This window comes from Capricornis sumatraensis, chromosome 1 (genome assembly GCF_032405125.1).
Source record: "Capricornis sumatraensis isolate serow.1 chromosome 1, serow.2, whole genome shotgun sequence".
NCBI lineage: Eukaryota > Metazoa > Chordata > Mammalia > Artiodactyla > Bovidae > Capricornis > Capricornis sumatraensis.
Genome location: NC_091069.1, coordinates 98,821,505 through 98,964,789, shown reverse-complemented (window position 1 = coordinate 98,964,789; position 143,285 = coordinate 98,821,505). Strand labels below are relative to the sequence as shown.

The window sequence follows — 143,285 nt, the reverse complement described above, 5'->3', positions numbered from 1 at the left end:
TCTTAGAGGCCAAAAGGACAGGTCCTCATCCAGGGACCCACCCACGGGAAAGCCACACAGAGCAGGCAGCACTAGCCAGCATGGGTTTAGCAAACAACGCTTGCTGCCTTCCACCCACACCCCTGGAGCTGAATTTCAAGTTCTGAATTTAGATAATACTGCTGGAATTCCTGCAGTTTTGCTACACCACACTTGGGACTTCAGGCAGCTCTCTGTTAAAAATATCTGCAAAGAATATTCATTCCATTTCAGTCATGACAACAATGAAAATGAGTATTTGCAAAGCAGGGCTTCCCAGGTGGCTCAGTGGTCAAGAACACACCTTTCAGTGCAACGGATGCAGGTTCCTTCCCTGTGTGGGGGAGGTCCCTGGGAGGAAGGCATGGCAAGCCACTCCAGTATTCTTGCCTGAGAATCCCATGGACAGAAGAACCTGGCGGGTTACACTCCACAGGGTCACAAAGAGTCAGACACTACTGAACAACAGCAGTATATTTTATAGTATTTTTATTTTATACATTTTATGTTTTGCTGTTTGCTTTAGTCCCTAAGTCATGTCTGACTCTTTTGCAACCCCACAGACTGTGGCCCTCCAGGCTCTTCTGTCCATGGGATTTTCCAGGTAAGAATACTGGAGTGGGTTGCCATTCCCTTCTCCAGGGGGTCTTCCCAATTCAGGGATCAAACCTGGGTCTCCTGCATTGGCAGGCGTGTTCTTTACACCTGAGTCACCAGGGTGTCTCCTATTTATTTTGTAGTATTTATATTTTATATATTTCATATATAAAAAAAGCCAACAGTACAGGAAAGCCAATGGTACAGTCCCACTGAGTCCAAAAAGGCAAGATAACCAGGAATGCTGATGGTGAAGGTCTCAATCCAATGGCAAAAGAAAATCAATATCTCAGCTCAAACCGTCAGACAAAGAGGCAGAATTCATCTCTTCTCAGTTCAGTTCAAGCCATCATGGGTTGGATGATGTCTGTCCACAGTGGGAAGGACTGTCTGTTTTACTCATTCCACGAATCTGAATGCTAATGTCTTCCTAAACACCTTCCCAAGGGTGAATGAAGAAATCAGTGAATGAATACTGGTGGCTTAAAAATATGTACAACCTGAGAGTTGCGAATTAAGTTTTATTTGGGGCAAAACGAGCACTGCAGCCTGGGAGATGGCACCTCATCTCTGAGAAACTGCTCCAAAGAGGTGGACAGGGGTGAGGGGAGGTCAGTGTATATGTGGTTTTGATGAAGGAGGAGTATATGCTTAATTAAGCACGTATTTTTTGGTAGAAAGTTTCTACTCGTCTCATGAAACTTTGCTAGTCATGAATAGTCATTACCATGAAGGATTTTAGTGTTTTTCTAGATTTCAGGAGATACAGGAATCGGGCTCATAAAAGCAGCTCCTGAGAATATCTAACTATCTGAAGACCTGCCCTGCCAGTTTCTCTCCCCAAGCACAGACTGCCTCGTTTCTGCTATCCATCCTGAATTCCTTCAGGGAATGTTGAGGGTCCCCAGCTGCAGGAGCACATGGCTTTATCCTTGTAGGGGTAGATGGCAAGTGCCCACAACGGCAAGTGCTGATTTGTAGTCAACAACACCGTCTAGGCACGCTTCTTGATCTATGGCCTGCTGTGGTGCACACTAACGTGTACAAGGTTTACTATTGTTTTTTTCTAGAATCTAAAATTACTGTTTGAAATATGAGTGTGTGTGTTCAGTTGCTAAATTGTTTCTGACACTTTGCAACGCCATGGACTGTAGCATACCAGGTTCCTCTTTACTTGGGATTTCCCAGGCAAGAGTGCTGGAGTGGGTTGCTATTTCCTCCTCCAGGGGAGCTTCCCGACCCAGGGGTCAAGCCCACATTTCCTACATTGGCTAGAGCTACCTGGGCTTGAATTCTAGCAGTTACTCAATTAATGGTAATCATTCTTTTGAAGTAGAACAAATACTACTTTTACTTTTAGAAAAATTACTTGTCTGAGACTACCCAGTTAGTGAAAATATGTGATAGGGTGATAAAAATAGATTCTGTAGTCAAACTAGTTTTAATTAAAAATATGGTTTCATCTTCTCCAGCTAGATGACCCCCAGAAAGTCACTCTACTTTTCTGTGCCTCAATTTCCATATCTATGAAAAGGGGGTAATAATAGTTACTATCTACTTTGTGAGATTATGATGAATTTTAAAAATTCTCCTTGAAGATCCTGAAAACAGGGGCTTCCTTGGTGATCCAGAGGTTTAAAACTTCGCCTTCCATTGCAGAGGGTGCGGGTTCAACCTCTGGTCGGGGAGTAAGATCACACATGCCTTATAGTCAAGAAAACGAAACATAAAGCAGAACCAATACTGTAACAAATTCAATAAAGACTTTAAACATAAATGAAAAGTCCCTAAAATAAAGTCTTCCACATGGTATGCCTTCAACTGATATTTATTTAGTTTTTGCAAACAACTAGTTCACCTGATCCTGTATGGAAATGTGGTTCCTGCAGTTGAGAGGTCTCAATCTGGGAAGTCAGAATTCTTGCTTCTCTGCTTGAGTTTTCATCTCTAGACTTTCTCTAGCTCCACACAAGGGTCTATTAATGGTCTGCCACTGAGTCGTTCACTAGCTGCTTGAGGGCAATCACCAGGTCTTATTCATTTTTATTTCTTGAAAGCCTAATAGGGTACCTAACACTTAGCAAAATGATTTTCATGTTTACATTAAACAGACTCAGATAAAGGAAGCATGCATATCAAGTTCTTGCTCCATCAGGGTTGTTTAAGAATTCTGTAGGTTTTCTGAGAGAGTGTTTGGTTTGGTAGAAGATAAGGAAATGGACACGAGTTTCTCTGAAACTTAGATAGTTCATACAAAGGAGAATATGGAAACCAAGAAACAATAAAGGCAAATATGACTCAGAGAGGTAACCAGTCATACTCATAAAATAGAGCAGTACATCTCTGCATAGACTGTAACAAGGAAAACAGGTTGAGTACAGGGTGGGGAAGTGTTTGTCAAAGGAGGCTAGAAAAAATGAGAATGGTGTTTCTGATATGAATGTTTAGGGCATTTGTGCCTCGGTATTATGCAAGTAATCCAATTACACACAACCCTGTGAATAAGTGGAAACTACATTTGGCAAATTTTAGGAAAGCAACCTCAGATACACATACCTCATGGCTGCTAGGGTTTATTTTAAAGTAGTCTGAGTGGGAAATGTAACAAGAATTGCGAAGATCAAATGTGGAGGGAAATGCCGAGAAAAGGCCACAAAAAAGTTTGTTTGGGGGGCATAGATATAGGCCAGCGGTTAAGAGGGTAGCTCTCAAGCCTGACTGCCTAATTTTTTTATATAAGATCCTATATTGGTGACTCAGATGGTAAAGAATCTGCCTGCAATGCAGGAGACCCAGGTTCTATCCTTGGGTGGCAAAGATCTCCTGGAGAAGGGAATGGTGACCCACTCCAGTGTTCTTGCCTGGAGAATCCTATGGACAGGGGAGCCTGGTGGGCTACAGTCCATGGGGCACAAAGAGTTGGGCACGACTGAGTGACTAAAACACACTTATATCGATTGGTTTTATGATGTTGGGCAAGTAATCTTTGGTTTTCTCATCTCAAAACTGATGATAGTGGCCATGTGATTTGGGAAATTAATAGACTTCCTGGGAGGCATTTAAGATACTGCTTGTCAATAACAACTGCTCAATCCATGTTATTCCTATGATTATTTCCCAACAAAATATGGACATTTTTCACACTTTGTTTGGCCTTTCAATCATACTAGCACACTGTCATTTTTTTTAAGTACTCTCTAATCTAAACCGAAGTGCCTTTGACTCCCTTCATCCAGAATTACAGAACCACTTCTGGTGAAAGATGAAGTATGCTAAAGTAGGGAAGGAGTCTTCTGTTGAACAGACTCTGAAAACCTTGGCTTTTCTTACCTAAAGACACTGTTACTTGTCACTGAAACATTTGCACCCTTACACATCTCCAGCGCTTGCAGTTGGGTGCAACTACTGTAACTCTGTAGCTTTGAATTCATAAGTTCACCTATATGGATTCCATACTGATCGACCTGATCTTAAATATGTAAATCAAAAATCATTGTGTGTGTATGTATGTGCGGGTCTGTGCCTAGACCCTATAATGGAGAAAAACCTGAAAAAGTATATACGTGTGTGTGTGTGTGTGTGTATCAAAGTGTTAGTCGCTCAGTTGTGTCTGACTCTCTGTGATCCCATGGACCCTTAGTTTGCCAAGCTTCTCTGTCCTTGAAATTCTCCAGGCAAGAATACTGGAGGGGGTCACTGTTCCCTTCTCCAGGGGATCTTCCCAACCCAGGGACTGAACCCAGGACTCCTGCATCACAAGCAGATTTTTTACTGTCAGAGACACCAGGGAAGCCCATATATATATATATATATATATATATATATATATATGTATATGAATTGCTTTACACGTGAAACTAACACAATATTGTAAATCAACTATACTTTTCAAAAAAAGAATAGCATGGGAAACTTGCTCAACTCTTAGCAAAAGAGCCCTCTAGTTTATTGCCCACGTATATTCCAGTGAATAAGCCTGAAATAACTCTCTTTCGGCAGCCTCTCCATGCTGCTCTCAACTTGATCTCCATGTTAACAGAGCAACTGTGAACACTGTGATCAAGTACCCAGACAAGTCATGAGAGGAGAGTCGAAATTCAAGCAAGGATCATTTAATATCAGTAGTAGAAGAAATATTTGAAAAAGAGTGGAGATTCCATCCAGTCTAAAGATCTTCACAGTGAAATGAAAAAATACTATGTATCTTAAGATCCACATAGACAATCTAATGAAAATTTTGCATTATGGTGCCACTTCTGAAGGTCTTTCTCAAATAGTTAGTCCTTATATGATTAATTAAGTCTGGGACTATCCGATGACCTCTTTTGAATAATGGATCCATGGACCAGCCACCACATACTGGTGGTCAGGCATAATCCATTAGCACCAGACAAGGATCAATCATGTCCTGCCTGAAATCTTTGGTCTTTAAGAAGCTTGCCAAGTTGAGAAGGCACCCCCTGAAATTCTATAGGAAAGAAATCCCCAAATTGTGTGAAATGACATCATTGTTTCCATAATGAATAAACATCTTTCAATGGGGGGAAAGTTCAAAACTAAATTTAAAGAATATTTATGAGATCTAATCTATGAAACTGATATCTTAATTAAGGAAACTGTGCATGTTTGCAACTATATACTTGTATTGTTTGAGATTTTGAGTTGACAGAGACAAAAGATGGAACTTAAATTCCAGTATAAAGTGCAAACTTCAGCACTTGAAAGTTGAATCATTTTTCAATAGACATCTTAGCAAGATTACAAATAGCAATGGAAAGTTTAGGAGAATTTAATTTTCTCAGTAATTATAAGTTCTGATTCACTAGCCCACTTCTGTCCATGGAATTGTCCAGACAAGAATACTGGAGTGGGTTGCCATTTCCTTCTCCAGGGATCTTCCCCACTCAGGGATTGAACTTGTGTCTCTTGCATCTCCTGCATTAGCAGGCAGATTCTTTACCTTGCACCACTTGGGAAGTCCCCTTGAATGTGAATCCACCTTAAATGTTTAGAGAAACTTCAAAGGTGTGACTTTAATAAATTTATTGTCAGCTTCTTTGTGTGTATATTTTTTTAATTATCAAAGATTATAATTGTACAATCTTGAAAAGTATAGCACAAAGTACAATTATTGAAAAACAACTGCTCTACAATATTGTGTTGGCCTCTGCCACACATCAACTCGAACCACTCAGAGGTGAATTTATTGGCAGCTTTTTAAAAGCAAAGTAAACCTCCAAATAGTTTTTCCACTGCCCTGTATAAATAGTATAAAACCTCCTTGCAGGGCTCCAAAACGCACATATTTAATGTGAACTAATCTCTCGCTAAGCTTTCTGCCTGTTTGACTTTGCATTTGGCTGTTCTTCAAATTCTCCTAGAAAATGCCTTCAAACTTGGGGGTGGCAGTGTGGAGCTAAGGACAGAATCCCAAGGTGACACCCCAAGACCGTGAAGAGTTACCAGATGAGAGGGTGGTGTGTGAGACCACTGCCAGGTTCCAAGCTAGGAAAGGAGCAGGGGAGGCTTTGGGAATCAATGGAAATTTCTCAAGAGACTGCAGATGACCTCTGCCTACAATTTTGAGAACCCGGACCTATAAGCCTAAACACATGCCGTACTCTTCCACCAGAGGGATCCAGCTCTCCACGTTTGGTCTTGATGATAAGGGACCAAGGTTGAAGAGAGTGTTTCTGAGATTACCTTTTGTTATTCTGTGCCTGTTGGGGTTTTGTCTTTCCCTAAGGGTGAGTTCCCTGGTAGAATGGCCCACTCCCTTCTCCACGTGGATGCTTTAGCTGGCAAAAGAACTGAGGGTGAAATCTGAGATTGGCTTTATGGGTGAGGTTCCTGTTTGTTCAAAGCCACCTCCTATCTTTCCCCTCTGAAGCCACCAAAGAAAACTCAGAAGATCCTGGAGTGACCCTTATTTAGCTCAGCTCCGGGAGGAGGCCCAGAGGCGCTGAAATAGAACGCCTTTCTTTTTCCATATGGCAAATACAGTCTGGGTGAAAGGCTTTTATGGATTTATCTGTTCTCCCTGGTTTAATCTATTATCTGGCTAAAGTGAAACGGGCTTTCCTCTGTTCCTTTCAGACCAGGGACTAGAATTAAGAGTTAGGCTTCTTTTAGCTCCAGCAGTTTTCCTTCAGGTAGCCCAAGGCATTGCCTCCCAATCACTAGCCCCTTCCCTTTAGCGGAAGGAAATGGAATCCAGCATGCTGGCCCCAGGAAAAGGAAGGGGACAACTTTGTCTGACGGAGAAGGCAATGGCAACACACTCCAGTACTCTTGCCTGGAAAATCCCATGGACGGACGAGCCTGGTAGGCTGCAGTCCATGGGGTCGGGAAGAGTCAGACACGACTGAGCGACTTCACTTTCACTTTTCACTTTCATGCATTGGAGAAGGAAATGGCAACCCACTCCAGTGTTCTTGCCTGGAGAATCCCAGGGACAGGGGAGCCTGGTGGGCTGCCGTCCGTCTATGGGGTAGCACAGAGTCAGACACGACTGAAGCGACTTAGCAGCAGCAGCAGCAGCAACTTTGTCTGACGCTTCGGTCTCTTGTTGCTGTGCAGACCTCCTCCCTCCTCTGGGCTTCCCCTTGCCCCTTTTACTAAATATTCCCTTCTTAAGAAAGTTCTGAGTGAGCACCTCACATTTTGGCATGTTAGATCTTTCAGAGTCCTAGCATTTAAGCCTCACTTGAGAAAAATGAGTTTCTGGCATCGAAGTGGTTGAAAAGAGTTTTTGAGGCAAAGAGAGACTTCCTTCTCACTGTGAAATGAAATATCTCCTGCCATATTAATAAATGAGAAATGTCACAGCCATCAGCAATTCCTGACTTCCAAATGTGAATGAGGGCTCCCACACTGTGATGGGGGCAGGGGTTTGATGCAAAAAGCAGTCATCTGCCATTCCTTAAGGCAAATAAGGAAACAGGATTTGACCCCAGATAGTTCAGTTCAGTTCAGCCACTCAGTCGTGTCCAACTCTTTGCGATCCCATGGACTGCAACACACCAGGCTTCCCTGTCCATCACCAGCTCCCGGAGCTCACTCAAACTCATGTCCATCGAGTCGGTGATGCCATCCAACCATCTCATCTTCTGTCGTCCCTTTCTCTTCCTGCCTTCAATCTTTCCCAGCATCAGAATCTTTTCCAATGAGTCAGCTCTTCACATCAGGTGGCCGAGGTATTGGAGTTTCAGCTTCAGCATCAGTCCTTCCAATGAATATTCAGGACTGATTTCCTTTAGGATGGACTGGTTGGATCTCCTTGCAAGCCAAGGGACTCTCAAGAGTCTTTTCCAACACCACAGTTCAAAGCATCAATTTTTTGGTGCTCAGCTTTTTTTGTAGTCCAGCTCTCACATCCATACATGACTACTGGAAAAACCATAGCTTTGACTAGATGGACATTTGTTGGCAAAGTAATGTCTCTGCTTTTTAATATGCTGTCTAGGTTGGTCATAACTTTCCTTCCAAGGAGTAAATGTCTTTTAATTTCATGGCTGCAGTCTCCATCTGAAGTGATTTTGGAGCCCCCCAAAATAAAATCGCTCACTGTTTCCATTGTTTCACCATCTATTTCCCATGAAGTGATGGGACCAGATGCCATGGTCTTAGTTTTCTGAATGTTGAGTTTTAAGCCAACTTTTTCACTCTCCTCTTTCACTTTCATCAAGAGGCTCTTTAATTCTTCTTCAATTTCTACCATAAGGGTGGTGTCATCTGCGTATCTGAGGTTATTGATATTTCTCTGAGCAATCTTGATTCTAGCTTGTGCTTCCTCCAGCCCAGCATTTCCCTTGATGTACTCTGCATATAAGTTAAATGAGCAGGGTGACGATATATAGCCTTGACATGCTCCTTTCCCAATTTGGAAACAGTGTGTTGTTCAGTTCTAACTGTTGCTTCTTGACCTTTATACAGATTTCTCAGGAGGCGGGTCAGATGGTCTGGTATTCCCATCTCTTATAGAATTTTCCACAGTTTGTTGCAGTCCACACAGTCAAAGGCTTTGGCATAGTCAATAAAGCAGAAGTAGATGTTTCTCTGGTACTCTCTTGCTTTTTCGATGATCCAGCGGACCCCAGATAGCTGAGGTACATATGAAAGGAATGAATTAGATGAGCCCAGAGGTTCGCATCTTCCCGTACATAGAATGCTGGATTCCTTGATATTTGATCTTTGATGATCAGACTGCCTGCTCCCTTTGTTGCAAACTTGTATATAGCCTGACTCCCCCTCCTGCCTGCTTGGAGCAATTTTCTCAGAGCTACTGAGATGCTGTTTCCTGGGCTTGGAGTCCTAAACGTTCCCGCTAAATAAAATAACTCTACTTTTCAGGTTGTGACTCTTTTTTTTTTCAGTTGATTTCACTCTAGCAACAGTTTCTTCATTGTCCTGGAATGCACTTCCCACATGGCCACCTACTTGATCTCAAGTTAGTTTTTGGGATTCACTGGGTAAATTCACCTTTGGGTTTGGGAAGCTTTTTATCTTTATTTTAATCCAAGCTTTAAAATGTGTTTGCACAGACTAATACAGAAAACTCAGTAATCATTCTTTTAATTAACTCTTATGATTCCATTTTTATATTTAATTCTTGAATTCATATGGAATTTACTTCCATATGAAGAATAGGTAATAAATTTTTTTCTTCAAATGACTAAAATTCAATAAACTAATAACAGATGATAAAGGTCAGTCTAGTCAAAGCTATGGTTTTTCCAGTAGTTATGTATGGATGTGAGAGTTGGACCTTAAAGAAGACAGAGCGCTGAAGAATTGGTGCTTTCGAACTATGGTGCTGGAGAAGACCCTTGAGAGTCCCTTGGACAGCAAGGAGACCAAACCAGTCCATCCTAAAGGAAATCAACCCTGAATTGTCACTGGAAGTACTGATGCTGAAGCTGAAACTCCAATACTTTGGCCACCTGATGGGAAGAGCTGACTCACTGGAAAAGACTCTGATGCTGGGAAAGATTGAGGGCAGGAGAAGAGGACAATGGAGGATGAGATGGTTGGATGGAATCACCAATGTGATGGACATGAGTTTGATCAGGCTCTGGGAGTTGGTGATAGACAGGGAGGCCTGGCGTGCTGCAGTCCGTGGGGTTGCAAAAAGTCGCACACAACTGAGCAACTGAACTGAACTGAATAACAGCTTCTTAAAGAGAAGTGGGACATTCTCAGATCCGTGTACAAACCCAAACAGTGATCTGAACCAGACCTTGCACAAAACTGACATGAAGTCACCCCTTTCAGCCCAATTTAGTGCAGTAAAAACCAGAGAGCACGTAGGAGTGTCTCTTTAAGTTCAGTTGAAGAGAATATGAAAAGAAAAGAAAATGAAATTGTTTTTGCCACACAAGTTTAAACCGCCTTCTTTTGGGAGGTCTTTCAATAGAGGACAAGTTGAAAGCTTAAAATGTTATTTTCTGAATGTTTGGAAATATGAAATATTTTCTTAAGAACAAGTGTAATTACATGCAAAAGTAATGCTTTCTTATCATATCAACATTTTCTCTTCAAACTTTTATTTCTGTATTTGGCTGTGCTGGGTGTTAGTTCTGGCATGTGGAATTTTTTATTTGTGGCATGCAAACCCCTAGTTGTGACCTGTGAGATCTAGTTCCCAGACCAGGGAGTAAACCTTGGCTCCTGTCTTGGGAGCACAGAGTCTTAACTACTGAACTGCCAGGCAAGTCCCATCTACCAACATTTTGTCTTAATGATTCTCAAACCTTACTGTTCATAAGACTCACCTGCGAAATTTGTTCAAAGCATGAGTATTGGCACATTCTCTCTCTCACCTCCTCTGAAATGATCCACGAGGTCTGTGCTGGGGCTAAGGCATCTGCATTTTGACAGATGTATGCAGTGTCTGTTCTTCGGTGAACCAGAGGGTGTAATTTATCTGCAGGACTATGAGGCCCACTCTCTTTCTTGGTCTTGGCTATGGCGGGGGCTCCCTCGGTCCTTCCTTTTCTACCCTTGCCTGTTCTTCTCTTCTCCCTGCGTAGGGGGTGGAGCGGGGGGAGGCAATCTCCATGCATCCAGTCACTGGACTTTGTAAGATTAAAATGGTAGAGAAGGTTCCATATGAAGAAGAATAAATCAGTCAGTGTCTATTCATCTGGAAAGTCAACAATTGCCCAGTAACACTCCAGATTCAGAAGGGCAGACCTGGTTGGTACCATGGGGATCCATCTGGAAAGTCAACAATTGCCCAGTAACACCCCAGATTCAGAAGGGCAGAACTGGTTGGTACCATGGGGATTAAGGGGATGCTAACCTCTTAGAATCACTGAAGAAACATGTGAGAAAGAACGTCACTTGGCCTTGAATCCTAAAGGAAACATTTGATCACAGCCTGAAAAAGTTTGGGGAAGGTCAATGTATGACCCAATCAATGATGTATTGAATATAAACAACTTATTTTCAGCAGATAAATTATGGTAAAGATTTTAAGAACATTCTGGAGACATTTATGCATGTTGGATACACGTTCTTACATATGTTTCTATGTGTGTGTGTTCAGTCACTCAGTCATATCTGACTCCTCTCGACCCCATGGACTGTGGCTCGCCAGGCTCCTCTGTCCATGAAATTTTCCAGGCAAGAATACTGGAGTGGGCTGCCAGTTCTTCCTCCAGGAGATCTTCTCTACCCGGGGATCGAGCCTCAGTCTCTAGTGTCGGCAGGCAGATTCTTTACCACCGTGCCGCCTTATTCTCTCATCGTGTTTAAATATAATGTTACAAACACCATGTATTATAGAAATATTACTTGCTGGCTATTACTTAGGGTATGAATTCTTCAAAGCTCATTAAAGTATTTTCAAATTCTCTCTGCTACTTCATGTGGTCTCCAGCAATGGACAGGTACACCAATTCTGTTTACATCTTCAACAGAACCGCATACTGTAATTTTTTTAATTAGGCAGGAACTTTATTATTGCTTTCATTTGAGATCTTCCACTATAAATGCAGTTGGACAATTTTCACTTGACTCGCACACTTTTATTTACCTCCCCATACTTTGTCCATAATGCGATAGAAAGTATTTTAGTGATTTTTATGCCTTAGAAATAATCGCCACATATAGGGGAGAAGGGATACATGTATACGTGTATGGCTGAGTTGCTCTGCTTCACACCTGAAACTATTGCAGTATTGTTAATAGTCTATACTCAAATATAAAATGAAAAGTTAAAAAGATCTCTATTAAATGACATTTTTATACAAGCTTTTTAAACTAAAATGGATTCTCTTCCGGCAGTTAGTCTTCACATAGGTTAAAGCGCATGTCAGTGAAAAGAGTAGTTGTTTCACTTAAGAAAGAAGTAAAAATAAAGTCATATTCTTTTCCTTGATGGGATGAGAGCCAGTAAGTATGCTGGGCAGAAAGATCTCTTTGTAATCAATTACAGAACCAGGGCGGAGGTGGGAGTCACAGTTTCTGTTTGAGACCAAACTAAGGGAAAGGGAGCCCTCTTGTCTGGAGACACAAAGCAGATCAAACTCAGTTCCTTTCCATGCCCCACGTTTGTTTGCTTATTTACCTAGGCAAAAGGGCTTAACTATACAGAAAAACCAGCTTCTGCTTTATTGACATAAATCTCATTTCACCTGACCCACAAAGGATGGGTTTGCTTGTTGTTCAGTGGCTAAGTCATGCCTGACCGTGTGCGACCCTATGTCGGACTCTGCGGCTGCAGCACACCAGGCTTCCCTATTAATACTTCACTGTCTCCTGGAGTTTGCTCAAACTCATGTCCATTGAATCAGTGATGCTGTCCAACCATCTCATCCTCTGTTGCCCCCCTCCTTTTGCTCCCAATCTTTCCCAGCATCAGGGTTTGTGCCAATGAGTTGACTCTTTGCATCAGGTGGCCAAATTATTGGAGTTTCAGCTTCAGCATCAGTACTTCCAGTGACAATTCAGGGTTGATTTCCTTTAGGATGGACTGTTTGGTCTCCTTGCTGTCCAAGGGACTCTCAAGAGTCTTCTCCAGCACCACAGTTTGAAAGCACTAATTCTTCGGCGCTCTGCCTTCTTTAAGGTCCAACTCTCACATCCATACATGACTACTGGAAAGACCATATGATAATGGTTGGCAGCCTTCAAAAGGGTACCAGCACACAACTCCAACACTTCCTTCAAAGGAACTGCAGTACCAGCTCTACATTCAGGTTGTACAATTATTTTGAAGAATTGAATGGCTCTCCATTTGTCAAGCATTTCCATGAAATGGGTTTTTTCTTCAATCATTTATAACATCTCATTTCAGTGTTGGATGAGAAGCCAGTTTGATGACATTGTCCTGCAGGGGCCCCCCACCCTGGCTGCACACTGGACTCTCCTGGCGCTTCAAAAGATACCACTGTTCCCACTCCCACCCCCAAGGTTCTGATGTATTGGCCTGGGGATTTCAGTAAGACCCTCAACCAAGTAAAGAAGCCCTCAGCACTCTAGTAGGGGGATAATGAAAGTGTTAGTCACTCAGTTGTGTCCCACTTTGCGACCCCATGGACTGTAGCCCACCAGGCTCCTCTGTCCATGGAATTCTCCAGGCAAAAATACCTGAGTGGGTTGCCATGCCCTCCTCCAGGGGATCGTCCCAACCCAAGGATCAAACCTGGATTTCCTATATTGCAAGCAGATTCTTTACCATCTGAGCCACAAGGGAGGCCCCAGTGGGGGATAAAGGATGTCATTTAACTGTTCCCTCATGTTGGGCCCTCTATTCATAAAAGATGGATAATAACATAGTAGTTTATTTCTCAAAGGAAGAGATTCATGAGGATTTTTTGGTATGTTTAAACCTGTCTGTTTCAAAGAGATACCTACAAGGTATCTTGACATAGAGACAGGATCAAAATGATGCTAGCTAGACAAATCTTTTACAAAGTAGTTCTTCAGATTTGAGGCTTTACATTGTTGTTGTCAGTCACTAAGTCGTGTCCAACTCTTGGCGACCTCATGGACTGCAGCCTGTGAGGCTCCTCTGTCCTCCTGCATCTCCTTACAGAAATGCTGTCAAACACAAAGCCTGCCAAAGGTACATAGGACATTAATGTCTTCCCCCGTGACCTGGCCCGTATTCACTGGTTTAGCCTGTTTAACTGTATCCTCTGTTCCTCCTCCTCTGTGTTCCTATTCCGTCCAGACCACCTCCTTTCACCCCTCTCTGTCCCTGCTGGCTGGCCACGGTGCCTGGTCTGTCTACTGCATGGTTGTTGACTGACTGGCTGACGGCATTTTCCCATTGTTTGGGGAGCCAAAGAGACTGTTATTAGTAGCGGTGCCACAGTGACCTCTCTTGATGAAACCAGAAAGTGCAGTGAGAGAAGCTCCAGAAAGGAGTCCACCTGAGGCTGAAATGTGAGCTATTCCCGGTGTCAGGCTGGGAACTGTTACCAGAGGTGAATGAGCTTAAGGACAGTGTGGAGAGCGGAGCTGTGAGCTGCAGTCCCGCCCAGCATTTTTCTTACCAACTTGTCTGATTCTGTCTCTCTGTGGCCACGTTCCAGAGGCCCAAGTTTGAATTCACTCTTTTAAATGATTTTGTTAGTTTTTCATCATTCAAAGAATTAAACATTTTGTACTGTGCATTTTTTTTTAAAAATGAGCCACCCAAGGTAGTCTAATTTAGGCAATTTAAAAACTCCCCGCCATGTTTTAAAGGAAAATGTCATAATGCTTTAGGGTAGCTTTAAAACCTGTTCTTTTAATTTTCATTTGTTCTTATTGTTTATGCACTGATGGGTGGAACCACGCATCCAATTCCATGTCTCCAGCTCCCCCTAACTTCCTACGTACTCCTATTGCTCGCTGTCAACCAAGAAAAAACAGAAATGGAAGCGAGGGCTTCCTATAACAGGGTCAAGGTGATAGCCTTTAGAAGCCATTTCAGAAGTTCAGTGCGTGCCAAGACACGGAAACAATCTGAATATCCACCGAGAGGGGAAGGGATGCGGAAGCACGTGTCTGCATGCTAAGTCATTTCTGTCATGTCTGACTCTTTTGCGATCCCGTGGACTGCATTTGTTATTTAAGAAGAAATCAAAAGTAAGCCACTTTAATCCTATGAAAGAAGTAAAAATGGGGATACCAATCATAAACACATCTGCTAGGGGGGTATCAAGCCAGCCAAGAGTTAACTTGGACTTTGACTCTCAATGGAGTATTTGAATTTTAACCTTTAGACTGACTGAATCCCTTAACTTTCTGCCCAGTTAACTCAACTTTCAGATGGAACTACACATAAAGCAAACCACATGGACAGGCATCCTGTTTCCCTGTCAACAAGGAGGTATAATATGGCTTAGCTGCCTTCTGATAACTTAGAGGTTAAAGAAAGAAACAGGAGGTAAGGTATTTATTTGACTGGAAATAAGATATTAATAGAAAGGATGTTATTTGAACAAAACGATGATTTTAGAGGTGGCAACGAAGGAAAGTGGAGAAGGCAATGGCACCCCACTCCAGTACTCTTGCCTGGAAAATCCCATGGACTGAGGGGCCTGGAAGGCTGCAGTCCATGGGGTTGCTGAGGGTCAGACTCAACTGAGCGACTTCACTTTCACTTTTCACTTTCATACATTGGAGAAGGAAATGACAACCCACTCCAGTGTTCTTGCCTGGAGAATCCCAGGGATGGGGTCCTGGTGGATGGGGAGCCTGGTGGGCGGCTGTCTATGGGGTCACACAGAGTCGGACATGACTGAAGTGACTTAGCAACAGCAGCAATGAAGGAAAGAGTACACAAAAGAACAGGTGAAGAACTCACTTTCTTTCCTGGATGGAGAATGGAAACACTAAATCTTGACTCCATCACCACCTTCAGGGCTTCAGCCGTGGGACCCCCTTCACTGTGGGCCAAAGAGCTCCATGTAGCAATAAGTAAATCTTTAGCCACAAAACCCACTTGAGATGGAATTCAGAACAACAAATTTCTCATCAAATTATCAAATTATTTTTGTAAGACTGCCTAAAATGACAGATTTGGCCTATTTATTTTTCCTCACACACCCTGTCCCTGAGGCTTTTGAACAGTGCTAAAAATGATACAAAACCGGAGAAAATAACAATAACACAGTTAGAAACAACGGACTAAAGGAAACCAAAGATGGGGCCAGAAAGGCTGAAAATAACCATAAACATGGTACCCATGTGTCTCTTAGACTTGGATGGGCCACAATAGTGTCTTCAAGCCTTTCAGCACCCAAGGCGAAAACAAAAGCTAACCAAGGACTCCTGTGCAGACCTTCTAAGAATTTCACAGAAGACAACCAAGGCTTTCTGGTATTAAAACCAAGGGAGGGAGAAACACACACACACACACACACACACCTTATGCTCGGTCCCTATGAGAAAGAAACTACACAGTAAAATAAACAATATCCTCAACAACATATTAATACAAACTTTCATAGCACTTTTCCTTAAGTTACTTCTCAGGATGGGGTGCCCAGGTTAACTTGAATTCCAGAGAGACAAGGGAGAATACTCTTATAAAACAATGATTCTTTGTTTAAGTGTGATACAAATTTAGCTGGCACCCCATGCTATTTGTGAAATCTGGCAGCACCGGCCTCGTATAGAAATGCAGGTCCCTAAGTCTGTGTGTGTTTGCAGTATTGATCAGAGAATATGACTGTGTGCAGGGGTCAGCAGCAAGATCAGTGGTGTAGCTTAGTCACCCAGTATCCAGGTAAAGTATCCAGGGGAAAAAACATTTGTTAGGAGCTCAGAAGTGATACTACCTGATGAGAAAGCACTTCTGGGCTAGTTAAGAATTACAGGAGGTTTCATTTTAAAAAGCACATAAACCTACTATACGGGCAGGTCCTTACTGCTCCCCTACAATTTGCGGAATTGTGTTTTTGCTTGCTTATTTTTCTGTTTGGTGCCATATACAATCACTGGACACCGACATAGATTAATACCTTAAAGTAATGCTTCCAATGTATACAATGGGGTGTGAGAAACGAGTAAGACTTCCCAAAGGCATTTTTTAAAAAGATTTTTGTTGTTGTTGCTGTTTTGATGTGGACCATTTTTTAAGGGGGCTCTCCAGGTGGTGCTAGTGGTAAAGAACCCGCCTGACAATGCAGGAAACATGAAAGATTCGAGTTTGATCCTTGGGTCGGGAACATCCCCCCGAGAAGGGCATGGCAACCCACTCCAGTATTCTTGCCTGGAGCATCCCATGGACAGAGGAGCCTGGAGGGCTACCATAGGTTCCATAGGGTCGCTCAGAGTCATGCACTACTGAAGTGACTTAGCATGCATGCAAACATTTCTTACAGATGTTATTGAGTTTGTTATAATGTTTCTTCTGTGTTATGTTTTTTGGCTGCAAGGCACCTGGGATCTTAGCTCTTCAACCAGGAATCAAACTGGCACCCTCTGCATTGGAAGGTGGAGTCTTAACCACTAGACTGCCAGGAAAGTCCCCCAAGTGCATTTTTAAGCATTGATTATTGATAAAGAGGCATTTGACAGTCAGTGCTCTGTGACAACCTAGAGGGGCAGGATGGGAGGGAAGAGGAAGGGGGGCTTTAGGGGGATGGGCCACGTGTACACCTATGGCCGATTCATGTCGATGTATGGTGGAATCCATCACAATGTTGTAGAGTAATTATACTCCGAAAGAAAAAATTGAAGAAAGGCATTTGACAAAAATGACAATTTTAAAAGTGTTTTTAAGTTTGAACGCATTAAAGATACAATAAAGCTTAGAAATATTTCTAAACACTGGTGAACTTTAGTATAGCATTTTAGATGCTTAGAAAAAAATTCCTGTCACCAAAGCCATGTGAGTTTCCTCATTTTTTTCCTAGATGGATCGCCACTCCATCATGGTTAGTTGTTGATATCAAGAAGGATAAATAGAGCTACTGTATTCATTTGATAACTTATTCTACTGATTTTAGCCTGAAAAAAATCAAGTATTACATGTTTCAGCATACCCACATAAACACATAACCAAGATGGAAAATGGAATTTTCTTTTCACATTCAACTCGCTAAATAAAGATAGTTCTCAAAATCTGTTTTCTAGGGACAGGTTAAGATTCTGCACTTCCAATGAAAGGGGTGAGGTTTTGATTCTTGGCCGAGGAACTAAGATCCTTCATGTTCTGTGGTGTAGCCAAAAATAAATAAATAAAAGATAATTAATATTATAAAAAAGTCTGTCTTCTAAAATTTTGTATCTGTAATAATAAAATGTACTCCCAATACTTTAGAATTCAAAATTAATCACTGATTTGACATTCAAGAATTTTATTGAGTTCACAAGCAAAATTTGAGGTATAAAATTTCTTGATGTTTACTAATCTGTTGAGATACTAGCCCATGAAGGGGTCAATTCTTTCCAGTTGATTAGTGCCAAGATTTTTTTACAAAGCGACCTGAACATTAGTCCATAAATTTTGAGGAAAACAAAACAATTTATTCTATATTTGAATTAAATTCGTATTGGCTCTTAGGGAGAAAATAAAGCTCGTCTCTCAGATCAGTTGTGTCTTGGGACAAAATGGGGACTAGCAGTCTGATTAAGAGTCTGCAAACCAGAGGAAATTCTTTACCCACTTTGACTGGTTTTGATACCTCAACCACTTCACTTCTCTGATTCCAAGGTTTTAAGCTCCCAATGTGAAATTTGCTGTTAGCAAACTTTATATCCTTCCCACCCTCTCCTCCCCTCCCTGTGTCTTGCGACCCGATGGACTGTAGCCTGTCAGGCTCCACTGTCCATGGGATTTTCCAGGCAAGAATACTGGAGTGGGTTTCCATTCCCTTCTCCAGGGGGTCTTCCTGACCCAAGGATTACACTCACGGCTCCTGCTTTACAGGTGGATTGCTTACCAGTGGATTCCTTACCATCTGAGCCAGCAGGAAAGCCCCAGTTATGAAGAAGGCTACAGTATACATTCTTCTGTAAGTTGTTTTTTTTTTTTTTTGTGGACAGGGAGTCTTTACTTCTGGTGAGTAATAACTAGGAGTGAAATTTCTGGGTCATGGGGTAAAGCTTATCTTTATGAAAAATGTCAAAGGAGCGCTCCAGTGTGGTCAAGCATCGTTGTACCCCTACCAGCAATAGACGAGTGTTCCAGCTTTGCACAGGCTCCTCAACATTTGCTCTGTCGGGTTGTCAAGTTTGGAGGTAGTAACTCCACTAGTGGGAGTGAAGCAGTGTTTCACTGTGGCTTTAATTTGCATTTCCCTATGGCTGATGACGGTGAGTACCTTTTCATGTGATTTCCGGCCATTTGTATTCCTTCTTTTGTGAAATATTCCTCCCAAGGTGAGATGGATTTTTTGTTTTTGGAGGGGTTTTTTTGCCATTCTAAATTGTCTTTTTTAATATTGCTTGATATGAGTTCTCTTTTTTTTTTTTGATAGTGGTGGGCAGGGGGACGGTGCAGGTTCTTAAGTTCCTTAGTTCCTCAACCAGGGATTGAACCCATGCCCTCTGCAGTGGAGGCACGGAGTTCTAATCAAGAAATTTCCTGAGTTCTTGATACATTCTGGATTCAGCTCTTTAGTCAGACATACGTTTTATAAATGCTTTTTCTAAAAGTTCATTTTTAAAAATAAACACTGGCAAGTTTATATCATAAGCATTCTCTGGAATAGCTGTACCCAAACATTCAAGTGACACACGTATCAGGAAGTGACTGCTACAAGAATTTAGTGTTTAAAAAAAAAAAAACTATCCTGAAACTCAATAACTTAAGCCCATAAACCTTTATGTAACAACAATGGGTCCAGGTCAGTTGGAGTCAGCTGAGTTAGGCTGAAGTCACCTGAAGTACCCTGGCTGGGGGAACTCTGTTCCATGGGTCTCCCATTCTCCTCTGGAGCCAGTGGGTGAACATGGCCATATTCTCCTGGGTGAGGCTGAGGCACAAAAGGACTGAGAGAAACACGCACCGCCTCTTGAGTCTTAGACTCAGAAGGACACGGGTCATCTTCGCATCAATCTGTTAATCAAAGGAGACTTGAGTCAGAGGTGGGGAAACTGTGTCTCCTGCCCGCAGTTAGAGACCTGTGCAAAATCACGTGACAAATGCCACGGATACTGGGAGGAGAGGAGAATGAGAATAATGGGAATCCATCACAAGTGGCCCTAGTGGTAAAGAGCCTGCCTGCTAATGCAGGAGATGTAAGAGACGTGGGTTCGATCCCTGGGTCGGGGAGATGCCCTGGGGGAGGAAATGGCAACCCACTCCAGTGTTCTTGCCTGGGAAATTCCAGGGACAGAAGAGCCTGGTGGGCTACAGTCCACAGGTCATGAGAGTCAGACACAGCTGAGATTCAGCATACGTCACAAACAAGTAAATGTTGTAAGTTTACAAATGTGTTTTTAAGCACTAATGATAGAACGCAGGCATTTTAAATGATTTTTAGACTATTTTGCCTTCATGCACCACCTCACTGTTTGATTTTTCCTCCGTCAGACCAATTTATTTCCATTTAGTCTTTAGCAAATCCTAAAACAATTCACTTATCTAGGAATTCATGAATTAAAGAGCTATGTAGAACACTTCCTGTATGCTACAGCCACTGTATGCCAGGTTCTAGAATCACAGCAGTGAACCAGACAGGCAAGGTTTCTGAAATTCCGTAGTAGGGAATTCCAGTTCAACAGTATGTTACAGGAGCCCCCTGGAAGGGCTGTTTACCTGGATTCATCGCGTAAAGGGGTGTTTTTACAAAGAAAGTGACATCTAAGCCTAACAGGTAAGCGTGCGTTAAAAGACAAAGGTGGAGAAGACTGTTAGTATGTGCAAGTGGTGGTGGGGGGCAGGAAGGCCTAGAAGTTAAAATGGTTGGATGTGGGACTTCCCTGGTGGTCCAGTGGTTAAGAATCTGCATACCAACACAGCGGGGCCATGGGTTCGATCCTTGGTCCGGGAAGATCCCACATGCTTTGGGGCAATTAAGCCACAACTCCTGGGCCCACACTCTAGAGCCTCTGCTCCACAACAAGAGAAGCCCCACAGTGAGAGGCCCCTGAACCATCCCTGGAGAGAGAAAGCAGCCCCTGCTGCTGCTAGTAGAGAAAGCCTGTGTGTAGCAACAAAGACCCAGCACAACCAAAACAATTTTTTATAAAAATAGTTGGATGTAGCATGGAGGTTGAATGAAAAGATCCCCATGGCCACAGAATGGAGAGTGGATTTCAGGTATGGAGAAACAGGTGGCAGGCAGGCTACTGGGTTATCTAGGCCAGAGGTGATGGTGGAAAACATGGGTGGATGCGGTAGGGGTGGGCAGAGATAGATGGCTTCCGGTGAGATCTGGAGTCACCATGAGGAGTCATGGAGCTTGATTCTATGTAGGATTAAAGGGGAGTGAGAAATCAAGTGAAATGCCAACATGTCTTAAGCAATCAACATATGGTTTTGCATTTAATGAAACAAGGATTAGAGGGAAGTGTGCATACTTAGTGCTAAGGCGTGTCCAACTCTGTGGGACCCTATGGACTGCAACCCACCAGGCTTCTCTGTCCGTGGGATTTCCCAGGCAAGAATACTGCAGTGGGTTGCCATTTCCTCCTCCAGGGGATCTTCTCAACCCAGGGATGGAAACCAAGTCTCCTGCATTGGCAGGCAAATTCTTTACCCACTGAGCCATTGGAAAAGCCTTAGAGGAAAGGGTTACATGGAACTGATGGGAGGAATAGATAATAAACTTTATTCTAAAAATATTGAGTTACCTGTGTTAAAAGATACATTAGTAGTAGTGGTAATAGTGTTAGATGCTCAGTTGTGTCTGACTCTTTATGACCCCAGGGACTGTAGTCCACCAAGCTCCTCTGTCCATGGGATTTTCCAGGCAAGAATACTGCAGTGGGTTGCTGTTCCCTTCTCCAGGGGAAAAGATAACTTATTTTATCTTAAATTATTTTAAGAATTTATTTGAGCAAAACTGGACTCTAATCAGGCAACAGCCAATCTAACAGATGGAAAGGCGCTTGGAGGAGGTGTACAGAAGGAGAGATTTTTATCGGTAGACAAGAGCAGAAACAAGGAAGTTACACTAGGCAAAAAAAAAAAAAAAAAAAGCGGGCTGGTTATGGCAAGATTCCTTTCCTTTAGGGGAATGGCAGGGTCTATTAGGCAGGTGACCTTGCTAGTGCTGGCGAGGTAATTTCTGAGGAACTGGTTTAAGATTCCATTTCTGGGAGAGCTGAAACTATAATTTAATTAAGTCTGGATCTGGTGACTTGGAGCTTAGATAAATGATTCTATTTGGGGCTATTGTCTTATTTTTAATAACTGTGAAATATCCTGAAGGCATTGTTCTGCAATAAATATGAATCTGAGTTCCAGAGAGCATTTAGGCATGCATGCATCCTCAATTGTGTCCGACTCTTTGTGACCCCATGAACTGTAGCTCTGCCAGGCCCCTCTGTCCATGGGACTTCTCAGGCAAGGGTGGGTTGCAATTTCCTTCTCCAGGGGATCTTCTTGACCCAAGGATTGAACCTGAGTCTCCTGTATTGGTAGGTGGATTCTTTACCACTGAGCCACCTAGGAAGCCCAGAGAGTTTAGAGCTGTGGACAATTTATGTATCGCAAGACTGGCAGATTTACAATGGGGGGAGGGGGGAAACTTTCATGGAAAATACAAGAATAGGAGGACAGACTGTCAGTAATGCCTAACGCGGCTCCCAACTTCGGGAGCATTACCGACAACAGACAGATGAAGGAAGCTCAGCAATTAAAGGACAGATGTAAGGATCTTTCCAGAGAGGCTAAGAAAGTGCCTCCAAACCCACGGGAGGAAGGATGCAGGGGAAGAGTGGACCCCTGCTTGGTTGGAGGGTGAGACTGAGTAGCCAAGAGCCAGGGAATCATCAGGACAGCAACTCTATAACAAGCCTCAGAGAATGAGATATGAACAACAAAATTTAGGTCAGCATCATGGCCTGCTTCAGTAGGAAAGAGAAGATGGCTATGAAAGCCAGTCAACAGTTAATCTGGTGCAAGTGAGAGAGTTCGCACTGGTAGTTTCTGTTTTTAAGAAGGATAAAATGGTGTGGGGAGTAGGTGAATTACTATCCTTGAGATAAGTAGAGAAACTTTGAAAAAAAATGAAACAATACAAACTGGGAGAGCCTAGTTATAGTCCTGGCAGAATGAAGGGTCCAGGGATGGTGGGAGCCTGCGAATTGATCATGTCCCACGCCTTACTGGCTGTGTGGTTTTCCACCGCCATCTGTGGCCACATACAGAGGAGACATTTGGCTTCACCCAGGCAAGAGTTTGCCAAGTGCAGTGTCTGCCAGAAGGACAATGCAGGGAGAGATTTGAGGACATTGGGTTTACTTTGCTCAATGCCAGCTTATTTTTTTTAAATTTTCTTAGAATTGATTTTAAAATTCAGAATTTATTATTTTTTTGATGCTACTCAAAAATAATCAATTGCTTAGTCCATGGTAAAGAAACAAAAATGGTTTCCCCATAACAATGCATGCTTACTCCTGCAATCTTTTATTCATAATTTTAAGTTTCTTTTCAAGTGACTTCAATGGATGCAATCAATTTATTAGCTTTTCTTATTCTTTATATCCAAAGATTATTTAGGAAAGAGTCAGGCAATTGTTAATGCTGCATTTTTATAATGAACTTACTAATATAGAAATTCATTAAGCTAGAAAGCCAAGTAAATAGGATCATCAACTTCTCAAAATTCAATATAAATTTACTAGCAAGATTGAAAATAAAATTCCTTTCCATAGAAATTTAAGTATAGACAGATGTTGAAGTATTGACTGTATAGATAAGAAATACCTCAGGAGAAAGCCTCTATATTAATATGCTAATTGACCACTATACTTTCAAAATTTTTGAAAAAATTTATACAGATCAACAATTTAAATGTTAATACATCTAACTAGGAAACATACGTTTTAATAGGCATCATTTCAACCACAGCCTTTCAGATCAAAATACAACCGTGACTGATGAAGTGTTTTCCCATTTCCTGGGGTGTAAATGCATCTTAGGATAGAGACACTCTGAAATGTGGGTGGAAAACATGAGGGTGCCATTACATTCAAAACTCGTGATGAAGCGTCTTGTGATAAAGTCGTGCTTGTGTGTGGCTGCACACGTGCATGTGTGTGTGTGGCAGGGGTTGCGTGCACGAGTGCTTAGTCACTCAGTTGTGCCCAACTCTTTGTGACCCATGGACAGTAGCCCACCAGGCTCCTCTGTCCTTGCAGTTTCCCAGACAAGAACACTGGAGTGTATTGCCATTCCCAACCTATTCAACAATTATATAAGGTGGAATGTGGGTACTAGTAGAAGAATATAGGCCTATTTACAGAGACAATTATATGATCTCATAAAAAGATTTATAGAAATACGTTCTTGTCTTTTTGTTACAGCCTAACAGAAGAACTGGTTTTACGGCTTTGCTTGATGTCTGTGAATTAAACAACAGGTCTTAAGAACAGGTTTGTAACTGGTTCTTAAATAGTAAGAACTAGACTGCTCTGTGGGCATATTTTTCAAAAGTAAACTTACTCTTGCCTTGGGTTGAATATTCACCAGGTGAGTGAGCCAAATATTCCATACATTTTGATTGTCTTTATGCTCTGATGGCTCAGGCAGCAGGCAACACCAGTGATGAAACATGACTCAGCAATAAGCCAAATAATTTGTTCTTGTGAATACAGTCTAGCCACTACTTGTACATATCCTTTTTTTTTTTTTTTTCTTGAAGTCTAATTTCCAGATTTTCCTGGTCATTTTACAAGCCTAAATCCTAGAATATCTTCTCTCTTGGGACCATAGCAAATGATGTTAATGAAATGAAGATGTTGAGAGTAATTAGAGCTCACTCTCCGACCAGCTGAAATAGACTGAAAACCCTGGAGCAGGTTAAATTTAGACTGGATCATGAAGAAAAGGAAGCGTGCCTCTTGTTTAGAAGGGGAGAAGTTACAGGGGTAGAGATGATAGATAGATGGATGGATAGATAGAGCAAGCTGGATATTGATATATTATCATCAGATGGAATCATTTAATTCTCAATACATGGCTTCAAGCAGAAGTGTGTATGTATGCACATGTGCATGTGTACGTGTGCACATGTGTGTGAAAGGAAAGAAAGAGAAAGAGGAGGAGAAGAAGACAGGATTGGGGTGGGAAGGTTTTCTCATACTCACCATGAGAAAACATGTGAAATGCACAGGGGACCATCCCTGCCCACCCTAAAGAGTAATTCTAGTTTCTCTACCCTCTTTTGTGGAAATGCAAAGGGAAAGATAAAACACATCAAAATACAGGTGTGCTTACTCACTCAGTTGTGTCCAGCTCTTTTTTGACCCCATGGATTGTAGCCCTGCCAGGCTCCTCTGTGGGATTTCTCAGGCAAGAATATTGGAGTGGGTTGCCATTTCCTTCTCCAGGGGATCATCCCAACCCAGGGATCGAACCCAAGTCTCCTGCATTGCAGGCAGATTCAGATTCTGAGCCACCAGGGCATACAGAACTGATTTAAAAAATAAGTGAATTTAAGAATGTGTGCTATACATTTAAACACAACTCCTAATATGGACCATACGTAGCATGAGAGAGTCAGATAGGGACGGGGAGTGACTGTTTTTGTTGGGGTTATATTGGAGGCCAGTCATGCATCATAAAAATTAAATGGAGAAGAGAACTAATTATGCAAGTAATTTAGGGGAAAAAGCATGATCATTGACATAACCGTTTCTTTCCTTTTGCTTCATTCATCCAGATAATTTAAAATTTCAGTAGACCTGAAGTCTGAAAAATAGTAAGGATCTTATTAAGTGAGTAAATGCAGGGGAGAGGAAACGCAGGGTTGAGATTTCTTTTCTGTTTCCTCCTCATCCACAAGCATGGAGATTCTTATCACAGCTGACCTTTGTTCCCAAGGTTTACCACATGGGAACAGTTCTGCTTAGTCACCAAGGCCTCTTTTCTGCAGCTGTTTCGCTAAGCGGGGCAGGCCAGTCTGTGGGCGTCTGGAAAACACGACACGGAAGGCAGCAGGTGCTGGTGTCAGTGAAGCCCTGCCTGACTTTCCTGCTGAGAAGCCAGGCCACCCCCGAGCTAGGGTGTGCGTGTGTCTGTGTGTGTATATATGTGTCTGTGTCTGTGTGTGTGTATACGTGTGTTGCAAAATAAAGTTTCTTATTTATTAAAGAGTTTAGCCTGATTTGGCCTCAACTTCTGAGTGAGCCTGTATTTTCATGGTGAATCAACAAGAACTTTCCATAATGCTTTCTTTTCCGTTGGTTAGGAGAATGGACCAGGTTATCTTGCAGACCTGCTATCTGCGCTCAGTTGCTCATCGTGTCCAAGTCTTTGCGACCCTGTGGACTGTAGCCCACCAGGCTCCTCTGTCCATGGGATTTACCAAGCAGGAATACTGGAGTGAGTTGCCACTTCAGCCTCCAGGGGATCTTCCTGACCCAGGTATTGAACCTGAGTCTCCTGCGTCTCCTGCAATGGCAGACGGATTCTTTACCCCTGAGCCATGGGGCTTCCCTATGCAGATTTGGGGATCAGAAAAATCATTTGTTTCTCTTCTCCTAAATCTCACTTACCTTGACAAACTCTCAGCTAACTTTTCCCCCTTCAGTTTCATCTACCTTGATAAAAATATAGTATTTCAAAATGACAACTGAGTAGTGTGGAATCTCACTGTGAACTCCTTACTGGGACGTGGCACTGATATTTGCATCTGTCCGTGCATCTTAGGACCTCATTCATTCTCTTCACCTGTAAATGCAGGTGTTGGAATGGAAAAAGATCGTGTGTGTGTGTGTGTGTATGTGTCAAGTTTTCTCCACAGGAGGAAAATGTAGCTCTTTTTTCTCTCAGCTTCATCCTTTTAAGTCAGATGCCCACAGATTCATTTCTAAGAGGACAGGCATTGAACATGCTATTCCTTAGAAGTGGCTTATGGACATTTCACCTTCTTGGTCTCTTCCACTGTTTCTTTAGACAGTCACACCCTCTGTAAGCGCTACTGAAGAGGCATCTGAGCCCTTGCCACTTCAGGAATTCACGTGGTGTCAGTTTACCAGCCGGGGTCACCTGGTCCATGCTCATCCTGTAACCACAAAGCACAAACATCTGGGAAACATCCCAGGCCAGCCTAACGTCACCGGCACGCCCTGCTGCACGCCCCCCACCTCCGCCTCCATAGCTACAATTCACGTGTTCTTAAATCATTGTTGGAAGTCCTTTCTGCTAACCTTTAACCTCAAGGACTACACGGTGTTCCCGGATATTTAAACCATTAACTCGTTAGCTTAGTGACTGTATCAAAGTTTCCAAGTAGTTGGGTGTGAATCCAAACAGAATTTAATATGGAACTCAAAGCCTGAATTTAAACCTTAGCAGACCTGAAATTGTCTAGTTTAGAACTAAAATAATTTTTTTTTATCTGTAGAGCCAACAGGATCTAACCATTCTTGATGAACGGTACCTACGGTTTCAAAGGGAGATGCAGGACATGGTATAGACAATTATACCCTCCACCCCCATTATTTTTATTTCCTCATGACTATTTCCATAGTGCCTACATAATCAAAATATAAAAGTAAGATTACAAGTTAATTTTGAACCACTGAAAATTTAAATCCCTTGGAATCATAAGGACAAAAAATTTCATTGCCTATCTACACTTGTGAAGGAGTTACAGCTCCGCTCGTTCAGACTGGGACCCTCTGGGTAAGTGGAATGAAGATTCTCTGAATGTATTAATAGATTCCTGTTTCTTTCTGGGAGTCGTATAGGACCCAAGAATCGAGTATGGATGGTCATTAGGCATTGCATCCTGTGATACAGAGACTCTTGAGGCTGGCAGGGACCTCCAGGAACCATGTAGGAAGGACAGCCACATTCATTCGGTGTGCACTATTTGCAGACACAGGCCAGGTGCTGGATCACACATTTTCCCATCAACTCCGACAGCAGTGTCTATGGCTGACGATATTACTTCAATAGCATGAGTGAAGAAATATAGAAATTGAGCCCCGGGAAGCAGCACAAATCTCTGTCCACATAAGGATGCCCACAAATACCATTCACCTGCATGATAACTACCGTGTTTTCCTTACCATTCATTCACTGAGCCTGTGTAGCATCTCTTTTCTCAACTAAATTCTAGGATAAAAAGGTACTCATACCTAAAGAACAATTCAAGACAAAAATATGGGAAGTATAGGTTTAAAATTTAAGCTGAGTCATCAAAGGAATAGTAATAATATGCACTAAAAAGTCTAATATTTGGTCAATTATTCCAGAAAAGGGACAATTCACAACTATTTATAGAAGAGGGACTTTACCTCCTCAACAGAACTCTCAGGGAGCTTCACAGTGATGTGAAATTTCATTTCCAGGGCCAGTGGTTGTGTCTATTCGAGTCATTCATGTTGATAATGCCACATTGCCTCTTATAAAGGAATCCTCTTTGGCTGTTTATAGCCTGTTTATTTTATCAGACATAGATTTTTAAAATACAGTAAAAGAGTAATTTTATTATCATTATTATGATCATCATTATATCCAATGCAGCATACTATATACTTGTTAGTTGGCCTAAATTATAGTTATCTCTTCAAAGCTATTGCAGTATTTTTCATAAAATGAAATTGGCATTTTAACTGAGATGAACACTGACAATATTAAATGCACATCATAAAATGTGCATAGTTTTAGGGAGTAAAACTTTCTTGATATTTGAAACACAATTTGTGTAGCAGTTGTGCCAGGTATCTTTGCAAACAATGTATATGAATAATCTCAATTCTCTAAACCCATGTGTGTGTGCTAAGTCACTTCAGCTGTGTCCGACTCTTTGCGATCCCATGGACTGTAGCCTGCCAGGCTCCTCTGTCCATGGGATTTCCCAGGCAAGAATACTGGAGGGGTTGCCATTTCCTCCTCGAGGGGATCTTCCCGACCCAGGGACTGAACCCTCATCTCCTGCATTGGCAGGAGGGATCTTTATCACTAGCCCTGCCTGGGAAGCCCTCTATAAACCCAGAATGAGCAAACTGTTCTTCCCAGAGATGGTATAGGCAGGAAATGTATATTGTTTTCTAAAAAAATGTAAAAGATTGAAAATGTAAGTAACATATTAATCAAATTAAATGTAATATAATGGGGTTCTATGTTAATTTCCAAGTTTCTTTCCAAAAGGGAACACGTAGAACCATTTCCTTTGTCCTACTTTCTTATGGTCCTTATTTTTTAATATTTATCAGGTTCATCCATTTTGTATCTCCCATTATTATTATACATTTAAGATCTAATTTTTCTATTTTTAAGAGTTAAAATACAAGGGTTTGATTCACCGGGTCCATTTGCGAGGACCTACCATACTTCAGGCACAGTCTGACCTGGGAAATTAAGAAAGAGTCACATCTAAGGCACTTTCACAGTAACGTGTGCACAGCCTAGGAGAGTGGAGACAAAGTCCTGGTCCAGCATCAGCTCTGTTGTTTAGCAGCTGAATGGAATCAACTTTCTTGACTTTTCTGAGTCTTAGGTTTCTTATATTGAAACAAGGGGAAATAATGCTCACCATATGGTTTCCAGTGAGTAACGAAAACACCCTCAAAGTTCCAAATTCATGTTGGCATCGTAGTTCTCATCACCATCAGCAGCAGCATCACCACGACCATCACCACCATCAGACACCATCTCCATTTTCACCAGCATTGCCGTCGTCATCTCCATTGTTTCATAGCATGGTGTTTAATGGTGTAGCTTCTGGGTTAAATGACTTGTATTAAAATATTGACTAACTCTGTGACCTTGGGCACATTACATAACTTTTCCATGTTTACACATTTGTGAAATGGGCTGTACCATTAATAATAATATCTATAATTGTAAGGTATTATGAATATTTAGTGAGATGAACAATATAGTGTTTGAAGACAGACTGTCTCATTGTGTGTGCTCAGTAAATGTAGCCATTGCTATTATTCTATCTTTTCTACCATGCTGTGTAGTTCTCTAGGGCAAGATTCATACAGCTTGTCTCTGTATCTCTTGTAGGAATTAACGCCCTGCACATACTAGATTGGGCTTTCCAGGTGATGCTAGTGGTAGAGAACCTGCTTGACGATACAAGGGAAGTAAGAGAAGCGGGTTCCATCCCTGAGTCTGGAAGATCCCCTGGAGGATATACTCCAGTATTCCTGCCTGGAGAATCCCATGGACAAGGCAGCCTGGTAGGCTGCAGTCCATAGGGTTGCAAAGAGTTGGACACCACTGAAGCAACTTAACATGCATGCACACACTAGGTTCTCAAAAAGTTTACTTGATGTTTGATTGTTTGAAAAGATAAATGAACGGGTGGGTGGATGAAAACATAGGTTAAAGATAGGCATAGCACACACTAAGCTTTAAACTAATACTGTCTCTTTAAGCTCTTTTTAACTCTTAAGAAGGATCATAAAATGGTAGGAGCTCAAGGACTATAGGAAATGCAGAAATTCCAAAGTATATAGATTAGATTTTGCTCCTCCCCATTGGGGAAGTACTAGGAAACCACGAAACAGTGGACCAAAAATCACACTAGAAACAGCTGACGAGATTTTCTGAGCGTGAACTTATTAAATAAAATCTGCACAAGCATGCCTTTTAGAGCGACCTTTGAATAAATGGAAACTCAAAAAACTTTAAGGATTTATTCCAGATGGAAGGGGGTGGAAAGTAGATGAAGATGCTTAGATGAACATGCAAAAAGGAACACGCTTAGAAGAAGATCAGTGTTTTAAACCCTGGCTCCTTTACTTCCAGGTTTGGGTTTGGTCATATCTCTGCTTCCACTATGGAGGGTGGAGGAAATATTACTTTTCCTCCCCACAATCCGTTGAAGCACTCTGACTTACTGGTTTCCATAGATGCCAAGAAACTTTTAGTTGCAGGTGCCCAGTTACATTTATAGAGATTCTATAAATGTAAGTTGAATTGATGAATGGATGTGCCTTATATGTAATAGTGGAATGTTACTCAGAAGGTCCTATCGATCGTCGTTTTGCATTCTGACTGCACTGGACATCAGGGTAGAGCCACAGGGTGGCAAAGCTTGAAGGACAGGGTGACAGTGACCTTCTCTCACAGGTGACATTGAGGTCCCTGAGGAAGGTGAGGTAGAATGCGAGCATGTGTCCTTTTCTGATAGACTTGTTGGATTCAAATGCTAGACCTGCAAAGCCTTTTATAAAGAAACAAATTTTCTTATTCCAAATCTCTCATTTTATGAAGGAAAACTGAGGCTCTGAAAGACTTCCCAGTCGAATATCTCAAGGCAGAATCTCATTTTAAATATATTAGGAGACTTCCATATTAATAGCACCATGCTTATAACCTGGAATTTGCAGGCAGTAGCTTTTCATATAGCAAGACATTTCTCTGCTGAAATGAAACAAATACCTCTGGCTCCAAAGAAACAGAGAATGGCACTTAATTCCATGCACATCAATAAAACAATTTACACCACAGCACGATCCTTCATAAGGCTGCACTCTAAGAACAGGGCTCTAGATTTTTGCTGAGAACTGAATTTTTTTGTTTGTTTGTTTGTTTTTTAAATCTAGTTAAGACTTTGACTTCAAACATAACAATAAAATCATCAACTGCATACCACAACAAGATCGAAGATTCCCCGTGCTGCAACTAAGACCCGGTGTAGCCAAATATTTTACAAGTCAAATCTCTCATTGTGCTGAACACATGAATGTATTAATCTATTTTAAAATTAAAAAAGAAAAACTAAAATCAACAGTACCACAAGTATTGACTTTTCACAAGCAAATATTTTGAGTTGCAATATTATTATGAAACTAAGTGTTCATGGTTGTACAATGCAGACTTCAAAGATGGGGGAGTTAAGGGATGAATGTTATAAAAATGTGTAAAAAATAAACGATGTGAAATATCAGTTCTAACTATTATCTAACTATTGCTAGGTACTCTCCTGACAATTACATTATAACAAGATAATGATGGAGGCTTTCTCTGTCTCCTGGCTATTGATTAAGCTCACACAGTGGGCTGGACACTCAGGGAGTTGCTGACCCATGGAGAGGGTGCTGGCGCCCCTCAGTGGAGGAGGGGGACACTGCCCTTTAGGATCAGATCGTTTCCCCTCCACCCGTCTCCACTCTGCATCTGACAAGCAGAGCTGGGACAGTCACCCTTTCGGGAGCTGTTTGTCAGTGCAGAGAACAAGATCTCTGCTTCTTCTTTTTGCACAGCACTTCCTGGGGGATCAACACACAGCAACATCTCTACACTCCGAGCTCTGTGTAGCAAGAGAAAGTGAAATTCTTAGTTGCTCAGTTGTGTCTGACTCTTTGAGTCCATGGACTGTAGCCTGTCAAGCTCTTCTGTCCATGGAATTCTCCAGGCAAGAATACTGGAGTGAGAAGTCATTCCCTTCTCCAGGGGATCTTCCTGACCCAGGTCTCTCACATTGCAGGCAGATTATTTCCCTTCTGAGCCACCAGGAAAGACACAAAATTAAATCTCAGGTCCTCTAGAACCTTCCACAGCAAGGGGCCTAGGGTGGGGAGAATTTAAGACCAGCTTTGGACCTGATGATAATTCTAATCTCCTCTGCAGGGCTCATATTTTTATTCTTTAAGGTACACTTCCTCCTAAGCTAAATTCCAAATCCTTCATGAGTTTTAGTGATTCCAGAGATACTGTTCTTCTTCAGTAGAGTTATACCTGTTAAAATATCCATTAAATATGATTACATTAAAATTCTAATAGATCTTTATTTTTTTGCTTGTTTTTTGTTTTGTTTTTTTTTTTTTTTTGGCCACACAGCATGACATGTGGGATCTTAGTTACTGGACCATGGATCAAACCCATGCTTTCTGCATTGAAAGGCAGAGTCTTAACCATTGTACCACCAGGGAAGTCCCTCTAATAAACCACTTTAGATGGACAGGCAGAAAAAAGATATTTACTACTTTCTCTGAGAGGATTCCTACGTTCCTAGGAAGCATTTTTATGCTAATACGTGATGGTTCATCTCAAATCAGGTAATTATTATAAATATTAAAATTTTCAATATTAAATTTATTATTAATTTTAAAATAAACTATAATTTAAAAATATATCTATAAAAGTTTACAAGAATATAAAATATTTTACATAGTTTGATATTTTGATGGTTTGATAATTTTGATATTAAAATATTGATATTTTAAATTTTATTTTTAATTGGAGGATAATTGCTTTACTAGGTTGTATTGGCTTCTGCCATAGAACAACATGAATCAGCCAGAAGTATACATATATTCCCTCCGTTTCAGCCTCCCTCCACTCCCCCCACCCCACCCCTCCCCTCTAGGTCATCACAGAGTGCCAGGCTGGGCCGTGTTACACAACTACTTCCCACTAGCTGTCTATTTCACACACGCTAGTGCGTGTCTCAGGTAAGGGGCTTCCCTGGTGCAGTTGGGAAAGAATCTGCCTGCCAATGCAGGAGAAGTGGGTTCAGTCCCTGGGGTGGGAAGATCTCCTGGAAAAGGAAATGGCAGCCCACTCCAGTGTTCTTGCCTGGAGAATTCCATGGACAGAAGAGCCTGGCGGGCTGCAGTCCTTGGGGTCACAAAGAGCAAGACATGACTGAGCAACTAACACATAACAACATAACAATTATCTGGAGGCTGTGGGCATGCGTGCTCAGTTGCTCAGTTGGGTCCAACTCTTTGTGACCTCATGGACTACAGCCCGCCAGGCTCCTCTGTCCATGGAATTCTCCAGGCAAGAATACTGGAGTGGGTTGCCATTTCCTTCTCCAGGTAATTATTATGTATGAAATTATTTAGAAATCACATCATGTGATTAGATTTTCACATTTGGGTAGAAAAGAAACAAGGAGATGTGAGCTCCCAAAATATGAACCAGGATCATTGGAAGGAAAGATTTCATGTGGAGCTATTCACATCCAACCTGAAACTGATCCAACCACGAGAATGTTCTGCAGCCCATGTTCCCAAGGCTGGAGGACTGTCATTCCAGGTCAGATCACTTTTATTCACCCAGCACATACTCAGTGGGTACTTACTGTGCTCCAGGCATTGTATCAGGAACTAAGAATAAAAGAATGAACCAAAGAGGTCATCCTTACCTTCATGGAGCTTTCTGTCTAGTTGGAGAAAAAGAAAATGACGAATTGCTAAGAAAGAAAGGTAGGGGGAGAGATAAGAGGGCATAAAAGGGCCCTAATTAGTCCAGAAATGCAGGTGCCAGGTAATTGTTCCCTGATTCAGTTACGTCTGAGCTGAGACACTAGCAGGAAAGTGTAGGGCAGAGGGCAGAAAGTTTCCTCTGCGCAGGGACCAGCGTGCAAAGGCCTTGAAGTGAGAGGGATCCTAGAACATTGATCTGAGTTCACAGAGCATTGAGGGTGGGGTCCGGAAATGAAGCAGTGAGAGGAAAAGGCAAAGGTCAGATTAGTTGGGTCACTGCAGAGTTTCTGTCTTTCCGAAGGTACCAAGGAGCCACTCGGATTTTTAACTTGGCAGAGACTTCATTCATTCAATGGGTACAGTAATAGGTGATGTTTTATCACTTTTAGGGGCTGAGTTCCTAGTCAGGAGGCCCTTCAGAGAAATGGCTCAGCCAAGCCCTTGTCAGCAAGGGGGTGTAATTTAACTCTTTCTTGTTTGAGAGATGACAAGAGTGTTTACAGTCAAGTCATTCATCGTCCATGCTGCTAAGTCACTTCAGTCATGTCCGACTCTGTGCGACCCCGTAGACGGCAGCCCACCAGGCTCCCCCGTTCCTGGGATTCTCCAGGCAAGAACACTGGAGTGGGTTGCCATTTCCTTCTCCAATGCATGAAAGTGAAAAGTGAAAGTGAAGTCGCTCAGTCGTGTCCGACTCAGCGACCCCATGGACCGCAGCTCATCTTCCATGGATAAGAACAAATAAAAGAGCATTTTTCCAAATGTAAGAGAAAGTTGATAACCTTCAACAATAGTGTCGTGTTAGTCCCTCAGTCATGTCCAATTCTTTGCGCTTCCACGGACTGAAGCTTTCCCCTCCCAACTCCCCACACCGCCCCCCCCTCCCAGGCTCCTCTGTCTATGGGATTCTCCAGGCAGGAATACTGGAATGGATTGCCATTTCCTCCTCCAGGGGATCTTCCTGACTCAGGGGTCAAACCTGGAGCTTGCGGTCCTTACAGCTCCCATGGGCAGGAAGGTCCCAGAATCGTAGATTTGACCTTCATCATCCTGGTTCTGGGGCGCCATTATCCTTAAACAGATTACGTGAGTCAGACTCCTAGAAATTACTGTCAGAATGGGCCCTTAACCTACCATTATTTCATTCAATGTGTAGAACTGGCCTGATCTGCTTACTGGAAATAAGATATTTCTGCTACAGCTTTCGGGGATATTTCCTAAATGAATCTCCACTATTCTATTTGAAAGCCCCTAAGGAAGTAACCTACTCTTTGGGGAGCAACTAGTCACAGGGTGGAAAGTGGGATGGAACCAGTGTTACCCAGACAGGCCTGGGCTGGAATTCCTTTCAGACCCTTAATTGATTCGCCTACTTCAGTAAGTCTTTTTGTTTGTTTGTTTGCTTTTACCTTTCTTCATCATAATTCTTCACTCATAAAATGGGTACAATGGGTACAGCATGTCTTTGGTTTTCAGGATGATTAACACACAAACACAACACCACACACAAAAAAACACCTTGCATTGAGCTTCCCATGTGGAGATACACTTCTGCTTTTTTAAAAGCAGTTATTTGCTGCTCCTTCCTTAGAAGGAAATGTTAAGCTCACACTTTAACACAAATTTCCAGCAGATTTCCAGACAATTTCCAATAGAGAGGGGGAGGCAGATTTTTGGATGGCTCAATTATTATTATTATTATTTTTTTTTACAGAGGATAGACCATCCTTAAATTCTACTCTGTTGCACTTTTTAAACAGATATGTTCTGTCGAGTATTAAGGGAAGTGTTCTGCGCCCTCTGCTAGAATCCTCCCATTTTTCTCCTGGACTTGTCTCTCTTCATTTCTTCCAAGGTCTGAAGACGGCTGTTCAGGTCAAGGAATTTTTTTTTTTTTTTTCCCTTGTCCCTTTTGCTGACATTTCAGATTCCCTGTGTTAGAACTTTGAAAGTAAAATCTGCTTCGAATGTTGAACTTCAGGGTGTTTAACAGCAGGAGCCATGTCTGGACGGATTAACAAAATGAGAAAAGAAAAGGATTTTGGTTTCCCTAGGAAGGCAAACCGGTTTCAGGTACTGAAGTGACCACTGGCCTGCTTTCAGGGAGCCTTCAGTTCCTGGTGACAAAGATGCTGCGACAGCGGATGGCAGGCAGCAAGGTCAAGGACGACTCCCGCGAGGCCTCTGCGCTCACTCGGAATCTCAGAACCAGGACGACCAGCTGCGCGGGCAGACGCGGCTCCTTCCGATCCAGAAGGGGAACCGCGTTTCCTCGCCTCCGCTCTCCAGACCACAGCCTGTCCTGTAATTAGCGGAGCGGGTTCATCTGAGCTCTGCAAATCACGGGCTTTCCACGAAATAATGATGGTTCTGCTGCTCCGGGACATGAACACCTCGAAGCCTGAAATCAGCGATGTTTTTCTTTTTCGTGACTGGGGCGGGAAGAATAGTGGAACCGACAGGGGTCCGGCGATTGACAGCCGTGCTCGGTGGAAAAGAAAAGCCGGGGCTTGGGTGGGAGCGCGGGAACACGGCGCCCCGAGACAGAGAGAGAGAGAGAGCCCCGGGCGCGACCTGGCGAAGTACTGGAAGAGGGACCCCAGGAGCCTTTTCTAGACCTTACGCGCCGGGCGCGCGCGCCGCGTGGGTGCGCCGGCCCCTTCCCGGGATGGATGCCCGACGCGGCCTCCGGGGCGGGGACAGCTCCGGTCACCTCGCGCCCGGCGCGGCCCGTGCGCCCAGAGCTCCCCGGCTCCGGGGCTGGCCGGTCTCGCCGCGCGGCGTGGGCCCCAGGCGAGCGCGGCCGCCGCCCCCGCGGCTCCGGCCCCCGCGTCGCCGGCGGGCTCGGCAGGTGCGTCGCGCGCCCGCCCCGGGCCGGTCCTCCCGCCCAGCGGCCGCGGGCGCCGCGCCCGCCCCGCCCCGCCCCCGCCCGCGGGCCGCCCGGGGCCGGGCCTGCAGCCGCGGCGGGCGGCGGACTGGACATGGGCCGGCGGCCGGCGGCGACGGGCGGCTGAGGGCGCCGAGGGTCCGCGCTGTGGCCTCGATCGTCCCGTGCGCGCCCGCCAGGCGCTGCGCCCGCTCGCAGCAGGGACCGGGCCAGTGCGCCGCAGACTCCCGGCCCCGTGGCGGCGGCGGGCAGCGCTGCCCGCTCAGGGGCGATGCGCTGAGCGCAGGGAGGGCCGACCGCTCGGGCTACAGCGGCGCGGGGAGCAGCGCCCATGGAGCCGGCGGGCCCTGGGCTGAGCGGGCAGGCCCCGCTGCCGCTGCTGCTGCTGCTGCTCCTGCAGGCGGCGGGGCCGGCGGGCGCCCGGGCCGAGACCCTGCTGGACGCGCCGCGGGCCCGGGGCACGAGCTCCGTTCCGCCCAGCCCCGCCAGCGTGGTGGCTCCGGGCACGACGCCGTTCGAGGAGAGCCGACTGCCGGTGTTCACCCTGGACTACCCCCACGTGCAGATCCCCTTCGAGATCACCCTGTGGATCCTGCTGGCCTCCCTAGCCAAGATCGGTGAGCGCGCCGGACCCACGGAGGGCGCCCGGGGCCGCGGCGAATTGACCTCTGGGTCGTGGCCGCCTCCCCGGGGACCCGGGCAGGGGCGACAGAGCGGCTTCACCTGGCCGAAAGGGACCTCCCTTCCCCGGGGGCGGGGGTGAGGGGGGGGGCGGTGGGGGAGCAGCTTTATGCTTTGGTTCTTGTGGAACTTGGCCTTGAAATAGCCCCGGAGTTGCAACCTGTAACCAACTTAGCGATTCGCTGCTTCCTCTGCCTGGCGTGCCGAGTGACAGCCCTCTGGCAAAGTGGGGCCTGTTGATTGCGGGAGGAGGGGAGTGGGCTGAAATTTAGGGTCTCATTTACCGGGAGCAGGGCTCCAGCGCTGCTAGAATGGTCGAAGCCCTTGATGCTTGGAGACGGATGCGCCTTGGCAGCGACGCAGAGCCTGCCCCGCATCTGACTGCTGCGGTGTCTGGAAAGGGGGTCAGGGACACCTGAGTGCCTGCAGCGCGACACGGTGTCTGGAAAGGGGCCCTGTGCCCTCCCTCCTCTGGGCCAAGGCTGGAGAGTGACAGCTCTCCAGGAAGCATTTTCTTGGTGACTAAGGCCAGTGAAGCCAGTTGGGTGTTTAAAAATAATTAACCCCAGTTTCAAAAACTACCTTAAACTCTCATTTGGAAATATATCTCCAAATCTATTTTCTCACCTTTTTCTAAAATTTAAAAAATTAATTTTTTAAATTGTATTGGAATATAGCTGATTAACAATGTTGTGATAGTTTCAGGTGGACAGCAGAGGGACTCAGCCATACATATGCTTGTATCCGTTTTCCTCCAAACTCCCCTCCCATCCAAGCTGCCACATAACATTGAACAGAGTTCCCTACGCTATACAGTAGGACCTTGTTGGTTTATTCATTCATCTTCATTTATTTTCACCCCACATGAATTTTATTATGATTGTGGTGCTTTATATTATTTTTACTTTATGTGTATATACTTTTTAATCTTAGAATATAGCAGTTACTGTTGTAATGATTCCAAAAAGTTGTTAGGTGGACAGAATTTATGCATTATTGCATATGTTTTATAGATTTACCCCTTGAAATGACCCATGCTGTAAGGTCTCTATAAAGGATAAAAAGACACATTGCTGGCATCCTCACACCTGAAGACTGGAGGGAGGGGATGGCATTACGGCCCAGTGATCATAGTCCAGAAAAATGCTAGGTGGAGTAAGGCATTCAGAAAAGATAGTATGCAGTGTAGGGAGAAGGGAATCACTTCCTCATGCTGGAGAAACATTTCAACTAGGTTTTCAGGGATGACTAGAAGACGGTCCATTGCAGATGAAAGGGAACAACATTCCAGAGAGGAATAAACAAAGACATAAATTGAGAAGGAAGTGCAAAACAAGTTTGTAGAAGGTGCCAGTTGCAGGAAAGAAGCCGAATCTTGGATGTTAGATTACATTAACCAGATTCTGTTAACGGTGCCCAAAGAAGACATGTGCTTTACAGCCTGTAATTGCCCAGTTTTGACATTAAAACTGGTTGAGTGCTTTAATTTCCCTTGGGAAATGGAATAAGGGGGAGAGGATTTCTCTGTTTATTGAGCAGATGTGCACATTTACATAAAAGGGTTGCCAGTCCTTGTAAATGCAGGTGCTTGTCTCCTTATATGGTCCTCAGGGCAGCCCTGCCAGGTAGGAAGGGCAGATAGTATATACTCGCTTGGTAGAGGTGGAAAATAAAACTCAGACAGTTTGCACAGACACAGAAGGCAGAGAGCCAAGTGTTCTCTGTTCTCTTTTTCTCTCTCTGAATCTTTGTCCCTGGCGTAGTGCTTCCTTCCCTTGTTCCTACACCTGCTTCTCTGTTGCCGTTTCTATTCAACTGTGACTCTTTCTTCTGTTCCTCACTCTTGATTATCTTCATCTGATCACTCACACTAATAACAGCTACTAGTAGGCACTTAAATTCATTACCTCTAATTTTAACAATCATCCGGGGCAGAAATGATGACCGCATTTCATATGCAAGGAAATTGAGAGATGGGGATGTTACCTTGCTGCCAGATGGTGAGCCAGAATTCCACCCAGCTCTGCTCAATGTCTCATCTTCCTGTCCACCTGGAGGCTTGTTTGGTGTCAGGGTTAAATGAAAAGAGATGTGTATGACCTTCTTAGGACAGCTGGGCATGCAGTGAGTACTGAGTATTGTCACCATCAGAAGTGGTGGAAGAGAAGCAGAAATGACTCTGACAGTTTCCTGGCACTTCAGTTCCTTTTCCTCAGGGCCAGGCCCCTTCTCCCCTTTTCCTGCTTCTGTCTTAGGCTCCGCCTTTTCCAAGTGTTCTTATCTTCAGGTTACCTTTTAACACTTGCTTTATTTTCCTGTCATGATCTATCTATCTTATTTGACCTCATCATGTTAATTGTACAGTGTTTTATTAAAGGCATTCTTGCTTGTGTGAGCTCATGGATGTATTTATCTTCCCATTGGCAGTTTTCTCATCCAGACGTGTTTATATTCCCTGGCGCTTTGCTGTTCTGCCCATCTCTCTGCCTCCTCCAAATTTGGAGCTTCCTCTTTCCTTCCTGCGTGTGATGTGGCATCCAGATGGAAACAGATGATGTTCATGTCTCTTGGCCAGAAGGGTCTGAGTGGAGTAGAGACCACCATGGTGGGCTGAGGGTGTAGTTCTCGGAGAAATAAGAATAAGCTAGTGCTGTGCTTAGGTGTTCAGTGGTTCCTGACTCTGCGACCCCATGGACTGTAGCCCGCCAGGCTCCTCTGTCCATGGGATTCTCCAGGCAAGAATCTGGAGTGGGTTGCCATGGCCTCCTCCAGGGGATCTTCCCAACCCAGGGATCGAACCCAGGTCTCCCGCATTGCAGGCGGATTCTTTACCATCTGAGCCATCAGAGAAGCCCCAAAATACTGGAGTGGGTAGCCTATCCCTTCTCCAGGGGATCTTCCCAACCTTGGAATCAAACCAGGGTCTCCTGAATTTCTGGCAGATTCTTTACCAGCTGAGCCACAAGCTAGTGCTTGGGGTCTTTTCTAGGATCTTCCAGTGTATAGTCCAGCCCTGTCCATCTGCTGTAACTCTGTTCCTACAAGAGCTATAAAATGCCCAGGGATCCGCCCCCCTGCCCCCAAGGCCCTAAACTTTTCTTTTTGGTTTTAGGGAAGACTGTGCAGGTACCTAAGACATTTTTACAGCCCATTAAACAGTGGTCTGGTCATTCAGATGCTAGCTGAACTTTTGCACTGGAAAGACTGAAGCGACTTAGCATGTACATTCTGGAAAGACTATTACTTTGGCAGGACTTGTATGATGTGATTAGCTCATATTTGGGTAGGGTGATGAATTGAGCAGTCAGTGCAGGGGGATGTGGGGCTATGGGGGAATGGGAGTGTTAACTCACGAAAAATGTCTCGGTTTGCATTTGGGGCAGTTTTTTTTAGCGTGTACCTAGTGTACCTGAGCTTACCTGCCCCAGAGAACACGGAGGAACATTGTTAGTGATTAAGCTGAGTGTGGATCACAGGTTGCCCCCAACGGAGGCACCCAATAGCATTTGTAGGAGGTTGAAATCATTTCCAGTGGTGAATTCAGAATCAGTTTCTAGACTGCTGTCTACTGTGACCTTAGAAATACTACAATCAGAAGTGAGAAAATGCATTTTTAGTAGTGTTGAATGATCCAGCTTTATGCTTTCAAGTTGTGTTGGAGAAGATTCTTGAGAGTCCCTTGGACTGTAAGGCGATCAAGTCAGTCAAGCCTAAAGGAAATCAACCTTGACTATTTGTTGGAAGGACTGATGCTGAAGCCAAAACTCCAATACTTTGGCCACCTGATGTGAAGAGTCAACTCACTGGAAAAGACTCTGATGCTGGCAAAAATTGAAGGCAAAATAATGGGGAGACAGAGAATGAGATGGTTGGATTGCACCACTGACTCAATGGACATAAGTTTAAACAAACTCTGGGAGACAGTGATGGACAGGGAAGCCTGGTATGCTGCGGTCCATGGGGTTGCAAAGAGTCATACGCAAATTAGCAACTGAACAGCAACTTGATTATCAGGGACAGTCCACTTTCTAGTGACTTGATCAAAAAGAAAGTTCTGTAGTTGAAAAGTTTCCTAAATTGGTAATGATGATGTTGTGTATGTGTGTGTATGAAGTGGGTTAAGTAAATAAAAGAACACAGCAGTTTTGGTCCACCTTTGAAAAGTTTTGTTTCGTTTTGTTTTTGGCAAGAGAGATCTCCTGAAACTTTTTTCACTTAGATCCTCATGCATTTGAACTCTTATTTTTCTTTCACTTTGGATGTTTATATTTTGAGTGACTTGATTTTTTTAAACAGTTATAACTAACTGCTCAGTCTGCCTGGTAAATCCTGGACACAGGGATGGAGTTCTATAGCCTGGAATAATAGGTAGCCAGAGGATGAAGAAGAGACAAATTTCCTAGAGTGTTCTAAGATTGTTTGTTGCTTATTTAGTCATTGTTGTGTCCGACTCTTTTATGACCCTGTGGACAGTAGCCCGCCAGGCTCCTCTGTCCATGGGATTTTCCAGGCAAGAATCCTGGAGTGGGTGGCATTTCTCTCTCCAGGGCACCTTCCTGGCTGAGGGATCAAACCCATGACTCCTGTGTTGCAAGCAGATTCTTTACCACTGAGTCACCTGGGAAACCTGTTCATTCTAAGCTTATCTCCTCTGAATTCCCTGCCCAAGAAGTGGGTTAGTAGGATTTGTCCTAAACTGGGTGAACTTGGGCATACGTTCTAACTCGGTTCAGGGTCCTGGGACAAAGCAGTGTGTCCCCTGCTGCTTAGGGTAACACAGCTCCCCTGTTTGTCTCAGTGGTTCTCCAGACACCCTGGCACTCATTTTGCAGTCATAGGAAGCTGGCCTGTTTGCCTCTTCCAGGTGTCATCTCTCACCTTTGCCCTTGAACTTGGGTTAGCGTGCAGAATTTTTGTGTTCTCTTCATCCTGTTGTCTGGAAATGAAATAACTTGTATTGTTATTTGAGGGGGAAGACAAAGCAGTTTGGGGCATGAGTGTTTCTCCTCTGGGCTCCAAGCAGTTCTGAATTTAAATATGAAACCAGAGAGTTTCTTTGGTTACTATCCACCTGATTACTGAGATCTTGATCTCTGGAAAAACGCATCCTTGCCTTTGATCTGTTTCTCTTTGTTACCTTTGGTTTTCCTGAAGCGTATTCACCAACTAGTTGGTCAGTAGATGAGGCTCATGATTTTCATTAATTATTTGAACCACATCTCACTTTGAACACACCTGTAAAGCCAGGTGCTCCTGATGACGTGTGTTTGTTCCTAATAAAGCTCAAAGAAGAAGTCTAATTTCTTATGTTCTCAAAGCCATCGTCTCTTCCTATTGGGCTGACCATACTTTTCCTGTTTTCTGTCCAAAGGATGACTTAAGGGTCTTTCTAAAGATTGTTTCAAATGTCTTCTAGAATTATCACTGCTCTCTACCACAGATATAATTTTGTACCTTTTAAAATAACAGCAGGTGATTTCCTACCAAAAATGTTGGTCTTTGGGTCAACTTTAAAAATGAGAATAATGTTTATCATTAATGAGATGCTTTGTCTTTTACAAAATTCTTTTGCATAGCTTGAAGTCCTAAAGAGGTATACAGAAAACCTTTTGTATAAACTTATTTGTTCCTTGTAGGCTTGTAAAAGCTTACCTGTAAAACCAGGTGAATTGGTTGGTTTGTGTATGGGTATATTTTCACTAATTATTCAATTGCTTTAAAGTTTATTGTTCTGTTGGCCTATCTATGTCCTCTTAGGTCAGTTTTGTTGTTTTTATTGTTCTAGAAAGTCATCATTTCATTTGCATTTTTAAATTTATGAGAAGAAATCTATTTTTCATGATTTTAAAAATCTTCACTTTATTTGTATTTAAGTTCTACTTTATTTTTCCTAATGTTGTTATTTTTAATCTTTCTTTGATCAAAATTCATAGAAATTTATTTAGTTTATTTTTCAGAGAATTGCATTCTGGTTGGCTTCTAATTTATAAATTTCTGCTATTATTCAGTTACTTCTAATTTATTAGGTTGTATTTTGTTATTATTTAAAAAATTACTGAATTGAAAGTTTACCTCATTAATTATTGAAGTTACTTGTCTTCCAATATGTTGACTCCAAACTTATAAGGGTTATTAATCGCTGAAAGAACACTTACAATTGAAAACATAATTAGCATTACTTTCAATATTTTCAGTGATAAATACTTTTAGGAACTGACAAGCTCCACAATTGGCATGGCTATATGACATTAGTCTTATTAAAGTGGACAAAGATATTTAAATAGTTTAGTTGTTATAACTCCTACTAAGCCATTTTCTCGGAGAAGGCAATGGCACCCCACTCCAGTACTCTTGCCTGGAAAGTCCCATGGACGGAGAAGCCTGGTGGGCTGCAGTCCATGGGGTCGCTTGGAGTCGGACACGACTGAGCGACTTCACTTTCACTTTTCACTTTCATGCATTGGAGGAGGAAATGGCAACCCACTCCAGTGTTCTTGCCTGGAAAATCCCAGGGATGGGGGAGCCTGGTGGGCTGCCGTCTCTGGGGTTGCACAGAGTCGGACACGACTGAAGCGACTTAGACGCACAGCAGCAAGCCATTTTCTTGTCATCATCTTCTCCAAAATATGGCCATTTATTTATTCTCATTAAATTCACAGCTGTGGAAAACTGACACTTGAGACTATGTTATAAATAAAACATTTATGATACTCTGTTTTGGAGATTAATCCTTCCTTGATTGCTCTTTTGAAAAGACACATACACCCCAGTGTTCATTGCGGCACTTTTTCAATAGCTAGGACATGGGAGCAACCTAAATGTCCATCAGCAGAGTAGTGGATAAAGAAGATATGGTGCATATGCACGATGGAATATTACTCAGCCATAAAAGAACCATTTGCAGCAACACGGATGGGCCAAGAGATTATCATACTGAGTAAAGTAAGTCAGACACAGAAAGACAAATATCATATGATATTGTTTATATGCAGAATCTAAAAAAATGGTAACTAATGAACTTATTTTCAAAACAAGAGTCACAGATGTAGAAAACAAACTTATGGTTACCAGGGAATAAGGTCAGTTCAGTTCAGTTCAGTCACTCAGTCGTGTCTTGACTCTTTGCGACCCCATGGACTGCAGCAGCCAGGCCTCCCTGTCCATCACCAACTCCCAGAGTTTACTCAAACTCATGTCCATTGAGTCGGTGATGCCATCCAACCATCTCATCCTCTGTCATCCCCTTCTCCTCCCACCTTCAATCTTTCCCAGCATCAGGGTCTTTTCAAATGAGTCAGCTCTTCACATCAGGTGGCCAAAGTACTGGAGTTTCAGCTTCAACATCAGGACTGATTTCCTTTAGGGTGGACTGGTTGGATCTCCTTGCAGTCTGAGGGACTCTCAAGAGTCTTCTCCAACACCACAGTTCAAAAGCATCAATTCTTTGGTGCTCAGCTTTCTTTATAGTCCAATTCTCACATTCATACGTGACTACTGGAAAAACCATAGCCTTGACTAGGGTGAAGAGGGATAAAATTGGGAATTGGGGATTGACATATATACACATTGTGCTGTGCTGAGTCACTCAGTTGTGTCTGACTCTCTGCGACCCCATAAAGCCCACCAGGATCCTCTGTCCATGGGGATTCTCCAGGCAAGAATACTGGAGTGGATTGCCATGTCCTCCTCCAGAGAATATTCTCAACCCAGGGATCGAACCCAGGTCTCCCATTTTGCAGGTGGATTCTTTACTGTCTGAGCCACCAGGGAAGCCCAAGAATACTGGAGTGGGTGGTCTGTCTCTTCTGTAGAGGATCTACCTGACCCAGAAAATCAAACCAGGGTCTCCTGCATTTCAGGTGGATTCTTTACCAGCTGAGCTATCTGGGAAGCCTGACATATACACACTACTATGTATAAAATAGATAACTAATAAGAACCTGCTGTATAGCGCAGGGAACTCTATTCAGTACTCTGTAATGGCCTATATGGGAAAAGAATCTAAAAAAAGAATGGAGACATATATATATGTGTGTGTGTGTGTGTGTGTATATATATATATGATTCACTTTGCTGTACACCTGAAACTAACACAACATTTAAAATCAATGATACTCCAATAAAAACTTTTTAAAAATAAAAAATAAAAAGCATTCATGGTACTCTAAATTTATGTAAATTTAGCTATTGCAAGTTATACTAATAGCAATAAAGAAAATGGTAAAGACTAAAGAATTCGGGGAGATGATGCAAATGAAATTGCACTTGCCTAATAATTGGTGTGAAATCATTACTGCTTTTAACTTGCAAACCATCTGTATTCTGAGGAGACCTCAACACCACACATTAGTGGTAAAGCGGGAAGCATGACGGTTGATGGTGCATCAGGACCTGTAAAATACAGTTTGGTCTTTATGAAGTCAAATAAGTACCTCATGAGATGAAATAGGATATTAAATGAAGCTCTTCTTAAAGATGAATTCTCCTGATCCAAATGTGTATAATTTAAAGGAATGGTAATATATGCATTTAAGGCTAGAAATATATCCTTCTGATCCTGTTTCAGTTGCTTTGCATGGTTTTCATGTATAGAGTTTTCACTTTAGCTCAATTATCAGTGTTTTAAATTTTCCTTGTGATTTTTTTTTTATTGTAGCCCAATAATTATTTAGGATTATAGTTTGAGTTATAGTAATAAACATTTCAAGATATATGGTTATTTTTAAAATTTTGTTCATAGTTACTCCATGTTGGTTATATAGACCTGGTTGGTTTTTTATATTGATTGAGACATTTTCTGTGGCTTAATGGGGCTTCCTAGCTGGATGAGTGGTAAAGAATTTGCCTGCCAATGCAGGAGATGCAAGAGATTTGTGTTCTATCCCTGGGTTGGGGATATCTCCTGGAATAGGAAATGGCAACCCACTCCAGTATTCTTGCCTAGAAGATTCCATGGAGAGAGGAGCCTGGCAGGCTACAGTCCCTGGGGTTGCACAGGGTCAGATACAACTGAGCATACGCACACACACACACGCACATACTCTGTGACTTAATAGGTGGTCATTTAAAACTACATTTCAAGCTTTGATTGTAGAAGATTGTGTGTTCCCTATTACATGCTGGCACTTGTATGCATATACAGGCTCACATATGTACATATACACCAAGGACTAGATGAAATTTCAAATTATGGAGTGCAGATATTAAATAGCATTACCAATTTTTTGGGTTACTTTATTAGTTTCTAGGGGTACATTAAAACCACTGTCTAATACTGTGATGTCAGTTGCTGTTGGTAAGTTTGTTATTTTTTGCTTTAATATTTTGATGCTTTGTTATTAAGTAACTACTAGCTCAATATTGTTAAAATCTTCTGAGTAAATCCTTCCTTTACTTATTAGGTTACTCATTAATGTCCCTATTTTAAATATTTTTCTGTGGCTCAAGGTCTATTTTTTCTTGTATTCCTATTGCTGTTCAAAATAAACTTCATTTTGCACATGTACTCTTTTCTGTATCTATGTTTTCCACACCTATATTTTCCAGACATATTTTTTCCCTAACCATAATTATCATATCAAATCAACTGGGTAATTTTCCTTTAGCTGTATCTTGTTAAACCACATGTGAGTAGACTTTCTATCTTTAATTTAAAATTTCAAATATCTGCAGTTTAGGGAGAAGGATAATTATGTATGTTGTGCATAATGATATATTTGGACTTTGCTGTCTGTTTACTACACTTTTACCTGGTCTCTTCAGTTCTCTTTTCTTGTCATATTTTCGCTTAGTCAAGTTTTCCCTTCATTTTGTAATATATTATCATATATTCTCTTTCCATTTTTTTGTGGTTACATTTCAATTTTAACCAGATACCTGATTAAACAGGATCCAGTCCAGTCTGCCTTGGCTCACATCTCAGGAAATTTTCTTGCATAATTTTGTAGTTGTATGATTTTTTGGTACATAACTGAAATTCTGAGCTCAGTTACCCTTTGGTAAAATGGGGATAGTAAAAGTGCCAATGTCCTAGGCTGTTGTGAGAATTGTTTGTTAATATATGTAAAATGCTAAAATTACATTTGGGATCACAGTAAACATATTATTTTCTGTTTTATTATTGTTTTGTTGTCTTCATGAATGATATTTATATTAAAAAATTTTACCTTTCTGCCAGCTTCAGAATTATATCTTTTTACCTTATAATTTAGACCTGATTTGTATTTAATTTCCTCCATGAGTTAGTTTTTAATTTTTACAAACAGTGTCTACATGGATTTCTAAACATGCTTACCATTTTTTCTTCATTGTTACTTCTTCTATTTCCTCTTTTTTCCAGATTGTTTTCTTTTTAATGAAATATGTAATTTAGTGGATACTTTGGGAAGGGAGGCTTCCATTGATAAATTCTCTTGATCTTTGTATTAAAATGTCTTTATTTTGAGTATTCTCTTGAATGATTATATCACAGAGTATTAGTTCAGTTCAGTTCAGTCGCTCAGTTGTGTCCAACCCTTTGCGACCCCATGAATCGCAGCACGCCAGGCCTCCCTGTCCATCACCAACTCCTGGAGTTCACTCAAACTCATATCCATCGAGTCGGTGATGCCCTCCAGTCATCTCATCCTCTGTCGTCCCTTTCTCCTCCTGCCCCCAATCCCTCCCAACATCAGAGTCTTTTCCAATGAATCAGCTCTTCGCATGAGGTGGCCAAAGTATTGAAGTTTCAGCTTTAGCATCAGTCCTTTCAAAGAACACCCAGGACTGATCTCCTTTAGAATGGACTGGTTAGATCTCCTTGTGGTCCAAGGGACTCTCAAGAGTCTTCTCCAACACCACAGTTCACAAGCATCAGTTCTTCAGTGCTCAGCTTTCTTCACAGTCCAACTCTCACATCCATACATGACTACTGGAAAAACTGTAGCCTTGACTAGACGGACCTTTATTGGCAAAGTAATGTCTCTGCTTTTGAATATGCTATCTATGTTGGTCATAACTTTCCTTCCAAGGAGTAAGCGTCTTTTAATTTCATGGCTGCAATCACCATCTGCAGTGATTTTGGAGCCCCCAGAAATAAAGTCTGACACTGTTTCCCCATCTATTTCTCACGAAGTGATGGGACCAGATGCCATGATCTTTGTTTTCTGAATGTTGAGCTTTAAGCCAACTTTTTCACTCTCCTCTTTCACTTTCATCAAGAGGCTTTTTAGTTCCTCTTCATTTTCTGCCATAAGAGTGGTGTCATCTGCATATCTGAGGTTATTGAGATTTCTCCCAGAAATCCTGATTCCAGCTTGTGCTTTATAGGAGCTGAAATTATAGTCATTTACCATCTGCTGCTACTGATTAGTCACGCAGTTTTGTCAGACTGGGTGACCCCATGGACTGTAGCTCACCAGGCTCCTCTGTCCATGGAATTCTCCAGGCAAGAATGCTGGAGTGGGTTGCCACTGCCTTCTCCAGGGGATCATCCCAACCCAGGGATGGAACCCGCATCCACTGTGTCTCCTGCATTGCAGGCAGATTCTTTACCTGGTGAGCCATCGGGGAAGCCTTATCATTTGGAAGGTATTATTTCAGACTTTCTGTTCTCTTTGGTTGTGAAGGAGAATTTCATTGTCACTGTCATCACACTTGGAGTTCACCTGACTTTTCTCCTGACCTGTAGTTATCATACTTGAATGAAAGAGAAGTAGCTCAGCAGTTGAAGATATGTTGGACCTACTTTTGGAAAAGCTGTCTCCCAGTCAGAGGTTGTTGTTGTTGCTGTTGTTTTGCAGTAGTCCAGTTGTGTTTGAGTCTTTGCAACCCCATGGACCACAGGACACCAGGCCTCCCTGTCCCCCAGCAACTCCCAAAGGTTGCCCAAGTTCATGTCCATTGCATTAGTGATGCCATCCATCCGTCTCATCCTCTAAAGCCCTCTACTCCTTCTGCCCTCAATCTTTCCCATCATCAGGGACTTTTCCAATGAGTCGTCTGTTTGCATCAGATGACCAAAATAATGCAGCTTCAACTTTAGCATCAGTCCTTCCAACAAGTCTTCGGGGTTGATTTCCCTTAAGATTGATGGGTTTGATCTCCTTGCTCTCCAGGGAAATTCCAGGAGTCTTCTCCATCAGCACAGTTTGAAGGCATCAATTCTTTGGTGTTCTGCCTTCTTTATGGTTTAGCTGTCACACCCATATGTGACCACTGGGAAGACCATAGCCTTGACTATAAGGACCTTTGTCGGCAGAGTAACGTCAGAGGTAGAAAGACACTACTCAGTTGCGGCTCTGCTATTAATATTGTCTTGTGATCCCGGCAGGTCTTCACCTACTTGGTTCTTGCGTTTAAGGGTAGAAGTAGGGATCTGTATCTGCTCCCAGCTGTTTAGTATTTCCATAGGGGTAATGTGAAAGACTCTGTCGAGAAGGAAAACATTCATAACAAAGGTTTCATTTTTTATAGCAAAAGAAAACTTAAGCCAAGAGAAACATGTGTTCATTATATTAAAGAGCTGTGTGATATGGGCGTCTTGTCATGCTAAATGAGACATATGCAATTACAGCTTATTCTCTTGCAATTACATCTTTTAAATGTAATGAGTCATAATTGATGTACTTCCTGCAACAACCCTGCTCATGGTTCGTCAGTGTCCAAGGGCTTTCTGATCTTGATTTTTACAGATTCATTCCTGTTTGAAGATGTGTATGTCCCTCTCTGTCCAGTAGTTCCAGGGGAGGGCATGGGAATCCCTCTGCAAGCTCTCCTTGTGGTCATGCAAAAATCATATTTTAAAATTTAGTTCACTTTAATTTGTTAATTGAAGTATAGTTGATTTACAATGTTGTGTTAGTTTTAGGTGTACTGCAAATTGACTCAGTTACATACACACATGTGGGCCTCCCTGGTGGCCCCACGATAAGAATCTTCCTGTCAACGCAGGAGACTTGGGTTAGATCCCTGGGTTGGGAAGATCCTCCGGAGGAGGAAATGGCAACCCACTCCAGTATTCTTTCTTAGAGAGTTCCACGGATAGAGGAGCCTGGCGGGCTACAGTCCATGGGGTCGCCAAAGAGTCAGACTGGACTGAGTAACTGAGCGTGCACACACACACATATTCTTCTCCAGATTCTTTTCCCTTATAGCTTATTACAAAATATTGAATATAGTTCTGTGAGGTGTACAATTGGTGCAACCACTATTGAGAAAAGTATGAGGATCCTTAGAAAACTGTCGAGTTACCATGCGATCCCGCAGCCCCACTCTTGGGCATGTATCTGGAGAAAACCATGATTTGAAAATATACACGCACCCCAGTGCTCACTGAAGCACTATTCACAAAAGCCAAGGCATGGAAGCAACCTAGACATCCACTGAGAGATGAATGGGTGAAGAAAGTGTGGTACATACACACAATAGAGTATCACTTAGCCATAAAATAGAATGAAATAATGCCATTCGCAGCCATGTGGATGGACCTAGAGATGATCATACTAAGTGAAGTAAACCAGAGAAAGATAAATATATGACCCTGCTTATATGTGGAATCTTAAAAAAAATGATACAAATGCACTTCTATACAGAACACAGACATAGAAAACAAACTTACAGTTACCAGAGTGGGTGATGGGGGAGAGAGAAATTAGGAGTTTCGGATTAACAGATAACACACTCCTATCTATATTAATAACACACATAACCAACAAGGACAGAAGTCATATTTAAAGGTGAATTTCATTTTATTCCTTAGTGTTGGCTCATGTGTCAAGGAAAGAGAAACGAAATTCACAATTGTACTTAGCAACTTTGACTGATAATGAAACAGAGTACATACACATACTCGTGCCCTGCATTGAAAGCACTCTGAGGCCACTTAAAGGTTTTGTGAACCATGGACATTCCTCATTGAAGCCCAGGACCAAGAAACACCCCACTGCCGTATTTCTGAGATCCTGCCACTGCCGATCCTGTGACTCCCGATTCGTGAGCTTATTTCCTGCGATGCATGGGCTGGGACACCTGAGCTGTGTTACACACCCCAGCACGGCAGTGGCTTCCCCTGTGGCCTGGAGGGTGGAGATAGGAGAGGCTGATAGTCCCTGTATGGTGGCCTCTTTCATGGAGTCATAATAGCTCATGAGTATGGAGCCTTTTTTCATGCCAGGAATCTGAGTCAGGTGCTTTACACCCAGTATTCTCTTTAATCCTCACAGTAACTCTTGGAGGCAGGCACCATTATGATCCCCAGTTTCAAAAAGCAGATGAGGAAACAGGTTTAGAGAGCTTAGGTGTCACAGCTATTACGTGGGAGAGGGAGGTTCGTGGGGAGTGTGCTTGGGCACTCCCCTGTGTCTCGCCCTGGCAGCCTGCCTTCCATGGAGAAGACTATGAAGTTCAGAAATCTGCCCATGGTCTCCAGAACATCTTGACCCACCTGGTTTCATTCAGCCTTAACCTGGACCTAGAGACCTGCGCTGAGGTCCCGCTTGAACCTTATTATCTCATGTGGACTGTGTGAGATTTTCACTGTAAAATTAGACAGTAATGAGGGTCACTGGGCGAACCAACTGAAATGATACATGAAAGCAAGCTGTGACTGCAGAGTTAAGGTCAGCATGACACATGGTGACTCCGTGTTGAGTTAGCATAGAACACTACAAGAAGGCAGACCCCGTAAGCCTAGAAATTTCTCAACGTGCGTCTAGAATTCTTCAAGGTGCATCTAGAATTCCTGAATCTTGGTCTGCCTTCTCCACCTCCCTAACTCAGGGATTGTAGAATTTGAACGTGTGTTTGAAATACGTATTTAGTGTCTCCTGTACCGCAGAGTGAATCAGCTATATGTGTACATTGTTGTTCAGCTGCTAAGTCCCGTCCAACTCTTTGTGACCCCATGGACTAGCACACCAGGCTGTCCTCTCCTCCACCTCCCAGAGTTTGTGCAAATTCCTGTCCGTTGAGTCGGTGATGCCATCCAGCCATCCCATCCTCTGTTACCCCCTTCTCCTTTAGATATATATGTGTGTGTGTGTGTGTGTGTGTACATATAGCCCCTCTAACTCAACACTGTAAAGCAACTATACTCCAATAGAAAAAATTAAAAAAAAGAAAGAGTAGAACATTTCTTTAAATATGTGAAATCTCTGAATGAAAACTATTTAATAAAACAATATGTATTTAACATGTTAGATATTCATAGGTTAGAGGTTCAACCCATATAACTTGAGCCACTGTGTAAACGTTAATAGGACAAAGTTCTGTTTCAACAGATTTATAGGAGAAAAGGTGTTAAGTCTGTTTCACTGCTGCACGTGCATACATACTTAGTAAATCAGGCACACGTACACATGTACATAGACACACGTGCGCATGTGAACGACACTTCAGGACGTAAGCTTCATGCAGGAAGGGAGTTTACTTATTAACTCGCTGTCTAGAACAATGCCTGGCTCGTAGTAGGTACTCAATAGACAATCATCGTTTAAATAACTAAGTAATATTTAGAGGTGCTTTTCGTTTCCTCTCACTTTAATCACGTGGTTGTGAAGGGAATCTAGCGCGTGTCTTGGTTCTGTGCCCTTTCCTTCACAAATACACTAGTTTGTATGGTGGGTCACTCAGTCACCCCACTTATAATGCATCTGCTATTGTTGCGCCAGCTTAGAGTGGTGCCTTAGGCTCTGTTGCCCCAAGCCTGAGAACACCCACTTACTAGCTGTGGATTTGGGGGTGAGTTAATGCACCTCTCTAACTTCAGTTATTTCATCTGTAGGTAATGACAGCACAGTAAGTCCCCTGCATGCAAACAAGTTCCATTCTGAGAGAGCATTCGTAAGTCCGGTTTGTTCTCTCCAACAAGGTTAGCCTAGGCACCCAGCTAATACAATCAGCTAATACAGTACTGTACTGTCACAGGTTTATAATACTTTTTGCACAAATAATACATAAAAAACAAACACAAAAAATAAATCATTTTTAATCTTACAGTACAGTACCTTGAAAAGTACCATTGTAACAGCCCAATACCTGGCATCCAGAGGCTGGCATCGAGTGAACGGGCAAGAAGAGTCACTGACTGGAGGAGGTGGGAGATAGTAGAGCTGAAGAATCGTCAGCAACCGGAGACGGAGGGCGCGCTGCAGTTTCTCTCATGCCCGACGTTAATGGCACAGCTTCTGGTTCCTTGCTGGGACCATACGTATGTTCACATCTTTGGAAGTTCACAACTTGACAGCTCGTATGTAGGAGACTTCCTGATTGGGTTGTTGAGACAGAGCTCGTCCACTTAAGAAAACCTGCTCCCTGAGAGACCTTGAGATGTGGTTGGCCCTTGTATGAGAGCAGACGTCCTGTCTCCTTCTCCGGAGCCTCAGTGTTACGCCACAGAAGTCTCTCCTGTCCAGAGGTTCTGCAGCCAATTGTCAGATTGCCTGGACATTCCTGTCTCCAGGAGCTGGTGTCATGTGTAGGTTTCTCTCTAAATTGTATGTATTTCAGTGTCCGATGTTGCTTACCCTTAAAAAACCATCATACTGCTTTTGTAAGCTAATTTGCAATGGAAGAGAAAACTCTTTATTTTATCCCAGGTTCTTGTCTTGAAACCCAACACTCAGGGTCAGGGGTCAGGTTGAGCCATTCTCTGCACCAGCAGCCTGTCTTTGTTACCCTCCTCCTGACACCTCCTGAGCTTTTGGGTCTACAATGTCATCAAGGTCCCTAGACAAGTCTGCTCACACACGGCAGGGGAAACGTTTTTTCAGCGTGTTTCCAAGTACCTTTGTACATTGTGTACAAACAGGGTTCCTTTAGAAATCTGGATGGGAAAGAGTTTTAAAACAAAGTGCTACTCAGAGTCATTATTGCAATTTTAAAACCACCCACCAACCCTCTCTCAGCTTCCCAGGTGGCGCTAATGGTAAAGAACCTGCCTGCCAATGCAGGAGATAGAAACAGACGTGAGTTCGATCCCTGGGTTGGGAAGATCCCCTGGAGGAGAGAGCATGGCAACCCACTCCAGTATTCTTTCCTGGAGAATCCCATGGACGGAGAGGAGCCTGGCAGGCTACAGTTCATGGTGTCACAAAGGGGTGGACACAACTGAAGTGACTTAGCATGCACACGACCCTCTCTATTACCAGCATCCTTAGGCAGAATCGCATGTTGGCTGAGTGTACATTTTCTCTAAGAAAACACTAGAATGGTGAGGAGGAGGAACGATGAGAAATCCCAGCCCCCTCTTTCCTATCTGACTGACGTTTCCGTTGTGCCGGATTGGGAAGGACACCCTGTTGGTACCAACTGTTCTCCCTTGGGAGAATGGGCATCCTTCTTTGCGACTTCTCTGGTGAACTATCTGGAAGGCAGGGAGGATGCTGCCTCTAGCTTGAGCTTATGTTTTTCAGGGAATTAGAAAACACATATGCCTGCATGCGAGCTCCAGCCCCAGTCCGTCTGCGCCCTGGGGCCCAGGCTGAGTTTCTGCAGAGCTCTGACATATGGTTGTTTTCTGGCTACGCTGGACTCAGTGTCCTTCCCTCCTCAGAGTACAGTCTCCTGCGATGGAAACCATGTATCTTTGTGTTCGTCTACCTCTGTGGAGCTTGGTATGTTCAGAGATAAAACTTAGGATGTCTACATTGTTTTATATTTTCAGTTGTTTCATATCTATCATCCGTGTTGCTTTTCCTGGAAGTCTTTATTGTGTTTTATCTTATTCTTAACCTGTCTCAAGAGTGCTGATAGTTTTGCTGAAAGGACTGGTTGATTGGCTAGTTAATGTTTGTATTGAATGACCTGACTCCCCGCCCCACCCCCCCCAGCAGTTTTGCTTGCTGTTTTTTTCATTTGATCTTGCTGTTTTCACTTTTGAGTTTTGAAGTCCCTGACACCAGGGGAGTTGTTGCTAATTCTAAATCTTTGGATGAAAGTGCATCGTTGGCAGGACTCCAGTCTTCCATTTCCCCCCTCAGTGTGTTAGTAGGTTGGACTGCTATTTTGATGAAACAGAATATACATGATGAAAGTGGAGCCATAAGACTCTACATAAGGATCCCTAAGATGCAAACATCTTGATGTTCCTTGAAACCCTGGCAGTCTTTGCAATGAAAGGCAAATGGTACGACACTCGGTTGTGCAAAGAGCTGGTAAAAATCAGAAGCCAGAGAGGAGGCAAAGTAGAGGAACATGCTATGATTCTAGATGGTTTGGAAAATAGTGTAATTTACCAAATAGGGCAGTCTCTTAGTTTAGCCCAAGGCTCCAGTGTACCCATAGGTCCCCACCATGTAAATCACTGGTGATTGAATACAAGCAATCACTTGACTGAAAAATGAAATCAGGTAGCAATTACTGGCAATTGTGGATTCCTCTCCTACCCTTTGATCTACTTATTTTAAGCAAGTTGTCAGTTTATTTAGAAGGCGGGCTCTTCAAGGATTAAAAACCAAACAGAAAATAAAACCCGAGCACAAGGTGGTTGGGTGGGTGGGGTAGGCTTCCTGGATAGCCTCATAGAACTTAACAATGACAGTGGGCAAATGGCAAAACCCAAAAGCAGCATCAGTCATTTACTAACACATGGGCTGAAAGACAAATGCCAGGATTTAACATCTAACCCACGGGGGATAAAATAAAAATTGCTTTCAGCTGTTGGCCTGCACGGAAAGTTTTGAATCTAGGTTACAGAATCTTATCACCTCTCCCCCAGCCCAGAGCTTCCTCCCTCTGTGCTCCCATCTAGCAGGCTCTGCAAAGGGTCTGTTATGTAAACAGTCACCAGAACTTACTAAGTCCCTGAATGCTGAAATTCCCCCTACACAATCACTGCACACTGGAAAGTCTTTACCATCAGAATGGTTTTTTCAGACCTGATCCTTTCTTGGTCATCCCCCTTCTATCACTAAAATGGAAAATGAAGAAAAAGGAAAAGAGAAAAGATGAGGGTCCAGAGCCACAAGGAGATGAAACTCAGTAAAAGTGAAGATGTGGACGGACTTCCCTGGTGGTCCAGTGGCTAAGATCCTGTGTTCCCAATGCAGGGGGCCCAGGTTCAATCCTGGGTGGGGAACTAGATTCCACATGCGGCAACTGAGGAACCTATAAACCATGACTAAGACCTGGCACAGTCCAGTAAATAAATATTAAAAAAAAAAAAAAGATGCCCAGCATAGAATAAGGGCTTTGGGATCTGCTTCATAGCCATACAATGTAGGTGGGTGGGCAGAATGAATGCAGAGCAAGTTCTGTGATGACTTAGTGCTGCAGTTCACATGAAACGTAACCCGAAGACTTGTCTAAATAAGAATACTCAGTGTAGCCAGGGCTCACACTCAGCATTTTGCCATCAGGGATCCTGTTTCCTACCTGGCTGTGTTAGAAAGCCCCCTGGATCACTTTACGTGGTGTTGGGAGGCACGTATTTCATCCCAGGGCATTGCATCTGCAGAAATACTTTGTCCAGTGTCACTGTTCTTTCCTGGGGCAGAGCTGCTGCCTTGGGGGGCTGTGTGTGCCCAGTCTCTCCAGTCGTGTCCGACTCTTTGAGACTCTTTGGACTTCAGCCCGCCAGGCTCCTCTGTCCATGGGATTCTCCAGGCAGGAGTACTGGAGTGGGTAGCCATTCCGTCTCCAGGGGATCTTCCCACCCCAGGGATCGAATCCGTGTCTCCTGCATTGGCAGGCAGATTCTCTACTGCTGAGCCACCAGGGAAGCCAGGTGGGCTGTGGGGTGGTCGTCTCCAGGCTGTCTGCATGGTGCGGGCTGCGTCTTCCACCTCGACTGCACTTTGCTCACAGAGTATTTAGCAGAATTGATATGATACAAGCCTCACATTGTTCCTCTGTTGGCTGTCCTAGACCCTGAGTGTGCTGATAGGAAGAACTGAACATCCTTGGGACCCATCCCCCTGTCCCGTCCCAGCTGTAGCTTCAAACAGGAGAATGTGACCCATTACCAGGGCATTCTAAGTAATCTACTTCCTTGGCAGGAAGTAATCAAGGCTTTCAAGTACATAATTGGTTTTTTTTTTTTTTTGAAAACTAGTTCATGGTAAACAATCGAATATAAAGTTCAAAACCATGAATAACTGTAAGTGAGAAATGAGAAATAGGATTACGGAAAAGTACAGTGTGTGTGTATTTGTCTGTCTTCTCTTTCCTCCAACTTCAAGGACAATTTATCTTGGAAAGGAAGAGGTCAATTTGCTTTGACAAGATCATTATGTAAAATGTGTACTTTACATAGACGCTATTAGCTGCCTCTTTCATGTTGGTCTCTTGGACAATCCCTGGACAAAGAGTGACCCCCTTGGACTACAGAGGTAGCCCTTTAACAGATGTGGCCCAAGCTTGTCCCTTCATGGGATTAGATTTTAAAGAGATACTGGAGGGTTCTAGAAATTCCACGAGGCACAGAATGAGGGGGCTGTATCAGTGGACTATTTATTTTGCCCTGTGGTGCCTGAGTTCACTGCCATGGTTTAGCCTCTTTAGCAGCCCAGAGAACTTCCCTTGTGACCTGCCTGCCCTGGACTGATTGGGGCAGCAGAAGCCTGGGCCCCCACACCCCCGCCCCCCCGCCGGGGCGTGTCTGCTAGCCCCGCACCCCCAGGACCTGTGAGCCAAGGGATCCAGTGCCAGGAGCATCTTCCTGGCCACCCTAGCCCTGGTCAGAGCCTGGTTCCTCCCAGGCGCCTCTAAGGTTGGGACTGAAGAACTCTGTCATTTGAGGAAATAGCTTGTTACTGTTTTCAATTTGTGACTTTTCTTGAAATCCAGAGAAATAATAGTTTTTATATATACATACATATGGGCTTCCCATGTGGCTCAGTGGTAAAGAATCTGCCTGCCAAGCAGAAGACATGGGTTCAGTTCCTGGGTCAGGAAGATCCCCTGGAGGAGGGAATGGCAATGCACCCCAGTATTCTTGCCTGGGCAATCCTGTGGGCAGAGGAACCTGGTGGGCTACAGTCCATGGTGTTGCAAAGAGTCAGACATGAGTGAGCAACTGAGCCTGCACCCATGGCTAAAAAGAACAGTGAGGAGAAATAGAATGGAACTTCCCCTCCCCCCTGCCAACCTCATCTTCATTATAGTCTTCAGTTCAGTTCAGTCACTCAGTCGTGTCCGACTCTTTGCGACCCCATGAATCACAGCACGCCAGGTATCCCTGTCCATCACCAACTCCCGGAGTTCACGCAAACTCATGTCCATCGAGTCGGTAATGCCATTCAGCCATCTCATCCTCTGTCGTCCCCTTCTCCTCCTGCCCCCAATCCCTCCCAGCATCAGAGTCTTTTCCAATGAGTCAATTCTTCGCACAAGGTGGCCAAAGTATTGGAGTTTCAGCTTCAACATCAGTCTTCCAATGACCACCCAGGACTGATCTCCCTTAGAATGGACTGGTTGGATCTGCTTGCAGTCCAAGGGACTCTCAAGAGTCTTCTCCAACACCACAGTTCAAAAGCGTCAATTCTTCGGCACTCAGCTTTCTTCACAGTCCAACTCTCACATCTCTACATGACCACTGAAAAAACTGTAACCTTGACTAGCTGGACCTTTGTTGGCAAAGTAATGTCTATGATTTTTAAGTTATGACCAACTTTCCTTCCAAGGAGTAAGCGTCTTTTAATTTCATGGCTACAATCACCATCTGCAGTGATTTTGGAGCCCCCCAAAATAAAGTCTGCCACTGTTTCCACTGTTTCCCCATCTATTTCCCATGAAGTGATGGGACCAGATGCCATGACCTTCGTTTTCTGAATGTTGAGCTTTAAGCCAACTTTTTCACTCTCCTCTTTCACTTTCACATTATAGTCTTAGTTGCGTCTTAAGACTTTTGGAACTGAGCTCTCGACAGGTGGCAGACAGGGTGGACCTAGCGGTGAGTGAGTAGGGAGGGCACCTGTGAGATGTGAGTGGGAGGCAGGGATGGGGGAAGCTGGCAGTTGAGCTGGCGGGCCACTCCTTGCCTTGGCTAAAGCTGGTTGTCCCCCTGAACACGCTGGTATGGGTGAGGGCCAGAGGGCCCAGTCTGCTGATTTTCCAGGATAAATCAGACAAGAGAATTTGTACCTGCAGACTCAATTTCCAGACATTAGCTCAATATTTTAGAACATCAGATGAATAAAACAAAATAGCACCAGGCCATGATAGCCCACGGCCTGCCAGTTTGCAACCTCTGGTCCAGACTTTTTCGTGTTACATGAAGTTTTGTCTGTTATCTGAGACAGTCAGGGTCACTTGGAATTTGCTGTGTGTTCAACTTAATAATAATCAAAATGAGTGCCATTCTCAGAGTGGGGTCATGTTACAAAGAGAGAAATAAGTCAGTACAGATGGCGACCTACTCTTACCATTGATGAAAATGGAAAGCTGTTATGGAATTTGTGTGTGAGAGATTTTCACGTTTTTCCCTTTGAATAAGGACCCTGTGCATGCGAACAGTGCTGGGGGGGCCATCAGGAGGCCAGCACGTCTTTCTTCTGCCTCTGACACTTGGTTGACCATTAGACCTTTTTCAGTGACCATTTGGTGACGTTAAGCACATTCACGATGTGCCACCATCACACTTCCAGAACTTTTGCATCTTCTCAAGCAGAAACTCTGCGTGTCAACCAGTGAGCCCTCACCTCTCTCCTCCCAGCCTTGGGTAACCTCTGTTCTGCTTTCTGTCTCCATGAAATCGGCTGTTTAATGTAGTCAATATCAGTTGAATCATGCAGTGTTTGCTCTTTTGTTTTTGGAGAGAGTAAAGATATTACTTGCATAGTGTAGTTCTTACAACCTTAACAAAATTGAGACAGGTGCAAATAAACCTTTAGTGTAATCAGATATAAACCAGTGGGCTGTGCATTCCATTGGGAAATAAAAGAGAAAGTTAAAGGTTAAAGAAATCAGAAAAGTTGGAAGTAGGAAAGTGATTGTTGTTCAGTTGTAAGTTGTGTCCGGCTCTTTGCAACCCAACCCCATGGAGTGCTGCACACCAGGCTTTTCTGTACTCTGCTATCTCCCTGAGTTTGCTCAAATTCATGTCCATTGAGTGGGTGATGCTGTCTAACCATCTCATCCTTACCTACTTAGGGGTGAATTTTGTAGGTCAAATGATGTCTTTGTTTATCTTTTTGAGGAACTTCCAGACTATTTTCCAAAATGGCTGCATAACTCATATTCTCACCATCGTATAAGGGTTCTAATTTCTCCACATCCACAAAAACATTTGTTATTTTCTGTCTTGTTGATTATAGCCATCTTGGTGGGTGTGAGACCCATAGATTAATTAGAAGTGAGTTGTTGGGTCTCTAGAGATTTTTAAAATTTTCCATATTTTACTGATTTCCATTTTGACTCCACTGTGAGCAAAGAATATATTCTATATTATTTCAGTTCTTTTAAATTTGCTTTTTTTGCTTTTATGTCCCAGGAAATGTTCTGTCTTGGTGTATGTTCTGTGGATTCTTGGAAAGAATGCGTATCTGCTGTTGCTGGTTGGTCTTCTGTAGCAGCGGTCTAAATGGAAGACAATTTTTCCACAGACTGAGGATGGGGGGATGGATTGGGGGTGATTCAAGCTCATTACATTTATTGTGCATTTTATTTCTAGTGTTATTACATCAGCTCCACCTCAGATCATCAGGCATTAGATCCCAGAGGCTGGGCACCTCTGTTCTATAGGATTAGATCCTGTTGGCTGTTGATCTAGCAATTATTGAGAGGGGAGGTATTGAAGGTATTAACTATAATTATGGATTTGCCTATTTCTCCTTTTAATTCCATCAGTTTTTGTCTCATATGTTTTATAGTCTGTTATTTGGTGCATATGCACTTGGACTTGCCATGTTTTCTTGGTGGGTTGACCCATTTTATAATTACCCAATGTCCCTCCCTGTCGCTGGGAAATTTCTTTGCTCTGAAGCTTACTTTATTGGGTATTAGCCAATCCCATTTTCTTTTGATCTTTTGATTAATATTTTTAGGATGTATTTCCTGGTGGCTTATACTGTAAAGAATCCTCCTGCAATGCAGGGGACCTGGTTTAGCCACTGGGTCGGGAAGAGCCCCTGGAGAAGGAGATGGCAACCCACTCCAGCATTCTCGCCTGGAGAATCCCATGGACAGAGGAGCCTGGTGGGCTACAGCCCATGGGGTTGCCAAGAACTGTGTACAACTAACAGTTAATGACTAACTATACGACTAACACTTAATGATGTAACTCTTTGCATTCTTTAATTTTCAACCTGCCTACCCCACTGCATATGAAGTAAAAGTTTTTTTAAAGCCAACAAATGGTTAGGTCATGCTTTTTATTATATTTTGCTCACAGCTATCTTTTAATTGATGCCCTTAGATGACCTACATTTTTTGGTGACTATTGGTGTGTCTGTGCTGTTTGAGATTTTAAAAATCTTCCACTTTTTCTTTTCCTTTCTGTTTACTCTCCGTTCTTCATCTCTGTTTTCTTTTTCTGTCTTCCTGTGGGTTACTTGAACACTTTCTGGAACTCCATTTCCATCTATTGATAGTGTTTTTGAGCTTTGTATAGCTTTTTTTTTTTTATTGATTCCTCCAAGTATTATATATTGACATATATACATATATATGTATATTTACAAAATGTATATACATATAGCTAATAACAGCTTACTGTTGTCACTTACCACTATGAGTGTAGAAACCTTTCCCCTGAATGTTTTTTTTACTTTCCCCATTTATAGTCATCTTAAATATTTTCTCTATATACACTGAGAACCACATCAGATAGTGTTGTAATTTTGGCTTCAGTGGCCAAGCTGAATTTAGAAAATTCAAGGGGAGAAAGAAAATATATTGAATTTGCTTGTATTTTCATTCTTTCCCTCTGTTTTCTTAATCCTTGATGTTCCAAAATTCCATCCCTTTCCATTTTGAGGATTTCCTTTAGCCATTATTTTAGGGCAGGTCTGCTGGCAACATATTTTCTTAGTTTTTCTTCAAATAAGAATGTTTTGATTTCTTTTTTATTACCAAAGGCTGGTCTCACTGGATATAGAATTGTGGGTTGGCATTTATTTTTTAACGCTGTGCCTCTTCCTGATAGCCTCCACAATTTTCTAAGAGAAATCTGCCATAGATAAGGTGTCCTTTCACTATCTACTATCAAGATATTTTTTTCTTCTATATTTTCAGAAGTTTGAGTATAGTTTCTCTGGATGTGGGTTTCTTTGGGTTTCTTCTGTGTGGGTCTCACTCATCTTCTTGATTCTGTAGGTTTATATTTTGTTTGGGTTCCCTGGTGGCTGCCTGCAATGTGGGAGAATCTGCCTGCAATGTGGGAGACCTGGGCTGGATCCCTTGGTTGGGAAGATCCCCTGGAGGAGGGCATGGCAACCCACTCCAATATTCTTGCCTAGAAAATCCCCATGGACAAAGGAGCCTAGTGGGCTACAGTCCATGGGGTCACAGAGTCAGACACAGCTGGGCGACTCAGCACACGTATTTTGGGCCAGATTTTGGGAGGTTTTGGCCATTATTACTTGAGTAGTTTCCCCTCCCACCCTTCTCCTTTTCTCACTCTGAAACTCTGATGACATGAGTGCTGGGTCTTCTCCTCCAGTTTTACAGTTCTCTCACGGTCTGTCTGTTAGAAGTCTGTTTTCTCACTGTCGTTCAGATTGGTTAATTTCTCTCATTCGATCTTCTAGTTTATTAATTCTTTCCTGTTGACTAATCCATACTTCCAGTTGATTATAAATCTGCTTTTGAGCCAACATAATTGAATTTTTAAAAATTTCGATTGTTGTATTCTTCAATTCTGAAATCTCCATAGGGTTTTTCTTTGTATCATGTATTTCCCTAATCAAGTTTACATTTTGTTTTCTCAGGCTTCCCATGTTTTAAATTTGTTTCAGGTGTGATTGTTATTATTCATGCAACATTTTTATCATGGCAGTATTAACGTTTCTGTCAGCTGAAGCTAACATCTCTGCCATTATGATGGTATCTTTTTAAAAATTATTATTCTTCAGCTTGCCATCTTCTTGGTTCCTGGTATGATGAGTGATTTCCTGTTGGAACACAGACATTTGGGGTATTATGAGACCAAAGTTCTTATTTATACCTTCTGTTTTAGGTGGCTTCTTATGGCACGGGGGTACGATGGGGAAGGGCTGCCTTATCATTAATTATTGCCAGGTAGCATAGATTTTCAAGTTCCCCACTTCATTTCCATTGCCCACTGAGGGTCTGCTCATTACTGCTGCATGGCCATGGGAGTCCCTGGTTCTCACTAGGTCTTACACTGATTCTATTTATTTTTAGAGTTAAATTCTCTTACTTGTTCTTTGTCCATTAGAATTATCATGCAGTAATAGCAGCTTGTTGATGTATCTGATCAAAATGGTATTTACTATTTTCTCACTGTTTCTATTGCATGTTTCAATTTAATTTTAAGAAATGTATATTTGATTGCTATGTGAATTTTTTTTTATTTTTTATTTTGCTATGTGAATTAATATACCTACATAGGGACACTTTTGTGACCCTATGGACTATATAGCCCACCAGGCTCCTTTGTCCATGGGATTTCCCAGGCAACAATACTGGAGTGAGTTGCCATTTCCTTCTCCAGGGGATCTTCCCAACCCAAGGATCAAACCTGCATCTCCTGAGTCTCCTGCATTGGCAGGCAGATTCTTTACCACTGTGCCACCTGGGAAGTCCCCATAATTCCTGTTTAACCCGAATTTTGTCCCTGTGTTTTCCTGAACAGGATTCCATCTGTATCACAAGCTTCCCACCATAGTGCCTGAGAGCTGCCTGCTCATCATGGTGGGACTTCTGCTGGGGGGGATTATCTTTGGAGTGGATGAGAAGTCCCCCCCGGCCATGAAGACTGATGTATTTTTCTTGTACCTCCTCCCACCCATCGTGCTGGACGCGGGCTATTTCATGCCCACCCGCCCGTTCTTTGAGAACATTGGCACCATCTTCTGGTACGCTGTGGTCGGCACGCTCTGGAATTCCATTGGCATTGGGGTGTCGCTGTTCGGGATCTGCCAGATCGAAGCCTTTGGCCTGAGTGACATCACTTTGCTCCAGAATCTTCTCTTCGGCAGCTTAATCTCGGCTGTGGACCCTGTGGCCGTGCTTGCCGTCTTTGAGAACATCCACGTCAATGAGCAGCTCTACATCCTGGTCTTTGGAGAGTCCCTGCTGAATGACGCCGTGACAGTGGTGAGTAACAAGCTCCTGCAGTGTCGCTCCACCAGGCAGGGGCCCCACCTACTGGCTCTGTGCACAGAGTGGGCATCTGAATGGTCCCCAGCCCCAGTGCTGGGAAGGGCCCTTTGCTTGGTGCCAGACTCTGTTCTCACTGTCTTAACATTCTCAATACCTTTATTATTTGTTATTTATTCATGGACTTCCCTGGTGGTTCAGTGGTGAAGAATTTGCTTGCCAATGCAGGAGACACAGGTTTGATCCCTGAGTCAGGAAGATCCCCTGGAGAAGGGAATGGCAACCCACTCCAACACTCTTGCCTGGAGAATCCCATGAACAGAGGATCCTGGTGGGCTATAGTCCATGGGGTCTCAAAGAGCTGGACACGACTGAGTGACTAAACAACAATAGCAACAACGATTTATTCATGATTATATAAAGGCACCTCATCTTCCTTTGCCTGGATCACACCAGCTGTGTGGCTCATCCTGTTTGCACAGCTTTGCTGCTGCCAGAGGAGCTTCACCGTGACTGTGAGCTGTGTGTCCTGGGGGTTTCTCACTGGCGGTTTCAACAACAATGGTCTTTGATCATAATTCAAAGGACTCAAGAGTGGGTAGCCATTCTCTTCTCCAGAGGATCTTCCCGACCCAAGGGCTGAACCTGGGTCTCCTGCATCACAGGAGGAGTCTTTACCATCTGAGCCACCAGAGAAGCCTGTGGCATGTGTAGTACAAGTGAAATGATCAAGCCCACTGAGTGCCATTCTCCATCTGCGGAGAACGCAGATTTGAAGCAAAGTTTTCATGACCCAACTCACTTCCTATTCCTACTCAGCCAGCAGACTTTGGGTCCTCATTTTTCCGTAGGTGGGTATTAATTCAGAAAATGCAAATTGTCTTTAATTTTCACTAATTGACACATAATTAGAGTCAGAGGCTCTTATGAGCTTAATGTGAGCAGAACTGACCTGCTTCCCGAGCTCAGGCAAGAAGCCTCTCCCCTCACCCACACAGCTGCACAGAGCTCCTCCACCAGTCAGGGACACTCGGGTGACCTTGGGTATGTTAACCAGTCAGTGAATGTTGGTGATGCTATTTTATGTTGCCCAGGGTTCTGTAGCAGTGATGGTGATAGGATCATAGTCAGTAACCTTTTGTGAATGTGTATCTTGTGTCCAGAATTTTTATAGCAGCCTATGAAATAGGTATACTTCCCATTTTGCAGATAGGAAAATTGAGGGAAATATTAAGTAAAGTGTATTTAAGTAAATTAAGTAGTTTATTTTACCCCCTCTGTTAGTTTCAATCATTAAAATGGCGTTCTTGATTTGTTTAAAAGTTCACATAGATTGCAAGGAAAGAAAATCAGTTCCCTTCAGTTTTATTGTGTATGTGCAACTTAAAGAGTACCTGGAAAGAGTCCCTCCATCTGAGTTGGAGAGAGGGTCCTTTAAATAATATCTTTTCTAGAATGTTTGAGCTTCCCAGGTGGCGGAGTGGCCAGTAGTCTGCCAGCAATGCAGAAGACACAGGTTCGATCCCTGGGTCGGCAAGATCCTTTGAAGAAGGGAATGGCAACCCACTCCAGTGTTCTTGCCTGAGAAATCCCATGGACAGAGGAAGCTGGTGGGCTACAGTCCATGGGGTTGCAAAGAGCTGGACACAACTGAGTGTGTGCATGCACGCGCACACACACACACACACACACACACGCAATATTTAGTATCCTGTGTGTAGGTTATGGGGCATCGGCTCTTCAAAGATAGGTTACTGTGATCAGCTTCAGAAGCAAACTGAGACTATCTTTTTAATAATTCAGTTAAAGTTTACAATAATATGACATCTAAAATAAAAGTTAAGATAGAAACCAACATTGTTCTCTGTTAATCTGTATTCACACCCTTGACCTGAATAAATATCACCTTTAAGGATATTCATTAACTCTGTGTAGATATTATTATGTAAAAATAATTTTCTGATAAGGAAACCCCATTTTTAGAATGTTGTTCAGTTGCTAAGTCGTGTCTGACTCTTTCGACCCAGGGACTGCACCATACCAGGCTTCCTCGTGTCTCATTGTCTCCCAGAGTTTGCTCAAATGCATGTCCATTGAGTTGGTGATGCTATCTAACCATCTCATCATTTTTAGAATAGCTGAGAGCTATTTTGAGACAGTGAAGTCACCTCATTCAAGTAACAAAATCCACTTCATTTATTCCATTATTCATTAATAGTGGTTAGTCATTCACTCACCAGTATTAAATTTTAAGTGGAAAACTGCCCTAATGATGAAGATGTTTTGTAACTCATTCTAATTTCTGGAGGCATCACGTTTTCCTTGCTGACTGATGTTTGATGTATACACTGTTACCAGGGAGACTGGAAATTTTAGTTGACAATCTTGGATCTATTTAGTGTATAGAAATCCTCACCAAGAGATAACAGTATCCTGATGCATTGCTTTTAGGAATAGGGGAGCATCATCAGGTCTGATTCAGGATGATCTGCCACTTCTTTACACTGATGTCCCTTCTCTTTTGAGATTTCACATGCAGTCACCTCAGTGGTCCAGTCTTTGAGTGTGTCAAGAATCAGACCTCATGGAGTGCCGGGCTGGGCTCCCCGTGTTATTCAGCAGCTTCCCACTAGCTTTCTATTTTACACATGATAGTGACGCATATCTATACTGCTTTATCCCTCTCCTTCCTCCGCTGTGTCCACAAGTACGTTCTCTAGATTCCATAAATATGTGCTAATGTGATCTAGAGGAGTGGGATTAGGGGAGGGAAGGGAGGCTGAAGAGAGAGGTGATAGATGTATAATTGTGGCTGATTTGCGTCGTTCTATTGTAGAAACCATCACAGCATTGTAAAGCAGTTTTCCTCCAATTAAATAAATTTAAAAAAAAAGAATCAGATCTCACACAGATAGAGAGAACAGATTTGTGGACACAACAGGAGAAGAAGGTGGGCTGGCTGAATAGGAGGCTGAATTAACCAGGAACAAGTAATTAATAGTAGGCTGAATTAATTAGGAACAATTAGAAAATGATGTACAAAATTACAATTTTGTGTCCCAGTCAGGTATCCTTAAAGAATTGAGGAAGAGATGTTGGGGGCTTTCCAGGTGGCTCAGTAGTAGAGAACCCACCTGCTAATGTAGGAGATGTGGGTTTGATCCCTGGGTGGGGAAGATCCTCTGGAGGAGGAAATGGCAACCCACTCCAGTAGTCTTGCCTTGGAAATCCCATGGACAGAGGAGTCTGGTGGGCTACAGTCCATGAGATCACAAAAAGTTGGACATGACTGAGCACAAGGACTGACTCAAAACAGATCATATCAAATGTTAATATATATAAGTATTTTAAAAATAAGAACAACGAATAGAAACATTTGAAAGTACCCAGTTTTCACATTAGCCCATTTCAGAACTGAGCAAACAGGCACTCTTGGCTTTTCAGTTTTCTAAAAATACAGTTGTCAAGTTGAGGTCAGCTTTGCACAGACCACCTAGAGACATAATTGTAGCCACGTATGTAATATGTATACATATACTGTGCATAAATTATCGCTTCAAAAGCACCTTTCTGTATAGATTCCCTTGTGGTAAAATGAAAGTATTTAACTGGAATGAACTCACCATGGGGTTATGGCTGGTTGTACCTAAAAGAATTTTATCTCATGCTGATCGCTAGGTATCAGGTTCAGTGTACAACAGGCAGGAGGTTATGGAAAGCTCTCTCGTTGTCAAGGTAACATTTCTACCTAAGATACTTTCTCCTAACGTGGCCCAGCATCCGAGGAAGTTGAATGATCAAACAGGAGCTTCTGCCAGCTCTCTGAACGTGGGGAGCCTGTGACTCAGCCATACCCTTTGCAAAACCTACAGGGATATAAAACACAGAATATGCATTTGATAGCATGATGGATGGGGCTGCCAGGAGAATCCCTTGGGGATTCCTTGGGGAAGTTTAGGGTGTTGTCAGTGAGTTGATCCTTAGGAATGGGCACCTGACTTCCTTTGGAGACGTCATTGGTGTCTGGATGGAGTGGGGTGGGGAGATGAGATGGAAAGAGGAGAAGTCACAAGTTCTTTGCCCAAGAAATTTCTCATTCCTCAGAGGAAATGAGGTCAGCATTCAAGAGACAGCACCAACAACACTGGAAGCTTTGCCTCCAGATGCTGAATGGTTCGGGAGATCGCCTGTGCTGCAGGAGGGCAGAGGGAAGGACTATTTGCAAGGGCTGTTGGAGTCCAGAAAGGCCAGAGGGAACCAGAGCTTCAGCTGAGCCAGGGAAGACAGATAAAGTTTCCCCTGATTTGCAGGCTGGGTTTCTGCCAAGAGAAGCCAGGGGCAGGGGTGCATAATTACGATGTGCTTTGTGGAGCAGTAATGAGACTCTGTCCTAGACTGCAAGCGTTATAATGCATTTTTAAATAATGCATCAAGTGGGGACTTCCCTGGTGGTCCAGTGGTTAAGATTCCACTTTTCCAATGCAGGGGCCAAAGTTCGATACCTGGTTAGGGAACTAAGATCCCACAGGCTGCCATGGTGCAGACAAAAATAGAAAAGCATCAGGCATATTCAGCCTTCTTCCCAGAGTCAGGCGGCCAATGATTTTAAATTGGAGAGTGAGGAATGGAGCATGCTCAGTCATGTCCGATTCTTTGCAACCCCATGGGCTGTAGCCCACCAGGCCCCCTCTGTCCATGGGATTCTCCAGAAAAGAATACTGGAGTGGGTTGCCTTCTCCAGCCAATCTTCCTGACCCAGGGATCAAACTCAGGTCTGCAGCACTGCAGGCAGATTCTATACCATCTGAGCCACCAGGGAAACCCAAGAAATGGAACAGTAGTATTTAAAGGAAGTGAGTCTTGTGGTGGCTCCAGGAAGCACTACACAAATGAGTGATGCGGGTTGCTTGTGCAGGCTGGCAGCAGGGCAGACGAAGCCATGGCACCTGGGAACAGACCCCAGAGCCTGAGTGGCCCAGGGTGGGGGTGCTGTCCATGCAGAGCTGGAGACTGGGAAGCCTGTCCCTCACCCCGGCAGCAGGTGACCGTCACCTTCTGGCCTGGTTGTTTAGAAGCAATGGATAAATATAGCGCATCTCTGGTCCACTCTCAGGAAGCAATCATGGTGTGTTGATGCGGATGAAATCTGATGTGTGCGGCAGGCTCTGGGTGACAGCAGGAAGCAGCACGACTTGCAGCCAGTTCCTTCCTGGAAAAGGATAGTCTTTCAGGATGTTTAGGTCCTTGGGTTTGTGAGGCGCTTATTTCTTCTCCTGTGTGCATGCTTGGCTGCTCAGTGATGTCTGACTCTTTGCAACACTATGGGCTGCAGCCCGCCAGGCTCCTCTGTCCATGGGATTTCCCAGGCAAGAGTACTGGGGCGTGTTGCCATTTCCTTCTCTAGGGAGTCTTCCCAGATCAGGGATAGAATCTGTGTTTCCTGCATTGGCAGGTGGATTCTTTACCACTGAGCCGCCAGGGAAATCCCTATGATTGCATAGGAAAGAGGAAAAGTTCCCTGAAACCTGTAAAGTGTAGGCTATAAAGGACCTTAAATGAGGAGGAAAAGAGTGAAATGGCTATTTGCTGGGACACCCTGATTAAAAGAGTCTCTGCCTCATTCTTGTGGTTAAAATTGAAGAACTGACCCAGAGGTGGGATACCTGGATTCTGGTATCGCCTCTGATATTTCGCGTGCCTGTGGATGAGTGGGTTTAATTCTGAGTTTCTCAGAAACCCAGGGAAGGTGTCATAGGGACTGTACCCTTAAGGTCTTTGTCCCCATGTCCCATCAGCTGACTTTCCTGGAGATTCTGGCTGCAGACATCACAATGAAAAGAAGCAAAGCACGTGCCTGTCTGTATGTCACTTGCTGGTTTCGTGAAAAAAAAAAAAAAAACAACAAATGTTCAGGAGTGAGGCATTGTTTCCAGTGCTGGGTGCTCAGTGATCCTTAGAAACATGTTTGAAAACAGGTGTGAATGCCTGTTATTTTGGAATACTTAATTAAACTATGTAAAAGACTGTAGATTTTTCAGAAACTGAGCCCCACTGTAGTCTCATCACTTCGGAAGCACAGATATGTATGAAGTACACGTACATACAGTGGTTGCTGCCTCTTTAAGAAAACCTGATCAGGTCTTATGTTTCATAAGAGGTATGTGTGTGGGTGGGGCAGGGAGGCAGGGACCAAGTGAGGACCTCAGTGACAGAGAGGGAGGATGTCTTCAGGGAAGAGATCACTATGGATGGGCAGACCGACCCCACAAGGGGGCCTTGAAAGGTCACTAAATTCACAGCCAACACCCGCAAGCATTCTCTGTGACACAGTCCTCGTCGGGCATTGGGAACGCAAGCAGGGCGTGTTGAAGGGTGACCAAGTCTTTTAAAATAATCTTTTAGGGTCTAAAAAATGATGTTTTAGGAGTAATTCATGTAAATAATTTTGAAGTCTCTTCTCTCTCACATCTAGAAATAGATTTCCTGATGACATGCTTTCATCAACATTTTTTGTTTAAAGCTATTGAATGCCTGGGTTTCCCAGGTGGCTTGGTGGTAAAGAATCCACCTGTCAATGCAGGAAATGTGGGTTTGATCCCTGGGACAGGAATATTCCCTAGAGAAAGAAATGGCAACCCACTCCTGTATGCTTGCCTGGAGAATTCCATGGGCAGAGGAGCCTGGTGGGCTACAGTCTGTGGGGTCGCAGAGTGGGACATGACTTAGCAACTAAACACAACAACAATTAAATGTACTGTTAAAATTCGAGATAAAGAGATGCCCAGTCACTCCCACTCGCCGTCCACTTTGGAGCAGAGAAGACACACCCTTATTAAGAGGCAGGTGTGTTTCTGGGGCTTCCTGGATGATGGGGAAGTTGGCAGGTCCTGACCCCCCTCTGCGTCTCCCACAGGTCCTGTACAACCTGTTCAAGTCTTTCTGCCAGATGAAGACCATTGAGACCGTTGACGTGTTTGCTGGCATCGCGAACTTCTTTGTCGTGGGGATCGGTGGGGTGCTGATCGGCATCTTCCTGGGCTTTATAGCGGCATTTACCACGCGCTTCACACACAACATCCGCGTGATCGAGCCACTCTTCGTCTTCCTGTACAGCTATTTGTCCTACATCACGGCCGAGATGTTCCATCTCTCAGGCATCATGGCGTAAGTATTTGACTCATGAGCATGATGGTGTTTCATGGAATCCATGTGCTCTAAGCTATGTTTTACACGTTATGTAAAAAGAGTAGATGCTCTTGAATTCTTTTAAGAAAAAATTAAAAGTAGATTTTGCTTCAAAGAAATGAAAGTATGGGTCAACCAGATTTATACTAAAGTGATCCAGTGATGACATGGAACAATACTTTCAAGTGATCTTTTGGGTCTCATGAAATAAGAGGAGAAAGTGTTGGGGCAGATGGTGGGGCACCAAGAATTTTCTGAGTTTGATGACCATTTAGTGTTGCCCAGGTCAGCTTACTCCAACAAGGTTGTTTTCCAAGCTGAGTCTAGAGTTCTGCAATTGCTTCTGTATATTCATTTGAACAACATTCACTCTGTGTGATATATTCGATTTGAGGTTATAGCTTTACATCATTCAAAGCAAAACTCAATAAATAAGGCATGCCATCATGGCCTTTGAGCTGAAAGAAGTTATAAAGCAAGAGTGGATAGTTAGTTATCCATCACTCACTAACTGATTCAGAAGGATGTTCTCAAAAAGCTCTACAAGTACCTAAAGAATGGTTACATTTGGGTCCAACGTTAGCTTATTAGGAGGGTCACTTTGACAGCGTTTACTTGTTGGGTGTGGGTGTTTTGCAGCTTCCAAAAATAAGCCTATTATATTATGGCCATGACTTGTAGAGGGACAGTGAGAAGTGCTTTGTAATAGAATGCCTTTAAAGGTTTTAATTTTGACGAATATTTTTTACAGCTTAATACACGCCAGCCTCTCTACTGGGGTCTGCTATCCATGTTTAGGGTTTGTGTTGTAAACGTGGGTCTAGTTCTTCTTGGAGTTTTATTTGCAGTCTGATATCGGGGATGCTTTGAATGTGGACTGTTTATTTTCTGGCCATATCACCACTTTTGTAGCAGAAGCAGTGACATTCGTCTCTCTCCACAATGACAGTGGAACCCACTGTAATGAAAGCCAGGCATCAGGAAGTTGTGTGATGTTCTGTATCCCAGGGAACCTAAATAAAGCACCAAACTAATCCAGTCTGACCCAGTACTGAAAGGGGCAGCGTCTTCCGGGTGGCTATTCATATCATTTGTATGACCTCCAGTGTCCTCACTGTTCTTTGACTTGTGTCATTGAAAGTGTCTGATCAGCTGGTGACAAGGTCTCTGCAAAGACAACAGGGCTGGGACTTTGCATCGAGTTTCCCAGCAGTGTCCTTGCAATGGTTGGTGTAAGAACCTTTAATATATATATAACCTACATATATGAATAGAACCTGACCCTTGTTGTTGTTTAGTTGCTCAGTCGTGTCTGACTCTATTCCAACCTCATGGACCATAACCCACCAGGCTCCCCTGTCCATGGGACTCTCCAGGCAAGAATACTGGAGTGGGGTGCCAGTTCCTTCTCCAGGCATATTCCCAGCCCAGGGATCGAACCTGCATCTCCTGCAATGGCAGGTGGATTGCTTACCACTGAGCTACCAGGGAAGCCCTCATTTTGACCCTGGGCATAAGTAAAAGTTATGTAAAAGTTAAGTAAAAACATATGTGAAAGTTCTAGAACATCCACAGAGCTATGTGGATATGCTTGTCAGCTTTCCTGATGTTCAAAGCAGCAACTGGTATGGGAAGATCCTGAGTGTGAGGGGGACAGGTGAAGTGCTGCTAGGGGTAGAGTCCTGGCACATCCCTGCTTAGCCGTGTCTGGGAGTCAGAGTCCACAGAACTCAGAAGGCTGGTGATGCCCCAGGTACCTGACCTTCTGCGAGGGTGGGATCAGTGCTGTACTTGCTCTGGGAACTAGGATCTTAGGGACAAATTAGGGCCACATCATGCTTCCCAAGTGTTCAGGAGAGTTTTAAATTCAGACACTAAGAGTTAGCTAGTTTCTTGTTTTCTAATTTTCTGATACCTTCCTGTTCATTCTATACTGGGATAAGTCATGGAAATAGGGAAGGTGCATTCCTGTGTATGTCTGTGCATGTGTGTTTCAGAGTGCATTTCCACTGCTCTGGAGCTAAGGTTAATGAAAAGTTTCTAGTCTCTTAAACATGAACCTTCACATTGCCATAGCATGGGACCCTCAAGTACCATAGCTTTATCGCTGGGGATAGAGAAGGGACTCATAGCATTGATTTTGGAAATTCGTACCTTTGTTCATGTGTTTTGAACTTTATGTTCAGAAAACTGCTCAGAGATAATTCCCGTTGTCCCTCTTACCCAAGGACACTAACAGATGCCTAATGTAATTCCTCAAATCAGATCCACAGGGATGTGAACTGAGCTGGGACTCTCTTCCCCCTCGTGAACATCACCCCTTTCTGGTCCTCACCTTGCACCCTTGCGTTGCTTTGGGATCCAGTCAGTGGGATGCTGAAAACCCACTGTCCCGAGGTGGGAATGCTTGGTTCCCATGGCAGCCAGTAGCCCGCCAGTCAATTACTGACTTCTTCTTGCTATGCTCTGAGAATTTCAGAAAATGTGCAAGTCCTCCTTTCGATATGATGGAGGGCACCCAATATTCTCGTTTTGTTTTCATGGATTAATAATTTCTTAGTCTTTCTTCTTTAAAGGACATTTAAAATACTTTTGGGCTTCCCTGGTGGCTTAGAAGGTAAAGAATCTGTTTGCAGTGTGGGAGACCTGGGTTCTCTCCCTGGCTTGGGAAGATCCAGTATGGCAACCCCCTCCGGTATTCTTGCCTGGAGAATCCCCATGGACAGAGGAGCCTGGCAGGTTACAGTCCATGGGGTCGCAGAGTCAGACACGACTGAGTGACTAAGCACAAGCACACACAAAATATTTTTGATCCGTCGTTTCAGTGATTTTAGCAGCATTATTGCAAAGAAAGTAGGAAATGTTAATGACCAGTTCCGTCTTATGAATATTCATTGAATATCCTGAATATTCATTGGAAGGACTGATGCTGAAGCTGAAATGGGCACCTGATGAGAAGAGTTGACTCACTGAAAAAGACCCTGATGCTAGGAAAGACTGAGGGCAGGAGGAGAAGGGGACGACAGAGGATGAGATAGTTGGGTGGCATCACTGACTCAATGGACATGGTTTTGAGCAAACTCCAGGAGTTAGTGAAGGGCAGGGAAGCCTGGTGGGCTGCAGTCCATGAGGTTGCAGAAAGTCAGACATGACTTGCAACTGAACAGCAACATATCTTATGAATGAGCAAACTGAGGCCCTGGTGGGCAAAATCCTTGGCTGTAGGGTGAGGCCTGGACCCTGCATCTCCAGGTATCAGGCCCACCCAGAATATGTCCAGTAAAATAAAAATTAAAAAATGAGCACCTTTCCATGACATTTGTTTGTTTGTTTTTGGCTGTGCTGGGTTTTCATTGCAGTGGGAGCTTAGTTGCCCATGGCACATGGGATCTTAGTTCCCCAACCAGGGATCAAACCTACATCTCCTGCATTGGAAGGCAGATTCTTAACCACTAGCCCACCAGGGAAGTCCTCTCCGTGACATTTTAAAATGAGACTCTAACAAGAATTTCCAGAGTGATAGGTCAGGGATGAAGTCAAGTACTGGGCTGATGTCCCTGGACTGTGGCGGTCACCACTGAGGTGTGAAGGTCATGTTCCCTTTCCTTCCTGTTTTCCTTTGTACGAGGTGGTGATTGTCATCTACTGAAAACTTGGAGAACAATAAGAAGCCGTGCTTTTGCTTGCCATGTTGCAGCTTCTCTCCTGGTTCCTCCTGGTGATGCTTTGCCCACCAATTGTCAGCAGTTGGAAGAGCATCTCTTCAGGATGCAATTATCTGGGGCTTCTCTGATGGCTCAGGGTAAAGAATCTGCCTGCCAGTGCAGGAGACACAGGTTCCATCCCTGGTCTGGGAAGATCCCGCATGACATGGAGCAGCTAAGCCCGTGCACCACAACTGATGAGTCTGTGCTCTAGAGCCCAGGAGCTGCAACTACTGAAGACCGTGTGTGCCCGGAGCTCATGCTCCACAATGAAAGTAGCCGTCACAAGGAGAAGCCTGCGCATGGCGACTGGAGAGTAGCTCGTGCTCATCACAGCTAGAGAAAAGGCCACGCAGCAACGAAGACCCAGTGCAGTCAGAAAAAAATAATAAATAGATTGAGATGCAAGGCAGAATCTCATTAAGTCAAGATGAGCAACAGAACACGTGCTCTACGGAATATCAATGATTATAAAGATCCAAAATGTAACCAGCAATGCTACTAACCATTTCTAAGGCAGGTACCAGCCCTGGCCTCTGGTATACAGGCTTCTCTTGAAGTTTCCCAAAATACCTCACCCCTACGGCCATTGCCCCAAAGAGCAGTCCCAGGGAAGGCCCTGGTGCGCGTGACATGGGCTGTGTCGTAAGAATGAGTAGGAACCCAGTTTTAACTTGAAAAGAAAAGTCTTTAGACTTTGATGTTGGAGTATTCATGAGCATGCTTCTGGAAGAGCCTCGGGGTCTAAAGGCTGCAATTGCTCCAGATGAGGTGTCTCTTTTTCCAAGATCGGCATGGGATTCCTTTGATGGGGAAGGTGGGGAGGAAGATGAAGTATTAAGAGGCTTAGAGCAAGCCTTGTTTGTTCTATTGAGTGAATCCCTGCCACACCATGCAGGCATCCTCAGAGACAGAGCATCCTGTTTACATCAACGCATTGAATCGAAGAACCCATTGAATCATGAAGAACCCACTGAATCTCAAAGAACAACCCACTGAATCACAAAGAACAGTTGAGGGAAGGAGAGAGGGCCCATAACACCAGCTTCTATCCGTGGCTCTGGGTCTCCCATTCTGTTCACTGTCTCTTTGTACCTTATGTTGTTTTGGCAAATAAAAGCCTTATTTTTGGTGATGTTTTTGGTACCTTCAATTATATCTTAGCCTAATCCAAACAGACCTCGTTAAAATCTTAGGTATTTTTTTGATATTGAGCTTCATGAGCTGTTTGTATATTTTGGAGATTGACCCTTTGTCAGTTGCTTCATTTGCAAACATTTTCTCCCATTCTGAGGGGGTTTTGTCTCATTTATGGTTTTATTTGCTATGTGAAAACTTTTAAGGTTAATTAGGTCCAATTTGTTTATTTTTGTTTGTATTTTCATTACTCTAGGAGGTGGGTCAGAAAAAGATCTTGCAGTGATTTATGTTGGAGAGTGTTCTTCCTATGTTTTTCCTCTAAGAATTTTATAGTATCCAGACTGGGAGGCCTGGCGTGCTATGATTCACGGGGTCGCAAAGAGTCGGACACGACTGAGCGACTGAACTGAACTGAACTGAACTGAGTCTTACATTTAGATCTTTAATCCATTTTGAGTTTATTTTTGTGTATAGTGTAAGGGAGTGTTCTAATTTCATTCTTTTACATGTAACTGTTCAGTTTTCCCAGCGCCACTTATTGAAGAGGCTGTCTGTTCCACTCTATATTCTTGTCCCTTTGACATAGATTAGATGACTATACTCAGATTAAAAAAGGAATACATATATAAGTATATAACTGAGTCAGTTTGCTATACACCTGAAACATTGTAAATCAACTTCAATTAAAAATATAAATTAAAAAGTAAAAAAAAATCTTCTATTACCACCTCTATCACTGAATGGAGTGGAGGAGGGGGGCAGGGGAGGAAGACAGTAGAATGAGGTAGGAAATTAGTTAAATAATAGAGAAACAAATCATATCTCCCCTAATTTTCTGGCCCTGTTCAAGGAAAAAAGTGAGAAAGAAACAAAACTGCATTATTTTTTTAATGGTGACTCACCTACCTTCTGTTTTATTTTGTATAATTTTCCCTCACCTACATGGCAAAACTAGAAAATGCAGGGAGGAATTTGAAATTATAACCCGTTTTTTTCTAACTTTACTGAGATGTGATGGGCACACGTCACTGTATAAATTTAAGGTATAAAATGTGATGATTAGATAATAGGTGTGTATTGCAGAATGATCACCACCATGAAGTTAACTGACATATTCATCGCCTCACATAGTTACCCATCCTTGTATGTGTGCAGTGAGAACTGTCAAGTGCACAATACAGCGTTATTAACTGCCCAAATGTACCATCCTATGCAGGATTGTCCAGTCACCATATGGCCCCTTAGATCCCAGAAGTTATCCTGTAGTTGGAAATTTGTAGCCTGTGATCAATTTTCACCTTTCCCCCTTACACCCCCTCCAAACCCCTGGCAACCATCAATTGACACTCTGTTTCTGTGACTTTGCTTTTTTTTTTTTTTAAGATTCGAGATGTGAGTGAAATAATATACTATTTGCCTAAAGTATGTAAATTCACCCAAAATACTGTTTTTTATTTTTAAAAAATGGCAAAAGGAGAAGTTAGATAGTTAGATAGCATTGCCGATTCAGTGGCCATGAACTTGATCAAACACTTGGAGACAGGGGCACAGAGGAGCCTGGGGTGATACATGGGGTTGCAAAGAGTCGGACACGACTTAGCGACTGAGCAGCAACAGAAACAGCAAAGTATAAGTGATTTGGGAAATTATTTTCGCTTGTTTTGATGGTTTAAACTTTTAATGAACTCATTCCAGCTGGTGAGTTCCAGTGTTTGCTTGGCTTTTTTTGAAGGAGGAAGAAAACTGGTGGGCTGTCACTGTTTTTTCCCTTGGGTGTTGTCCAGTACTGTGGTCATCAGCCAAATGTGGCTTTTAAGCACTTAAAATGTGGTCATTCTAACTTGAGGTGGGCTCTAAGTGTAAAATATACACCAGATTTTTAAGATTTAGTTGAAAGAGACTGTAGAGTATCTCATTAATGCTTTTTATATTGCTTGTTTGCATGTTGAAATGAAAATGTGTTATATCTGTTGGATTAAATAAATACCTTATGAAAGTTGCCTTCACTGGTTTATTTTTATGTTTTTAACCGTGACCACTAGGAAATCGAAGATTACTTATGGAGCTTGTATGCCATCTCTGTTAGCCTTGTTCCATGGCATCCACTTAGTTTTTTTTTTTTTAATTTGCATTTAGAGATTTTATTACATATTTGTTTTTAAGTGTATTTATTTATTTTAAATGGAAGATAATTACTTTACAATACTGTGATGGTTTTGGCCATACATCAATATGAATTAGCCATAGGCATATATGGGCTTCCCTGGTGGCTCAGCCGCTAAAGAATCTGCCTGCTATGTGGGAGACCCGGGTTCGATCCCTGGGTTGGGAAGATCCCCTGGAGAAGGGAACGGCTACCTCCTCTAATATTCTGACCTAGAGAACTCCATGGACTGTATAGTCCATTGGGTCACAAAGAGTCAGACACAACTGACTTTGACATAGGCATCCGTGTGTCCCCTCCATCTGCAGCAAAGACACAGAGGTAAAGGACAGACTTTTGGATTCAGTGGGAGAAGGAGAGGGTGGGATGATTTGAAAGAATGGCACTGGGACATATATATTACCAGTGTTAGTTTTACTACTTGGATATTTAAAGCTTTGTTGAAATGTGTTTTCTTCCCTTTGATAAAGTAAAAGAAAAAAAATGAGGGTGTGAAAAAAATGGGAAAAATAGAGCTGATATGCAATTTCTCCATCAATGGGAACAGTGTGGTTTATAAAGAACCTTTCTTTCAGAACAGGAAGACCAGAACGGAAGGGGAAGATCACTGAAGGGAGAGTGGGGGGGGGGGTCTTCTGAGGCAGCTTGAGATTATTAAGAAGTCAAGTTTAAGCCACCATAAAAAATGAAACCTGTTGCCCCAAACCTGCATTTGGGGGTTTTGCTATGCTGTTGTTCAGTGGCTCAGTTATGTCCGACTCTTTGCGACCTCATGGACTACAGCACACCAGGCTCCCCCGTCCTTCGCTACTAGAGAAGAGAATGGCAAACCACCCCAGCATTCGTGCCTCAAGAACCCCGTGAACAGTGTGAGGAGGGGTTTTGATATAAACACCTTCAACATCTGGCTCAGTGGTGGGATTCTCTCTGAGGAAAAGGTGTCACTCCTACAGGCATGGGCTTCCCCAGGTAGCCCAGTGGTAAAGAATATACCTGCTAATGCAGGAGACATAATGAGACCCAGGTTTGATCCCTGGGTTGAGAAGATCCCCTGGAGGAGGGTAAGGGAACCTACTCCAGTATTCTTGCCTGGAAAATTCCATGGGCAGAAGAGCCCAGGGGGCTATAGTCTTGCAAAAGAGTCAGACACAACTGAGCACTCACACGCATACACACACACACACACACACACACACAGTACAGGGATGAACAAAATCCTTTAAAACAGATTCCCTATGTTTGGAGATTTCATATTTTTTATGAACTAAAATTGCAAACTTATCTGATATGTAATATTCAGAATAACACATTTTCTCACTCCATTTTCTTAGAGGTAAAACAACCCTTCAAACACTGTTTTAATCTCTGTTTTTGTCTGTACTTGTTCTGCAGACTAAGATCAATACAACTATATATTTTGGTCTGTATGGGAAATGCAATTTACTTATGCAGTCCGTGAAATTTCAATTACATAAGTCCTATGTGGTTCCATTACACAGTTTGTAATTAGGTGTTTTAAGGTATGTTAAGAATGCAAGAAATAGTATATGGGGTATTTCATAGTAGTAGTTAAAAAACAGAGAACAAAAATTTAAAATAGCTGCAGTAATAAATGCTACCAGAGAGCATTTTCTTTTGTGAACAATATTTTACAGAGTTCTATTTAAGTCCAAATGAATAAAGTGATATAATTTGGGGTCTTTCTCATCCAAGGTTTGTGGTGGCTTCTGAAGTGGGTCATTTTCAAGGAGCCTTATTCCAGGTAGACTCAAAAAAGATTTGATTTTGGTGGAGGCAAAAACAAAACAAAAAAACCAAAGTAAAATAAAGTACCCATTGTTGTGGATGATCAGGGATAGATTTTTAAAGCTACTCAGTCTCTCCCCATCTCCTAAAATGTTTTTGTAATCTTGTGTTTATCAGTTGTGCTGAAGGAAAAATAATTTTAGTTTATATGAAACACAAACAGAAAAGTTAAATTTCTGAGGAAGAATTGGTACCATGTTATAGTCAATCCAATAAATGCTGTATTTAAGCAGCTTGTGAAAACCCATTCATTACCTTCTCAGAATGACATTTACCTGAAAGACCGACTGGGGGTAATTTTTTGGTTATTCTTTAGGACCAGTCCGCCACTGCTCTTCTCAGTGAGTGCAGCTAATCGAGAGAGTTTTAGGCTGGGTTGAGAATTCTTAGACAGGAAAATATCTAGTATTTTCCTGGTAAATTTAAGTTTCATGAAACTGTAACAGTTTGTTGAATTAAGAGCAGATTCCCTGAGATCTATTTGAAGAATGGATATTTTCGCATAGTGAAAGGAAAGTTTGGCATAGTGAAAGAGTGTGGAGGACAGAGGAGCCTGGCGTGCTGCAGTCCACGGTGTCGCAAACAGTCGGACATGACTGAATGGCTAAACAGTTTTCACATAACTGGATAATACTGATTGTGCCATCCCATTGCTTATCCAACTGTTTCTTGTCTTGTCTTTATCTGAAAATGATTATATTGCTTCAGGTCTATGCTTCATGGAAATTGTAGAGAATAACTCGATTCGTTGATCAAGTCATCACTGGCTTGCTCTTGGTCTAGAGCTTAACAATTTTTTTTTTTTCGGCCGTGCTGAGTCTCCTTGCACGGGCTTTCTCTGGTTGCGGTCGGGGACGCCTCTCTAGTTGTGGTGCGCAAGCTTCTTATTGCGGCGGCTTCTCTTGTTGCAGAGCACAGGCCCTAGGGCGCGCAGGCTTCAGGATCTGTGGTTCCCGGGCTCTAGAGCACGTGCTCAGTAGTTGCGGTGCGGGGGCTTAGTTGCCCCGAGGCATTTGGGAGCTTCCCTGATCAGAGATCAAACCCACATCTCCTGCGTTGGCAGGTGAATTCTTTACCACTGAGCCACCAGGGAAACCCTAGCGCTTACAATTTAAAGTTGCATTTTCCTCTTTCAAACTCTCCAGTCTGAGACTTGCTATAAGTCTATGTAGGCCAAGGTGCAAAACAAGGTTATAATCAGAAATGTAAATATGATATAATCGCTGAGAAATATTTCCCATTTCTGTTTTCAGAAAACTCACAGTGAAATGCAGTGTACAGGGACCACTCACTTCACGCTTTTGTGTATGACAGCTTTGAACACATGATTAACGTCGCATTTTCATTCCTTTCATGAGAGCGTTAGACCAGGGAATTCAGCTATGGATGCGGATCCAACTTCCAAAACTAGTTGCTGTTTACTTGCTAAGTCATGTCTGACTCTTGGAAAGCCCACGGACCTCAGCCTACCAGGCTCCTCTATTCATGGGATTTCCCAGGCAAGAATCCTGGAGTGGGTTGCCATTTTCTCCTCCAGGGATCTTCCCGACCCAGGGATCAAGCCTGTGTCTCCTGCACTGGCAGGCAGATTCTTTACTGCTGAGCCACCAAAGGAGCTCTGTAAGCAGGGGCCCAGCTGAAACAATAGAGGGAGGCTCTGGGTTAGTGAAGTGAAAGGGTTAGTTGCTAAGTCTTGTGTGACTCTTTGCGACCCTATGGACTGTAGCCCACCAGGCTCCTCTGTCCATGGAATTCTCCAGGCAAGAATACTGGAGTGGGTTGTCATTCCCTGCTCCAGGGATCGTCCCTGACCCAGGGATCCAACCTGGGTCTCTCGCACATGCAGACAGATTTTTTACCTTTTGAGCCACCAGGCAAACTCCAAATCAAACCAGATTCCACCATAAAGGGGGAATGTATTGGCTCATATAAATAAATTCTTGTAGGTCTGGCCTTAGTGTGATGGTAACAGGGACTCCAGGTCACCTGGCCACCTGGACAGTCTTTCTCTTTCAGTTTTGTCTTTCTCCATGTGATGACTACCTTCTCATCAAAGGTCACAGACACACTGGGCTTTCTGTCTCTAGAACCTCGCCCCTATTAACAGAGATCTACCCTGCCAGCCCCAGGCAGAAGACATTTTGAAGGAAGGACTGTGATTGGCCCAGGGATTTGGAGAACTGTGATTGGATCAGCCTGTGTCTCATGACCAGCTGACGGTATGAGCAATAAGAGTCTATTAGCAGAAGAAAGCAGGGCGAGTAAACTCACTGGGAGAGATGGCCATGTCCACCTGTGCCGATCATACGTCATTAAGGGGAGCTCGATCCGTGATAATCAAACATATAAATAATACAGTGGGGGTGGAGCTGGTGATGCCGCGTTGAAGCCTCAGGATGAAGAGAAGGGCATTCTGGGGAGAGACAGAAGGCCCCCAGGTGAAGCGACCACCTACACATAACTGAGTCTAGGGTGATAAGAGAGGTACTACTTTTCTTTTTTCTTCAAGTGTAGTTGATTTGCTGTGTTAGTTTCTGCTGTACAGTGAAGTGACTCAGTTATACATATATACATATTTCAGTTATACATATGTATATATATATTTCTTTTCAGATTCTTTTCCATTATGGTTTATTTCAGGATATTGAATATAGTTCCCTGTGCTATACAGCCGGACCTTGTTATTTATCCATCCTACATATGATAGTTTGCATCTGGTAATCCCAAACTCTTCGTATGATCGTCTCTAGATCCATCCATGTTTCTGCAGATGGCATTGGTTCATTCTTTTTTGTGGCTGAGCAGTATTCCATTATATATATGGACAACAGCTTATTTATCCATTCATCTGTTGATGGACACTTAGGTTGCTTCCATATCTAAGCTATTTAGTAGTCCAGCTTAATCATACACAATAGGACCTGGCTGTTTATCCATCCTATATATAAAAGCTGGCATCTGCTAATCCCAAACTCCCACTCTGTTCTTTCCCCGCCCCCAGCAGATGCCTAGTCTTGGCCTGTGTTCTGTAGACACTCGGGAGCCTTTGGAAACTGTAAGCAGGGAGGTGACTCGCTCTGGTTTTGCTCTCTAGTGAATCCATGATTGGAGAGCTTCTAAACCCTTTTACACCATCCCTCAGGACCCTGATAATGTTTGAATAGTCCTCTGCGTAAAATCAAAGCTGTGGTTTTTCCAGTAGTCATGTATGGATGTGAGAGATGGACCATAAAGAAGGCTGAGCACCGAAGAAGAACTGATGTTTTCAAATTGTAGTGCTGGAGAAAATTCTTGAGAGTCTCCTGGATTGCAAGGAGATCAAACCAATCAATCCTAAAGGAAATCAAACCTGAATATTTATTGGAAGGACTGATGCTGAAGCTGAAGCTCCAATATATTGACCACTTGATGTGAAGAGCCAACTCATTGGAAAAGACGCTTATGCTGGGAAAGACTGAGGGCAGGAGGAGAAGGGGGCTGCAGAGGGTAAAATGGTTAGATAGCATCACTGACTCAATGGACATGAATTTGAGCAAACTCCAGGAGATAGTGAAGGACAGGAGAGCCTGACAGCTGAACAACAATAAGAACTGTGGTGGAAACTAGAAGGCAGGGCCTCAGGCTTGGTAGATGCCTGGGGATGAGGAGTCTGTCCAGGCAGGAGCGTGGGAATGTGTGTCCAGCAGCAGAGCGAAGGTGCCTGCATACTAGTCTAGGCAAGAGAAGGTGGGAATGTATACCCGGATGCAAATAATGAATATTGTGAGAAGGGAAGGGAAAACAGATGGCAAAGTGTAATAAAATCCACAGCAGTCCTCACACCTCATGTTAGCGCTTGTTTTCACTCTCCAATAGATCTTTAAATAACAGGATTCAAGTGTCAGCTCTTTTTCTTTTCCATTCTTCCTCAACTGGACCTTCTTCCTGGGCTCCCTTGGTTTCCTCAATCTTTCATGTATTTTGAAATCACCTGAGAAAGTTGCTGTGGATACAGAATCCCAGGGCCCCACCAGAGATTCTGAGTCCATAGGTCTCAGATGGGGGTCTTGGCATTTGGGTTTTTCCAAGGACTACTCAGAATCATGTGATCTACAAACTACACTTTTAGAAATACTTCTTGGCTACTAGTGTGACGAGCAGGAAGACTTCCGGAAGGTGGCAGCCTCCGATGAGGGTCTCGGTTAAATCCTGGGAACACTCTGCCCGTGCACTGGTGCAGGGTTGTCACATAGCAGCTGATTCCCATACCTGTCTGCAACCCTCTCCCAGTGTCCGCCGGGCGTTCTCCAGCTGGAAAACTGTAATTCCATCACTGTGATCTTAGTCCAGTTTTCCTGTCCCTCATGCCTTCATCACCAGTCCTCAACTAGAGTCAGTGGACACCACGGGTCCCCTGCTGCCTTGTATTTCATATCACACTTTTGACAATGAGCTGTGGCCTCGTATGTGTTTTTGCTCAAAGCCATGATTGCTTTGTGTGTGTTAAGTCGCTGCAATCGTCTCTGACTCTTTGCGAGCCTGTGGACCGTGGCCCACCAGGCTCCTCTGTTCGTGGGATTCTCCAGGCAAGAAAACTGGAGCAGGTTGCCATTTCCTCCTCCAGGAGATCTTCTCGACCCAGGGACCAAACTTTAGGAGCCAGAAAATGAGCTATAAATAATAAGTTGAATAAGTTGATTCAATTCAAATAAGTTGAATTGAACATAGCCAAAGGAGAAAAATACAAAAGATGTGGAAAATCCATGAAATGGACAAGACTTCATGAATAACCAAGCATCTATATTTGTTGGAATTTATTTCATTTTGAAATTTTAAGAAAGGTTGTTCAGTTTTTGTGGTTGGATATTTCTTTGCAAAACTTTTTTTTTTTTTTCATTTTCTCATGTGTCAAACTCACTCTCTCTGGGTTGTCAGGTTTACTGGAAGAGGCGATCCGTTATATAGTAATCCGTGCCCTGGAATAATTAATTTACCTCACATGAGTGAGTACTTTATTCTGAGAACATGCAGTGTACCCTGAGTCACCGCAGACCTGGCTTTAATCAGTGCAGAGAAAGCTTGTTAATTGTCCTTCGTCTTTGCTAATGCTCGGCTCTGATTAGTGGAGCAGGCTTTTATGTTTGATGAAGACTTTATGGAGAATATGCAACTGTTGTTTGGGCTGTCTTTTCCTGCAACTGAATCCATACATTTTAAGATCACACACAGGCATGGCATGGACACCAAAGCCTTTTGCAACATCCTTTCTCTCAGTACAATTCTAATTCTAAACAGTTCAGTTCTAAATAGGTCTCCCAATGTTGCAATTGAAATTAGAGAATTGATCACTCTTGAAAAACATAAAAGCGCTTGTATTCATAAAGTGAATGAACTGAGTCATGGCTACATAGTATGTAGGTAAACACAGACAAGGTGTGTTCGTATTTTTTCTTCACAACTAGAAGTCTGCCTTCTCCACCCACCATCTGTATGGAGGCCTTTCTCTTTGATTCTACAGTTGCCAACTGCCTAGTGAAGGATTCTGGGTCTCCATTAAGCTAGACTCAGCCAGCAGCTAGGTGGCTCAGAGTAAAGAATCCACCTGCAAGGCAGAAGATCTGGGTTGATCCCTGGGTAGGGGAGATCCCCTGGAGAAGGAAATGGCAATCCAGTCCAGTATTCCTGCCTGGGAAATCCCATGGACAGAGGAGCCTACCTGGCTACAGTCCATGGGGTCGTAAAGACCTGGACACGCCTGAGTGGCTTACACTTTCACTTTCAGCCAGCAGCAGGCGAACATACACGTGGTACCACTGCGTGCAGGAAGCCGCGGTGGAGGAAGAGGGCCAACCCCGGCTTGGAGAGCCTGCATGCTGGTGGAAAGGAAGCGAATGTTGTTTCATTGACCAACCAGGGTGGAGGCGTGGAGTACAATAAGGAAAAAAGTGTTGGTTGGAGTTTTCTGTTCAGAAAATAGTCCAATGACAGATTATCAGAATAGAAAGTCTGTTTCTCCCCTGAAGACTGTTGAGACAGTATTAGCTGGCCTGAAATTTTTCTATACTGCATTGGGACAGTGATGAAGAAAAAAAATCTCAACTGCTGGTGAATCTAAAACCCACTAATTATCGTGCTTTAGCTTCTCCATCTCTAAATTGGTGATAATATGTTAAACCCTAATATGGGTTTAACAAAGTGGAGGGCCCTGATGAATTCTGTATGTACCTTCCCTCCACGTAGTCCCATGGAATAGAACCTAAGACTTGTTCAAAGGTGGACCTGTTTGGGGAGATTATATGGACCAAGTGCTGCAGTGGATTTTGAAAACCAACAACCACTGTGGGAAAGAAGGTGACTGTAGTCTCTAGGTTGTGCCCATCCAGATCTGTCCTGCAGTGTGCTTATGACTTCTTTCTGAAATACAGATCTGTCGATGATACTCCACCATTCCCGTGAATAAGGCATCCTTGGATCCATGTTGTCATCGGCTGAGGATACATTAGCGAGGTGCCAGGCACTGTGATAAGCATTGATGACACTGTTTCCCCCATGAAGCTTCCAGTTGGGCTGGGGAGATAAACTTTAATTATATTGTTGAAGATGTAATCTCATATTTCCCCCTCCAGCCTATATAAAGGCTCTTAAGCATCACATGTTCAATATAAGAGTGTCATGTGTCATTGTTGTTCAGTCGCTAAGTCATGTCTGACTCTGCGACCCCATGGACTGCAGTACACTTGGCTTCCCTGTTCTTCACCATCTCCCAGAGTTGGCTCAAACTCATGTCCATTGAATAAGTGATGCTATCAAAACATCTCACCCTCTGTTGCCCCCTTCTCCTCCTGCCTTCAATCTCACCCAGCATCGGGGTCTTTACCAATGATTTGGCTCTTTGCATCAGGTGGCAAAAGAATTGGCGCTTCAGCTTCCGTATCAGTCCTTCCAATGAGTGCTCAGGGTTGATTTCCTTTACAATTGACTGGTTTGAGCTCCTTGCTGTCCAAGGGACTCTCAAGAGCTTACTCCAGCACCACAGTTCAAAAGCATCAATTCTTCTGTGCTCAGCCTTCATTATGGTCCAACTCTCACATCTGTACATGAGTACTGGAAAAACCATAGCTTTGACTGTAGGGATCTTTGTCAGCAGAATGGTGTCTCTGCTTTTTATTACACTGTCTAGGTATGTCATGTGTGTGCCTCCCTAATTGGAGGGAAACTAGTGCTGCAATCCACGGAGTTGCGAAGAGTCAGATACGACTGAGCGACTGAACAACAACAAAGCTCATTTGTAGTTTTGTGTACATAGGGTGTTATTGAAGGGGAGATGGTTTGACTGGCTTAGAGTACCCTGTGGCAAAGAAAGATCCCTGTTTGCAGTGAAATACCTCCTGGCCTTTGTTTGAGAGGTCGTGTGCATTGACCTGTATGTGACAGGTAGAAAGTGACCCTTGGAACACTCGTCCCCAGCCTGAGCAGTGCAGCCACATCGAAAAGATGCCCACGTTTCCCTGCCAAGGGCACCGTGGGCTCTGGGTCCCTGGTACCTGCCGAGGCTGTTTCTCACCCTGGAGGATCGCACCTGTGCTGGTCGGAGGCAGTGTTGAGTTACAGGAGGTGTCTGGCAGATAGAAGCCTCACTCGGTGTCATGTTAAGGACACAAAGCAATGGAAAATGATCCTGTGAACATTCATGTAAAATTCATGTATTTTTTAAATTCCTGCAGCAAAGCCGTAGTTTTCAATAATTTCTGAATAGAAATTTTTGTTAAATCGCTCCCTGAATGAACTAAAGATTACTTTTCACCTGTGTGGTTTATATTTTTCCCAGTGAATGAACGTGAGCATGATCTCAGAGGGAAATAAATAACATGCTCACAAAACAACTTTCTTTAACCTTTCAAAACTCACTTCTTGAATGATAAAGAAAAAATCCAAATCCAAGTGGGACTGAGGGAAATAGGGTTAGTGTGAGACAAGTAGGGGCTTCAATACTCCATTGTTATTTAGTCGCTAAGGCGTGTCCTACTCTTTGCAACCTTATGGACTGCAGTCTGCCATTCTCCTCTGTCTATGGGATTTCCCAGGCAGAATACTGGAGTGGGTTGCCGTTCTATTCTCCAGAGAATCTTTCTGACCTAGAGATGGCAGGTTTTTTTTTTTTTTATTATATATATATATTTTTTACTTTACAATACTGTATTGGTTTTGCCATACATTGACATGAATCCGCCACAGGTGTACATGAGTTCCCAACCCTGAACCCCCCTCCCACCACCCGGCCGGTGTGTTTTCTACTGTTGAGGCACTGGTGGGTTCTTCGATTCTGTAGCTGATGTTTTATTATTAAAAATAAAAGTGATTGGATACTTAGGTTGCTTCCACATCTTGGCTATTGTAAATAGTGCTGCAGTGAACACTCAGGTGTATCTTTTTGATTTGTGGTTTTCTCTCGACATATGCCTGCGAGTGGGATTGCTGGGTTATACGGCCACTCTATTGTTAGTTTGTTGAGGAACCTCCTCACTGTTGTCCGTAGTGGCTGTGCTGATTTACGTTCCCAATGACAGGGTGGGAGTGTTCGTTTTTGTCCACACCCTCTCCAGCATTTATTGTTTGTAAATTTTTTGATGATATCCATTCTGATTGGTGTGAGATGATAACTTGATTGTAGTTTGGATTTGCATTTCTCTAGTAATTAGTAATGTTGAGCATCTTTTCATGTGCCTCTTGGCCATCTTTATGTTTTATTTACTCCAATAAAAAACTTTAAAAAAATCTATACAACTAACAAGGACCTATTGTGTAACATAGGGAACTCTGCACAATATTATGTAACAACCTAAATGGGAAAAGAATTTGAAAAAGAATAAATACACATATACGTATAACTGAATCACTTTGCTGTACACCTGAAACTCACACCACAATGTTAATCAACTATACTCCAACACAAAATAGAAAGTTAAAAACATAGAGGTCAAGAGAAAGGAGCATAAAGAGCTCTGTGGGCCCAGAGTTTTGGAAATGTGGGGAAAACAAACAAAACAGTTTCCTTCCTTTTGGAATTTTCAGAGCCTATGAATACATTTTGAATTTCCCAGAAGTGAGTATAGTAGATAAGCGTTGGGTTGGTCCAAAAGTTCTTTCAGATTATTTCCATGAGATGTTAATGGAAAAACTTGAACAAACTTTTGGGCTAACCCAATAGAAATGAGAACCAGAAGTAGGGCATCAGAGTCACAATGAGTAAGTAGGTCCCGGAGATTCAGGATGAGGGACAGAAGATGACTGGTGAGCAGATAAATGGTGAGGGGCGCTGAGGATGTGCAAAGAGAAGTCCAGGGTGACCACAGTTTCAAACTTAGGATTTTAGGCAATTGTGCAGCATTTGTGGCACTAGAGGAAAAAAGAAGATGGAACTGGCGTTAGAGGAAGATAATGGGTTTTGAATTTATTAGGAGCTTGTTTTATTTGTGATGCTGGCTGTCCTGGATGCTGTACTGATGTCCACATCCAGAGACTAGACAGCTGGGCAGAGCCAAGCTGGAGCCTTGGATATTGATGAAGACTTCCAGAAACAGTAGGGTTTACAAGGATGCAAATTACAGACACTTACAGAAATCAATCAGTGATGCAGTGGTGGGCAGAAGGGTAGAGCCAGCCTCGTCAGCTGCCTGCTGACTCCTATTCTGATTGGGACCATTAATTATCCTGTTTAAACAGAAGCTGATTTCTTCTTGCAGAATCACGGCCTGTGCGATGACCATGAATAAGTATGTGGAAGAGAACGTGTCTCAGAAATCCTACACGACCATCAAGTATTTCATGAAGATGCTGAGCAGCGTCAGCGAGACCCTGATCTTCATCTTCATGGGCGTGTCCACCGTGGGGAAGAATCATGAGTGGAACTGGGCCTTTGTCTGCTTCACCCTGGCCTTCTGCCTGATCTGGAGGGCGCTGGGTAATGAGCACGTCTCCTCCATGGGCCTGGGAGTCTGCCACGGAAGGACTGGTGCTTCCTGCTTTCCCTCTGCTTGTGGTTGCTCTTGTTACGTCCCTTCATCTTAGGTTCTTGTCTTTCTTATCTCCTTCCTCCAGCTCCTTTTCTTCCTCCTTATTCTCCACATCCTCCTCTTCCTCCTTTCCCTGCACCCTGACATATTTTTTTTTTCTTCCTGGAGTATTTTTATGGCTTTTGCTTTAAGTGGAATTAACCTCTCTTGGTGTCTGTGACTCCATGTTCTCACTCACTGTCTTGGAACAACACAGGGCCCAGAACCCAGTGATGTGAGCCAGGATGGTAGGAAAGGGCTTCTTCTGAAATACAGTAGATGCTCTGTGTATGAACTAATTTGGTTCAAAGAGCATGGTCATACGTCCAATTTGTCAGTGAGTCTGACAAAGTTAGCCTAGGTACCCAACTAACACAATCGGCTATATAGTGCTGTCCTGTAATAGGTTTATGATACTTTGCACACAAACAGTTCTAATAAAAAACTAACAAACACAAAAAGTAAAGAAAAGATTTTTAATCTTACTCTACCTTGAAAAGTACAGTAGTAACAGTACAGCAGCTGGCATCCAGGGGCTGGCATCGAGAATAGGTTTATGATACTTTGCACACAAACAGTTCTAATAAAAAACTAACAAACACAAAAAGTAAAGAAAAGATTTTTAATCTTACTCTACCTTGAAAAGTACAGTAGTAACAGTACAGCAGCTGGCATCCAGGGGCTGGCATCGAGTGAACAGGCACAAAGAGTTACTTCCTGGAGGAGGGAGAGGGGGTGGGAGATGGTAGAGCTGAAAGATCGTCAGCAACAGGGGACGAAGGGCAGGCTGCAGCTTCACTCATGCCTGACATTGACCGCACGTGTTCTGGCTCCTTACTGTGTTCAATTCTATGTACCCTCTTGAAAAAATGATCCTGTAACTTCTAGGTGGTAGCTCTTTTTATCTCATCATAGACGACATCCTGGGCTTAAAGTGAAGATATTATACTAACTGTACTCTACAGAGTTGTTGTTGTTTAGTCGCTCGGTTGTGTCTGACTCTTTGCGACCGCATGGACTGTAGCCTGGCAGGCTCCTCTGTCCATGGGATTTCCCAGGCAAGAATACTGGAGTGGGTTGCTATTTCTTCCTCCAAGGGATCTTCCCAGTCAGGGATTGAACCCACATCTCCTGCACTGGCAGGCAGATTTATTTTTTTTTTTAACCACTGAGCCACCTGGGAAGCCCAGTCTGTAGAGTGCTGTACACTAAAGTACAAAACCACAGCCCCTTGTAGAGGATGCAGGCACTTGACAAGTCACAGTGTAAGCCAGACAGGTGAGCTTGCTTATGGTTAGACATGGGAACAAACGTTCACATCTTTGAAAGTTCGAAACCTGCAAGTTCCTGTGTTGGGGACTTAACTGTACTTTGCCCTGAAACAGAAAACTCATCTTCCTGTTCCCGTGTCCTGGCCTGACACATTCCGTTCCCTTCGGTTTTGTTTTCCTTCTCAGGTGTCTTCGTCCTGACTCAGGTTATTAACTGGTTCCGGACAATTCCCCTGACCTTCAAGGACCAGTTCATCATTGCCTATGGGGGGCTCCGGGGGGCCATCTGCTTCGCGCTGGTGTTTCTCCTGCCATCCTCAGTGTTCCCCCGGAAGAAGTTGTTCATCACGGCAGCGATCGTGGTCATATTCTTCACCGTCTTCATCCTGGTGAGTAGAGCTCTGTCTCCCAGCGAAGTCCCTCCTTTTACCAGGAGGAAAAAAGGGTCACTTGGAGGGTCACCCTGAACTTCTCTCATAGGATGCCATGTTGCTGAGGTGTCTTGAGGCTTTGGTGGCTCAGTGGTAAAGAACTCACCTGCCAGTGCAGGAGGCATGCATTCGATCCTTGGATTGGAAACATCCCCTGGAGGAGGAAGTGGCAACCCACTCCTCCAGTGTTCTTGCTAGGAGAATCCCATGGACAGAGGAGCCTGGGGGGGCTATGAAGAAGAAATGAAAGTTGCTCAGTCCTGTCCAATTCTTTGTGACCCCATGGATAGTCCATGGAATTCTCCAGGCCTATCGTCTGTGGGAGTTGGACATAACTTAGTGACTGAACAATAGAAACAACTTGAGGCTTTGGTCATCAGGACAGGAGAGAGACAGTATTTTATCAGGTCACTGGATTGTGCAGCAGTCTCAGAGAGTCCAATTTGGTCACTTGGCCAGCACAGAAGAATTACTATTTAAGGAAACAGCTGTGTGCGCTGAGCTTCCTCCTGGAAACTTATTAACTGCTCTTGCTAATCCTTGGCATGTGTCTTCCTCGTTGACCTTGTAAAGGTGTGTGTTAACCCTAGCTGTGCTATGACCTTCCAGCAGTTCTGGGATGTAGGTTCACTGTAGAGCTGTGCGTGGAATGGAGGGAGGGGTGAGTGCAAGTTTAACATGGGGACGGGCAGAGACTGTGGTAGGAAGGCATGGGCCTGAGTCAGGATCCTGACTTTGCAAGTTAACCAACCTCTTTAGGTTAATCATCTGAGCGACTTTCACTTTGGGCTTCCCTGGTGGCTCATCTGGTAAAGAATCCACCAATAATGTGGGAGACCTGGGTTCAATCCCTGGGTTGGGAAGATCCCCTGGAAAGGGAATGGCTACCCACTCCGGCCTGGAGAATTCTATGGACTATATAGTCCGTGGGGTCATAGAGAGGCAGGCACAACTGAGAAACTTTTACTTTATGTTAATCATCCAGCTCTTAAGAGATTCTATCTTGTGGATATTCATTTAGAAAATCAGAGACGGAAATGGCAAGCCACTCTAGTATTCTTGCCCAGAGAATTCCATGGACAGAGGAGTCTGGTAGGCTACAGTTCATGGGGTCGCAAAGAGTCAGATACCACTGAGTGACTAACACAGATACGTTTAGAAAATATACCTAGGGCTCCTGCTGTGTGCCAGACAGAGCTCTGGGCTTTTAGAATCCAAGAGTGAGCCTGTGGTGGTTCTATTCCAGTGAAAGTCAGTCTAGTAGGTGAGGCAATGAGAGTCTATGAGAAGGTGAAAGAAGCTGGACTGTAAGAAACAGTAGGGTCTTCCCTGGTGAAGGTGGCTCAGTGGTAAAGAGTCTGTCTGTTAACGAAGGACACACAGGTTGGATCCCTGGTCCAGGAAGAGCCCACACGCCACAGAGCAGCCACGCCCATGCTCCACGACTGTTAAGCCTGAGCCCCAGAGCCTGGGGGCCACAACTGCTGAGCCCATGCGCCACAGCTGCTGAAGTCTGAATGCCCTGAAGCCTGTGCTCCACAACAAGAGATGATCCTGCATGGAGAAGCCTGTGCACTCTAACTAGAGAGTAGCCCCCTGTCACCGCAACTAGAGAAGGCCCATGCAAGGAGCAAAGACCCAGTGCAGTCAAAAATAATCATTAAAAAAATATAAAGGAAAGAAACAGTGGGGCTCAGGCCAGGGGAGGGGGAGCAGGGTTATAATTCTCGATTGGAGAGTCATAGAAGGCAACAATGAAAAACGTGGCATTTGAATAAAGGTTTGCAGGACGTAAAGGGATTAGCTAAGCTGAAGGGCATTCCAGGCAACGGGGGCTAAAGACGAAGATCTGAAGGCAGTGTGGTCGTAGACCACGTGGCTGGAGGGGAGTGCAGTGCGGGACACAGGAGGCGAGGGAGGGTCTGGGGTCCTGGGGTCATGTGGGGTCAGGTGGGCCAGTGTCAGGACATGGGCTCTGCTCCAGGTGAAATGGAAGCAGCATGGGACGTTTGGTGCGGCTGTGGGTGTGCTTCGCTTTTAAGAGCATCCCACTGGCTGCTGTGGGGAGGGACAGTGAAGATGAGCCGGTACGGTGGGGAAAGGGGCGAGGGGGCAGTGCAGCCAGTCAGCAAACAAAGCAGGAGGATGGCGGCCAGGCGGCGAAAGGGCTGGGGTCCTGGTTCCACCTGACTTCTGAAGGTGGAACCTGCAGGACCCCTGATGGGTTCAGTGTGGGGTGGCAGGAAAAGGAGCCGTGAGGGACTGAACTATCGTAAGGACCGACTGGCCCCGCGTGAGAAGGGGCGGGCTGCGGGTGGCGGGGTGGGAGGGGCTGGGGGCTGTGAGACCTGCGGGTGGGGGTGATGATACCTGAGCCTGGAGTCCAGGAAGGAGCTGGGTCAGCAGCACAGGGCTGGGATCCACAGCTGGGAAGCTGGAAGTGATCACCGAGGGGGTGAAAATCCATTGAGGAAACCAAGAGAGGACCAGTAACTGGGCTCTGGGGCAGCCCAACCTTGAGACCCTGGGAGGAGACGAGGCAGGCGAGGAGACCGAGGAAGAGGGATGAGTGACACCCACCGTAAGAACACCAGGAGATGTTTTGTTTGATTTTTTAAAAAATATTTTATTTTCCAGGTAGTCACAGAATGCTTTCTAGGTGCCTGACTCAGATGTAAGCACCTTTGATGTTAGCTCTTTAAATGCTCATAACTGTTCTAAGGCACACACTCTGGGAGGAATCATGGTCTTTGCTCTCATTTCATATACAGGGAAGCTGAGACGCTGAAGCTCAGGTGAAGACCTTCCCCCAGGTTTACACAGCCAGGAAAAGGTGGCTCAGGGGGGTCGAGAGCAGTTTGGTCTTAACTCTAAAAGTCCCTATGAGACTTCTCTGGTGGTTCAGTGGTTAAGACTCCTGGCTTCCAGTACAGGACGTGTGGGTTCCATCCCTGGTCAGTGAGCTAAGATCCCACCTGCCTCACGGCCAAAAAACCAAAGCATAAAACAGAAACAATATTGTAATGGATTCATAAAGACTTTAAAAATGGTCCATGTTAAAAAAAAAATCCTTAAAAATAAAGCAATAAAGTACCTGCCAGAGTGGCCAGTGCAGAGTGAGCGTATCGTATGTCCTGCTATTCTTCTAGTTACTTCTCCACATAGCAGTTCATCCTTCACTCACTCACACCTGCCAACACTGTGGACGGTAGTTTGTTCAGTCTAAGGAATCCTGGGGAGGAAGGAAAGAGGAAGCCTGGGGAGATCCTTCCCCGAGTGGAGAAATGGCCGCTGTCCCCCAAGGTCCTTGTCTCCAGCATCTTTGCCATGCAGTGCCTTCCAGTGACTTCTTCCTTGTTGTGTTGGGCATGGGAAAGATTGAGGGCAGGAGGAGAAGGGGACGACAGAGGATGAGATGGTTGGATGGCATCACCGACTCGATGGACGTGGGTTTGGGTGGACTCCAGGAGTTGGTGATGGACAGGGAGGCCTGGCGTGCTGCGGTTCATGGGGTCACAAAGAGTCGGACACTACTGAGACAAGGGCTATTCTAGGTGCACGATCTCATTTCATCCTCCAGACAAGCCCTGGTGAAGGAGACCAGCGGTTCCCCCAGCTGAGGAAGCTGAGGCTCAGAGAGGGAGAGTGAGCTGATCAGGGCACAGGTTGGTGAGTGATGGAAGCTGGGGGTGGCCGGGGACCCTGTCTCCAGAGACAGGCTCAGAACCTTGGGGTTCTGCTGACCCCCAAGAGAAGATAGTATTTACTAGGTTATGGTTAGGTATAGTTCATTTGATTAACATACTAATTGGGTTCCGACATCTGCGTTTGGTTAGAGCTCCCGTCGTAAATGCAGGGAGACAGCATGGAGCCTCTGGGTGGAGAGAAGCAGAGACCCTGTCTCCATCTTCTCACACTGTGTTTACAGGAACCTTGGCACAAGCATCCAAGTAGCTGCTCTCAGAGTAGTGGGGAGATGATGCTATGAAATGAATCCATTTTAAAAAATTATTTTTAATTGGAGGGTGACTGCTTTACAATATTGCATTGTTTTCTGCTATATATCAACATGAATCAGCTATAGGTATACGTATGTCCCCTCCCTCGTGAGCCTCCCTCCCACCTCCCACCCCATCCCACCCTCTAGGCTGTCAGAGAGCTCTGGTTCGAGCTCCCTGCATCATACAGCAAATTCCCACTGGCTGTCTACTTTAAATATGGTAATATATATTAAATCCATGTGTGTAACTCTTTATTTTATATCAGAGTATAGTTGAGCAACAGTGTTGTGCTAAACAGTGTGTTTTCAGGTGTGCAGCAAAGTGATTCCATTATGCATGTAACTCTTCCCTTCTAAACGATGCTTAATATTACAGAACAGCCTACGTAGGAAAAGAATTTGAAAAAGAAAGTGAATCCATTTTGCCTTGGGTGTTTTAATGTTGAAACAGCAGCTTAGGGCAGAGTGGTTACGGGGACAACTCAGACCAAGGGTGTCACTCTCCTCCTCTTCCCAAGCCTGCTGCTCTGTCCTTACGCCCCACCGGAAGCCCTGGCCAGGCTGAGTCAATGCTCCGGACTCCTCTCCACACTCTCAGAGCTCAAGGTGTCATGTCTGAGTGTCAAATATAAAAATAGAACCGTGTCAGTCTAGAGCAAGTAGCAGCCGGGTCGTTTGGAGATGACTCTATCAGCTCTTATTATCTACACAAATATCCACAGTGTAATAACAGCCCCCTGCCCCAACACCATGGGTGAGGCTTTGTAAAATGAAATAAAAAAGGCTGAATAAAAAGATGTAATCCGAGAGAGGACACACAGATTGCAAGCTCAGATTTTAGATACTATTGAATAGGTTGGACAGATGGAGAATTGCCCTTCTACAATCAGAACAGACATCAATAGGAAAAAGAAACATGTTATGATAAATTTATACTGTTGACTCATTGAATGTGTGTGGATAGGTGGTTAATATAAGGTATTATTACTACACTGTTGGTATTTTGGATTTTTTGGAATTGGAGCTCAACCAAAAGATACAAGTGATGTTTTGATTCCCCATGTTAGAAGACTGCGCATCCACTTTGAATGAACACCATGTATATCAGTAGTCAACACTGATTAAGAAAGTTTTTAATGTGTCAAGTTAAAAAAGAGCAGTGTGTCTGTAAATAAGTTCATTGTGGGAGCGATAAATTGGGAGTTTAGAATTAACATATAAACACTACGATGTATATAAAATAAGATAAGCGATAAGGAGCTACTCAACACAGGAACTCAGCACTCTGTAATAACCTATATGGGAAAAGAATCTGAAAAAGAATAGAGATATGTAAATGTATAATGGGAACACTTTGCTGTATACCCCAAAATAGCGCAACATTGTAAATCAACAGTGCTGTGCTGTGCTCAGCCGTGTCTGACTCTTTGAGACCCCACGGACTGCCAGGCTCCTCTGTCCCTGAGATTCTCCAGGCAAGAATACTGGAGTGGGTTGCCTTTCCCTTCTCCAGAGGATCTTCCTGACCCAGGGATTGAACCCAAATTGCAAGCAGACTCTTTACCATCTGACCCAGAACATTGAATGAGTAAACAATTCTGATTGCTTGTATGTGTACATTCAGTTTCATTTAAATGAGGTTGGTAATGACATAGACAATATAAGCTGTCTCTCTGGTTTTCAAATGATCATCCAGAGTGAGAAGAGCTAGAGCCTAGTCGTGGAAAGTGCAAGTTTTGGAGTAAAGCTGTTCTGGGTCAGTGTTCTAACAGCCTCCATGAGCCTCTGTTTGCTTTGCTGTAAGATCTGAATCATGGAACTTCCCTCCCAGGCAGTACAGAAGAAATATGTATGTAAACACAATATCTGATGCCAGTGTTCAACCTGGGGATTTTCCCTGTCTTCATCATAACATTAAGTAAAATGATATTTAAAAAAAGGAAAACTCAACTCCTTTCAATGTATTTTAGAGTCCAATAATTATTATTCGGTTAGTCCTTATAATTATAGAGCAGATTGTCACAATTCTGCAGATTCATTCAGTTATTAACTAGAAGTCCATCAAAGAGCACGGTTGACAGGAATCGCAAGAATGGAGTCTCCTTTTGCCTCCATAGTAGACTGGTTTCATAACCGGCTGTTAAGTCATTGTCTGGAACTGTGAGGTACCTGGATTTGCAAGTTCACAGGCTCCTCCTTGACTACTTCTATGGTTGTCACCCTACTTACCTCATCCTAAAATAGGGTAAGTAGGATTTATTTATTATTCTAAAGTAAACACTGTATGTACAACTGTATTTATGAATCTCTCTGATCAAACTTGGAATGTGAGAAAGCCTTATACAGGATAGCATGACAGTAATATTTTTTAATGAATGAAAACAGTTTCTTCAAGTTGTTCTGGAAGTTTTCTGCTAAATCAGCAAAGAAATATAAAGCCATACCCACTCACCCCTGCCACAGCACCCTCCCTTTTTTTTTTTTTATAAAATTTAATTCCAAAGAAAACAAAAGAAAATTCTTCCCAAAGAACAAACTAAAAGAATGCACCTATTTAATCAGACAGCAGTTCCTTTTTCTTTCCCACTTTGCTGGGAGAAGAGTGAGGGTTTGAGGGTGGGCAGAAAGCAGAGATGGCATGTGCGTGCAGGCTAAGTCACTTCAGTCATGTCCGACTCTTTGTGACCCCATGGACTGTAGCCCACCAGCCTCCTCTGTGCATGGGATTCTCCAGGCAAGAACCCTGGAGTGGGCTGTTATTTCCTCCTCTGGGGATCCCCCCACCCAGGGATCAAAATCCTGTCTCCTTTGTCTCCTGCTTTGGCAGGTGGTTTCTTTACTACTAGAGCCGTCTGGGAAGCCCAGGGGAAAAATAAACCTCACTGCGCTGATATGTTCCCTGAGGCCACTGCATAACCCCTCTCTGCCAGGCCTGGCTCTAGGGTGTTATTGCACCAAAGCTGCATGAAAGTATGAAAATTTAACTTATGCTTTGTAAATATGTCTTTCAGTGGTTTGTTGGAAAACTAAGGGATTTCTTTATTTTTTAACCCACATGGCTAGACATAAAATGAACATACACAAATTCATCCCATTTGATAATTAACTCATTTGGTAATTAAAAAAGAAAACATAAACACCTACAGAAGACTAGTGAAAAATAGAGAAAGACTGTATGTAATACTAGAATGTGTGTGCTAGGTGCATGCGAAGTTGATTCAGGTGTGTGCGACTCTTCGTGACCTTATGGACTGTAGCCTGCCAGGCTCCTGTAGCCCGTCAGACCTGGGTTTGGATCACTGGGTTGGGAAAATCCCCTGGAGAAGGAAAAGGCTACCTACTCCAGTATTCTGGCCTGGAGAATTCCATTGACGACAGTCCATGGGTCGCAAAGAGTCAGACATGACTGAGCGACTTTCATTTTCACTTTGAACTGCAAGATCAAATCAGCCCATCCTAAAGGAAATCAACCTTGAATATTCATTGGAAGGACTGATGCTGAAGCTTGAAGCTCTAATACTTTGGCCACCTGATGTGAAGAACCAGCTCATTGGAAAAGACCTCGATGCTGGGAAAGACTGACGGCAAGAGGAGAAGGGGCCCACAGAGGTTGGATGGCATCACTGACTCAATGGACATGAGTTTGAGCAAACTTTGGGAGATAGTGAAGGACAGGGAAGCACACTAGGCTTGGTGTGCTGCAGTCCATGGAATCCAAATGAGTTGGACATGACTTAGCGAGTGAACAACAACAATCAGCTGTACTCCAATATAAAATAAAAAATAAAGTGAGGGAGTAAAAAAAAAGACAGTGTCAATGTTCCATTGCATCTCATCAATACTTTATTGTTATAAATATAAGACACTGCCTTATTATTAACTGAATGGATACTGGTAGGTAAAAGCATATGAAACAGCGCTTTGTATACTGAGAACACATGATATCATTTTATAAATAGCATGGACTTTGTTGATTTTTTCCCCTAGAGCTATTATTAACCTTGAGGCTTCATGGAATCTAAAACTCATGAAATCACCCATCACTGCAAACCATGTGCTAATACCTATTTTCAATCACATAAGTTAAAAATGGCAGATTATGTGTTGATTGAAAATGGTTATTACCACCTATGTTATTTCAAAGTGGCAGATGGAAATACAGGTAGAACACAAGGTGTGTCTTATTCCAGATTTGCTTAAAATCATTCATGCTTTAGAAAATTAAAGATGAAAAATGCTTGAAGCTGGATTGATGGAACAAAATTAACGACCTCCTTTAAAATATCTGTGTCTCACAGTTTATATTATCAAGTGAAAGTGTTAGTTGCAAAGTCATGTCCCATTCTGGGCAGCCCTGTGGTCTGTAGCCTGCCAGCCTCCTCCATCCATGGGATTTCCTAGGCAATAATACTGGAGTGGGTAACCATTCCCTTCTCCAGGGGATCTTCGACCCAGGGATCGAACCTGGGTCTCCAGCATTGCAGGCAGATTGTTTACTGTCTGAGCCACCAAGGAAAGACTTAAAGATGCACAGAGAGATGAAATAGCAATCAAATTCGTGTCAGGAAGCATCCTTTAACATATTCACCCCTTCCCCAAGTCCAGTGACCCCATGAATTCTTCATGCCCAGTGGTAGCAGCCATCTGCCCACCAGGTGAGTAACTTGGGGATCCTCCTTGACCCCCACATTCTCACCCCATCCTTACCCTGGCCTATTTTAGTATCCATATCACATAATTTTAAACATATTAGCTGAGAGTTTATTTTGGTAGCTATAAGTTCACCACCGTTCTCTTTTGTCTAAATTTTTCTGGTTATATTTACTCTTCCAGGTTAATTTTGAACATTTTCTTGACTTCTAAATATTCAAGTTCTGTTTAAAATCCTTTGGAACATGTGACTGGAATTGTATTGCATATACATTGAGATAAAATTGTTATCATGATGGTGTTACATAATGCTATCTAGGAATTGTGTCTTTTTAAAACTCAAATATTTTCAGTATCCTTTAATTACATTTATAGTTCTCTTTGTAAAGGTTTTGTGCATTTCATAAGTAGGATTATATATTTCATGCATATGCAGAGAGCATATAATTATATACATACATATTTAGTATTTATATAGTATTATGTATATATAATGGGCTTCCCAGGTGGCTCAGTGGTAAAGAATCTACCTGCCAATGCAGGAGACACAGGTTTGATTTCTGGGTCAGGAATATCCCCGGGAGGAGGAAATGGCAACCCACTCCAGTATTCTTGCCTGGAGAATCCCCATGGGCAGGGGAGCCTGGCGGGCTATGGTCCATGGAGTCACAGAGTCAGACACAAGTCAGCACAGCAGCACAACATCTTGTAAGTTCAGATCCAGGGTTACCTTTCTACAGAGCCTTCCTTGACCTGCTCTCTGTGAATCCCTCTCTTCCTGCTTCTACTTTGTTAACTGTTTGTGTGTATCGTTCTCCTCACAAGACTATGACGTCCTCAAGCTGAGGTTCTTAACTGTCCATCTCTCTGACATGGACACCATAAAAGCTCAATTCAGATTGTTTAACAGATTAATGAATGGATCATTGAAATGTTTTCTGTGAATAAGACAAGTAGACGATTCCTCTGAACTGGATGAGCCTTTATTATTTCTTAGGATTTTCCTTTTCTTAGACTGACAGAGTATCACATTTTCAGTTTCTTGCATTCTGTCCACATTTTGTTTGTAGTAGCAGCTTTTGGGACATGGCCCTCTGAAAATATGCCAGCTTTTAAAGAGGAAAGAGAAATTAACAAAATGTTACTTATGCTCCGTTAAGTCTTGGGGGCAGGGTATCTTTTGTTGGTTATCAAGTATTAGGAGGTTACAAATTATTCTTGAATTTTATAAGATTTTCCTCCCCCCTTCTTTTGTGCAGGGAATAACTATCCGACCACTGGTGGAGTTCCTTGATGTTAAGAGGTCCAATAAGAAACAGCAAGCTGTCAGTGAGGAAATCCATTGTCGGGTAGGTGTTAATGTAGCAGATCAATTTAAATGGTCAAAGGGAAAATTATGGGATTAAGTCAGACAGCTTGACACCATGGTCTCACTTCCTGAAGAAGAGGTAACTGGCAGAGGGTGATGGGGTGTGGGGGGTGGGCTGAGGAAGAGGTGAATTGAGGGTAGAATGAACATAGCCCCCCATGTGTACACCTGCAGAAATACAGGGACAAGGAATCCCATTTTAGCCCTTACTTCAGCCTGAAATTTTTCTACTGGAAAATTGTGACCATATTTCATAGTTTCCAAAAGTACAAACTATTGTGTTAAAAAATATGAATTCTAATTATCGATATGACAAACATCTCATGAATTTGTTTGAAGATGAATTGTTGTCTTATTTGTTTTCAGTTAAAACTCAAGCAAACCAAAACCAAAAAGTATCAGCATCTTTGAAGTTTAGGCATGATAGAAATAGTAGTAGTATTTCTATTAGAATTCTATAAATTTCTATAGTTATAATTTCTACACACAGAAATAATCACTATCATTTCTATAAGTAGGAATTAATAATTTCTGTAAATAGAAACAGAAATGACTGATTTCAGGTAAAAATTAATCAACCAGCTGGCTTTTTCTGTTTTAGTTTTTTGATCACGTGAAGACCGGGATTGAAGATGTTTGTGGTCATTGGGGTCACAACTTTTGGAGAGACAAGTAAGAAGGGTTTAAGTGGCTCTGGATCAGTCTGGGAGCAGGTCACATTGACTGGTGTTATTTTTCAGATCTTTCCTATTGTGCCATAGTCTGTCCTTTAAGATAAAGTTTGGCTCTCATAGAAGCTTAGAACAATAGTAGCTTTAACAAGGTAGAAGCTTATTTCTCTCTTATGTAAGCATCAGGTAGGCAGTGTACCGTTAACAGGTGAAATATGCTCCACAGACTCCTCATGGTCCCAGGACCCTTCCTCCACCAAGAACCTCCATTTCCAAGGTTGCCTTTCAGACCAAAAATGGCTGCTGTGGCACTAGCTCTTACGTGCAGATTCCAGGAAGAAAGTCAACAAAGAGACAAAGAATATGTACTAGCTTCCTCCTAATCAGAGTTATCAGAGGCCTCACTCAGTTCTTCCAGTTGAATCACATGGCCTGGCCTTGCATGACCAGGACTAATTATATGGGCATTTCTTACTGTGGGGGAGGCCGAGGAATGCAGTCTGTTTGGTTTAAAACTGGGGGTTTCATTACTGTCTGTTCTCCCACACATGTTGAGGGGCTTTGTCAAATGCAGAGCTCCAGAGCACCTGAGGAGATACATAGACTTGCAAAAATAGCAAATATTTTTTTTTTTTGCATATTAAATCTCTAAAGGTTTATTTTATTTTATTTTTTACAATCAATTTTTTTTATTTTTTTTCCAATTCTTTTTTTTTTTTCTTTTTTTTTAATTTTAAAATCTTTAATTTTTACATGTGTTCCCAAACATGAAACCCCTCCCACCTCCCTCCCCATAACATCTCAGTGAGTCATCCCCATGCACCAGCCCCAAGCATGCTGTATCCTGCGTCAGACATAGACTGGCAATTCAATTCTTACATGATAGTATACATGATAGAATGCCATCCTCCAAAATCATCCCACCCTCTCCCTCTCCCTCTGAGTCCAAAAGTCCGTTATACACAGCTGTGTCTTTTTTCCTGTCTTGCATACAGGGTCGTCATTGCCATCTTTCTAAATTCCATATATATGTGTTAGTATACTGTATTGGTGTTTTTCTTTCTGGCTTACTTCACTCTGTATAATCGGCTCCAGTTTCATCCATCTCAACAGAACTGATTCAAATGTATTCTTTTTAATGGCTGAGTAATACTCCATTGTGTATATGTACCACAGCTTTCTTATCCATTCATCTGCTGATGGACATCTAGGTTGTTTCCATGTCCTGGCTATTATAAACAGTGCTGCGATGAACATTGGGGTACATGTGTCTCTTTCAATTCTGGTTTCCTCGGTGTGTATGCCCAGCAGTGGGATTGCTGGGTCATAAGGTAGTTCTATTTGCAATTTTTTAAGGAATCTCCACACTGTTCTCCATAGTGGCTGTACTAGTTTGCATTCCCACCAACAGTGTAGGAGGGTTCCCTTTTCTCCACACCCTCTCCAGCATTTATTGCTTGCAGATTTTTGGATCACAGCCATTCTGACTGGTGTGAAGTGGTACCTCATTGTGGTTTTGATTTGCATTTCTCTGATAATGAGTGATGTTGAGCATCTTTTCATGTGTTTGTTAGCCATCTGTATGTCTTCTTTGGAGAAATGTCTATTTAGTTCTTTGGCCCATTTTTTGATTGGGTCGTTTATTTTTCTGGAATTGAGCTGCATAAGTTGCTTGTATATTTTTGAGATTAGTTGTTTGTCAGTTGCTTCATTTGCTATTATTTTCTCCCATTCAGAAGGCTGTCTTTTCACCTTGCTTATAGTTTCCTTTGTTGTGCAGAAGCTTTTAATTTTAATTAGATCCCATTTGTTTATTTTTACTTTTATTTCCAGAATTCTGGGAGGTGGATCATAGAGGATCCTGCTGTGATGTATGTCTGAGAGTGTTTTACCTATGTTCTCCTCTAGGAGTTTTATAGTTTCTGGTCTTACATTTAGATCTTTAATCCATTTTGAGTTTATTTTTGTGTGCGGTGTTAGAAAGTGATCTAGTTTCATTCTTTTACAAGTGGTTGACCAGTTTTTAAAGTTACACTTCTCTGAAAAATTATGTGCATTTACATAGATGTGTGGGCTTCCCAGGTGGCAGAGTAGTAAAGAATCTGCATGCCAATAGGTTTGATCCCTGGGTTGAGAAGATCCCCTGGAGGAAGAAATGGCAACCCACTCCAGTATTTTTGCCTGAAGAATTCCATGGACAAAGAAGCCTGGTGGGCTATAGTCCATGGGATCGCAAAGAATTGGACATGATTAATCATGCACGCACACACATAAATGTGTATCTCTTTCTATGTATATATAATTTATGTGGTGGTTTAGTTGCTAAGTTGTGTCTGACTCTTGTGACCCCATGACTGTAGCCTGTCATGGATTTTCCAGGCAAGAATACTGGAATGGGTTGCCGTTTCCTTCTCCAGGGAATCTTCCCAACCTAGGTATCAAACCTGGATCTCCTGCATTGCAGGCAGATTCTTTACTGTCTAAGCTAATATGTAATTTATATGTACATATATATATATATATATACACACACACACACATACACACACACACACATATGTGTATGTATCAGTTCAGTTCAGTTCAGTCGCTCAGTCATGTCTGACTCTTTGCGGCCCCATGAATTGCAGCACACCAGGCCTCCCTGTCCATCACCAACTCCCAGAGTTCACATCCATCGAGTCAGTAATACCATCCAGCCATCTCATCCTCTGTTGTCCCTTTCTCCTCCTGGCCCCAATCCCTCCCAACATCAGTCTTTTCCAATGAGTCAACTCTTCACATGAGGGGGCCAGAGTACTGGAGTTTCAGCTTTAGCATCAGTCCTTCCAAAGAACGCCCAGGACGGATCTCGTTTAGAACGGATTGGATCTCCTTGCAGTCCAAGGAACTCTCAAGAGTCTTCTCCAACACCACAGTTCAAAAGTATCAATTTTTCGGTGCTCAGCTTTCTTCACAGTTCAACTCTCATCCATACATGACCACTGGAAAAACCATAGCCTTGACTAGACGGACCTTTGTTGGCAAAGTAATGTCTCTGCTTTTGAATATGCTATCTAGGTTGGTCATAACTTTCCTTCCAAGGAGTAAGCGTCTTTTAATTTCATGGCTGCAATCACCATCTGCAGTGATTTTGGAGCCCCCAAAAATAAAGTCTGACACTGTTTCCACTGTTTCCCCATCTATTTCCCATGAAGTGATGGGACTAGATCTTCGTTTTCTGAATGTTGAGCTTTAAGCCAACTTTTTCACTCTCCTCTTTCACTTTCATCAAGAGGCTTTTTAGTTCCTCTTCACTTTCTGCCATAAGGGTGGTGTCATCTGCATATCTGAGGTTATTGATATTTCTCCCAGCAATCTTGATTCCAGCTTGTGGTTCTTCTAGCCCAGCGTTTCTCATGATGTACTCTGCATAGAAGTTAAATAAGCAGGGTGACAGTATACAGCCTTGACATACTCCTTTTCCTATTTGGAACCAGTCTGTTGTTCCATGTCTAGTTCTAACTGTTGCTTCCTGACCTGCATATAGGTTTCTCAAGAGGCAGGTATTCCCGTCTCTTTCAGAATTTTCCACAGTTTGTTGTGATCCACACAGTGTGTATACATGTATGATAATAAAGAGTCAGAACCTTTCTCAAGGATCTTATGGCTGAAATGCAAGTGGTACACTACCAAGCAGAATTAGGTGCACACTTTAACATATACTGAAACACAGACTTATGGGATCAAGAAATAAGGATTAATTCTAATAGCAGGGTTAGGACCCGTGTGGTACAGGAGCAGCTCCCATGGGCTGGTGGGAGCTGACTGTGTGTATCTAAGTCATTGCCATCCGCGTTGGTGACTTGACTCAGCTATGGGGGCGGTGAACCAGGGAACTGACAAATGCTACAAATCATACATGTGTTAAATTTGCTGGCACATCACTGTCTGGGAAAGACTTTCGAAGGAGGGTGTTTCAGCTGGTCCTTGAAGAGAGACAGACAGGTCCCAAGATATAGTTGGTGGATCCCTGTTCAACCTGTTGTCTTTTCTTTCCTAACCTGCAAGCAGATTTCCACCCCCTTGCAAATTTACATGAAGTTCACCAATGTACCAATTTACATAATTTAACATAAGTACATTTGTGAGTGCTTACTGTTTGCTCACATGTTCTGACATGACAGTGGACTACAAGAGAAGTAGAAGCCATAGACTGGGGCCTTTAAAATTTTGCAGTATAGTAAAGGCAACTAAACAGTCACACAGCAAACAGGGGTGTGTGTGCGTGACATCATTGAGTAATGAGTTATAGAGACTATAAGTGCTGGCACAACCGTCACAAGCCTGACCATGTTGTTTGCTAATGTACAGAGGCTCCTGGACATAGCCTTCCTTCGTAACTAAAGGAAAAATATTTTGTTTGTATGAACAGAGTACGTGATTAGTGAGATGGGAGCAGTTAGTAATAAAATAAAGTGAATTAAAATCTCTGCTGCAAAAACATGAAACAAAAGGCCGATTGTCTTGGTGGTATTCACTTTTTTGGAGGCAGGAGGCAGAGCAGAAAACCCTGCTGTAACTCCCTACATCATCCCGCTTTAGGTCTCTGGATGTCTATGCCAAGCCCATGATACAGGCTTTTCTGCCTCTTGTTCTTTGCTGTTTGCATGAAAGTGAGTCATTCAGTCGTGTCCGACTCTTTGCAGCCTCATTGACTGTAGCCCGCCAGGCTCCACTGTCCGTGGAATTCTCCAGGCAGGAACACTGGAGTGGGGAGCCATTTCTTTCTCCAAGGGATCTTCCTGACTTAGGGATTGAACCCAGGTCTCCTGCATTGCAGATGGATTCTGTACTTTCTGAGCCCCCAGGGAAGCCCCATGCCTTTATCCATTTTCAGCATCCCTTTCAACCCGACCACTTTTCTTTCTCTTGCATCGTATCAGTCCTTTTCTGAAGTGGTAAGTGAGCATGGTAATCCAGAGCAGTTTGTCCTTTTCCCAAGGGGAGACTGAACTAAAGATTTATCCCACTCCTCTGATGACCAAACAGAAGGAAGCATAGATATGGTGCAGGAATGAGGTTGGTTGGCCCTGGGGCAGTGGTAGGTGATGGAAGAGGTGAGCCCTGTGATCATGTGATTTGGTCCAGAAGGTGAAGGACTAGAGAAAGTCTAGCTTCATCCTGCCTTATAGGCAAAGACACCTCATCTCTATATATGAGTCTGTTCTGGGCAGACATCTGTAAGCTCTGGGCTAATTGGACCATAAATACAAAACATGGTGGAGCCACCTTTGATTCATGTCTGGAAGGTAATATTGCGGCATACTTGACACTTTCTCCGCAGTGTACATACTTCAGTGAAGAAATGTATGAAGCCTTACATATTTGCATGCATGAAGTTTTCCAGGTAAATACAAATAATTTTCTGGGTTGTCAGGCACACTGCGCAGTACAGGTGGAGTAGAGAAGTTCGTGTGAAGGGATTTGATGCTGACACAGGCCATTCTTGAAGTGAGTTCCCAGATCTCATTTCTCGTCTGTACATAACTGTAGATGTTACAAAAATGGCATAAAAAACAAGCGACTGTTGTAGGTGTGCTGGGTATCCTGCTCTTCCCTCTGAAATCCTTTTACTGTAGATTTCTAACGGTCCTTCCAGAGGGTCCTTGAGCCATTTGACCCTTTGAAAATGAAATGAAAGGGTCGTGCAGTAAGGATTTTCTCATGTTTGGCAAAAGTTGTCTGATGATAGTAAAAAAGCCACCTATGTGTAGCTTGGTGGAGAAATGACAAGTATGGAGATAGAGCAAATAAAGGGTATAAATCCTACACTGCATAGGTCAGATGTGACTGTCTTTAATGTTTATTATTTTAGTGAATCTCTAGTTGGGCTTCCTGGGTGGCACAGTGGTAAACAGTCCACCCGCCAGTGCAGGAGGTGTGAAATTGATCCCTGGGTCAGGAAGATCCCCTGGAGTAGAAACTGGCAATCCACTCTGGGATTCTTGCCTGGAGAATTCTATGGACAGAGGAGGCTGGAGGGCTGCAGTCCATGAGGTTGTAAAGAGTCGGACACAACTGGGCAAAAAAAAAAAAAAAAAGAAAGAAAACTAAACCAACAACAGCAATAATATTAATACAAGTTTGAAAAGGTGTTGTGTTGCTGCCCGGTGTCCTAGTTCAGTGAGCTTCGCATGAAATTCAAAATAAACTTAGACAAAAATAGGCCCGGTGTTTTGTGTGGAGACCAGTCAATAGCAAAACTCTTTCAAGATAGCTTTCTGCAGTTGTTTTTAGCGCTCCCGTATTTGGAACAAAGGACTAGTATCATGAATGTAGCTTAACATTGTTCACTTTCATAGCACAGGTGTGCCTATAAACCACCTTGGACTTATAGTGATCACTGTAACACACTGATTTTTTTCTCATAAAATATTTAGTGCATCCTGATTCGGAGAAGGCGATGGCACCCCACTCCAGTACTCTTGCCTGGAAAATCTCATGGACAGGGGAGCCTGGTAGGCTGCGGTCCATGGGGTCGCAAGGAGTCGGACACGACTGAGCAACTTCCCTTTCACTTTTCACTTTCATGCACTGGCGAAGGAAATGGCAACCCACTCCAGTGTTCTTGCCTGGAGAACCCCAGGGACGGGGGAGCCTGGTGGGCTGCCATCTATGGGGTCACACAGAGTCGGACACGACTGAAGTGATTTAGCAGCAGCAGCAGCAGCAGCAGCAGCAGCGTCCTGATTCACTTGAATATTGGCATAATCGTTATACACAAACCAACTCAATATTCGACTGCTTACAGGAACAGTCACTTGTTATAGCTGATTCACGTTGTTGTACAGCAGAAACTAACACAGCATTGTGAAGCAATTATACGCCAATTAAAAATAAAGAATAAAAATCCCTCAAAAGCAAAGGGGAAAAATTAATCAATATTTCACAAAGAACCAAATTCAGGGTGACATATGCAGAAAGCATTCATCTTCTATCATCACATGAACATGCTGCACAAATGTCTTCAGAATCTATGATGTTGCTTAAGAAAATGTATTATTTTTGATAGGAAAAAATAAAATGAAATACATTGACTTTTTGCATCAGAAAAAGGAAATAAAGTACTTAAGTTAGGAGGCAGAGAGTCAGCTCATCTGGCCATGTCTTGCTCCAGCTTCAGAGCATCAGTGGGTCATCAGCTGATCCTGGCTGCCCTTCTCTGATGTAAGTGGGGTCACTTAACTCTGCTCCATGGGACATTCACCTTTGTCCTGGGACCAAGGAGTCACTCCATGTACATCCCTCTCATGCCATGTGTCAGCATAAGAAGCGAGCTCCAGTGAGCAAGCCTATTCACAGCCTCTGCTCTCAACCTCGTGTCTCCTAACTGCCCATTGACCAAAGCAGGTTGACATTATTGATCTCAGTGGCAGGAGGCAGGACTGAGCAGGTCACCTCAGCCATGGTGGAAGGGCATCACCAAGTAACCTGATCTGTTACAGGGTGTGGGTCCAGGGAGGAACAGCACCGGTCTGCCTCTAAGCTTACAAAACACCTGGCAGTGTCCTGGACACTGGTAAGACAGGAAAACCAGAAAATGTGTCTGGGAAGAAGAAGAGCAAGTTCTGGAGTGCAGTTCTAGTGGGGTAGATAGGAAAGGCTCTTGTGAGAAAATGACCTTCAAGAAAAGACTTAGAAGAGGTCTGAGAACAAGCCCTGCGGGTATTTGGGGAAGACTGTTCCTGAATGAAGGAGTAGTAAGTGCAGAGACCCCAAGGTAGGAGCAGGGCTGGCATGTTTCTGGGACAGGGGCGGCCTCAGAGAGGCTGGACCTGAGTTAGAGCATCACAGCCTGAGGCAGGCAGCTCCAAGTGGTGGGTCTTCATTGCTGTGTGGGCTTTCTCTACTTGCAACGAGTAGGTGCCACTCTCCAGCTGGTGTGTGAGCCTCTCGCCGTGGTGGCCTGTCTTGTTGCAGAGCACGAGATCTAGGTGCACGGCCTTCAGTTTCCATAGTTGCAATGCTTGGGCTCAGTAGTGCCCAAGCACTACTTGCAGTGCGCAGGCTTAGCATGTGGGACCTTTTCTGGCCAGGGATCGAACCCATATCCCCTGCATTGGCAGGTGGATTCTCAACCACTGGGCCACCAGGGAAGTCCTTGATTTCACTTTAATGGGATCCCTGTGGCATTAATGGTAAAGAACCTGTTTGCCAGTGCAGGAGACGTAAGAGACACTGGTTCTCTCTCTAGCTTGGGAAGATCCCCTGGGGAAGGGCATGACAACCCACTCCAGTATTCTTGCCTGGAGTATCCCCATGGACAGAAGAGCCTAGTGGGCCACAATCCATGGGGTTGCAAAGAGTTGGATACGGCTGAAGCGACTTAGCAGCAGCAGCTGGTTTGCATCAAGGATAGGCTATAGAAACGCAGTGGCAGAAGCAGGAAAACCAATTTGGTGCCTGTTGCAATAACCCATTGAGACATGGTAATGCTCAGGTGGTGCTAGTGGTAAAGAACCCGCCTGCCAATGCAGGAGACAGAGGAGACGTGGGTTCCATCCCCGGGCTGGGAAGGTCCCCTGGAGGAGGGCATGGCAGCCCACTCCAGTATTCTTGCCTGGAGAATTCCACGGACAGAGGAGCCTGGGGGGCTGCAGTCCATGTGGTTGCACAGAGTTGGACATGACTAACGCGACTTAGCACGCACTGCTGGGCCCAGGGCAATGGCAGGAGAATGATTAGCTTTTGTTTGTATTGTAATGGTGGGACCAACAGCAGTTGTTGATAGAGTGGAGGTAGGGTATTCGTTTCCCAGAGCTGCTGTCACCAAGTGCCACATGTTCGTGCCTTAAATAGGAGTTTATTTTCTCATAGTTCTAGGGGCTGGAAGTCCAAGAACAAGATGTCAGTGAAACTGGTTCCTTTGGAACTGAGAGGGAAAGGTCTGCTCCAGGCATCCTTTCTTGGCTTGTGGATGTCCTTATTTTTCCTGCTCCTTCACACCGTCTTCTCTCTTTACATGTCTGTGTCTGAATTTCCTCTTACAATGCACACACCGGTCATATTGGATTCAGGCCCACTTAATGACCTCACTTTAACTTAATCAGCTGTCTACAAATATGGTCACATTCTGAGGTCCTGGGGGCCAGGACTGTAACATATGGATTTTGGGGGGAACACAGTTCAGGCCATAATGTGGAATATGAGAGAAGGCAAAGAATCAGAGATGACATCAGGGTTTTTGACCAAATGGAGTGGTCACTAACTGAAATGGGGATGACTTGGGAGAAGATCCATTAGAGCATGCCAAGTTTGAGATGTCCCAGTGGAGAAGTTGAGCAGGGGTCTGGATACTCATTTCTGGGGTTTGGGAGAGAAGTCGGAGCCAGAGACACACATTTGGGAGTCTTGGGCATGAAAAGTGAAAGTGTTAGTCACTCAGTCATGTCCTGCTCTTTGTGAACCCATGGGCTGTAGCCCGTCAGGTTCCTCTGTTCGTGGAATTCTCCAGGCAAAAATACTGGAGAAGGGCATCCCCTTTTCCAGGGGATCTTCTCTGATCCAGGGATCAAGCTGATGTCTCCTGCGTCTCCTGCATTGGCTGGCAGGTTCTTTAAATGTTCTTTGTATGGTTAAAACAAACATATACTAATATGTGGTCTCTATATATTCAGGTATGCACCTATAAAAATAAATACAATGTTCAGACTAACTAAATACTGCTACTATGTTTTTCGCCTGGGAGTAGTGGAAATTATTTTATTGGTAAAAACAGATTTTTTTCCTTAATCAGTGTCATGTTAATTAATTGAAGTTTTGATTTTGGTTATTTCCAGGTTTAAGAAGTTTGATGACAAGTACCTGCGGAAGCTTTTGATTCGGGAGAACCAACCCAAGTCAAGCATTGTATCTTTATACAAAAAGCTTGAAATAAAACATGCCATCGAGATGGCAGAAACTGGGATGATAAGCACTGTTCCTTCTTTTGCATCTTTAAAGTAAGTCCTATTTTGAAAATAGAAGTTAGTGTGGCTTCCTGAGTACCTCAGTGGTAAAAGAACCTACCTGCCAGTGCAAGAGAAACAGGTTCAATCCCTGAGTCAGGAAGATCCCCTGGAGGAGGAAATGGCAAACCACTCCAGTATTCTTGCCTGGAAAATCCCATGGACATAGAAGCCCAGTGGGCTACAGTCCATGAGGTTGCAGAGAGTCGGACTCGACCAAGATTCTGAGCAACTTATTGCTAAGTAGTATTTATAGTTTTGTGAAACCAGCAATAATAAGAAATTTGACTTATGTCCTAACATGAGTCCTTAAGACCTCACAGCAGAAAGAGCTACTGGTTAAAATGTGAAAACCTGGAAGTGTGTCCTTTATTTTATATTATGTCATGTCTTGTCCTGTCACACCATGTTATCATAGAATGGACCAGTCAGAAAGTACCTGGTCATGTTTAGGATGATTATGTATTTATTGTATTTCCTTTGGACAGTTCAGTGTGTTCTGAAAGTAAAGCCTCTTTAGCAAGCATTTTGAAATGGAATAGTTTAAGGTGTGTTATGATTTGCAGTTATAAAGATGCATGTAATTACATAGCTATTTCCTCATGGATTATTCACAGAGTCATAATTTAAGGCTTGGAAAGAACATGTAGTGGCAATCTCGTGCAGAGGTACTCAACACAGGCTGTGCATTGGAAATACTGTAGGAGCATTTAAATAACACACATGCCTGGGCCCCACCCAGACCAATAAAATCAGGATCTCTGGTGTTGAGGCTTAGGTATAGGTTTTTTATATATAAGTGATGTGTATGAACCTAGAGCCTGTCATACAGAATGAAGTTAAGTTAGAGAAAAACAAATATCACATATTAGCCTGTATATATGGAATCTAGAAAAATAGTACTGATAAATCTATTTGCAGGGCAGGAACAGAGATGCCAACATAGAGAATGGACTTGTGACTACAGAGGGGGCAGGAGAGGGTGGGATGAATTGAGAGAGTAGCTCTGACTTATATGTATGAAATAGATAGCTGGCGGGAAGCTGCTGGATAGCACGGGGAGCTCAGCTCGGTGCTCTGTGATGACCTAGAGGAGTGGGATATGAGGCGGGTGAGAGGGAGGTCCAAGAGGGAGGGGATATATGCACACATATAGCTGATTCATGATGTTGTGCAGCAGAAACTAACACAACATTGTAAAACAATTATATTCTAATAAAAATATATGTAAACTTATAGAAGTTTATAATAAGGAATCCAGTATTGCGATGCATTGACCTAGTCTGTCTCCCTAATTTTAAAAACGAGAAGATGAATATCCAGGATGTAAAGTGACTTAAACACTTCTAGCAAATCCATAGCAGAATAATAGATACTGTCAGCAAATTAGCCAATGAGTTTATCACGGAAGCATCATTCCTCCTCTACATGACAAATTTCAGGTTACGATGATTTCTTCTTTCATTGATGAGCTTGAAGCTCGTTTCAGCAAAGTGTCACCTGAATTAAAATGCTAGCTATGGAAGGGTTGAAATGAAAGAAACTCCAAATCACACCCAACCATAAAAACTGTGATTTTCACTAGGATGATAGTCCCCTATAAAAATTATTGTAGTTTACACAATCCAGAGTAAAAAGTAGTAGTGGTCAGGATGACTCAGAAATAAAGACATTATATTGCACTGGAAATAGCGGTGATTGAGCAGAATGACTGATTTATAGTCCCAGCTCTGCAAATAACTCACTGTGTGACCTTAAGCGGGTCCATCTGTTTCCCTGAGATTGAGTTTCTTCGAGTAGAAAATGGGGGTATACTTGCTCCCTGAAGTTTACTCCAGGTTTACCATTTATGATCTTTCTTAGGCACTGTTCTTTTTGTGGGTGCAGCACAAAATAATTCAACTATCCAGCTTCTCAAAAGGGAGTCATTGACTTCGTGGTCATAGAAGAAGGAAATCTCAGCTTTACCTCTGTTCACAGTTCATCTTAAAGCCAGTCTAAAGTGGAGTAAAGGCAAAGGTTTAGGGTTAGGGAAGTGGGTAGCAAAAATTGATGGATAGTTGCATATCATTTACATGGGTGAATGACTGCCATGTTCAGTATTCCACCTCTTCTGAAGTGTTTTCTTTGGAGGAGGATAGAAGCGAAAAAGAGAGGCAGTAAGGCATCATATTTCTGGCAATAATGAACTGAGTCCAGACCAAACTACTGAGAAAACCAGAGGAAAAGGACAAAATATATTTTAAATATCTGCTGAAAGCTGGACAGTATCCATACAGTGAGGAATTTCTTGGCTAGAAGTCAAAAAAGAGGGAAGTTCAAGAGGATAGAACTGGCGTTTATTGCTATTTTCTGTCTGGAATTTGGAGAACGTGTCTTAAGAGTCTAAAAAGCTAAAACAGGGTTTTTGACAGACTAATTGGTCTTAAAGAATAAAATTAGAATTCAGAACCTACCAAGAAGGAGGACCATTTGTATGTACTCAGCTATAGGTTTTTACTTCGAAATCCTGCACCTTAACCCTCAAGGGAAAGAGGCCCAGCCTAGAATTATCTCAATTCTTGACTGTTTAAATCATCAGAGACTGAGATTGCCTCTATCTCAGCTGCTCAAGAGAAGTAAGTTTAAATGTTCTCTGGAAGAAAATAAGATTGTAAAGAGCATTAAAGTATCCCCATGATTGTTTTATATATGTCTAATACTCAATCCAAAATAACCAAGCATATGAGTAGACAGGGAATGTGACTGAAAACACTGAGAAACAGTCAACAAAATATAAAATAATAGTCGACACAAAAGGGATTCAGATCATTGAACTGTCAGACAGGGACTTTAACATAGAAATAAAAACATGTTTCAGGAAAGGAAATGGCATTGACACTTTGGGCATTGTCATGGAGATTATAGAAACAAAAAAGACCAAAGTGAAGTATTTGAGCTGAAAATAAAGTAACTAAATTTAGGATCTCATCTGACAGCTATCAAAGCAGACTAGATAAAGTTGAAGAGAAAAGGAATTAATTGAAAGATAGGACAGAAGGAAAGACCAGAATGAAAAACAGTATGAAAAAAAAAAAAAAAGATGAAAAAGAAAGTGAGAAATATATGGGCTACATTCATATATACTGAAAAGCTCCAGAAGGAGATGAGAGTGAAACTGGTAGAAACAATGTCTTAAGTAATATTTACTGAGGATCTCCCCAAACAGACAAAAGACATGAATTCTGACAGCCTCAAGCAGATTAGATAAGGAGAGAACCAAATGCAGATACAGGTTCATAAAACTGCTGAAAGTCAGAAATACAAAGAGAAAACTTAAACATACTCAGAGGGGAAAAAAGAGACCTATTTTCTTCAAAAGAGGAAAAACCTGACCACTGATTTTTCGATAAAACCAGCAGACACTATTGGTAGCTTCAAAATTCTGGAAAAATGTAACTGAACCTAGAATTCCATATCCTGCTAAAATATCCTTTAAAAAAGTAGAATGAAAAACTTAGGAACTCCTTGCACTTAGGAACCCTAGACAGCACTTCAGAACTATACTTGGGAACCATTTAAAACAACAGGATCACCAATAAAAAGCATAAAAATGTGAAGAACATTCCACATGATGAAAAGGACATTTTTTTTTTAACAGCATGAGCACGGAGACTAAGAGGCACAGGGTTGACATATTTCGCCTCATTTGGAAACCTGCATGCCCAATAATTCAAATTTTTATTCACTTTGCAAGTGTCTGAGAATGACTGAGACAGTACCCTGAGTAATGGTAATGTGTTTATAAATAAACTGTAGCAAGTCAGTGAATTTGCAAATATGGACTCCTTGAATAAAGAGGACCAACTGTATGGACATACATAGTATAAATGGTGTCTTTGTAAATATTTCTAATGAGGTATTTTAAAAAATAGAGCCATAATAGTAAAATTCAGCTAATTAAGTTTTGTGGGAATATAACAATCTTATGCTACTTTATTTATGGAGCATTAGAAATAATAAAGTGATAGCATTGCAAGCTACTCTCGTCTTTCCTGTTTAAATAGTTGCATGAACAGGCTGAAAAAACTTGTGCATGATTAAACTTATGTGAATGATTTTGACACTGAAATAAATGTTTTAGATTTTAAACATTATTTTAAACTACTAAATAATTCCTAAGTTTTATTCATTAAGTTTCTTCTTCTCAAATGATGATAGAAAAAACATAGATGAATTTAATACTTGTTGAATAGTAAAATATTTTTTCCTAAATGTTCACAGTGACTGTCGTGAAGAAAAAGTAAGGAAGCTCACACCTGGTGAAATGGATGAAATCCGAGAAATATTGTCAAGAAATCTCTATCAGATCCGTCAGCGAGTAAGAATAATTTATTTAGCAAAATATGTCCTTGCCTTTGGAGGAGGAAATGGCAACCCGTTCCAATATTCTTGCATGGAGAATCCCATGGGCAGAGGAGCCTGCGGGGCTATAGTCCATGGGGTTGCAAAGAGTTGGACACGACTGAGTGACTGAGCACGCACATACTTGCCTTTGGTTAAAAATGTAGCTGCAGATTGGACGCTGTTCAGTTACAGGGGCTGTTGCCACCATCGTGCCAGCCTCTGCAGGTCCCACACCAGGCACTTCCTTCCCTCAGACCCCCCTGCCCCCCAGGGGCCTGTCCCGTTAGCATACAGCTCTCCTCCCAGACACCTTGGTCAAAGGCTGGAGGCTGGAATCCCAGGGAGGTAAGAGTTCTGCTACCAAAGACCTGGAGATAAAAACATGTGTTATCCAATGGTGAAGAAAGTTAATTGATTTCTCTTTAAACTTTTTGAATGAAATAGCTTTATCACTTAGAAGACTTTTCAAAATGTATTTAAGCTTCTTCATTGCTTGTAAAGTGCAACCATTTCTTCTTTTGCTATATCTTCTGAGCCACTTCTTTCAACCCATTTCCATCACAGAGCCTCATTCTCATAGTTTGCTAGTGATACAGCCAACACTTGGTGTGTGCCATTTGCCAGCCCCCATTTCTGTGTGTTGTGTGTCTTAACTCTTCATTCTCTAGCAAGTGGTGTTGCTATTGTCTCCATTTTATGGATGAAGAAACTGGGGCACAATGAGGTGACCTGGTACACCAACGCAGTGCTTGTCAGGGATCCCGGTCACTCACATCAAGGGCTTTTCTGGAGCTTCTTAGCTGACCTCACAGCCCATCCCATTCCATCTGACATCATGGCGACTCCACTCTTTTCTCGGAGAAGGCAATGGCACCCCACTCCAGTATCTTGCCTGGAAAATCCCCTGGACGGAGGAGCCTGGTGGGCTGCAGTCCATGGGGTTGCTAAGAGTAGGACATGACTGAGGGACTTCACTTTCACTTTTCACTTTCATGCATTGGAGAAGGAAATGGCAGTCCACTCCAGTGTTCTTGCCTGGAGAATCCCAGGGACGGGGGAGCCTGGTAGGCTACCGTCTATGGGGTCGCACAGAGTCGGACACGACTGAAGCGACTTAGCAGCAGCAGTAGCAGCCACTCTTTTGTAAAAGTTCTTTTTATTTATAGAAAATGTTTTTTCAGTTGTTGTTGAATTCAATATTGTTTCTGTTGTTTATGTTCTGGCTTTTGGGCCTGGAGGCATATGGGAATCTTAGTTCCTCAACCAGGGGCTGAACCTACACCCCTTGGATTGGGAAGCGAAATCTTAACCATTGGACCACCAGAGATGTCCCTTAAAAGCCCCTTTTAATAAAGCATCTTTCTATTTAAAATAAGACAAAACAGTTGTGGCTTCCAGGCTTAACTATTCTTTCAGTCTTTGGGATCTGTATTCAGGTTCCCCTTTAACCAGCCGTGTTTCCACCCACCCCTCACACACCTACCCATCAGCCACAGAGCTATGGGTCTGGATTCCTTCCTGAGACTGTGTTGCTGTCTTTCGCCTTTCCACTTGAAATGCCCCACTCCTTCCTGTCAGCTGATCCATATTCTCCTATTTTTAAGGTTTCCTCAACACCCTCTAAATTATTCCCCGGCCTGTCTTTGAATGGGCTATCACTTAGAGCTCCTACATATCATATCATTTTAGCATTTCTTTTCACAATTTCATATTATTTTGTTAGTTTTACATGCTCGACTAGATAGCAGATTCCTCAAGGCAGGAAATGAGTGTGGTTCTGTGGTACTTCTGTTTATCTCTACTAGATCTGATACATTGTTTAGTCACTATGTTGTGCCCAACTCTTTGCGACCCCATGGACTGTAGCCTGCCAGGCTGCTCTGTCCATGGGATTTCCCAGGCAAGAACACTGGAGCAGGTTGCCATTTCCTTCTCTAGGGAATATTCCCGACCCAGGAATCAAACCCTTGTCTCCTGTATTAGCAGGTGGATTCTTTACCACTGAGTCACCTGGGAAGCCCAGGTCTGATACAGTTCTGGGGATAAGACTGTTCCCAAGAAGTACGCATTAATTATATCAGAAAATGAACTTAATTACTGACTAAAGTTTATTTTAGGAAATGGAATTCTATACAGCTTATAGCTATACTTCTCCAAGCCAGGCTTCAACAGTACATGAACTGTGAACTTCCTGACATTCAAGCTGGATTTAGAAAAGGCAGAGGAACCAGAGATCAAATTGCCAACATCTGCTGGATCACTGAAAAAGCAAGAGAGTTCCAAAAAAACCATCTACTTCTGCTTTATTGACTATGCCAAAGGCTTTCACTGTGTGGATCACAACAAACTGTGGAAAATTCTTCAAGAGATGGGAATACCAGACTACCTGACCTGCCTCTTGAGAAATCTGTGTGCAGATTCAGGAAGCAATAGTTAGACCTGGACATGGAACAACAGACTGGTTCCAAATCGGGAAAGGAGTACGCCAAGGCTGTATACTGTCACCCTGCTTATTTAACTTCTATGCAGAGTACATCATGAGAAACGCTGGGCTGGATGAAGCACAAGCTGGAATCAAGATTGCTTGGAGAAATATCAATAACCTCAGATATGCAGATGACACCACCCTTATGGCAGAAAGTGAAGAAGAACTAAAGAGCTTCTTGATGAAAGTGAAAGAGGAGAGTGAAAAATTTGGCTTAAAGCTCAGCATTTAGAAATCTAAGATCATGGCATCTGGTCCCATCACTTCATGGCAAATAGATGGGGAAACAGTGGAAACAGTGGCAGACTTTATTTTTGGGGGCTCCAAAATCACTGCAGATGGTGACTGCAGCCATGACATTAAAAGATGCTTACTCCTTGGAAGAAACGTTCTGACCAACCTAGACAGCATATTAAAAAACAGAGACATTACTTTGCCAACAAAGGTCCGTATAGTCAAGGCTATGGTTTTTCCAGTAGTCATGTATGGATGTGAAAGCTGGACTATAAAGTTGAGCGCCAAAGAATTAATTATTTTGAACTGTGGTGTTGGAGAAGACTCTTGAGAGTCCCTTGGACTGCAAGCAGATCCAACCAGTCCATTCTAAAGGAAATCAGTCCTGAATATTCATTGGAAGGACTAATGCTGAAGCTGAAACTCCAGTACTTTGGCCACCTGATGTGAAGAGCTGACTCACTGGAGAAGACTCTGATGCTGAGAAAGATTGAAGGCAGGAGGAAAAGGGGACAACAGAGGATGAGATGGTTGGATGGCATCACCTACTCAGTGTACATGAGTTTGAGTAAACTCTGGGAGTTGCTGATGGACAGGGAGGCCTGGCGTGCTGTGGTCCATGGGGTTGCGAAGAGTTGGACGTGACTGAGCGACTGAACTGACTGATAGCTTATAGAACTAAAAATGTATACCCTGGACAGCCCTACTTTATAAGTTGTATGGCTTCAAATATTAGGATGTGATTATTGCTGGTGGAGACAGCCACTTTTCTCAATTTGAAAAGAAACGCTCTTAATTAGAGGGTCATAGCACCACCAAGTGGCCCAAAGTGGTTGGTTTCCTACCAGTGCTTACTATCAATAGAGAATGTATGACTTTTTTCTTCCCAGCCGCTACTGATGAGTAAATACATATAAGGTACTGCAAAGAAGTCAAAGATGCTTGATGAATTCAGTCATTTTCCGATTTATAAAGATCATACTTTTCAATGAAAAGTATTAGCTGACTTTTACTAAAACATGAGTTTTTTTTCCCCCCCATAAGTAGAGAATTTTATTTGGTTCAATCAAACACTGCTGCTGCTGCTGCTAAGTCACGTCAGTCGTGTCCGACTCTGTGTGACCGACCCCATAGACGGCAGCCCACCAGGCTCCCCTGTCCCTGGGATTTTCCAGGCAAGAACACTGGAGTGGGTTGCCATTTCCTTCTCCAATACATCAAAGTGGAAAGTGAAAGTGAAGTTGCTCAGTCGCAACCCCATGGACTGCAGCCCACCAGGCTCCTCCGTCCATGGGAGTTTCCAGGCAGGGGTACTGGAGTGGGGTGCCGTTGCCTTCTCCACAATCAAACACAGGTATTGAATATATGTGGGGCTTCCGAGGTGAGGCAGTAATAAAGAATCCACCTGCCCATGCAGGAGATATGAGGGACATGAGTGTGACGCCTGGGTTGGGAAGACCCCCTGGAGAAGGAAACGGCAAGCAGCTCCAGTAGTCTTGCCTGGACAATCCCCATGGACAGAGGAGCCTGGTGGGCTTCAGTCCAGAGGGTCACAAAGGGTTGGCAATGACTGAGCGAGTAACAACAACACATAACAACACAACCTGCAATTGCAGCCATTGTTACCCAAACTTGTTACCAAATTTGAGATTTGATAGAACATGAATTCTTTCAAAATTCATGAATATTAATAACCTTTGAATGTTAACAAAATTTGAAAGAGTGTTAACTTCTATTCCCCCACCTCTGTATGTTCATCGTTAAATATCCCTCCAAGGTGCAAAGCCAAAGAAGTGTCGTGAAGCGCTGGAACTTCCGGGCAGTGATCGGCGTTTTAGTAAAATGTCACCGGTGTCTTCATTTCAGACCTTGTCCTACAACCGACACAATCTGACGGCGGACACAAGTGAGAGGCAGGCCAAGGAGATCCTGATCCGCCGGCGGCACAGCCTCCGGGAGAGCATTCGGAAGGACAGCAGCTTGAACCGGGAGCACCGGGTAAGCGGCTTCATGCCTCTGGGAGGCGGGAGGCTCCATCAGCAGAGCCCGCAGCCGTCCCCGGGGAGCTGGTGACAGGACAGGGCTGTGGGGGGCTGGCCCACGGGAATCCTGGGAGGGAGCCCGTGGTAACACCTTTCCAGATGTTCCTGAAACACCTGTCCTGTTTCAGACGCTGTCCGGGCACTTGGAATACGCTGGTGAACAAAACTATAAAGCTCCCTTCCCAGGTGGAATTCACATTCTAGGGGGGAGAAGGCCACCAGGAACGGACTGAATAAGGAAATTGTTAGGTTAGAGGCGATACGTGCTGTGGACAAAATAAGCCAGAAAGGGCTGAGGAGGGAGGTCTGGGAAGATGGGGAAGGCTCAGGCAGTGTGCAGCATTAAACTGAATGCAGGGGTCAGACTTCATTTGGGGAGTCACCGTTGTTCTTTCCAGGGAGAGGCTGCAGCCTGAAGGTGAGCCAGTCAGCCTGAGTGGAAACTTCCAGAAGGCCCTGTGTCTGTGTCGGGAGAGTTTCAGACGCTGTGTGCTCAGCACTCCACTTGGTCCAGGACCCTGTCCTAGATAAGGAAGCGACTTTCAAAGGCTATTCTGGGCCTTCCCTGGTGGCACAGTGGCTAAGAACCCACCTGCCAATGCAGGGGACACAGGTTCGATCCCTGGCCTGGGAAGATTCCAGGTGCCACGGAGCAGCTAAGCCCGTGAGCCTCAACCACTGAGCCTGAGCGCTCTAGAGCCTGTGCTCAGGAGCAAGGGAAGCCCAGGCACTGCTGCAGAGAGCAGTCCTTGCTCTCTGCAGCGAGAGAAACCCCACAAGCAGCAACGAAGACCCAGACTAGCCAAAAGTAAATGATTGTTTAAAAAGTATATTGTGATTGAATATAGCAGGCACTGCATCTCATTGTTGATAATGATCTGTATTGCACTGTTAGAGATCAAAATGGTTATGTCTGCACAGTGTTACATTTTATGTGTGAAATGTGGCAGCATCAGTTAAAAGTTAAAGAAACTAGAGGGAAGGAAATCTAAAGAAGAGGGGATGTATGTATACATACGACTTTGTTGCACACTTTGTTGTACAGAAGAAACCAACAACAACATTGTAAAGCAACTAAACTCCAGTAGAAATTAACAGAAAACATAAGAAAACAATTTAAAGACACTAGAGGCTGTGGCATTGGAAATGCCAGCCAAGTTAGCTATAGTGATATTTTTAATTTGATCATTTTCAAGATTTATTAAAGTGAATACAACTTAAACATGCTACATTTTTCATATATCTTCCTCCTTATACATGTAGGTTCTAAGTCTTTTTTTAGTAATGCTCTTATAAGTGAATGTTTCTGTAGCTTTTCTTTAAGAAAAGCCAGAGGTTTTCATATCCTTTTCCTAAGGGTCCCAGTTTATTTCTGTTTTCCTTAATAGTACTGATTTCTGTGATATTTTAAAAGAGGCTTTCTACATTTTAAATCACATGATTATCACTTGGAACTTTATTCCCCATCCTTACAGTTCCTCACCCAGTAGTTTTGGAATCGAGAACTAAGGTTTTAATTTTTAACACCAAGATTTGCTGTAGAATTGTAAACTAATGTACAATAAATGGTGTGACACCTAAATAAGGTTTTCTACTATTTTTTTGACAGGCTTCCACTTCAACCTCCCGATATTTATCCTTACCCAAAAATACAAAGCTTCCAGAAAAGCTACAGAAGAAAAAGAATGTTTCTAATTCAGGTAATGAAGGCAGTTGGAGCAAAAAGACTTTAAACTTATTTATCAATGCTTATAAAATGGAAAACTTTTCCATGTTTTCTTCATTAAAGACAATGAGTTCGGTCATTTGCAAACATAAGAACATGGTGACCTTTATTAGTGTTGCATCCTTTTGGAATCGAGTTCGGTGCACGCTGTACATAATTTAGTTTTATCCCATAATGATTCTGCCTGACATAGCAAAAGCAACTATTGTCACCGTATGATTGGTGAACAGGTAAATAGAAAGTTGTCCATCTTCAAAGGTTTACATTTAATTCTTTAATTCTTACTATATTTCTAATTCAAATGTTCATAATTTTAATATATTTTCATAAAGGCAACCATATAATTGACTTCCAGGCCTCATTATTAAAGCTTTGACATGAAGGCTAATATCTGTTTATTTGATGGTAATCTTTATGTAGCTTTCAAGCCATACTGGTGTTTTGACCATTTTATGAAAATATAAAGGAAATAAACCTGCGCATGAGATTGTAGATCAGGACAAGAATCTGCATAATAGCAGCTAATTATTGATCTGTCTACTGTGTGCCAGACATTGAGCTGAGCAGTCCAGGACCATTTGGATGGGGCAAGTGGGCCAGCAACTGCTGCCAAATGGTCTGTTTGACATCCGGCAGGAGGCTCAGTGGTTAAAAAATCCGCCTGCCAAAGCAGGAGACTCAGAGACACAAGTTCGATCCCTGGGTTGGGAAGATCCCCTGGAAAAGGAAATGGCAACCCACTCCAGTATTCTTGCCTGGAGAATCCCATGGACAAAGGAGCCTGGCGGGCTACAGTCCATGGGGTCACAAAGAGTAGGACACAACTTAGTGCATACGCACACTCATTCATTCCTTACTAACATCTCTTGAACCTTAGTTACTTCATCTGTAAAGTGGGTGATTGTGAGGATTCCATAGGTTAATGCATTTGAAAGTGCTCAGTACAGCGGCTGGTACATCAGAAGCTCTTTAGAAATAGTAAGTGTGCACACTTGTGGACACAGACGTTCACAGAGCTTATGCACAGGCCCAGGACTCAGCTGGAGTCAGGGTGAGTCCTCTGGCCTTCCTGCATGACCCCCAGAGCCCCAGGGAGGGCCAAGCAGGTGCTGGAGCAGTTGGTTGTATCATCTTCTCCCTAAAATGCCTGCCCACGCTGTCTTTCTTTTGCTCCCTGGCAGGTGGCAACAGCAGCGACTCCGACCTGGAGGCGGGGACCACGGTGCTCAACCTGCAGCCTCGGGCCAGGCGCTTCTTGCCAGAACAGTTCTCGAAGAAAGCCCCCCAGGCCTATAAAATGGAGTGGAAGAACGAGGTGGACATGGATTCCAGGCAGGATCAACCCCGCAGCTCCCCAGCTGCCCACAGTAAAGAGGGGTGCCCCCAGACCCCGGGTGTGCTCTGCCAGCCCCTCCTCTCCAAAGGCCACTTTGGCTCCGTGCGGGGTGACCGTGTCCACGAAGGCATCCGACCCAAGCCGCCCCCCAGGCTGGTCCGAAGGGCCTCGGAACCTGGAAACCGGAAGGGTCGATTTGGGAGCGAGAAGCCTTAATGGAAATGGCCAAAGCAGACCTGGGGGGAACGGCCCCGCCCAGCTGTGGCGTGTTACCTAGCAACCAGACACAGCAACGGAATCCACTTAAACCCTCTATGCATTTAAATACTGTCCTTAGGTAGAAATCATGCCAGTGGCCAGTGATCCATGGGGCAAATGGTCACCCCAGGAAGAAGAAAGTCAAAGAAAAGTCCTCTATAGTGTCTTTGATGACTTGTTGCTGGCAATTGTGTTCTTTGCAAGCCTAAAGAGAGAGGAAAAAAAAAAAAAAAAACCACACACAAAAAACAGTTGTGCCTTTATTGAACTTGAAGGACAGAACTTGAAATTTTTAACACACCCTTGTTGGTGGTGAAAGTTTTAATATATACATATATGCCTCAGATTTTATTTATGAAAAAATATGTATATCTGTAATTAGTTTTTCAGTGAATGGCACTAAAAATACTCAGAACACCTTTCCACGGCGTCCAGGGCAGCTTCCACAGGATGGGGGCCAGGTCATCAGCTCCGGATGGTGGGGTGTTTCCTGATCACAGCATGGAGCAGAGATTCCTGAGGACGCCAACAGCCAGAACACCTGGGCGGACGAGGCCTGGCTGCCAGATTGTAGGTCCTCTGAAGTTGTGAGAGTTGGCTGGTTTTTAATGTGTTCCTCATTCTACTGTGTTTGTGGGCGATGTACAGATTCCATCTCCCCGTCGTGTTTAAATGGTACCAAGAGAAATGTGGAAGGTGTGGGTGGAACCAGCTTACACTGTATGACAGACTCAGGGCCAGCGTGGGATGGGACTTGGCCTCGTGCTGGGTGAGGGGTGACAGGACAGTGCCTGCTTGCAGCTGGCTGGCGGGTTTTGTGCAATACTTGGGGGACGGTGCAGGAGATCCCCTGTCACGCCCATCTGCGACCACCTGCTTTAGGATTTTTCTGTAGAACATTCTAGAACTTTGAATCCAGGACAGAGGCTCCAAGCAGACAAGGATAAAGGTTGACATAAATGATATTCCGACCCTTAACAAACTGGTGGGGATTTGGGTTTTGAATTTCACACAGGACGCACTTTGGAGAATGTGGGAGTTCTATTTTTTTTTTTTTTTTTGCACTAGTCTAATTTGTTACCTCTCCCCTGTCAAGAAAGGAGTAGCTCAAATTCTTCATATAAAAGTGAATTCTACTCGTCTGAGTACTTTTTAAAAGTACAGCAGAAAGACTAGAAATGGAACATAACCATTACAGATTCATATTGGAATCGCTCAGACTGTAGATTTTATTGGCCTGTCATTTTCCCCTGAAAAACCTTTCTATAAAAAGTTGACTTGAACAAGACTTGAAATTTCTGGGGTTTAGATATGAAATGAAGCCACTCTCGATAGATTCACATTGGAGAGACATTTGCTGTGTCTCGCTCTTGGAGACATAGCAAAGGATACAAGTGACCACATATAATTGCTGGAAAAACAAGGATAAATTAAACGAAAAGATCCGGTACTTAGAAATTCTCAGGCTTAGCTTTCTTCTACCCTCACTGACGCGGAGAAGTAAATCTTCTACCCTTTTTTCTCATGTTCTAAAATCTTGAGTACTGCTGGATTGTTAAGCATGAGGCAGAGGGAAGGGTTAAACACACAAGGTACAAGTGTAAAAAGAGCATGCTTTCTTCCCCAAACTCTCCCAGGTTGATTGGTGGAAAGCAATGTAGACACAATTTGAAGACTACAAGCTTAGGACTCTGTGCCAAAATTCTTAATTTTAAATGGAAATATTTATATAAAAAGTATATATTTCATCTGCTGGAAATAAATTAAAGCTGAATTTTAATGAAGAATCTTTATTATAGGATTATGATTCATCAAGAGATGTGATATATATTTTTGAGAATTTGAAGAGTTACAGTTTATGAAATCTGAAATGGAAAGTTGAAATGTAAAATAATAACCTTAAAATAAATGTCCTGATTTTTCCTGGTGTCCAAGATTAATAAATATCACAAGGAGTCTAATGTTCTGGAACTAAAGGAGAAAACCTAAAAATGTTTATTAGATACTTCTTGTTAAGCACATAGACCAAATTCAGCTTTCATTAATTAAAAGTCAGATTAAAAACAAACTCTGGTATTGTGTCAATTTCTAAAAAAATGAACACGTGTCATTTTATCTATGATTAGTATCATTTTTCCTTATTTGTGGAATGGTAAAATTAATGAAAAATAAATTTGACTTTATTTAACTTTTCTCTATACTTTTTTATGTAATTAAATTCTAGACATTATGGGAACATGTATGGAGCTGAAACCCTTTAAATATCCTAACAATCTAAATTTCTGTGGTACAGAAATATCCCTACCCTTATGAATAATTCCCATTTCAAATAGCACTTGATACAATCAAGTTCCAATGTGACTGTGGAATTTTGCTGTGTCTTTGGTGTTTGCTGTAACAAATTTGAACTATTTATAAATGCAGAGTCAGGGCTTATTTTTTTCTTTCCTTTTTTTTTTTCAGGTTTGGGAACATTTTTAACTTGCTTTATTTTTATTTTATTAATTATTATATCTATATATTGTTTATAGATAAAATATTATTTATATATTAATTTTTAACTAATTTAATTTATATTTTGACTGCACCACACAGCATGTGAGATCTTAGTTCCCTGATTAGGGATGGAACCCATGGCCTCTGCATTGGAAGCTCCAAGTCTTAACCACAGGAGCACCCAGCTGATTACTTTATGTATTATGCTAAGACTGGCTGTTGGGAGCTGAGAGCAGTTATGTCAGTTAGCAGACAGTTAGAAGTGAGTCCCAAAGTTTGGCACTTCTTAAAAGCATGCGTTTGCTGTATATGCCTCAAACATCTGGAATGAAATTCCCCTGGGCTCTTGCTAAGCTTTGTAGTGGGGGTGTACCATTTTACCTGGGTGGGAGGAGAATGTCTGTTTATATAAAAAGAGAAAAGCATGGTTATTACACGTTCAGCATGTTTTGCATTTGTTACCTCACACAAATCACGCTTATGTTAACACTGGCATTTCACAAGCGCGTGTGAGAACTGTAGTATTTTATTAGCTCCTTGTGCATACTTGACTCTTTCAAGAGTGATAGAGGGTTTCTTTGTCCAGTTGAAGTAGCTGTGATATTATCGCTTGAGGCCTGAACACTGAAGATTGATTTCTTTCCTCAACCTGAACAAGTCAGGCTCATGAGTGGTATTCTGGGGTTTTCTGTTTTTGTTTTCCCCACTTTTAGAGCAAAATGTGTAGCTTGCTGGTACTTTATTTTTTAAATTATTTTTTCAAGTCATCTTTAAAGCAATTTTTTTTATTTTTTAATTTTTGTGGCCGTAACTGGCAATGTGAATTCCAATCTCTGAATATCCAGAATAAATATGGATAAATGGGCTTCCCAGGTGTCTCAGTGGTAAAGAATCTGCCTGAAAACGCATGAGACTCAGGAGACCTGGGTTCAATCCCTGGGTTGGGAAGATCCCCTGGAGGAGGGCATGGCAACCCAGTCCAGTATTCTTGCCTGGAGAATCCCATAGACAGAGAACTGTGGTAGGCTACAGTCCATAGGGTCACACAGAGTTGGACACAACTAAGCGACTGAACAACAATCAAATACAAATCATTTTTCTAACAAGATCTTTACAGTCCACTTTTATACTGTTCATTAGTAATAATTAACAATCTTTAATGTTCATAATTATCTTTTTCCCTTGAGGAACAACACAAAACTATTTGAGAGGATCCACTTTCAAAATAAGAATCAGCACACTTAAAACAGATCTAAAGTAAAAATAATGCTTTAAAGTAAGCTGGGCTTCCCTGATAGCTCACCTGGTAAAGAATCCACCTGCAATGTGGAAGACCTGGGTTTGATCCCTGGGTTGGGAAGATCCCATGGAGAAGGGAACGGCTACCCACTCTAGTACTGTGGCCTGGAGAATTCCATGGACTGTGTAGTCCATGGGGTTGTAAAGAGTTGGACATGACTGAGCGACTTTCACTTTCACTTTTAAGTAAGTTAGTATTTTTATATCAAATTAGAAATAAATTCTACTGTGATGACCTGAAAACAACTGGCTCACCATCAGTGTAGAATAAATTTCAGACTATGATATGGTTTACAAGCCAAGGGCCTGTTGTTTTTACTATCAAGATGTATTTTAGAATGTTGTTTAGTCATTAAATCGTGTCTGACTGTTTTGGGACCCCATGGGCTGTAGCCTGCCAGGCTCCTCTGTCCATGGGATTCTCCAGACAAGAATACTGGAGTGGGTTGCCATTTCCTCCTCCAGGAGATCTTCCTGAGCCAGGGATTGAACCTGGGTCTCCCTCAGCTCCTGCACTGCAGGCAGATTCTTTACCACTGCACCACCTGGGAAGGCCAGGCTGGCTTTTACTGTGGATTCCAAATGGAAGGCTCTTCCCTTCCAGATGCCTAAAATTTCCCCAAGTGGGTTGCTTCTCACCCCGACAGATTGCTCCATACCTACACGTGTCCTCAGAAAAAGACGCCTTCTCAGTGTTCTGAATGTTCCATAAATGTTCCCTGCCAGGTAACACAGGAAGGGCACAACGTACTGGACACTTGGGAGGAGCCTCTCAAAGGTGGCAGAGCTCTGCCAGATCAGACACCTGGGCGGCACCGCAGCTCCTCCCAGGTCTCCCTGAAGCCTCTGGGAGAGGCTCCTCTCCCCCCCTCTCCCCCGGCTGCTCAGCCCAGACTACTCCTTCCAGCCTCCAGCTGGTCCTCCTCCCTGCAGGCAGAGGGGGCTTCCTGGAATGTGAAGGCCCCTGGAACACCATCCAGCATGAATGCTTAGGGCTCCCAGTCATGTTAGCACACAAGGTTACCCTGAGCCTGGCGGGTAAGCCCTTGGTGATTTAACCCCACGCTGCTCAGCTCTGGGTGTACGCTGAGCACCTGGGGCTGCCCTGAGGTGCAGGGCAGGCTCTGGGCATCAGGCAACTCGAACATGGAGCCAAGGCAAAGGAGCCCCTCACTCCAGCCCCTGCTTCCGTGCTCCAGGTATAACCCTCCACACCTCAGGATCCAGGAGGGCACAGGTCCCCGGGTGTGGAGCCGGGTACATGTCTCTGCTAGCCAGGCACACTCCGCTCCCTCCCTGCTCATCTCTCTGAACACATGAACAGGTGGACATGTGCATAGGCGCACCTTTCTCTTTGGAAAAGGCCAAGTCTTTCGGATGCCAAAGCCCCAGGCTGTTTCAGAGAATGTACCAGCTCTGCTAACACAGTGCTGGACAGGGGGCCATTTCCTTTACAAACTACTTGGGCACATTCAATATCTCTGAAGTGAGATTTCATCATAACAGTTAATTTAAGTTGAACCAGATATAAACTTCAGATATTTTTGACATAAAAACTGCAATTTCATGTGGCTTGACCTAACGCATTGCAAAAGATGACAGAAGATACTCAAAATTAAAAAAAAACAAACAAAACACAAACTTTGAGCAGATTTAATTTCCCTGAGGCCGTATTATAAACAGCGTCCATCAGACTGGTGGTGGTTTTCACACTTCACTGTGCAAACAAAGCAGCTGGGTGTCTTGTGCACATGACTTCTGCAGCTGTGGGGTGGGCCAGTGTCTGCATGTCCGAGGAGCTCCAGGGACGGGACGTGGCTGGTCCCCGGGCCACACTTCGAGTAGCAGCATGTTAGACCATCTAATATAAATATCTGAAGAATTCACGCGAACCAAACACTAAAATTTGTAGTAGTAGAGAATACCAAGTGTGCTTCTGCTCTCCACACTGAGATCAATTTTTAGGGTTCTCAGTATTTCTGTCTCTAGTTCGTTATAAAACCTCATTAAGTGTACAGGCTTTAACTTCAAAACTTAAGTGCTACAGTTTAAAAAAAAATAAACACATGGCTAGATTTAAGAGCTTCTCAGAAACCTATTTCTGAGAGTGAAGAAAAGACAGTCTTTGGAGAAATTCTTTTGAAATTCTCCTTCATTGCATAAACCCTTGATTATACAGTGTTCTTTTGAGTCTAATCTCTGTGACAACTTGGTACACTCACTCAGAGCGAGGCCATTCTATATCATGTTTTGGTTTCCTCAAAAGCACTTGTACAAAAGTCACACTGAATTAGAAGCTAACATTTTTCTTGTAGCTAAACAGGAACAAGGACAATCTTCAAACCTGCAGTTAATTCTTCACCATAAATATTTTAGTTTACCCAACACACGTCTGCAGCAGCAGAACAATTGTTTTCCGCTCTGCAAGTATTAAAGTCATAACAGATTCATGTATTAAAGCATCATTTATAATTACACACATTAGGTGGAAGACTGGAATCCAACCCTAGCAGACTGATTAAAAGGACCCAAAGGAACGTGAGCTCTGGGGATCTGTGTGGACAGGGGGCCCCTAAACCGTTTGTACCAGTAACTGATGTCACCTTGGAGAGTCAGTGAGTGCCTGCAGCCTCCCGGGCCATCTGTTCTCACCCTGCTTCCGAGGCCCCTGGAGGTACCCAGAACGTTTCCCTGTAGGTCAACACAGCGCTTCTGTTCTCAGGAGTGATGTCAACATCAAAGTGAGGAAATGATTTTCAACAAAGACGCTGTAGCACCTATGACAGGGCCTGATGCCAGTCTCTCTCTTATCCTGAAGACGACGTTCATCTGAAAAGCATTTGATTTGGTTTCTCCACCAGGTTCTTTCCCCTCTTCCAGGAGCAGACAGGTCATCACGCCCGGTCTCTGGGAGATGTGGCTGCAGGCAGGCTTGGGCCTCTGCAGTGTGGGGGCCTCAGGGACCCTGGGCACAGGGGAAGGACCCCTAGGACTGAGTTCCCCTGGTATACAGTGTGATGCTGAGAGCTGGGGGAAGCGGAACCCACAATGTGTGATCGCATGATTTTAACAGACAACCCAAACGTGTTAGCTATTAATAACAACCGAGTCTCTGACTTTACTTTAATCCAAACCAGCAGGTCTCGGAATGAGCCTTTCTCTACCTCCAGGAGAAACTGGAAACAGGACTCACTAAACACCCCAGATTCCAGGGCCTCGCCTGGGTCCACGGGCTCAGATGGGCATCTCTGGTCTTGAGCCAGCTCCCCGGGTGGAATGCTGTGAGGCCCTGAAGAGGGGACAGACTGGTTTCAGCACAGCAGCTTCTCTGATCTCTGGCATTTTGGTGGCAGAAAAGCCTCCTTGGAGCTCATCGAATTTCGCCTGATATTGCATCCAGCTGACCAGCACTTCATTCATGTTTCCTTATTTCTGTTCAGCAGGGACATTCCTGCAGTCTCTCCCCTCCTGGCACGTGTCCTGCTCTGTGAGCCCACCACCATTTCCCCTTGAAAACCCCAGGCTCACTGGCCAGATGAAGAGCAGACTCTTAGGGGAATGCTGACTACCTTCCCCTCCTGCCAAATTCAGCTCCCGTCTTCATGTGTCTACGTACTGCTTTGATTCTACCCGTCCCACAAGCCTGATGGGACGGCCACCACCAGAGCTTCTTTTTGCAGAGAAGTCACTTCTCTTTACCATCGGTCCTTTCCATAGCACCCATCCTGGGGCCTCTGTCCACACCCACACACCTCTGGTTTTGTCTCTTCCTGCTGCTAAATCCACCTACTCGCTTTTTAATTCCTCACCCCCTTGGCCACCAGAGTGAGGTCTGTTTCGTGACATGATGACAACAGCCACAAAGCCTAAGGCCGCCCCCAGGCCGGGAGGGCCACAGGGGCTTACCTCCTGGGCCACCCCCGAGAGGATGGGGGCAAGGACCCTGCCCACGGCTGTCACTGACTGCCCCATGCCCAGGAGGCTGCCGCCAGCCCGCACCCCGCCCACGGTCAGCTGGAGGTCAGTGATGCAGGTCCTGCCAATGGCGGTGGAAAAGGACAGGAGCACAGAGGAGACGACCGCGACGTCCAGGCTGCGTGCCGAGGCGAAGAGCAGCAGCAGCGTAGACGTGAGCACGCTGGAGTGCAGCAGGAGCCGGTAAGACTGGTGGCCGTAGAGCCGCAGGAGGGGCCCCAGGGTGAAGCCGGCCAGGACGCCCAGGGCGCTGCTGCAGCTGGTGAGATAGCCAGCTGCCCTGGGCCCCATGCCGAAGCGCTCCTCCAGGGCCAGGACGAAGTTACTGTAGTAGAGCATGACAGCCACAGCCATCAGCAGGCGCACCACGAACACGACCCACAGGGCGGAGAGCACCAGGCTCCTCAGGCCCCAGAGGGTGGCCAGCACCTCCGCCCAGGGCAGTCTGGCCGGCCCCTTGCTCACTGGGGTCCCCTGGGGGCTGGCTGGGGTCGCTTGGGCACTGGCCGCCCTCTGCACGGCAGAGTCTGTCTTTTCCCAAAGCGCCTGGTTCCTACCCCGTGGCAAGTCATCCTCTGGACCACTGAGTTTTACTTCACTCCATGGAAACAGCCAAACGAGACCTGTCAACACGGCACGAGATCTGTTAGAGCCGCAGAGAATCCATGCAGGGCCTCCTCGGGGGGAGCGACTACTCTGTTTTCCTGTATTAGTCCACTTACTAGGTGGATTTTTGAAACCTGTTTTTAACCATTCCCACAGCTACTTAGACTCCATTTTGATATCAGAATTCTGCTATTCACCTTAAGAAAGAAAATCAACTCTGAATATTCATTGGAAGGACTGATGCTAAAGCTGAAGTTCCAACACTTTGGCCACCTGACGCGAATAACTGACTCACTGGAAAAGATCCTGATGCAGACAGAAGGCAGGAGGAGAAGGGGACACAGGATGAGATGGTTGGAAGGCATCACCAACTCGATGGATATGACTTTGAATAAGCTCTGGGAGTTGGTGATGGACAGGGAAGCCTGGAGTGCTGCGGTCCATGGGGTCACAAAGAGTTGGACACGACTGAGCCAATGACCCTTTCTTTCACACTGAAACCTGCCCTTCTTGGACATCTTTCTGAATTCATCCCCATGGTTTTCAGCCCTTCATCACTTAAGCGCCACATGGACAAGTGCTGCTCAGGCCCGCCTGGGGCTGTTCTCACCAACAACGATGATGCCAGTGGTTCCTCGAAACACAGCGTAGGTGGGCTGGGAGCTGAGGGACAACTGATTCATGCAGAAAACTAACCACAGAGAACGTGGGCCTGTGAGGGCTTTTCATCTGTCCTCATCCTTGACAAAGGGCCTTGGACGTTTCACAGAATCTTGATACAAGTGCAAAAGGACTGTTGTTGATGAACCAAGAGGAAGAGTATAATTTAAATGATGATAAAACGATTACAATCACAGCAACTAATGTTGCCCGAATGCCCCATCCTTGTGGACTTTATTTTCTAACTGTGTACGTACTAGGGGAACAGGACATAAGAAAATAAATTGCTGATTTCAGAAGTGCTACCAAAAAATTGAGTTATTTTAGACAAGGATCAGGGACGGCCAGTCTAAGGAAGCAAACATCTGAATATTGAACGATCAGCCAAGAAACAGTCAGTATAGATATGTGAAAAGAATACGGTAGGTGGAGGAAAGACGGGATTAGGGTCCTCCTGTGAGAAGAAGCCAACATTTGTGGGGGAGGCAGAGGGTGGCCGGCCCACACCAAGTGGGCGTGAGACGGACAGACAGACCCACAGGCACACACATGACGGGAGCCACTGAGCGGCCCCCAGCAGGGCCGATGTGACCTGACTGTCCTCTGTGAGTAATGAGTCTGTCTATCCTAAGAAAGGGCTACCCTGATGGCTTACTAGGTAAAGAATCTGCCTGCAATGCAGGAGACACAGGAGATGCGGGTTCGATTCCTGGGTCAGGAAGATCCCCTGGAGAAAGAAATGGCAACCCACTCAATATTCTTGCCTGGGAAATTTCATGGACAGAGGAGCCTGGTCCATGGAGTTGCAAAGAGTTGGATAACACTGAGCACGAACACAATACATTCTAAGGAAAACACTGTAATGAGAGAAAGTGGATAATACTGGTGGGGATAATCACATCAAGCAGACCACCTCCTCATGATTCATGCCAACTTACCAGCGTTGAGAATGAAGACAGAAGAACAGATGAAGGCCGTGAGATAAAACCCACCATCCAGCTCAGCCAGATACCCGCCGACCACTGGGCCCAAGATGAAGCCCATGTTGGACGCCGTGTTGAACTGTCCCAGCACCACCGGCCGTTCCTCCTCTGTGACCAGGTCAGCTAGCAGGGCCCTTGAGATGGAGAGTGTGTGCTTAAAGATACCTGCGAGGTGACAAGAAACGCATCTGTGCATTTTCCAACCAAAAGCATCTCTCTTGGGATCCTGAGCTTCATCTCCGTCCCTGATGGAGTTCTGATCTCAATTTTCTGTGACCCTCTATGGGAGCGGTCTTCACCCTCCAGGATCTAATGCCTAATGGTCTGAGGTGGAGCTGATGTAATAACAATAAAGTGCATTAGAAATGTGATGTGTTTAAATCACCCCGAAATCATCTTATCCCTCTAATGGAAAAGCTACCTTCCATGAAACCTGTCCCTGATGTCAGAAAGGTTGGGGACCTCTGTTTTAAGGCCTGCAGGTCCCATCCCACTGTGGCTGGACTCATGGCCCAGCCCCAGACCCGAGTGGACCACCTGTATCTAAACCAAGCCCCTGGAGCCCTCAGCTTGTCCACCCCCCATCAGGACATTCCAGGGTCTCCAGCCATGTCTGCAGTCCAAGTGCAGTTCACGGTGGTTTCTATGCAAAGACTGACCACTCTTTATTTGCTCCGTAAATAAATAATTCCCACATGCCTTCTGCAAGCCCAGCACTCACTGTGACCCTGAGGATAATGCAAAGAACAGAGAGCAAGAAACTGAAATAAAACACACACTCATCCTTGTTCTCACAGAGCCTACATATCATTTTACACACACACAGACACGGGAGGGTAATAAGTGCTATAAAGACAAACAGAGCAGGGGTATGAAAGACTGAGCGTGACCAGAAGTATAAAAACACCACGACATGGTCATCTAACCAATGCCAACTTTCTACCAGAAGCAGCTTGGGAGTTTGTTGCCAAACTGCAACTGCCTTAATGAGAGATGACAATGTACATAACAACTTTACATCCCTCAAGCTTGTGCTGATATAACGGACGTGTGTGTGTCACCGTCTGCTGAACACCCACACACACTCACACGTGGATGGATGCTAAAGCCACAGGCCGTCCACTGTCCTGACCAACATATGGAGGGCCTGACTGCTGCTGCTGTTCTCAATTTGAGGTCAGGAAGCCCAATTTCAAAACTATAAGCTCGCCAAGGGAGAGAACAGCAACTGTGGTGCTGGCCGAAGACATGTAGGGAATTCCTACTGACAGGATGCAGAGAGAGGTGGATTGCAGCAGTCAGGTCCTATGACTGAGGCGTGGGTGTTCACGCGGAGGGGTGAGGAGGACTCCAGGCTCTGTGAGGGCAAGGTCTGTAATCCTGGAGCAGTCAGAAGAGCCTGGCGGTGCCGAGTGCTTGATTGACAGCAGCTGCCGGTGTTAACAGTCCTAACTGCTATCATCATGATAGGCTCTGCACATAAACTCTAACCAGGGACTTCCCTGATGGTCCAGTGGTTAAGAATCCGCCTTGCAGTGCAAACGAGATGGGTTCGATCACTGGTCTGGGAAGACCCCACATGCTGCAGGGCAGTGAAGCCCTACAGCCACAGCTGCTGAAGTCCACGCGCTCTAAGAGTCCATGCTCTGCCACAAGGGAAGAGAAACCTGCACACCCCAGCCAGAGAAGAGCCCCCACTCTGCAACGAGAGCGAGCCCGTGCAGACAAAAAAGATGCTGTGTAGCTAAAAATGAATAAATATTAAAAAATAAAGTCTGATCAAAGAGGCACTGCTAGGCAGGGACAGGCTCTCTCGATGCAGACGCAGAAGCTGACTGTTCTGGATGGACACCCATGGGGCGAGAACTCACCCGCAGGGACTCTAGCCAGGGTGAACAGGAACACGTTGGTAGACGCTCCAAGCAGAAGGTAACCCAGGGCGCTGAACAGGATGCACACCAGTAGGGAAGACCGTCTTCCGACGATGTCGCTCCAGCAGCCCTGAGGAAGCAGGGGACAGGGGAAAGCCTCTGACTCCTCCTAAAACAACCTGGCTGGCCCAGAAACACCCCAACACGTGACCCCGTGGAAATCACGGGGGAATCGGGTTTAAGATCCATAGATCAATTCTGTTACGCCCCTTGCCACGTAAGTTATGTTCTCTGGCCTTTCCCATGTGGAATGGGAAAATACAATACAGTTTTGTTTTTTCAACAGCCTAAGATACCAAAGGAAGCATCTATGATGACCTAATAGCAAAGAATGGCTGTGGAGATGGTGAAGGATAATTTCTAAAGCCTCGTTTTGTCTTCATTCTCAATACTTCATGCAACTTAACTTCTTAGCAACTATATTCATGGTTTAGAAGTTTAGAAAACACTGAAAAACAAAATGAATATAAAACCTCGTAATCCTGAATCTACATTTTTTTTTAATAGGCCCTTGAGACCTGATCATTTCTTCCCTTTATACTTTTTTAGAAAACATTTATGCATATACTTTTGGCTGTGCCGGGTCTTCGTCGCTGCATGGGCTTTCCTCTAGGTGCAGAGAGCAGGGGCTACTCTCCCGCTGTGGTGTACGGGTTTCATACTGCGGTATCATCTCTTGCTGCGGAGCACAGGCTCAAGGGTATGGGCTTCAGCAGCTGCAGTACAAGGCTCACGATCTGTGGCTCACAGCTTCCAGAGCACAGGCTCCACAGTTGGGGTGCACGGGCTTAGCTGCTCTGCGGCACGTGGGATCTTCCCAGACCAGGGCTTGAACCTGTGTCTCCTGCACTGGCTGGTGGATTCTTCACCACTGAGCCACCAGGGAAGCCCCCTATGTTTTTAACAAAATGACCATCCTATACATTCCGTTTTGGAACACACTTTTCCACTTAACAGTATATCTTGAACATCATTTCATGTTGTGAAACAGTTGCTTTTATCTTTCCTCACTTGTCAACGGATTTTTAGAAACTCCCCCCTCTTTCAATGTGGGAGAGGTCACTGGCCTCCCGTGTTCATAGGGCAGGATGTAATCTGGCAGTTAACACCCTGGGCCAGGCTGTCCGGGTGCAGCTCCGAACTCGTCATTTCACATACGGCCCAAGCATCAGTCAATCTAATTACACACATAGGCATATCTCTGAGGTCAGTTTCTCTACCATAAAGTCGGAGTAATCATATCTGCCTCAGCCACTCCTCTTCCCCATCGACACTTGCTACATGCTTTGAGTTAAAATGAATCATTAAAAACCCACAACTCCCAGCCTGGTGGTTGAGACTGGTTATACGAAGATTAAATCTAATAATGTGCTGAGAGTAGAGCCTGACGTATCACAGATAAAAAATGGTGGTCATTTTTATTAAAATACACATATGGGAAAAAAAAAATTAAACCTCACGATTTAGCAAACCTTTTCTTCAAAAGTATTTATTTATAAAATTAAAATGTTTTTATAAAACTTTTAATTAAAATATGTACTTACAAAAGCAGTGGTTAAAGAGGACCCTTTAAGTAGGTCCTCCTTTAACTGAAGGATGTCTAAGGAAGGGTCTCGTTAAATTACAGCTGAGAGCTATGAAATGTGCTTTGTAAGTACTACTATCATATAGCAAAGGACCAATATGAAAAACAGGGTTGGGCTGTGCCTGGCAATAAAAACTCATAAAGCGCTGCTGCGTTCCAGGTTCTCTGATAAAGGCTGCTGATAAACATACGTAAACAAATCAAGCCCGGTCTAGATTCTCAGGGAGGGCAGAGTCCAGTAGGAGAAAGGCACTTGGGTATTTAAAACACACTGCGATTTAACTGGTCTAGTATATACATGTGTGTGAATGCTCAGTTGTGTACAATTCTTTGCGACCCCATGGACTGTAGCCCGCCAGGCTCCTCTGTCCATGGGATTCTCCAGGCAAGAATACTGGAGTGGGTTGCCATGTCCTCCTCCAAAGGATCTTCCCGACCCAGGAATCAAAACTCCTACATCGGCAGGCGGATTCTTTACCACTGAACCACCTGGGAAGCCAATATACACACACATATAAAGTATTTTGGTATGGAGTTCCCAAAGACAACAGAAAAGATATTTACTAAGATGTATCCCAGACGGTTCTCTCATGAGAAAGAATATGAAATATGACGTGCTGCTCTACAAGTAAATACATTGGTTTCCTATACAGTTTGATATTTGGTATCTATTTACTAGATCATTAAGGCAGTGGCAGCTGGCATGGAGAGAAAAAAGCACTTAAGAGTTTAGATACTGAGATTAGGTAACCTTGTCAAATTACTTTAACTTTTTAAGTTTTAATTTCCTCCTCAATAAAAGGCAGACTACTAACTACTTTCCTGGGTCATTTTAATGATTAAATGAGAATATGACTATTACTGCTATGCCAATTTAAAGCATGAAACACTGTAACAAAGATAAATCAGGGAGTAGCTGTTTAGTTATCTGAGAATCTGTAATGGAATCTCACCAGATTGCCCTTTGATGTTAAAATATATTTCACACATGAGCCACTCTTGGGAAGCACAGTGCTGTACACCTGGTGCTCACTCGAGGTGAGACCAGTTATTTAGACCAAGTCCCTGCCTTTTCTGTTTGAACAGCATGAACCTCCAGAGGCTGAGACCCCAGGATCAGTGTTACATAGAGGGCAGACAGAATCAGTGAAGGATTCTGAATCTCAAGCCATTGCACGGTCATAAGCAGGAGTGGTAGGGACTGCCTTGGAGGCCCAGTGGTTAAGACTCCGGGCTTCCAACATAGGGGGCACCAGTTTGATCTCTGGTCGGGAAACTAGGATCCCACACGCCCAAACAGCATGGCCAATAATAAAAGAAGAAGTGGGTGGGGTTGGCGAGATCAGCTGTGGATCTTTCTACTTTCTGTGGTCAATGTCCAACCCATCACTGCCAGTGGCTCCTTTGTCCATACACTTAAGTTTTATAACTGATAAGCCATGTCATTCAAAAGGCACAACTTCACCTAGAATCCTAGGATCTGAATGGATTTGATGACTGTCAGTTACTTGAAACAAATGAAACTGGTCATAATGTCTGTCTGTATCCTCTTCTCCTAGTAAAAAGGAATCCTGGGAAGAACATGTTATGATTTAAAAAGCAGGCACTCACTCTGACTCAACCAGGTCCTTTTAGATCCAGCCATCCAACCCCTTTAGGCCTATGTCTTCTCAGAGATTGACTAAGGGAGAGAGATGACCAACGCATCTTTCTTGGCCTAAGGACACTTAGGTCCTCGCCATCCACACACTTCCTTTTGGGAAAACCTCAAGCCGTGATTTTTCTACAGCACGGTGGATGGCCCTCAGAGGCATGGGGGCTTTTGGGCATGGGGGCTTTTGGGATGTGCTGCCAGACGGAAGAGAACTTACCACTAATGTGCTGGAAAAGAGTTGCAAAATGCCATAGGAGGAGCCTGCAAAAAATAAGTAACACCTGTTAAATAAGCTAGATTTGTCAAGAAGGTGGATAAAGTTAATAGAAAACATTAGGAGAAAATGACCATTTAAAAAAGGAAATGACCCCATACTTTTTTCAGATGGAAGAGTCAGGTCATACAGCGTTTAGTACAGGTCTTCAGAGTAAAAGTGAGGCAAAGCAGAAAAGAGACTGAAGGCTGACGTCACCCTTAGGGATCTTGAGACAGTGCTTCTTACCCTGCATGAGGCATGTACGCACGAGTAGAAATCTGAATCCCACAAAGTCTCGACCAAGTCTTAAAATGTTAACATTACCTCCTATGTCTCTAACATTTCAGTTTTATAAAATGCTTGCTTTGTAAAGAACTTAGAAAGTTTTATGGAGCACTTTCAGCTCCATCCTATCACAGAATGCATTCCTTCTGCTCTTCAAAGACCCCTTCCCTCTGCTGGCGGGCCAGTATAACCCAACATAAACTTTTCCAGGGAAATACAAGCCATAGCCTGGCTCAGGAGTTTCCAAATATTATGTACAAAACTCCTCCAACACATCTGCTCTTCTCATTTGTGAATGATCAAAGGCTGTGAGTTTTTATCAATTTCTCATTAATTAGCAGAATCCTACCCTCACTGTTCCCTGGGTAAATCGACAACTTCTAAATGGAGATACTATGCTGCACAGAGAGAGAAGCCCTCTAAGGTCTTCTGGTGGTGGTGAAGGAAGCCAGTAAGCAATCTGTTCTTCGTGGTGTGATTTCTGTAGATCATGTCTCTCTGGTCTCCCATTAGGTTACAGATCCCTGCCAGCAGGCGTCAATACCTAACTCTTATTAACAGGCATGACCAGAGCCCCTGGAGAGACTTAGTAAGTTACCTGTGATGGCATTGGTGGGGCAGGGCATGGGGGTGAACTGTACCAGGAAACCTCTCTGAATATACGTAGTCCAGGAAAAGATGAATCACATTTGCTCCAGGACAGACTTTGAAATATTCTGAAAATTCATCTTATACTCTTTTCATTTTACCTTTGGATATCACTTAGCTAAAAGACTGATTTGTTTCCAGGGAACTCAGTTTAGGGGGCTTAAAATTCAGTGCTCTGAAAAGCTGCAGGATTAACCTACTCACCTACTATCCCAGCAACCGTTGGACTTGCTCCAAGAGACTTGACATGAACGCTCAGTAAAGGGACGACCATGCTCACACCAAACAAATCCTAAACAACAAATTGCTGCTTAATGCAAATTGGAAACAGAGGCCTGGGTATTTTTAAAGTGGAATCCTGATTCTAAACTGATTTTTTTTAAGGACAATATCTAAATTTTTGAGCAAACAAGAACTCATAATTTCATTCTACAGTAAGATACACTCATCTGGTTAAAGGTATGGAGAAATCCATATACAGTGTGTTACAACCATTGCCATGACTCTCCAGTCTGGTGCCTGACTGAGGTTAGGGTGCTGAGCTTTACTGAGCCAGGAGAGAAGCAGGAAGACATTCTCCTGCCCCAACCTCAATGCAAGGTGCTCAACAGTCTGTAAAGTTTAATGCATGCTTCTTAGCACAGTTGTATCTGACTCTTTGCGGCCCCAAGGAGCATAACCCTACAACATCCTTTGTCCATGGAATTTTTCAGGCAAAAACGCTGGAATGGGCTGCCATTTCCTTCTCCAAGGGATCTTCCCCACCCAGGGATTAAACTCTAGCCTTTCAGGAATCCAAGGGGCATCTCTGGTGTCTCCTGCATAGGCAAGTGGATTGTTTACCACTAGCGCCACCTGGAAAGCTCTGAAAGTGAAAGTGAAGTCACTCAGTGTGTCTGACTCTTTGCGACCCCATGGACTGTAGCCTACCAGGCTCCTCTGTCCATGGGATTTTCCAGGCAATAGTACTGGAGTGGATTTCCATTTCCTTCTCCAGGGGATCTGCCCAACCCAGGGATTGAACCCAGGTCTCCCGCATTGTAGACAGATGCTTTACCATCTGAGCCACCAGGGAAGTCCTCTGAAAATGTACCTAATTCTGCCCAAGTGTTAACTTCTCTTCTTTTTTTCCCCCCTCTGTACGTTCATCATTAAATATCCCTTCAAGGTGCAAAGCCAAAGAAGTGTCGTGAAGCGCTGGAACTTCCGGGCAGTGATCGGCGTTTTAGTAAAATGTCACCGGTGTCTTCATTTCAGACCTTGTCCTACAATCTGACGACACAATCTGAGGCGGACACAAGTGAGAGGCAGGCCAAAGAGATCCTGATCCGCCGGCGGCACAGCCTCCGGGAGAGCATTCGGAAGGACAGCAGCTTGAACCGGGAGCACCGGGTAAGCGGCTTCA

At 43.7% G+C, this 143,285-nt stretch overlaps 2 protein-coding genes across 2 annotated transcripts; one reads left to right on the top strand and one right to left on the bottom strand.

Moving 5' to 3' along the window:
- The first annotated feature begins 37,076 nt into the window (after nt 1-37,076).
- On the top strand, nt 37,077-125,460 carry SLC9A2 (solute carrier family 9 member A2). Its single transcript, XM_068971477.1, has 12 exons — nt 37,077-37,362; nt 64,158-64,621; nt 71,538-71,788; nt 90,346-90,563; nt 92,112-92,314; nt 102,266-102,355; nt 102,977-103,047; nt 112,868-113,029; nt 117,299-117,395; nt 122,007-122,138; nt 123,792-123,882; nt 125,090-125,460. Exons 1-12 carry the CDS (start codon nt 37,077-37,079, stop codon nt 125,458-125,460), a joined length of 2,436 nt encoding a protein of 811 aa, XP_068827578.1.
- Nucleotides 125,461-130,982: 5,522 nt separating this feature from the next.
- Nucleotides 130,983-142,169, bottom strand: MFSD9 (major facilitator superfamily domain containing 9). Its single transcript, XM_068978197.1, has 5 exons — nt 142,085-142,169; nt 140,909-140,952; nt 137,393-137,522; nt 135,477-135,686; nt 130,983-133,895 (listed from the first exon to the last, which is right to left on the bottom strand). The coding sequence occupies exons 1-5, from the start codon at nt 142,152-142,154 to the stop codon at nt 133,084-133,086; spliced, it is 1,266 nt and encodes a 421-aa protein (XP_068834298.1). The 5' UTR covers nt 142,155-142,169; the 3' UTR covers nt 130,983-133,083.
- Nucleotides 142,170-143,285: the final 1,116 nt, after the last annotated feature.

What these genes read in the sequence shown, in the direction of transcription:
- SLC9A2 (XM_068971477.1), top strand. Translation starts at nt 37,077, where the DNA reads ATGGAGCCGGCGGGCCCTGGGCTGAGCGGGCAGGCCCCGCTGCCGCTG. An exon ending in TGAATGACGCCGTGACAGTG is followed by an intron (nt 64,622 to 71,537) that starts GTGAGTAACAAG and finishes CGTCTCCCACAG; the next exon opens with GTCCTGTACAACCTGTTCAA. An exon ending in CCTGATCTGGAGGGCGCTGG is followed by an intron (nt 90,564 to 92,111) that starts GTAATGAGCACG and finishes TTTCCTTCTCAG; the next exon opens with GTGTCTTCGTCCTGACTCAG.
- MFSD9 (XM_068978197.1), bottom strand. Translation starts at nt 142,154, where the DNA reads ATGGTCGTCCCTTTACTGAGCGTTCATGTCAAGTCTCTTGGAGCAAGT. An exon ending in TCTTTTCCAGCACATTAGTG is followed by an intron (nt 137,523 to 140,908) that starts GTAAGTTCTCTT and finishes CTGCTTCCTCAG; the next exon opens with GGCTGCTGGAGCGACATCGT. An exon ending in TGTCTTCATTCTCAACGCTG is followed by an intron (nt 133,896 to 135,476) that starts GTAAGTTGGCAT and finishes CCGTGTTGACAG; the next exon opens with GTCTCGTTTGGCTGTTTCCA.